Source organism: Nyctereutes procyonoides, unplaced genomic scaffold, assembly GCF_905146905.1.
Source record: "Nyctereutes procyonoides isolate TBG_1078 unplaced genomic scaffold, NYPRO_anot_genome, whole genome shotgun sequence".
NCBI classification, from domain to species: Eukaryota; Metazoa; Chordata; class Mammalia; order Carnivora; family Canidae; genus Nyctereutes; species Nyctereutes procyonoides.
The window spans coordinates 10,944,937-11,089,115 of NW_026575122.1; the positions used below are offsets into that span (position 1 = coordinate 10,944,937).

General features: G+C 37.9%; 2 protein-coding genes and 1 pseudogene across 4 annotated transcripts; 2 read left to right on the top strand and 1 right to left on the bottom strand.

The window, feature by feature from the left end:
- Positions 1 to 1,130: 1,130 nt before the first annotated feature.
- Positions 1,131 to 61,766, bottom strand: GUCY1A1 (guanylate cyclase 1 soluble subunit alpha 1). Of its 3 annotated transcripts, none has more exons than XM_055336626.1 (9): positions 61,497 to 61,766; positions 29,080 to 29,487; positions 25,521 to 25,582; positions 22,007 to 22,065; positions 19,870 to 20,579; positions 18,014 to 18,499; positions 14,195 to 14,338; positions 10,643 to 10,797; positions 1,131 to 2,007 (listed from the first exon to the last, which is right to left on the bottom strand). In XM_055336626.1, exons 2-9 carry the CDS (start codon positions 29,332 to 29,334, stop codon positions 1,806 to 1,808), a joined length of 2,073 nt encoding a protein of 690 aa, XP_055192601.1. In that variant the 5' UTR covers positions 29,335 to 29,487; positions 61,497 to 61,766; the 3' UTR covers positions 1,131 to 1,805. The 3 variants fall into 3 exon arrangements, with proteins under 3 accessions (XP_055192601.1, XP_055192602.1, XP_055192603.1); XM_055336627.1 differs by lacking the exon at positions 61,497 to 61,766 and adding an exon at positions 60,154 to 60,191; XM_055336628.1 differs by lacking the exon at positions 61,497 to 61,766 and adding an exon at positions 59,570 to 59,586.
- On the top strand, positions 54,959 to 63,907 carry LOC129516809 (basic proline-rich protein-like). The gene is made up of 5 exons (XM_055336270.1): positions 54,959 to 55,005; positions 59,449 to 59,575; positions 59,982 to 61,765; positions 62,747 to 62,790; positions 63,843 to 63,907. Exons 1-5 carry the CDS (start codon positions 54,959 to 54,961, stop codon positions 63,905 to 63,907), a joined length of 2,067 nt encoding a protein of 688 aa, XP_055192245.1.
- An 11,370-nt stretch (positions 63,908 to 75,277) lies between these two features.
- LOC129516748 (ragulator complex protein LAMTOR3-like) lies at positions 75,278 to 75,645 on the top strand (annotated as a pseudogene).
- Positions 75,646 to 144,179: the final 68,534 nt, after the last annotated feature.

Here is a 144,179-nt window from a genome sequence, read left to right on the forward strand (position 1 = left end):
TGCCAACATTTAATTAACTTACAAACTTGGAACACAAATTCGTACCCAGTTGGGGTCTGTTTAAAAATTTGATAAACACATTTCATTTTATGCTTTCCAATTCCCTTTAATTTGTATCATTTTTGTTGTAATAAGGGCTCAGTTCTAGAAAGAAATATGTATAGAAGTCTTTATTTTTCTTTGAAATGCTTTTATTAACTTCATATAATTGTGAGACTATAACTCTATTTTCCCATGGCCTATAATACTTTCCGATAATAGGATTGGTATTTAACAAGATCAGTCAGTGCTTTAAGATGTTGGGATATCATTTAGTAAATAAATTGTCGTTGTATCTGTTGTAGTAAATTTCGGATACTAGAGGTCAATCAGTAATGACTTTTCATTCCTGAGATCACCAGGCTAGTGTGTCTATGGCTCTGCTAATACTGATTTAAAAATTATAATGTTCATCTTTCTCCTGCCTTGAAATTGAACTCTTTTTAAAATCAGATCCTTATCCCAAACCAAACTCTGTATGTTATTTAGGTCTTCAGAGAGCTTAGACTAATATCATTAAAAATAAAAGTTCCAGCTCCAGAAAAATGTTTAAGAATTTCCATAATGAAATCACAGCATCGTTTTCTTCACTGATATTAACATTCTTTTTAAAAAAGATCATTGAGATAATTCAACTAGAATAAAAAAATTCACAGATGTGTACTTAATTAGACAAAAAAAAACTTGATGATTCTTAGGACATATATACACACCAAAGTGTCCAACACAAATATTTAAAAATAAGCTACTAGCGAAAAGAACAAATCTCATTTCCCACTTCTGAACTTAGATTTTCTCATTGGAACTTTGTACAGCTCGGCAAGGCAATGCAGGGTGTCTGCTGAAATAGATCCAAATTTCTGTGTGTTTGCGTGTGTTTTAATGTCTTATTTCTGTGCTTTACGGTATATCCCCTGGACTCTTACTTTACTCTCATGTTGCTTCTAATTAAATTAGAATGATGTTATTGCATTTTAATACAGGCTATAAGTCTCTTTTATCCCGAATGTTATGATACAGAAACAAATGAATATGAATTAAATTGCTAATATGAATTAAAATAGCCTTTAAAAGTACAGAATAGAAAAATGTCAAACAAAAGACAGCATTTATTGATATGACACGTCATGTTATGGCAGATATTTTTATAAAACAATCTTGATATTTATAGAAGAACTATTTTATATTCATATTGCATCTAACCCATAATTGCTCATTTTCTTAAAAAAAAAGGAAAAGTGCAACAGAAAAAAAATACTCAACCTATTTCATTACATATGCCACCAGTTAAATGAAGAAATGTAATAAAATGCAGAGCTGAAAGGTGCAAAGAGCTTATGGTATCAAAGACTATCATTTCTATTTGGAAAGGTTTTTCTAAGGCAACACAATCACAAATACACTTTGACAACCATGGCATTCCACCAGGACACAAGACTGCAGGTTACTCCATCAGGTTGCACAGATCAGGTCACTACAATTACCTGATATATGTACAATGTGTTGAATTTCGAGTACAGGTAATAAGTGATAGTTACAGTAAGAGAAATATCCCCCTAATTTGACTTTTCTTTCCTTCTTTTTTCCTCTGAAGACTTGAAGTGAATACATTTTTGTCATGTTAAGTGGAAGAAAAGTAGATCGTGACTTAGTTCCTGAAATTTTAATACTATTCTTAGTCATTTCAATCTTAAAGTGCTTTCAGAGATTCCACACATGCTCATAGGAGTCAAAACCCAAAGACTAATAATCAGATACATATTTTGTTAATCTATTCCTGAGGCTTTGCCTAAAAAATTGGCATTGCCATCTTCAACATCTTTCTTCTGGAACCATGGTTTTGAATTTGTTGCTGGTTCATAAGCTTCCAGAAAATGACAGATTCCAGGAATTTCACTGGGGAAGTTTGGTGGAAGTTCCTCCCTTGAACGAGGGGTAAACACAAAGCCAGGGCAGTCTTTGAGTAATCTGAAATGATTAAAATCAAAACATTAATATTAAAATCTAATACTGATATAACTGTCTACACAAGACAAAACCTAACTAAATGAATATTCCTGAGAGTACAGACCTTCCTTGACCTATGATGGGGTTGCATCTTAATATGCTGAAAATATCATAAATTGAACATACTGTAAGTTGAAAATGCATTTAATACACCTAACCTACAGAACGTTGGCCTAGCCTGCCTTAATGTGCTCAGAACACTTACAGTAGCCTGCAGTTGGCAAAATCCTGTAACACACAGCCAACACATATTTATTATAACACATTTATAATAAAATATTTAATATTTCATGTGATTTCTTCAATGTTTTATTTAAAGTGAAAGAATGGTTGTATGGGTACAGAATGGTTGTAAATGTATCTGTTGTTTAGCCCCTGACTGGGAACAGAAATGTCATGTGGCATATCACTAGCCAGGGAAAAGATCGATATTCAAAGAAAGATCAAAATTCAAACTATGGTTTCTACCAAATGCATAGTTTTTGCACCATTTTAAAGTTGAAAAATCATTAAGTTGAACCATCAAAAGCTGGAGACCATCTGTAATAAACCAACCATTTTCAGGGTGATTGACAGAAAGATCCTAATTATTTTAATAAGCATCTTCACAGAAGAACAATGAAAAATCAATTCACAATAACAAAAAAAATTCTACCAAATAATGTATTTCACTCATATTAGGAAAAGTAATCATAGATATAATCAATAACTCATATAACAGTAAATTCACGGTAGTGGGAAAAATGGAAAATAATCTAAAAGTCTAATTATAGCAAAAAAAAAAAAACCCAAACCCATGAAAAGCATAGTGTTATAGAATAAGGCTTCCTAAGTTGAAAAAGAAGACACTGTCCATTTACTGATTCATTTATTTTGTAAATATTTTGAAAAAGTAATCAAGGGCAAGAAGTTGTGAAAGAAAAGTTCTATATAAGATAGATATAGATAAAAAAAGATAGATATAGATATAGAAATAAATAATTAATAATGAGAATAACATTTGAATCTCTCAATAGAATTTTTATGAATTCCAAGTAGGTAAGAGTAAAAGAAGATTTAATTGTACAAATTGACACTTTTCTTACTATCTGGTATTGGAAATATTTCTTCTAAATTTATCTGTTTATCATATTTTACTATTTGCTACTAACTACTTGTCCATTATGGTAAACTCATTTTTTTGTGCTTGTTTATTTTTGATTTTTAAAAAAGTTTTTGTTTATATCCCAGCTAGTTAACATACAGTGTTATATTAGGTTCAGGATAATATGGTGATTCAACACTTCCATATAACATCTGGGGCCCTCCTTAATCCCCATCACCTGTTTCACCCATCCCCCACCCACCTCCCCTCTGGTGACCATCAGTGTGTCCTCTATGATTAAGGGTCTATGTCTTGGTTTGACTGTCTCTCTATTTTTTCTCCCCTTTGCTTGTTTGTTTTGTACCTTAAATTCCACATATGAGTTAAATTCATTTTAAATTCCAATCCTACTGATGAAGTTACTGGCTCCTCTTTCTATTTGCTTCCCTAGCTTTCTGTCAAATGCATACTTAATAAGCATCTTTCTAACTTATTATTCAGGCACATGCATTCAAAATGGAAAATGTTGACAGTTCTGGGCCCTACACCAAGTTCCACAGAAAACCACTTATTGTATCTGCCCAACCAGATCATGGCCTCCTACTCCTCAGTTTGTGATATCATGTCTAAATGTAATAGACTGATGGTGTCACATTAGATTTGGTACCGTGACATCCTTCTATGTACTCAAGAAAACAACTGAATAGAAATCTAGGTCTCAAAAATGGGAGGCCTTCAGTAAAAAAGAACAGGTGAGCATTCAATGAGCTAATTTTTAAAAACTCATCAATAAATATGTAATCTGCAAAATAACTTATGAAATAATGCTTTGGTCATGATCCGTAAATATTTGAGAGCCTCTTATTTATAAAGCATACCATTTGTTAATGTATAATGAAAAGTTACAGAATGCCATAGTATTAAAAGTATAAACTTCAAAGTCTGGTAGATCTAGGTTGGAATAGCAGCAAGGATATCAGTTTTCTAGCCTTTAAGATGGAGTCATAACAGTTCAGGTCCCTTAGGACACTTGTAAAGATTAAATAAATAGATTAAACATGACTGGTTAAGCATCAATTAGCTATTAGTTAACACTCAGCGTATCGGTAACATTTAGGGAGCAGAAGCCTTCATCTACTATTGGTGGGATATAAGTTGGTAAGACCAATTTGGACATCTGATTGATGCTTAGGTAAAGCTGAACTGGATATAGCCTATGATCTGGGAATACCATTTGTAGGTATATTATAGAGATACATGCTTATTCATACTCTAGAATACATATTATATGACATGCACATATAGTGACATGCTAGACCTGGCTTTTGACTGGCTTATGAGAGCCAAACATTCAGAAATTTTATGAGCCAATTAAAACCATCTGTAGCCTGAAACCGACTGTGGTGGGAGGATGTACACCATAGAAACTGGTAGATGCTAAAAATCAAAGATTCTCCACCTTACTCCCAATGTTGGTTTATCAGCTGCGTTAGGAATAGTTTTTTTTTTTTAAAGGATTTTATTTATTCATGAGAGACATGGAGAGACAGAGAGGGAGAGACACAGGCAGAGGGAGAAGCAGGCTCCATGCAGGGAGCCCAACGTGGGACTTGATCCTGGGACTCCAGGATCATGCCCTGGGCCTAAGGCAGACACTTAACCGCTGAGCCACCCAGGCGTCCCAGGAATAATTTAAATAAATGAACTGGGTTTACATTTCATAAAAAAAAAAAATCTGAAAAACATAATATTCAGGAGATTAAAGGCAAATCATGAAAGGACAGGGACAGGTTGAATGAGAATCTATTTTTCTCTGGTTTTGTTTTACTACCTGGAGGAACCTAAATGAGAGTTACACTCTTGGCCTCTTTCTGCCCACTTTCTTTCCTGGTAAACCGAAGCAGCAAATCTTATTGGTGAGTTTGGGAGAAGCTGCTGAGCGTGCCTTTCTCTTCTCAGTGCCTTTCTGCCTCTCTCTTTGGGAGCCTGCCTGTCTGCAGGAAATGTATGTTGTCAGCTGCCCCCACAAACCCTATGGGGCACAGAGTCCAGCATGTCAGACAACGGGGTGGGGGGACTAGAATATTTCATTTTTGTTTTTTAAAATAGGGATCTGAAACAAAAATGACAAAATACTGACATTTATTAAATACTAGTATTGGCCGTATGGATGTCATGTTTTCTTTTATGTTCTTTAATCATTTAAATTAATTTATAAAATGCATTTGTAAAATGCATAAAAATAATAAAGGTTTGATAAATGGCAACACATAAAATGATAGGTAATTAAGGACTTTTTTCTGTTCACATCAACCCAACATTTCCTATATAAATACGGTATTTACAATCATAACCTTATATTTAAATTTATATAAAATATTCAGTACCTAGAAGTGGCCTTAAAGTATACCATTCGATTTTATTAAGGGGTTTACTCAGGATGACACATCCGGAAAGCTCTATGTTTAGGACTGTACGGCATGCTTTCTGAATACAAATTCTATGCTTTTTAAAGAAACTTACAGATAAACACAATTAGAGTGTCATGGAGTTAGAAATGTTCATGATATCATCTTTAAGCAAAGATCAGAATGTTTTTTTAAAGATTTATTTACTTAATTTGAGAGAGAGAGAGCACGAGCAGAGGGGAGGGGCAAAGGGAGAAGAGAATCTTAAGCAGGATCTGTGCTGAGCAAGGAGCCCAACTCCGGGCTCAATCTCATGACCTTGAGATCACCACCTGGAGAGCATAACCTAAACCGAAAGCAAGAGTCAGACACTTATGCACCACCCAGGTGCTCCCAAAAGATCAGAATCTTTAAGGAAAACAGGTTGCAAAAATAAAACCATTTAGATGAGAGGCTGAAGGAGATAAGACCCAAAAAAAGCAGCAATGGTCTCAGGCAAAGGAGATAAGACCCAAGCAGCAATGGTCTCGGGCAGATGTCCACATATGGTGGGGTTTTTCTTTACTGTCCCTCGACCAGACAGCTTTCTCCCCAGATTGCTGCAACAACTTTCCTATTTTCTGTCATCTTTCTCCTATTCTCTTTCTTCTCTTTGTCCTTCCCCATATAAAATTCAAGTCCTTCTTCTCCGTTATTATTAGATTCTCAGATCTCTCTTGCAACCAGGGGTTCCTGGGTCTACTTCCCCACACACTCTGCATAGAATCCATTTTTATCTCCCACCTGCCATTTTTGTCTTTAATGATCCCTGAATCACCACATAAACTTGACTTATTAATCCACTGACCTGAAACTTGGATAATATTTAGTCTTGTCTCAGCTTTCTGCAATTCAGTACGATCAAACAAGAATGAAGAAAATTGTCCCCCAAAATAAAACTCCTCATGACATTGAGAATAAAGGAATGTATAACTGTCATGACATAGAAGCATTCTAAATTACTGATTAAAATTGGAAGTGAAAGGTTAAGATCTGAAGTTAAGGATTTTTGTGCATGTTGGGTATGTATTCTGTGTCCTAAATTTACAACTATTTCATAAATATATCAAGGAAGCTACAATTGATGTTATTTTACTTTTTGAGAAATGTCACCCCAGAATTCAATGTATTAGCAATAAAATTCTTCAAGGAAATAATTCTGTTTTATATTTGTACAATGTCTAATGGAGTCTATTGTTTGTCCCAAACTTTGATAGAGCTGAAATTATGTCTTTATTTTACAACCCAATTATTAAATTTCACAGAGCATGGACTTTTGATTGAAATTTAAATTATCTATTCTACTTTAAATTTCCCTATCATTTGGAAAAAATAGTTTTTAGAAAAAAGCATTTTAAAATGTGGTTAAATGTATTTCATATTAAGTGCTTATTTCTTACCTAAATAAAGTATTTTAATTACCACTTGCCCTTTAGATAAGACATAAATATTTCCTATATGAAAAGGTAAGTAAATTGAAAAGGGAAAAAAAAACATACCATATTTGTCTACAAAAGACTGAAATAAATTTAGCCAGAGCACTGATCTTCAACATCGATCAATAAGCATATAGAACTATTATAATCAAAAGATAATTTATTAAAAATGGTGACACTATTGTATGGTGTAAAATCCTGTATGTGTATGTCTCATAACATTGCCACTATGTCAACTCTAAGGATTTAAGCTATGAGCCTTCTTCTGTTGCTGAAAATCTGTATTAAAGTGTTACGATCCTCTGCTGGAAGATTTGGACAATATTTAGTCTCATCTCAGCTTTCTGCAATTCTGCACGATTGAGATCATCAATTACATTTTGAGAGTAAAATGAGTAGCTGTTATCAATGTCTTCTATTAAGATTCAAGGCAACCAGACTTCGAGATGTGAAACAAAGGAAGATTTTGGTGGGTTTTTTTAAGATTTTATTTATTTATTCATGAGAGATACGGAGAGAGAAGCAGAGACACAGGTAGAGGGAGAAGTAGGCTCCACACAGGGGAGCCTGACGTGGGACTCGATCCTGATCCTGGGACTCCAGGATGATGCCCTGGGCTGAAGGTGGTGCTTTAGGGTTAGCCACCCAGGCTGCCCCAAAGGAAGATCTTGAAAGAGTTTCTTTTGTGTTATACTGGTTAAAAACAAAATAGAAGAAACAGAAAATGCACTTTTTCGATGCAAAGGTGTGGTTTTAAGGATAGACATACACCCAAGGATTCCTCAAAGTGCCCATGCGTATACATTGAACACCTGACAAGAACCACTCTTCTGTTGTCACAGGATCATTACTCTCAAATCCTCCAGAGAAGAGAGTCCTATCCTCTAAGGATGTGAGTTCTTATCCCTCCCTGGTGCATCTAAGAAGACTCTAGGTCTATTAAGAGTCACCGAGGACTTTTCCAATTCTCATGCTATCGTGACTCATTTTTATATCAAAGAGTGGACTGTCAATCAATAAATACTTATAGCTTTCTTACTGTGTTCTGGGCACTGATCTGGGAACTGAGGATATAAAACGTATACCACAGGAGGCTGACACTCTACAAGGGGAGGCAGGCAATAAACACATAAAGAAAACACCATTTCAGACACGGGTACAAGCTAAGAAGATGAAAAAATAAAATAATGTGAGGTGTGAGAGGTGACAGTTGTTGTTCCTCTAGCTATGGCGGCTAACGGTTTCTCTTTGAAGAGGTGACATTTGACTTAAGGTCTAATTATGAGAAAGAGGAAGACGTAGGATGATCCAGGAAAGAAGTGGAAAGCAGAAGAAGAGCCAATATCCTTGATCCAAGAATGGGTTTAGCAAGTCAAATGAAAAAAAGCAAGTCCAAGGTGGCGGGGTGTCAGTGAGTGAAGGAGAAAGTGGAAGAAAATAAAGTGACACAGGCTGGCAGGACATGGATCAAAGAGGACATTTTAGTCTGTGGTAACGTATTTAAATTTTGTTCTGGCTGTATTGGGAAGCCACTGGAGGGGTTTTAATGTAGGAGTGATGAGATCAGATTCATACTTTATTTTTTTAAAGACTTTACTTATTTACTTGAGACAGACAGAGAGAGAGAGAGAGAGAGAGAGAGAGAGAGAGAGAGAAAAGCAGGGGAAGTGACAGGCAGAGGGAGAAGCAGGTTCTCCATTGAGCAGGGAGCCTGATGGGTTCCATCCCAGGACCCTCGGATCATGACCTGAGCTGAAGGCGGATGCTAAACCACCTGAGCCATCCGAAGCCCCGGATTCATACTTTAGAGAGACAATCTGGCTAGTGTGTGGTGGATGGACTGTGGGGAGGAGGTGCACAAGACAGCAAGCAGAAGGGTGAGGGTGATCCTGGGTTGGCTCAGGTGGGACAGAGGTAGGAGGCTTGCCTTGGGGTGTAACACTGAAGGAAGTAAAAAAAGATGTATTCGGGATATAATTTGTAGGTGGATGTGGTAAGCTGTGAAGGGAGAAAGAAGCAATGATCATTCTGAGGTTTACAGTCTAAGTCACTCGGTAGACGGTGGTGCCATTTCAAGGAGATTGATGAAGTTAGGTTTGGGGGGAGTGGATTTCCTCAAGCTGCCGTATGTGGGAAATCACTTGTTCTAAGACGATCACGTTAATTTTAATTTGTCAATTAGTCATCTGAGTAAAAATACAGAACAGGATACATGGGTCATTAGCTCAGAGGAGAATTGTGGGATGGGCTAGAGATTAAAAAAAAAAAAAGTGAGTTCAGACTCAGAAGACCATAGGGACAGAGCTCTGGGCACTTGGAAAGTTTGATAGGGAAAGAGTAACAACACAAGAACTAAGAAGGTGAAGCCCTGGGGTAATGAGAAAAGCAGGTTAGGGGGGTGTCACAAACGTCTAAGGAATAAAATGCTCCAAGGAGGGTGTGCTCAGGCTACTCAGCTGCCATCGAAATGTTGAGGAAGATGAGAAAACTGACCCATGAGTTTAGCAAGAGACACCGATGAGCCTAATAAGAACCGTTTCGGTGGACTGCAAAGGACACATGTCGATCGGTGTGAGTCAAATGGCCAAGTGGAGGTTAAAGAAAAAAAAAAAAGGTAGAGATGGTCAGCATAAGCAACTCCTGCAAGGAGTTTTGCTGGAAAAAGGAACAGAAACATGGGGGTAGCTGAGATACACTTGGCAACAAGGACGATCCTATTTTAAGAGGTTTGATAGTAAGATATGTCTGTATTTTGATGGGAGTAATCGTTTCACTAGAGAAATTAATCGTAGAGAGCAAGCAAGAATTTTCAGGAAACAAGTTTTTGAGAAAGCAAGAAGCAGCAGCCCTCCGAGCAAACCTGGAGGGATCGCCTGGAAGGGGAGCGGGGCATCTGGGGCTTTGCCACGGAATAAGTGCCTAAGACAAGGGCCCTGGGGTGGCTAGGCTGATGGGATCTGCCCCCGGAAGGTGGTGTAGTGCTTATCTGGTTGCATTTTTTTTTTTTTTTATTCTTCTTCTGTGAAACATGAAGTGAGGTTATCAATTTAGACTCAGGGCTGGAAAGGAGAGGTTGTGGAGCTTTAAGGGAAAAGAAGATGCTGTAAAACACTGGTCTCGGAGAATAGGCAAGATAACCTGCTGGGGATAGTTAGCTTGGTAAGTGAGTTACCCCACATATCTGGAAAACCTTTTGTCATTCAAGAGTTTCCATTATAACTGGATTCTTAAAATGAGATCAAATGTATTCCTGTCTGGCATCTGAGGTAAGGGCATCCTGGGGACCTGTAGCCCGTGGGGACCGTACCAAGTCCGGGTGACTAGTGCCTGGACTGTACTGCTGTCAGAAGAGCCATCGAAGCAGGAGAGCATTATAGGTGCTTTGACAAGAATCAGCGGGGGGGAAGACAGGACATGTCAGGGATCACGCCGGGGCCCCCAGTGTCCCCGGAGAGCTGTTCTTATGAAGCAGAGTCATGTTTAAGAAGGCGAGGGTCATGAAATTCTTGCTTTCTTCTTGGTAGGGTTATCTAAGCCAGAGACTGTTAGGGAGGAAAAATCCATGGGAGAAAATGCCAACTACAGATAAACAAAAGTAATAGATTTCAGGCATTCAGTGCAAACCGTACCTGTACGTCGTTGGGCTGACGTTAATCTTCCGTGGTACGCTGCAGGACTCGAATTTGTTGGCCAAGGTGACATTGTTTCCAAAAAGACAGTAGCGAGGCATTTTAACGCCAACGACTCCAGCAAACACGGACCCGGAATGCAGTCCAATCCTCATCTGGAAGCCAAAGGTGACACAAGGTCCCCATCAGGGATAAAAGGCTTCCCGCTCAGCAGGACTATACAGACGCCCTTTAAGTGCTTTTACCCTTTGTTCCCCTCTTCTGCAAAACCTCCTGCCAACCTCCCTTCACTCGCATCGCATCGGGCTGAAAATTCCTAATGCAAGATCAGTCCCCCCTCAGCTCCTCTCCACTCTGCATGCACTTGGGTCTGGAACACAGAGCATCTTTGTTTCAGCCCCCTTCGGGGCACCCCCTTCCGGGCACACCTCGCACGGTCACCAGGGGTACACGACAAAGGGTGGATGGCTGTGGACGTGGACCTGCTCTGTCCATCAAGTCAGACAGACAGATGGAAATTCCTGGCCCCCAGGTGGGGTTTCCAATGCACTGTCAGGCAGGGGCGAGAGAAGCCAGTTCTTAGAATATACAGAATAAAAAGATCTACGGCAAACACTTGGTCACTGCTCAATGACTAACGTGAAAGGAGAAAGGAGTTGTAAGGTTTAAGCAGACGGTGACAGAGGAAGCAGAGATGGAGCTGCTTGGAGTTACATCGTGATGACTTTTGTCATTATGTAATACACTTTTTTTTTAATTTGTAAAGATTTTATTTATTTATTCATGAGAGACACACACAGAAAGAGAGGCAGAGACACAGGCAGAGGGAGAAGCAGGCTCCTGCAGGGAGCCTGACGTGGGACTCGATCCTGGGACCCCAGGATTACGTCCTGGGCGGAAGGCAGGTGCTCAACCGCTTGACCACCCAGGGATCCCCATAATATACTTTTGTTAAACACTCCTGGATGTATGGAAAAACCAGAGCTGGGCCACATCTAGATGCGGCCTCTGATATGCTGGGGTGAAAGTTTAGGAATTCTGAGGATTAAAAAAAAAAGGGCATTCTGAAGATTGTCAGTGATTTGGAGAACAATTAAAACAATATTTTAAACAGGCATCTTCTATAAAGGTCTGAATTCTTGCTGTTCTTATGGGATGCCCAAATTCTTAAATTTCCACTACAATACAGTAAGTTAAAGTGGGGATATTTTATATGACGATCGGACATCGTGTGCATTCTTTTCATGTCCTCTGTTCAGTGGACCATTAAAAAAAAAAGTTGCATTAGATATATGCATTTTAAACAAAGGCCAAGTACTCAACGATTTAATGTTATTCACAATTCAGAAGACTCTAGCTTTGCCTAGTTTTACAACTAATTTTAAATATTTGCTAACAACGTTCTGGAATCATTTGCTTGTAAGATGTCAAATCATGAATTCTGCACAAACAAAAACACGCGAGTAAGAACCAGGAGCCCTGCATCCCCAACCAAACTCTACTAACAATGGACAGTCTGACTTTCTGTGAGTCTCTTTATGTCCCTCTCGTTCTTTCTTCATCTATAAAACACAGGATTGGATTAGTTTTAGAGTCCTTTCTTTGTCACAATTTCATTTTAATCAGCAAAGCTTAGATACCTGTTACATCTGGTATTTTCTTCTGTAGGACAATACGGTTTTGCCCATGTACCAACCAATCAGTATGAACAAAAAGCTATCTTCTGTGTCTAAATATCAAACACAGGTTTAGCACATAATTTATATCAGAAAGTTTCTGCTCCTTTTGGGCCCTCTTCTGGTTAAACCAGGTTCTCTCTCTGTACTTAGTTATTTTAGCTTTGTCCATGATAAACTTATCATAAAACTTTTCTCTATTTCATGATCAATCATCAGTTAATCACTCAATCCAAACAGCCCAGACAATGAAAATGCCCCTTGGTTCCTCCCATGCTGCTCTCCCTCCCTCCGTCCCCTTCTCGGGTTCTGAATTTCGCTCTGAACAGCCACAGCTTTCTTTTCAGGGAATTTTTCAAATTCACATGCAAATTCACAAATTTCATTTCCATTTCACAAGACAATGATCCAAAGTTTAAGATGCACAATGCGTCCTGAGTGGAAACCTGCTGGGGTGTCTTCCCTTTGGGGACCCCGTTTGACACAGCACATGTCTCGTCATAGACATCTTGGGAAGAGGAAGGAGAATAATAGGAATCTTTTTTTAAAAATTTATTTATTTATTTATTTTTGAGTAACAGGAATCTGATTCCAAATTCACTTTGCACTTACTCTCCCTGCCTCTGGTTTCTATCAATACTCCACCTGCACCTTTCTAAGCCGAAGTGGGTAGATGTCAGTAAGGAAATCAGCAGTGGTAGATGATTTATACATATGGCATGTTGGAAAAACATGTAGAGTTTGGCGGGGGGGAATAATTTTTATTCTTTCACTCTGATTCCATTCCATCGGGTAGCAGGGTAAGGAGGAAAAGACTGGGCTCAACATATGGCTTCCATTATGAACAGAGCCAAGCCTACACTTCTGAGTAGTATAGTTTTGTATTTTACATTTTTTTCTTTTTTTCTATGATTTTAGAGCATGCCAGATAGGATTCTCTAGGACTTCAAAGTCCCTTTTCTGAAAATCATCAATAGAGGATGTCCTATAAAAATGAAGCAGCAGATTCACTATGTGTAGGACGAGTCAAGGTGATCTTCTTGTATTCTAGGAAACTAATGCCTGGCATGGTAATTTTATCTTCTCGGCTGCAGTAAGACATTATTCTGAGATAACCTAGAAATGTTAGAGTGTTATGTGCTTTGGAAAATGCTGGGTTGGATTAGCAGTCAATTTTCATTATAGTGTCATGACATCCACTGCAGGGGTTGGAAAACTAAAAATTACATTTTCCAAACTCGCTTGCATTTTCCAGATGCATTCTTGGTTTGGTGAATCAGATACGCTCGCAAGCGATCTGGAAGCTGGGATTTTTGCCGGGACCGCACTTCTGCTGCTTCCAAGTGCAAGCACAACTGTGGAAGCCTTTGGGTGTCCTATGGCATGCTTAGCAGAGGGCCCAAGTTTCCAGTCCCTGATTTTGTGAGGGTCACGATGCAGGATTTCCACGAACCTGATTCAAATTATAAGAAGTGCCAATAACAGAGGCAGCAGGTTTCTGAACACAGAAGTTTGCCGACTGCAGCTGAGGTGATAGAGTTCCAGAACCAGCTTCTTGATCTTGGAAAAAGCAATGGCTCTCAAGAGCTTTGGGAGCCCCCCCTTTTTTTAATTGGCGTTCAATTTGCCAACATTTAGCATAACACCCAGTGGAGCCCTTCTTTGAAGGTTTCACTTATAGATGGCTTCTTTTGTCCTCTCAGTGATTCTGTAAGCCACTGGATACTCTATCAAAAATTTCTCCCAGCCTCAGTAACTTACAGATTTTGCTCTCCGCAACTAAACCCCGACTGATGCTCTATTCTTTGGATAACGAATTAATAAGCATTTACTCTCTTCCCATGACATTTGCTGGACAATACACGGTCTGCCTCACCTTGATAGGTTCTCCATGGGGAGACATGACTTCATCAGAGAGCTCCATCATCTTGAGGGCCATCAGTGCTATCTGGACGGCATGGGTGTCACTTTCTTTGTGCAATCCCCCAGCCACACAATATGCATCACCAATGGTCTCCACCTACACATAATAGATATTTTCCATATTACAAATACAAGTTTGGAAAAAATTATAGTACACATCATATAGCAGAAGTCTCAGTGTTTGGGCCCTGTGGCAAATCAGAGTCAATCAGATACTCTCAGAAATGGCTTTCCCTTTTAGGAAAGTCATAAAGTTTGGGAGCCTTGCATCAGGCATCTGCTCTGGAGGGCAGTGTGGTTCTGTGAGCACAACATCGGGGAGTGGCTTCTACTCCCAGACTTGCTGCTGACTCAACACATCATTTTACCTTTTTTTTTTCCTTCTCCCATCATCTAAATGGCTCTGTAGAGGCAAATGATGTAATGCAAATGATATTTTGTGTTTATAACAAATTTCTTAACGCTTTTGGAATCACCTGCCGATGTTATATCCTCTTAGCATACAGTGTTTTGTTTTTTGTTTTGTTTTTTTAAGATTTTATTTATTTATTCATGAGAGAGACAGAGAGAGAGAAGGGCAGAGACACAGGCAGAGGGAGAAGCAGGCTCCATGCAGGGAGCCTGACGTGGGACTCGATCCCGGGTCTCCAGGATCACACCCTGGGCTGAAGGCGGCGCTAAACCGCTGAGCCACCCGGGCTGCCCGCATACAGTGTTTTGAACAGTCACTAGACAATCAATGTCATACGAATTTACTAAGAATGTGTGATACAAAACTAAGACATAGTTTTTCAAAAGGGTTTGAGGATTGTCAGAGGAACTATAAGTGGGTCTACATGAATATCAATAATAAAGGACAGAAATGAAGATGTCAAACAATGGTCCTATTGGAAGGCTATTGAAAATCAAGCTGTTATATAAATTCCAAGTGTCATCATTGTCATTACTGATGTTGTAACAGGGGATTTTTATCCGTCTGTGATGCTGATGACAAAGCTACTGGTTAATTTCAATCCACAAATCATCCACCAAATCGTAACCACTGCGTTTCTCTTCTCCACTAAATATTTACTGTAACTTATTAAATCATATCACTCCTCTTGTCCAAACCTATTAGTCTGGAGGGATGGAGATGAGAAGGGAAAAAAGAAAGGGAGACAAACCTTCAGTGATTCTCCATTTCCCTCAGAATAAATTCTGAAACTCTTACAATGCCCCTCAAATTCTGACCTTTCTGCTAATCTCAGATTTTATTTCTTCATCCTCTCTCTTGCTCACCTTGTCCCAGTGCCACTGGCCTCCTATTATTCCTCAAACATACGAAACATGTTCCCACTTTGCTATTCCATTGCCTGGAACAATCTCCTACAGACAGCCACTTGGTATGTCCCTCCTTTCCTAAAACATCACCACATGAGAAATGCCTGCCGCAACTGTCCTCTATAAATAGCAATCACTCCTTATCTTCTGCACTTCTCCTGTTTAGCTCTATCCGGAATATCACACCAACTGGAATACTATATACTTGCTCATTTGTTCATTTTCCCTTTTTCCCCCAGTAAAATGTGAGCCATCTCAGTTTGTCTGTTTTATTAACTCCTAAATTACCAGTGCCCAAAATATTTGCTAAGGAGTGAACCAGGCAGCAGTGCCTCTCTATGACTTTCCCCAGCGATATATGAAGTACCTAAAATAATGGCTAACATGTCTCAGGTACCCAATAAGTGTTACTGAATCAGAAGTGATGCCTCACTCCTACTTGGTGTTAGGTGACTATTCTCTATGCTGTCATAGCACCTCGTGGGCATGTGTTCAGAATCGAGCATTCACCATGTCATATGGAAATCTGGCATTGGTCAGCCCGCCCTTCTCTCCCCCGACATGAGATCTTTTCACTCATGCTGGCCAATCCTGGATGACAGTAAATATCTGCTAAAACAATCAAAAAATGAATACTGAATAAATTGAAAAATGAAGCAAAGACTAAAGACAACAAGAAAATGAAGTTAAATAAAGTCCTGGTACAAACTGGTCCTGGGGAAAACAAAAAAGCTAGACTGTTTCTTGGAAGCCACCACACTCACAGGCGAGCTTATGATTTCACAATCCGTATATCTTACATTTATCTCATGGTTAAGAAGCTTCCTGATTTGTCTCCAGGTATTTTCATGCAAAATCAGAAGGGAAGGGAAGGTGGAAATACAGAGCAGATGATTCACTAGCTAGCTTGGGTTGTGGTTGGATTAACCATGGAGCTCTCTGGCTACTATCCACGTGGTAAACAGCACGGATTCTGAATACTTGATTGGAAAAACTGAATTGTTTTAGTTTCAACAAGTTGAAATTTGTAGAAGAGGGCTACTGCCCCTGTTAGCAGTGACAGCAGCAGCAAGGGAGAGCGAGCCTTTCTTCTTACAATTCGGAGAGGAGACAGTGTCAAGATAGAAACTATCTACTAATAAATATAATAAATTCCACAAGAGGCCATCAAGCTTAACCTAACTGAAGCCAATTATTTTATCAGTAAGTATACATGGACCTCTTTTTTTTCCCAAGGGAATTATGACTCTGTCTGGAATTTCCTGCTGGAAATTTTTTAGAGGAAGGTTTTATTTCTAGAATATAGATTGGAACAAAGCAGAAGCTTATGTATTCCCATAAAAAAATATTTGTTTCCTCCTCAATAAGGTATTTATTTCATGTTGAGTGAAAACTTTAAAATACCAGATTGCACATGGCAAACTAAAAGGTGATTCAAGTCACATAAATGAGAAGGGTGCCCTATTCTTAATGTCAATGGCTAAAACAATGCAAAAGACTTTAAGTTAGTAAAAAAAAAAAATGTTTTAATTCTAGGAACACAGAACACAAAACCACCTCATCGTTCTCTCATGGCTAATAAAATTACATTAAAATAAGGCTAGTACATGTTAGGGATAATTACTGTGCCTCCTTGTGCCTGGAATGATGCTTGATACATGGTAGGCACTCAATAAATCCTGCGGTATCTTGAATAACAGATATTATTTGCCATAATCTTTGGAACAGTCATGTTCATGAAGCTTATGGGACATAATGTATGTTATTCGTGCATATAAACTCTGTAGGTGGATATTACTTTCTCTGTTTTAGAAATGAGAAAGGCTATTTCACTTTCTCAGCTTCCAAAGCCAAGTAGAGAACAAGATTTGAAGACAGGTCTCTCTTTGCACAGATGTCTCTGTCCTTGGCCTTTCTTCAATACCGCCTTAAGTCAGTGTTTTTTTCCTCTTAATCAGCATGCAAAGTATCACGTTACCTCTGTATTGAGTTAACCTATTTGAAGACAGTTTGTATAACACCATGTTTCTTCTGTACTTTTACTTTTACAAAGGATAACTTTACCCCATGCAGGTCATACTTAAAATTATCTCATGATTAATAATTCAACTCGGTTGCCACAGCCAAGGGTCCTGTTCACTGACTTTTAAATTGAACCCGTTAATGGGTCCTACACCCTATCCTCCACTCAGGCTAGCATCCCCGCATTATAGGCTTATTCTTTGAGAAGACAATGGGGCAGTCCTCTCATAGAATGATTATCTCTCTTTCTGAGCAGATTCAGAGCTATTTCTGGCTAGAGAACACCCACATGATTAATGCACAATGCCTGCTCCCAGGATGCGGCTTGCAGAGAAAGCCTTTCTTCGGCATTGTAACTCAGGTCCTAGTGATGATGCTTTTTCCCAGCAACTTTTGCCTGTAAAATGGGCCTTGCTCTCCTCTCCCCTACCTTGTAGACATCCAGCTCCCCACACTGCTGGTCAAAGCGAGTGTAGAGTGCATTGAGCATGGTGATGACCTGCAGCGGCGAGCACTGCGAGCAGATGGCAGTGAACCCCACGATATCTGAGAAAAGCATGGTGACATTACTGAACTTCTTGGCTTGCACAACCTGCCCTTGCCACAGCTGCTGGGCAACCTCGGAGGGAAATATGGAGCACAGGAGATCCACCGTCTTCTTCTTCTCCTCTTCCAGGGCTTGGTGGGCTTGCTCAAGGGTGGCCTTCAGCTTGCCCAGCCTCTTCTTCAGGCCATCTTGCGCTCTGGCCTGTTCCCCTATCAAGACTACATCCCTCAGTGCATTGTGAATCGGGATATCTGAGAGGTAGAGCCCTCGTCCCGTAAAATCTTCTAATCTGTCCACGCAGGGTGACCCCAAGAACAAGATTGCGCTGGATTCAACAATGTAGATCATTTGGCCTTTGAGGTCCATGACCTGTGAAGCAAAGGCAAATCAACTGTAAGTTTCCGATACCTTTTTGAGACAAACAGAAAGGCAGACAGTGACAATCCCTTTGTATTTAAACTCTATTTTTTTCCTACTTGCTGAAAAGGAAGAGGACGCTTTCTTGTGGTTTGAATTCCTTGTGCATTCTAAGATGCACGTGGACGTTTGAAGAGCGGATAGATAGGAGTAACTCTACACAGAGATCACGATTTTCAGTAAACAATGCAAAAAATCCTTGCTTCAAGGCTTTCTCACTAAGGGGAACGCTGATGCTTCTGCTATTGTATTCTTTGAATAGTAGCAGGCAGCGTAAAGGATCCTGCCAAGGATGCCTCAAGAGACGTGAGGCGGTAGGTGATCATCCTGCTTTACTGAACGAGTGTGAGCAAACATGTGTACGTGTGTTCCCTGCAGCAAAGAGTAGAAATCAACCCAAATGTCCTTCAACAGGGGACTGGCGAAATAGAGGACAACCAAACATTAGCATTCTATGCAGTCATTGTAAAAGGGAAATCAACCTATAACTCATGACTTGCAAGAATGCCCAAAACGTGTTGTTTAGTGAAAAAAAGGGAGTTGCAAGTAGCATTTTGTTTTGTTTCACACAGAAAAATGTATCTCACTGTTTTTTATTTTTTTGGCTGTAATGAACATCTTTCCATATTACCTATTTTGAACCGTTAGCTCCACTGCTTTTATGATAAAAAGTGGTAAAACTGTTTTCATTGTGGGAACAACCTGCAAATCTCCTGGAATCATGCATGTTCCAAAGTTATATGCATCATAAGCTTCAATGTTAGCTTTACTCATACCATCAACTATGATTTTGCAAACTCTTTCCTTGGACTAAACGATTACCCAGATTCTCTACCATGAGAACAACCCCTCTCCCCAACATTCTCTAACAGTTAAAAAAGTTACTGATTTTCCATGTCTACTAAATATATTGATTTAAAAATCCATCTAGTGGTCTCCTATAAGAAACAAGTAGTTTTTGTATGTTTGTTGCAAGATAATGCCTCTTGTTACTCCCAACTGCCAGCTATTTGATGATGACCGAAAACATATTTTTATATAAATATTTACCTAATTCCATTTATAAAAATGCTCTGAAAGAATGTTAAAAGGTAGATCGCATTCGGTAAATATTTGGGAAGTAATGAATCAAGTAAGCAAGCAAATGAATGCAGAAAGGAATTTGCTTTTAATTGATTTTCGCCTTAAAATGATGCCAGAGTTGTTTTAAACATGTTTTATCAAAAGGTCTCAAGAGATGCATGTATTTTTACCTTTTCATTTCTATACTTAACCAAGAAATGATTTATTTCCTGTTCAAAGTGCCATGACATTTTCCTTACCCTGGAAGATTTCTTCACAGAGTTGTCCCATCTCCTCACTCGGACAACAAACTGCATGTTCAGCATAGTCATGATTCCACTAAACGTTTGGTTGATCTTCGGAGTCAGAACTTCAAAGTACTCTTCAAAATGAGGCTTTCCTTGAAAGTCTCTCCTGTTCATCAGCCTTCGAATGCCATTGCCAAACTGCAGAATCGTCATGTCTTTGTCAAACATGAAATGAAAAGGAAAAGTCTTACAGAAGAGGGAAGCCGGAATCACCAGCGAGGACTGGGGTTTGCCTGGGGACAGGGATGGTTTGGTGCTTTTGACATGAAGGGAGTACAACAAATAGGGTTGATTGACGAACTCGCTGCAATCATTTCGGAAGCAGGGGGGCAGTAGTGACACTTCCACTTCGGTTTCGTACAACATGTGAGCAGCTGCCTTAATGATGCCGGGAAGAATCAGGGACGTGATTCTCTTAGGGAAAAAATAGTAAACATTTAAGAAATCATGATCTTTATCCAGGCACAGAATGGAAGCATCTTCAAACCGGCCTCTCTTTTCTGCTTCTTGGCAGTGGCTGCTCTGTTTCAAAAGGGTGCTGAAGCTATTTAAAAAATCTTTGAGGGTTCCTCCAACCACACCCAAGATGTGTTCATCTTCCTCATAACATATTTTAAAAAGTTCTTCACCGAGAGATTCTTTGACGATTTCCACTGGAACTCCTGAAAGCAAATAATACATTTTCCGCATTATCAAATACATCGTTCTGGAGGGCTGTACTGTTACTACTATTTTTAACACTGAGTTGATGATTTAGTTCCCTTTACGTCTGGTGACAAGAGTTCCAACTACAACAGACCATCTACGTTCAAATTATCTACACAGACTAGTTCATACAATTCTCGTAACCCCAAATAAAAATTCCCAATCACTTAATCACGAAAGAATGATACATTAAGCATAGCACACAATTTTTAATCTTCCTTAGGAGATTCTTCTTACAAAAGAACAATCAGTATTACAGAATCAAGTTAATTTCAGAAAAAAAAGCTCTCCCATCATTCTGCTAATGACAAACCAGTACATCTTGATAAAGGAGTTCTGTCTCACTTGGAGGTCCTCCATCAGTAGGAATATCAGACAGGGATGAATTTAAAGTCACTGGTCATTAAACTCCATTTTGTCATTTTTCTCTAGAGTTGGTATAAAGCGATTTTTAATTTTTTTAAAGCAACACAGCATTCTTGTTGTTTAATGTTACCTAAATGAATATTTGTTTGGAATATATTTACTTCCTGTAACTTCTCCTTCCCTAATCTCCTTTATTCTTTAAATTCTGTGTATCATTTCTTTTATCCTCATCTGTAATTTGGAAAAACAACAGTGCCCTTTTCATAGCACTGTGGTGATGTGTAGAGGCTATATTTAGAACAGTGCCTGGCTCCAAGGAAAGGCTCAGCATGTCAGCCATCGCCATCATCATCATCATTAAATTCTTAATATTGAAAAAAAAATTCTTAATATTGTGCACTTTTAGAAAGATTTAACCCATTGGGCCATGTCCTCCAACTTTGAAAAGGATAGTACGACAAAGTTACCCATCCACTTGCCTCTCTCAAATTAGTAATATGAGAACACTGTTAGTCCTTTTTCCCAGGATTGTTACCAATCTTTAAAAAAATTATTTATTTTACATTGTTGAATAAAATTTTTCATGCATAAATGAGGAATAATTAGTTACGTTCAAGACCAAAGCATGTAAATGTCTATGAGTCAGCTTCCCATGCAGCCTTATCTATGTGTCAGCAAATAAACATTATAAAGAAGAGGAAATGTTTTCGGTCAAACAAAAATACACAGCATGAAAAGAATTATTCTTTATGTTAACACAATACATAATGCTGAATACTTCACACTGGAAGTCACCAAAAAATAAATATGAATATTTTAGGAGAAAAGATTAGTTCTACTGAAAATATTAGTTCTATTAGTTCTGCTATTTTCTATTAGTAGAAAATATTTACTGTTCTATTAGTAGAAAATTAATTTTTACTTTTCTATTAGTAGAAAGTATCAGTTTACAGGTAAAATATTAGTTCTGTAAATATAATTACTCCCTAATTAGATATTCTTAAAAGAATTCTATTACCTGCTGCAATTGCTTGGTCTGTAATTATTTTTTCCAAGTCTTCTCTTTCCAAAGATTTCCTGAAAACATGTCAACATCTTAAATTATAAACTGACAAATGAATGCTACAACTTCAGATCAGAACATATAGACATGATGACAAAATAATTTGACCTACCTTTTCTGTGGGGGCAAACCTTGATTTATCAAGTTTACAGGAGAGGAACAAGGACACATGCAACCCAAAACAATGTTGGAAAACCTCAAAACATACCTGATTTGGAGTGTTTCATCATTTTTTGAAGCATATTTACCTTTTCAGTTAACTTTTCCTAGGCTAGTAATATAGAGGTTTACACTGGCAGAGAACCAGAAGTATGAAATGGCCAAGTAGGGGGATGGGAAGAAATCTGCCCCGGATTTTTCTGATAAATAACACAATCAAGAAGAAAATTTTACATACTGATGGATTTCACTTTTTAAGTTTCATTATCTTCTTTCCTAAAGCACATATGTAGTATATCTTGCTTCTGAGTTTAAGGCTCTATATATTTAACTTTCAGGCACTATTACATTGAACTATGTTTATAAAAATTAGTAACTAAAGAAATCTATTATTTATTCAATCACACTGCATTGGTTTTTACAGAAGTTGATAATATAATAGCATACATTTTGATTAATGAAAAGTCTTAGTAATTTCGACTGGATGACTCATTTATTGATTTACATTTGCTTAATTGTTTTTTGATGGTTTCGGATAGTGACGACTTCTTATGACCAAACTGGCCAAATCACTAATCCACGTGAAAACACACCTAAGCTTCTATTTGTAGGTCAGTTTGCCATTAGATAAACCAATTTTACAAAAAGGCAAAAATCTAAATTTTAAACAAATTTCAGTAAAACACAATACATATAGAGAAGTTTCAAATTAAGTATTTTTAAGAAGGAAAACTGCTCAGTCCACTATTTTATCACATAAAGGCATGCTGCTTATAATTGTACAAAATGCTACGTAGAAATACTTTCTTATCTAAATTGGTTGAGGATCACTACATAATTTTATATCGAATTTGAATCTAGATATCCCCATACCTCTTGTTATATATTACTTTATATTAATCATCTTCAGATTTGCTTAATTTATAAGCAATTTCTGTTTTATTTTCTTTTTTTTCCCCTAAAGAATGAGAGAATTCCTGCTCAGAGAACCCAGTTCTGCCAATTTTTTGCACCCATGATATGAGATGTGAACAAAACTTCATCCAAACAGCACATAATACTACTACTGTCAACTGCTGTTGTACATACTGTTATGTGTAAGGGTGTAAATATATTTATTATGTTTGTAAAATTCATTCTGTACAATTGCAGATCAAGGTTGCTCTTCTGTGATATACAGGATATTATGTTTTAAAGACCATCTTGGAATACAATTAGAGAGTTTAGTATTTTGATGTACTAAGACCCATTTTAAGTTTAATATTTTACCTTTGCAAAAACTTTAATTAAAGATGTTATTTTAAAAAGAAAAAATAACAAAAAGCACATAATACAATTAAAAATAAGTCTCCTATCTTTATCTTTTTTTTTAAAAAAGGACTAAGCTTGCATATATGCCAGCAAATGTGTGTGTGCTTGTACACACACACATCAGCCATGCACAAATATGATGATGTGATCCAAAGATCCCAGGAAAAGAAACAAAGCAAAAGCTCTCTGTGAAGCCAACCCAGAGAGATATCACAATGGCTGCATTAAAATTCATTGACTTAAAAGGTGGGGAGCAAGGGGCTCCAGTCTTCAGTTAAGGACAGTTTATTGTTTTAATACATGGATTTTTTGCTTCTCAAATATAAGATAATAAACAGTCCAAAAAAAAAGAGTTATGGTCAGTGGTTGGTAAGCTGAGAGCCGTAGAAATGGCAGCTGACCTTCCAAAATGAGATGGGGAAAAAAGGAAACAAAAAAATTATATCCAAGAAACTAAAAAAGCAAAGCAGAGGGAAGCCATTTAGCATATCAGCAGGCAGTCATGAGAAGAAGGTTTGTCATCTTATTTCAACAACTGAATAATTATCATTAAGACAATTTAAAAGTATGATCAGCTCTTTAAGAAATCAAGGAAGTGGTAAAAAAAAAAGTTTCAGATTTCCAAATAAAATGATTTATTTTTTATTTTTTATTTTTTTAGTTTGAGGTATTTTTAAAGAGATACCCCACTGGGAATACATCCTAACTGAACCCGTGCAACTAGTTTAGGAACATTTCAGAACACAAAGCCCTGAGAATAAATTTGGAGCCAACTGGCTGCCAGGGACTTAAGCAGACAGACACAGTAGCATAGCTAGGGTGACTTGTGGCTATCTTATCAGCTTCGCTGAGAATTAAGGTCAGAGGCATTCTGGAATGCTTTCTGTATCACTCATGTAAATAAAGCTTCTGTCAGACGCATAGATTCACACTTTCTCCTTCTGGATCCCTGCTGACCCCTTCTTGGCTTGCCTGCTGCCTGGAGTCTGGGACCAGTTAGTCAACCGGGAAAATTAAGGACAGATAATCAGCTCATGAGAAATAGACTGATGAATGGATTTATAAAATATTCCCACAATGGTACTGGTTTGCAAAGCTGCAATGTTCATTTCTGTAAATTTGAACACAGGTATTTATCCTACTATTTACACATGAAATAATCCTTGCAACTTCAAGGAATCAAAACCAAGGCCAATCACATTATCTGCCAGCAGTAAATGTGCCAAGATATATTTGAAAAACTATATAAAGCAGATTTTTAAACAAAAACTTCTATATTAACCGTTTGCAGAAAGCTTTCTTTAAAAAATGTTCAAAAGACAGGGTGCAAGAATAAAAGTCTAACTGGAACTGATACTCAGCTAGTGCCCACAAATATAACCAAACTGGTTATGAAAATACGGAAACACTTCCCTTGGGATTGATAAACAGCTGTTGCCTCAAGGTTTCTGAGTCAACCCCTCCCTTTTAGCCACCCCCCAACTTTGATTCTTCAATTTCCTCCCGTCGCAGCAACTGGAAGTTTAAGCTGTGGGAGGTGGGGGTAGGGGTGGGCACTGGGACCCTGCTCCACTTTAGGAAGTATCCTGTAGGCAGGGAGCCTGTGCCTATCATCTGGGGTCCCTGCCTTACCTGTTAAGTATTGACAGTACCTCTTAGTTGGAAAGACTAGGCCTGATGGCTTGTTAAAAGCAGCAGTACATGGTGACATGGTTAAAATCATGGGCTCCGAGAAACCCAGGCTTGCAACTCAGTTGTGTCTTTGCATAAACAGCTGTCAAATCCTAAATATTTTACATGAACCTGGGCTTAGTGATGTATTCAATGTGAAAAATAAATGCACCTACTTTCAGATTAGTAGCAGTTAAAGCACTCAGTCCAGTTTCTCGCATACCACAGTGATTCGAAACATGTCGATGCAGTCACTAAGTGGTGGCTATTTGCAGGGGTGTCAGTAAGTGTAATGGGAGGTTCACACAACTAAAGTGGTTCAATTTACCTGCTTTCTTTTATTTTGTGTTTTGCCAATGTTCTCTGAAGTGCAAGGTTCAGCCGCTCCAACTAAAAAATGAAAAGAAATGTTTTAAACGTTCCCTTAAATCATAATTCATTTGAAGATACATACTTTTAAAATTTGTCCTGAAACTTTCTATCAAGCAGAAACATGATTACTTTACTGGTGAGCGTGGTGAATTTATGCTTCGGAAACGGAGACTGATTTTCTAGACGTTTCTCCAATCTGGGAAGAAACAATGAGCTTTGGCTAATTTGAGTTTGGATGTGGGCTGTGGCTCACAGGCTTTTTGCCCTTTGTGGGTGGTCTCGCTGACAGCCACAAAACAAGCTGAGTTGGGATCCAAATAGAAGACTCCAGTTTGGTAGTGCCAGGTCTTCCACGAAGGAATGGTGGGCACCACTTCCTCTGGGTCAGGAAATCCTCTTGGATGTGTTGCCAATACTTCAGTGTGAGCGGGGCTCAAGCCAAGCAAATTCCTGTTCTCACACCCAGCCCCCCACTGACTTTCTCAACTACAAATGCGGATTTATGTTTCATATTTCATTTACATGTCCTGGCCTAGAAAAGTCTGGAGCTATCTGTCTTTCCCTTTTCCCTAATCCCTTAAATCCAAGCTTTCACCAATGTCAGTTGATCACTGATTTCAAACAAATCTTGCATTTACCTTAACTTGTACTAACTTCCTTTCTTTAAACCAATTGTTTTCATCAAATCCTTACACTTTTACTCTCTTCTATTGATTTCTGAGTATTTCATGAGTTTTTCCACATTCTAAGTTATTTGTATGTAATCCTTGATGCTTCAGAAATACTTGACTATCTATTAATCTCTCTTAATCGCTTGTTTTCTCTAGTTGGTAAGTAGGATGTAGAGCGTTGGTTAGCAGTGCTTTGCATTCCATATAAAAACCATATGTATCTATACGTGTATTTATGTAATTGTTGATTCTTTCTGTAGTTTGTCCAGGGGAAGGGAAGAATTTTCTGGTTATGCTCCAAGTTGGGAAATTCCTTTTTCCCTAACAACTATTTATATCCCTCTTACAGTTTCCACTGGTCAAGTGAGGCAGCAGAGTTAAGCAAAATAGAACAAGCTTCTGTTTTAATAAAATGAGTTATGGGAAGGACTTTCAGTTTTAAAGTGCATATAGAGCTCAGGGGGAAAAATCTAGAATTTATTGGAAAAAAAAACAGAAATGAAAAGTTTGCATCGGATGAGCAATAACATTACACCTTTTCAGGCCCTTCTATTCTGCTACTCTGGAATGACAGCTCCCTATTCTAAATCTGCTAAGGATATTTATCCCCTCCTCTGCCAGAAAAAAAACAAACAAACCCAAAATACCACGATTGCATAGTTAAATTTAATTATCTAAAACAAGAACTATAATGTTGTCAAATGCTGTTTTGAGCCTCTCCTTTAGGTTGCTGATAGGATTAAAACTAAACAGTGGGCTAAGCATTAAATCTGTCTACATAAAAAAGAATCAATTAAAAAAAAGCTGTATTTAATCAAAGACACGCTGATGTTTGGACAGTTGATTAAATAATCTACACTGAATACCATACAGTCCAAAAACATCTGGTAGTGGGACATTTACTGTTATGAGGCAAATGGCCTCAGTTGTCAGAGTTCTACCTTTTATCCCTAGAGGTCCTATAGCTTTGCCTTCCCTGCTACGTGACGCTGTAGTCAAATTTTGATGGTTATTCCTGTGAGTTCACAAACAACACAGATTATTCTAAATAAAGAACCAGAGAAAAGGTAAAATGTCATTTAGAGTTGGTATTCAGAATGTTTTAAAAAGAGATTCCAACATGTGTCTGACTTCAATGGCAGGAATTCAAAATTTATCAAACAAAATAATGAAGCCAACATGGTAATGACAGGACCCAGGGAAAATATGGAAGCTCTCCAGCCTCCCCATCCTCACCATCTGTTCATCTCTGTGCATCTCACTCTGTTCTTGGAAATGAGAGTCCCAACCACTTCCCAGACGATGATGCCAACCAACTCCCTGAGAAGGATGACATCGCTCATCCTAGCCAAAGCTGGCTGTCTAGTAACTTGGGTGGGGTGTGAATAAGGAAATATTTCCATTTCAAAGACCATTAACCAAAGTACTATTGTGCTAATACTGTATTTGAAGTAAGTTCCTCCAACTTTCTGCTGATTCTAATTTCTCCATCTTCAAGATTCAATGCTAGTCTCTTCTTTCTCAGTCGCTCTAGTCATTCTGTTGACAGCAGTACTTGCTCTTCCCTTCGAAAGCTGTGCGACTGTAAAAGTCAAGTCGTTTAACCTCCCAGGTCCTTCCTGGGAATGAAACAAGATGACCTCTGAAGTTCCTTTAAGTTTCAAAACTCAGTAGCCTGTGGTTCTTCAGCGCTCCACACAAAGCAAAGGGGTGGTGTTGGGTTAACAGAAAATTTTCAGTGGATTATTATAGCTGGAGTCGGATTAGATCAATGTGCAATCTCCCAGATTAAGTGAGTTCATATAAAACTGTGAACACTGCCAGAGGGTGGAAGACATCATGAAGACTTTTCAGTTGCTCTTCTCTTTAGCCCTGCAGGAGGAGAGGAACTCTCCACATATCCCTGCATTCCTAAGATATGTGACCTCATTAGGGACGTGTCCTGTCCCCAGGGATGTCTTATAGGTGGATTAACAGAAGGTGCTCCAGATTTTGAAGTGGCAGGAGGCTAGGCAGTTCACAGAGCTGTATCAAGAAGTGCCCAAGCTAGGGGCACCTGGGTGGCTAAGTGGTTGAGTGTCTGCCTTTGGCTTAGGTTGTGAACCCGGGGTCCTGGGATCGAGTCTGACATCAGGCTCCCAGCAGGGAGCCTGCTTCTTCCTCTGCCTAAGTCTTTGCCTCTCTCTGTCTCTCATGAATAAATAAATAAAATCTTTAAAAAAAATGAAGAAGAAGAAGTGTCCGGAGCTAATTTGCAAGCACTGGGCCATGACCTTGACTCAAGGAAGCAGGTCAAGCCTGGCTTGTGCAGAGACTTCAGACACAGAGCCGGAGGTGGAAACGGAGATTTTCCCACCTCCACAAATGGGCAGGGAACGTATAACGCTCTTTGGAATTAGAAGAAAATGGATAGAAAAGAAGTCATTCTTCAAGGAATTTAATTTTAAGATAATAGCTAACAACTACCTAAGGCACTTAAGGGATGGCAAGGGCCATGGATTATTTCAGACCATGCTCATTAAAACTCTAGGGAGTAGGTACCGTTATTACTACCATTTTACAATAAGGAAGTTGAGGATAAGAGGGGCTAAGCAGTTGCTCAAAGTCATAAAGTTCATCAGAGTGCAGGACCCTTTAAAAGAATTCAAGATCTTAAACGTTTTAAGATTAAACACAATTTAAGAACATGATCATTTTCAAGGAGTGTGTTTATATGTTTCCAGGAAACAGTCTACATCTATTATAGCCTTGAAAGTGAGAAAGCACGCGTTTACATTTTCCTTTAAAAATACTCGTTTACAATTTTCAAAATATCAGTAAAATCTCAAAAGGGCAAGCACTCACCTCAGGAAAAATCAGTTTGCAAATACTCTCTGCTAAAGTGTGAAGATAGACTCGGCTCCTACTGGTCTTTCTTTGAGGAAGACTTCTTTGTACATTCTTCTCAGGGACATCCTGACAGATGGGCAGAGTTGCTTTGCCACTTTCTGAGGTTCCCGCTACCTCTTCTCCTGGCTCTTTGGGAACCTGCCCAGGTGCCAGTAAGGACAAAGGGCACTCCCCTGTGATCTTGAGATCCTTCAGCTTCGTGCAGAACATGGTGTTAGTGGCCTCTCACCCTGCTGTGGATCACCTCCGGAAAGCTGTTCTTTTTTTTTTTTTCTTTTTTTCTTTTTTTTGAAAGCTGTTCTTCTTATGCGGAGTGACAAACGGAAGCCACTAGCAGATCAAGAATACAGGTGACTGGAGTGTCTATGGGTAGTAGGAAGTCAGAACAGAAAGAGAAGTGATTTTGTGTACTTACGAAAACAGAAAAAGACAGGTGTCAAAAGGCAAAGACCTCATATTCATATATCATTTCCAAGTAGACAGAAAATTCTGGTGGACATGTCAGTTACAGAATGGATGAAATATTTGGTAAAGATCTTTAATGTGTGTATACTAGTAAAATACTTGGTTTTAGTATTTTTCAAATGGAACAGAGCTGTATTCCACATGTCCCTACCACAAACTACTGATTTCCATTTTTATAGCCCACTTGGTCTAGTTTGATTCCAAAAGAGTGAAACTTTATGGTTTTATGATAAGAGCCAAGTATAGGGCAGCCCCAGTGGCACAGCGGTTTAGTGCCGCCTGCAGCTCGGGGAGTGATCCTGGAGACCCGGGATCGAGTCCCACATCAGGCTCCCTGCATGGAGCTTCTCCCTCTGCCTGTGTCTCTGCCTCTCTCTTTCTGTGTCTCTATGAATAAATAAAATAAAAAATCTTTAAAAAAAATAAAAGCCAAGTATAAATCTATGTCTTAGTGCTAGTCCTACTATATTCTCATTATGCTCCCCTTTCCAAAAAATCAGGAGAGCAGAAACCAGTGTCTCCCAATATGGAAAAAAATATATATGTAGTGATGCTCAAGTATATGTTTATGGATCTGAAATGCTGAATTTTAGATGAAAAAAGATTAATTGAAATGTTAATTCAAAAGAAGATGCTTGTTTCTATAAATAGCAAAGGAATTTTGAAATATCATCAAAATGAAAAACAAATAATATTTTTTCAAAGAACTGATCCCTAATATCATGCCATTGGATTTGCAGGGGTCTCTGGATCTGAGGCTAGATGAAGTCTCTCTCCCAGAGGCCCACTGAAAACATATGTGCGGCTATTCCAGCATGTTTCCCTTGTAATTTTGTTTGTATTGATGTTGTGACTGTGAATCTCCACACACAATCCGCAACCAGGTAATTAGTTATCTGTCACTGAAACCGTCTGGTTAGGAATCCAGCTTGTCAGCCATACTAATGGTCTTGATTAACTGGGTTCACCAACTGCTTCCATTCTTTGAAACACACACACACACACAGTGAAAAGGAGTGCAAAAGGAGCCCAAGGTTACTTACTTCCTATGATGTAAGGTGCTGGGGAGTCTGTGTTTACAGTTAAGCCTCACACAAACCATATGACACATTATTGTTATTCTCACGGCGCCAGAGGCTCAACAGTTGAGGTTATTTTCTTTCATTTGACATGCCAGAAAGTGACAGCTAGGCTTCAAATCTAGGTCCATGTCACACCAGGGCCAATGTATTTTCTATGAACCCAAACTCCTAGACCAGTTTCTACGTAATCAGGCTTAGGTCATAAACTAGGATTCATTTAAAGATATGGTTTACATGTTTATATTAAAAAACAAACAAGAACATAATTCTCCTGCTCACAGGCTGGTAGCAGTTGAATCATCCAGGATAAAGCCTTGTATTTCAGTCTTTAGAACTGGAGATCAATTATTCCTTTTCTGTGTGCCTCAATACTCTTAATATGTTCTTAATGTGTGTAAGTAACAGCTTGTAATTTGTCACAGATAAGTTCTCTAATAAGTTTAGGACAATGGACAATTCATTTGCTGAACTGGGACAAATAAGGAAGCTACATTTGTCATCTGATGGCCCTTGGGCGTGTCGTCGGTTATTAGGTATGGGGGAAAGATTATGGATGCTGACAGGCCAGTAGAAGCTGCCAGTACTCTCTGTGAAAGCCCTACCCCAAATCTGTGATCATATGTAATTTATGAATCTTCAAGAAGATACAAGGAAGAGCCTATCTACTCACGAACAGAAAACACTTTCTGCCAGAATAGAATAGGGAGCTCTCTCAGCAGGCTACTGAGTGACCCAAAGTAATCTGGTGATAGAGAAAATGGTTACTTGGAGTCTGAAAGACCTAAAAATCCAAGGCTCTCAACCACCTTTAAGATTCAATTCTGGGGTGGGGGGGATCCCTGGTTGGCTCAGCGGTGAGCGCCTGCCTTCAGCCCAGGGCGTGATCCTGGAGTCCCGGGATCAAGTCCCATGTCGGGCTCCCTGCATGGAGCCTGCTTCTCCCTCTGCCTGTGTCTCTGCCTCTCTCTCTCTCTCTCTCTGTGTGTCTCTCATGAATAAATAAATAAAATCTTTAAAAAAAAAAGATTCAATTCTGAGAAAATATATGTTTCTCATTCTTTACTACATCCGAATGTAGCTATTACTATGCACTAACTCCTGTCCTCATACATGCTTTAGATCAGTGGACAGTGGGCCTTTCTGTAAAGGGCCGGAGAGAGATAATTTCAGTTTTGTGGGTTTCTATCAATGACTTAACGCCTGCCATTCCAGCATGAAAGCAACCACAGCTGATATACGAAGGAATGGTATGGATGTGTTCCAATACAACTGAATTTGCAAAAACAGGCTGTGGACTTGGCCCTCAGATGGGCCCTATCCATTTGGATCAAGCCATAGCTTGCTGACCTCTGGTTATAGAAAGCTGAGCAGGTTAACTGAAGCATTTTAAGCCAAATATAATTCTGCTTATAGGACCAGAGCTACTTCCTCATCTCCTCTACCCACCCCACCCTCAAAATATAGCAGCCTTTGTGCATCTGTTTTGTTCAACTTGAAAGTAAAAAAAAAAAAAAAAGACAGCATAGTAGATAATATTAAATAACCATAAAAATTATAATGCCATTATTGTACATAATTTTTAGGAAGAAAAAGCTATAATAACTGAATGCCATGATTTCAATTATATCAAGATATGACCACAATAACTAGAAGAAGAAAGTATTCGAAAAAAAAGGAAAGCAAAAAAATAAATTAGAAGATTCTAGATTGGGGATCCCTGGGTGGCGCAGCGGTTTGGCGCCTGCCTTTGGCCCAGGGCGCGATCCTGGAGACCCGGGATCAAATCCCACATCGGGCTCCCGGTGCATGGAGCCTGCTTCTCCCTCTGCCTGTGTCTCTGCCTCTCTCTCTCTCTCTCTGTGACTATCATAAATAAATAAAAATTAAAAAAAAAAAAGAAGATTCTAGATTGGATCTGATGAAGGTATAGAACTGCTCCCTGAAATAAATTACTCTGGTACATATCAGAATTTTATTTTGGGACTTCGGAGTTTGACATAATACAGTTTATGATAACATCTCCCATTAACTTTAGGCTTTTCATTAATGTTGGATTTCAACCCTTGTCCCTAAACCCAATACTTTGATTCTCTGCCTCCTATGCAATCTCAGAAGGATAAAACGGACCAGTCAACCTTGAAATTCTCTCTTCTCTGGGTTGCACAGCACTGTAATTTCCAGAAAATGTGTCTAACACTGTTTTTTACTAAGTAAAAACAGCAACGGGAAACAACTTGTACTTAGTTTAAGATCAGCTAAGTGTTTAATCTCATTAAATCACATATATATAAACAAGCTAATTAGCATTCTTCATCTGCTCAACCGATGAAATTACATTACGAAACAGATGTACTCAACGCAGATACCTTGGAAACCTATGTTTGCCTTGTGTTTGCCTGCTAGGAAGACAGAAAATGTTCTTCAACTAAACCAGTGATGATTTTTAGGTGTAACCTTAGCAGTGACTCTGGAAATGGTTTGGTCAGTGGCTGAACACAGTAGATAGCTGGTTGTAAAAATGAGAGTAACACAGTAAAGGAAAAACAAATTAATTAATGAACTTGGTGACAAGGCCTTGGCGAGCAGTGGGATATATGTTCTCAGAAACTCAGAGAGGTATTTGCCATCTTCAAGGTTGATGATTAAACAGCTTCCAGATATACTGAATGCTCTCTCCCTTTTACTGGTAAGTGATTAACTCCGTTATGGTGGGAATAATGACCCAGCTTTTGACCTCATATTAATAACCAGGATGCATGATTGTTCAGGTAAAGAGGCTATCCATCATTTAAACTCTAGAGTTACACACAAAAATCTTGTTTCCTACTTATAAAAAGACCAGAGAGAGGGACGCCTGGGTGGCTCAGCGGTTGAGTGTCTGCCTTTGACCCAGGCCCTGATCCTGGAGTTGTGGGATCAAGTCCCACATCAGGCTCCCTGCAGGGAGCCTGCTTCTCTCTCTGCCTGTGTCTCTGCCTCTCTCTCTGTGTCTCTCATGAATAAATAAATAAAATCTTTAAAAAATAAAATAAAAATAAAAAAATAAGAAGACCAGAGAGAAAATAACCCATAAGGACTCTGCCACAGAAAGCCTCTTTTACAACAGCAAGTCTTAAAGAGCAGATTTCAAATTAGAAATTGGGGTGTGTGGGAGGAGCCTAAGAACGAAGTCTCCATAGTAAAAGCAAACAGTTACATCCACTGTCCAATATCGGGCCTAGGACCTAGCCCTGCCAAAATCTGTGGTTAAAGAGATATATGTGTTTTAAGATCAAATTCCAAAGTCTAAAATTTTAAGAGTAGCTGAAAGGAGAAGAGAATTTGGAAACACAAATGCCTTAGTGTGGACAAAGTTTGCATACAGTAGCACAAACTCATCACCATTTTCATAAACTGGTGTCAAGCTTAATTTTCAGGCAGACCAGAAACCTAAAGCTTTTATTCTTCAAAAATTGAAAAAAAATCAAATAAAACTCCATAAACCAGCCTTTTACGGTGTGTTTCTTTTCCTTTTGCAGTGGGAAATATTTATAGAACTTTCCTCTGTGATATATCAGGAAAGCAGGACAAAGTACTAGAAAAACTGGTATGAATGTCCAAGTCACTCCAGTACTAAGTTAAAAAATAAAAGCAAGCAAATATCAGATTATTTTATCTCCTCATGCTTCCCGAGCTTTAGCATTATCTCTGCTAGGTATGGGGGATGATTATGGATGCGGACAGGCCAGTAGAAGCTGCCACTACTCTCTGTTACTTACAGTCCTACCCCAAATCTGTGATATGTAATTTATGAATCATACATCTTGAAAGATCAAGCCTTGGGTGCTGTGTTCATTTCCTTAAGAAATATTTATTCCTAAGTCTACAACTCCCCGGCTTTTGCTTCCACTGTGTTACTGACACTTTCCTTGTTCAATTCAATGACAATTTCTGAAAAGTTAAAGCTCATGAACCTTTTGGGTTTTAACATACTTGATGAATTCACCATGCCATTTGCATTTTCTTTTTCAAAATCTCCACACCCACTGATTCTTTGATACTTCTACTGCATTTACTCCTCATTCTGCTCAATAGGTATTTGTGGATGGTCTACTATGTGTTAGGCATTCTTTTAGATGCAGAATAAAGGACATTGCCTGGCCTCTTGGAGTTTACATCTGGCAGGGGAACTATTTCAGACACTTCAGTGCTATATGCGATGCATGCTACAGAAAGGGGAAGTGCACAGCGAGTCTGAGAGCGCAAACCAGGGATCCAGACCCTGTCCCAGGAGGAAGAGACATCTGAGCTGAGCTGTGACCCTGAACTGGGTCAAGAAAGTTCCAAACAGAACAGCATTGCTTGGAGGCCAAGACAGATCTGGTCATGTTCTAGGAACCAAGATAATTCCAGCATGGCTAGAGCATGGGTCAGGGAGAGCAAGGTGGTAGGGAAGGGAGCTGAGACAGGCAGAGGCCAGGATTGTGGAGGGCTCTCTAAACCTTGTTAAACAAAGAAAACTATTCTAAGAGCAACCACCTAAATAAAAGACTAATAAGGAAGAATGTGAATAGATTGGGTTGTATTTTTAAAAGATTATTTGGAGTGGAGAATGAGGAATGTGTCAGAGTTGGACAGGTGGCTGATCTGGGATGGACTAAAATAATGACCTTAGGATGAAAAAGTGGATCAATTCCAGAAGTATTTCAGCTAGAGAATCTATAGCCCTTGGCTACTGACTGGATATGAGGGCTGAAGGAGAGCAAGGACATATTCCTCCAACTGTACTTCTCGATACCATAGCCAAGAAAGGAGTCCAGGGCCTGTGGAGAGCAACCAAGAGTCCATAATCCATTTCCCATGACTTTGGTTATTCAACTGAGCCCAGATTTTGGGTTTTCACTATTACATAACACCTTGTGGGAGTCAGAGTGCTCCAACTTTCTTGCTAAAATCTCCTTTTGGAAAGTAATTTCTCCTTCTTCAAAAGCCCAGACGTGGGAAAGCTGACTCCAGTTTATGTTACAAAACAGAGCATTCACCTTCCAACACTGCATGTGCACATACGCATAAGGTGTCTCCAGCGATCTGTGAGAGTGAAGGCTACTTACCTTGAATTTTTGTAACTGGAGAGCCCATACTGTCAACCTTTCCGAAACAAAGAAGTGAGCTCTAAGGGCAACAGCAACCTCAGTTATGTGACCAAAATACTAGAAATTCCCCCTCACCTGATGTCAACTGCCTCACCAAAGCTACAGTAGCCATGCAACTTATGTTTTATAATAATTATAATAATAGTTATATCTAGTACTGATAATTATAATTTAATAAACTGTATTCTCTCTCTTTACAATTTATTTATTTGAGAGAGAGAGAGAGTGTGTGTGTGTATATGTGAGGGTGGGTCAGAGAGAGAGAGAGAGAGAGAGAAGTATACTCTACTGAGCATGGAGTCCCACATGGGGCTTGATTCCAGGACCCCGAGATTACAACCTGAGCCAAAATCAACAGTCGACACTCAATTGACTGAGCCACCCAGGTGCCCCAAATTGTATTACTGCTTTATTAAAAATAAGGTGGGTGTGATTCACAATCTGTTTTCACTGGAATTGGGAGCAATTCTCTAATATCTGTAAAGTAACACCAGAGTTTAGTATAGTCTATAGTAGGGAGATTTTAACTCTAACAATTAGCATTATGTGATTCTCAATTTTTATATCCAAATGTTTACATCCAAATGTTTTATACCTAAAGAACAAAACCTTTGGGAGGATAAATCCTAAATCTCTATGTTCAGGACTTTCTAGTGTGATTATCACTGAAATTTGAATATATGCACTTAGTATGTCTTCAAGTTAAATACCATTACCACTTACAGTAGGTCATGTAGGTCATGTGGAAATCAGATAAATATTTCAATATTTTGTCCCTGAAATACATAAAACAATTTCCTGCAGCTATTTCTGTAATTCCCATCATTGTTCTATGACTAAAATAGTTCCTTAGAGACTTAGTCATTTAAAAATATATTTACTGAAAATATAACAATTATTATGGAAGAAGCTAAATGAGAAATGGAGTTCCCTTTTACATCATAAAAATTCTTTTTGTTTCTATCAATTTTCATATAAATACTGTGTATTTCTGTGATGTGAACTGGTTCATACGCAGTCCTAAAGAGGGAATAATGTCCGTATAAAGTAGCAGCCATGCTGGATTTCCAACCACCTCGTGGTCTTCCTCCTACCTCACTCTGACCACTGTCCCATCTTGGAAGTACTTATTAGACCTTTCCTCTATTTTTCTCCTTGTCTCCATAACTCAGCAGGCTCAGCACTTTCTTATAATTTATTCAGCTTTCCCCCTAATATCAGGCCTATCATTAATTGCAGTATTCCTTAGAATGCAATCAGTCTTTTTACCTAAATTTGTATGATTTTTATGATTGTTGTTGCTTTTGTTGGCGCTCATAGGGTTTACTGGTTTCACTCTAACACATTTTCTTCCCACAAGCCCTTTTATTTTTAGTGCAGTTTTGCAGCATATGAGGTTTTTCAGGAACACATATATCGTATTATTCTAGAAATGCCTGTATGCTCAACAATGTTTGATTTAACTTTGCAAGGAAGATGAAAAGCTAACTTAATTACCTAGAAAAAAACACTCAATAAGTTCACATTCTTGAAGAGTCTACAGATTCCATTATGATATGATACAGGTAGTATAGCCTGATGAAACTTTTAAAATGAAAACAGGTCCATGATGATTAAACAGTTGGGCTGATTGACAAATTTAATTTAAGTGGCACAATAAAATTACTGACCATCCAACATCTAGACTTCTCCATTTTCTCTCTCTCTTTTTTTTAGTTTTGGCCAGTCAGGAAGACCTGGAAACACATCTTTGATTTCACATACATGCATACATACACATACACACTTACTTCCCCTCTTGTCTCTTGTGCAATGATGACTTTTTTTAAGTGTCTGAGATTATATATTAATATCCATATACCTGAAGATGATGATCATGAGAGAGACTTCATGATTGGAGAGGTGAGTTCACACAGATGTCAGTGCCATGCACAGTTGTGCCCTAAAGTGGTAGACTGAGTGTAGAAGCGACTGAGCTCAGGCTCTAGGACCAGGTGGTCTGTGTCTGCTTCTTGCCTCTACCATGGACCAGTTCTGTGACCTTAAGTTCTGAACTTCACTGCCACTTTCTCGATCTGGAAAATAGGGATGCTGACAGCAACTATCTCATAAATGTGTTGTGAAAGTAAACAAATTTATTAAAGTAAACAAATTGACAAATGCAAAGCACTTACAAAAGTACCTGGCGCCCAACATGTAATGATTAATGTTGACTATCACAATTCCTACTTGGCAGGAGCACAATGCTACACAAGTTTGTTAATGTCACTGAGTTCCTGTTATCTCAACTGTGAAATGGTAAAATGGTGATGAAACAAGGATATATGAAGGATTAGAGAAAAATCTATGCAAAGGTATTGTGCAAGAGAATCATGCTCAATGAAGTCACAAAATCAAAGATTGACAAATTTATTCCATTTCCGCCGAAAGATCCACTAACATTGACACCTTTGGCACCTTTCCTATTAGCGCTCAAAACCAGTTTAAGGGAACTTGTAATTCTCAATTTTTATACCTAAAGATTGGTATACTCTCCAAATTTGGAAAACATTCTCTACCTGAAGAACATTAATGCATACCAAGAAAATAGTATCTATGTCAATAATTAGTGTTTATTTTATTGAATTACAAAATAATAGAGTTTACAGCATGGCCCAGAAGAGTAATATTCTAATATGGTTTTATTTTATATAATTCCACTAGCTAATAAGTTGCATGCCAAATTTCTTTAATAGAATATTAGAATAAAAATTGGACTGTGCTAGATTTTAAACCCGTTTTTCCACTCATGAAACCAAACTTGTGATATAAATCAAGCAAATCTTACATCGCTGAAGTACATACTATATTCTACAAACCCACATTATTCCCAATGCGGAAAACGTTTTAAACAAAATAAACCTGTAATGACCAAACTGACATAGAAATTCTGCGGTATTTGATTTTCTTTTCCTAGAATGCTAGGTTGACAAATGATTAGTATTGTTATACAAACAATCTTGCCTCCAATCACTGCTTTCATAAACTATCTCAATATTGATTCAGGGCTAACTCTTTTATGTGCTTACCTTCTCAATGTGTACTTATTTTGTAGAAAGGTTTAAGAGATGGGTAGGATGTTAATTTTAGGTTATTTGTGAAATCAAGTGAAGTCAGCCAGAGTCTTATTAAAATAGGAGACACCATGGTTTCTAAGAAGAGTAAAATGGATTCTGGTTTAGATTGTCACACCTGTGGAGAACTTGAATTAACATTTTAATAATGAGGAGATATCAAAGTGGTCTCATCTTTTATTTTTATTTTAAGATTTTATTTATTTACTCATGAGAGACACAGAGAGAGGCAGAGGAATAGACAGAGGGAGAAGCAGGCTCCCTGTGGGGAGCCTGATGTGGGACTGGATCCCAGGACCCCAGGATCACAACCTGAGCTGAAAGCAGACACTCAACCACTGAGCCACCCAGGCCTCCCGACCATTAGTGATTAACTAACTCAACCTTCAAACTCTCTCCTCTCTCTAGAGGTCACGCAGGGACACAGAATTCTAATCCTCTCCTCATGTGGTTGGTTCCCCTGGCAACCAGGCCCCATCCCAAAGCTACCCAGGAGCCTTATCACTTTGGAGATTCCTTAGGTTTTAGCAGTTGTGTGCCAGGAAACAACAGGCAGAAGCCAAATATATATTTCTTATTCTGTCACAGTATGGCTGTGTTCCAATGAAACTTTATTTATGGACACTGAAATTTGAATCTCATAGAGTGTACATGTATTGTGAAGTTTTCTTTTTTGGATTTAGTCAACCATTTACTAAGATAAAGACCATTCTTAGCTCTAGGGCAGAACAAGAACAGGCATCAGGTTGGATTTCACCACCGTTCGTCAACCCCTGTTTTAAAAGGTCCTAAGACGGGCACCTGGGTGGCTCAGTCAGTTGAGCATCTGACTCTTGATTTCAGCTCAGGTCATGATCTCAGGGTTATGAGACTGAGTCCCCATCAGGCTCCGAGTGGCATGGAGCCTGCTTAAAGTTTTCTCTGTCCACCCTGCCCCGACCCACTCATCCACACTCTCTTTCTCTGAAGAAAGCAGAGTGGGGAGGGTTCCTGAGAGTCCAATGTTTTCCTGAGTGGTAGTTTAGCTTTATCTGACCTTCCCATTCCTGGCCCAGTCTAGGCATCTCCTTCACTGCCTGCACCTGTACTATTGGTATATTTGTTTCTGTTCTCTTTTTTTCTCTTTGTTGACAGAAAGTATTTACAAGTCTTAAGTTTTCATGGCTTTAAAGTTTGGAGCCCATTTTCTCAACATCTTGAGAAAAGTTTCAAGGACTGGGTTAGAAGACTCATGAAGGTCACTATTGTGTCTTCTTCCAGAATCTTCTTTCAAATATGACACGTTAAAGCCCAGATAATTCTATTTTCCTCTACTACTGGGTGAGTTTTGTTCCAGTCAGATCACCCCTTCCTTCCCATCAAAGTTGAGGCCACTTCGGGGCACCTGGGTGGCTCAGTGGTTGAGTGTCTACCTTCAGCTCAGGTCGTGATCTAGGTTCGCATCAGGCTTCCCACAGAGAGCCTGCTTCTCCCTCTGCCTATGTTTCTGCCTCTCTCTCAGTGTCTCCCATGAATAAATAAATAAAATCTTTTAAAGAAATCACTAATGGTCAATGATTTCATCAATCACGCCTACCTAATGAAGCCTCCATAAAAAATCCTAACCAAAGGGGTTTTGGCGAGCTTTTGGTATGTTGAACACATGGAGGTGCTAGGTGGGTAACACACCTGGGGAAGGCAAGTGAAAGTTGTATTTTGAAAAAGACCTTCCTCTTCTACATTTCACCCTGAGATCCCACCCTGGACACTCTAGGAACGATGTTTCTCTGGAAGTTCCTGGGGATATGATGGGCAGTCAGGGGCCTTCTTGAGTTTTCAGTTCAACAGCAGAGCTTTTCTGACTCGTGAGACAGAAAATGACCTTTTGTCACCAACAGTGGGATCCAGATCCCCGATGGTCATGCTGGAACCGGGCCAGCAAAAGAAACGCAGCAGAGTCCAGCACAAATTCCATTCCTTCTGAACTTTTACATAATGATTAAATTAAAAGAAATCATTACCAGAAGTAAATTCTGGCTTCTGAACACGTCCTTTGCAGGTATATATTTGGATACGGACAAAGCTACATGTTGAGAAAGGCTGAGTTCATTCCCATTAAATCCCAAACCACAACCATATTATTTTAATGCCTTTTTACAACTAATTGATTCAAAATGGGAAAAGTTAAAAGAAACTTTCCTGATCGTACTAAACTCCAGGCAATTTTTCTTCTCCATTTCAGTATCTCTTATATGAAAGTGAACATAAAGATGGCATTTACATAATAGAGGCTTAGAACTAGAAAAGATGTTAGAGACCATGTATTGTAGCCCTTCCTGCTTACAGATGATAGAACAGAGGTCAGATTTCAATGACTTGGCCCAGACCTCAAAGTTATTGAGGTGTAGAGGTCAGTTGGGAACTCAGGCAGATGGACTACAAGCCCAGAATTTACTCCACTATCCAGCTGACCTTTGATAAACATGAATTTGAACTGCACTGGTCCACTCACACACTGATTTTTCCCCCCAATAAATACAGTACAGTACTGTCCATATATTTTCCTTATGATTTCCTCAATAACATTTTCTTTTCTGTAACTTATGCTATTGTAAAAATGCGCTATATAATACATATGCTGCAGAGAATATATGTTAATTGGCTTGATGCTATTGGTAAGGCTTCCAGTCAACAGTAGGCTACGAGTACCTAAGTTTAAGGTCAAAAATCATGTGGATTTTCAACTGTGCAGGGGTCAGTGTCCTTAGCCCCCACATTGTTCAAGTATCAACTATACTTTTATCACCCCTTCAAATGAAATGCAGAAAAGCTCCCCTTTTGTGAATCCCCAAGAATTGCAAGGACTGCTTTGAGAAAAATTTAACACTTAGTAATATTAGTTTTCAATTTTTAAAATTTATTTTTAACAGTAATTTTAATTCAAATTCCACCCTTAATAATTTGAGAGTTAAAAATACTTCAGCTCAGTCCAATCAGGAGTTTGCATTTCATCCATACATCATATTATTATTAATAATATTAATTGATTAATATTAATATGTGTCATAAGATTGCTTTGGCTGTCTTAGTTTCTACAATATTTCCCCAGACTCTTTTACATGATTTTCTTATCACCACTTGAACTTTGTCAGGAAGCTATCTTAAGTCCTTTTTCAATTCTCTAAAAATATTTTCTGAATAACGTTATTTATGATCCAATCCTTGCCACTTAATTGAAAGTAGGTATGGGGGCACCTGGGTGGCTCAGTGGGTTGAGCATCTGACTTTTATTTTCAGCTCAGGTCCTAATCTCTGGGTTGTGATATCAAGCCCCACTTCAGCTCCTCACTCAGCACAGAGCCTGCTTGAGGCTCCCTCCTCCCCCCACTGCTTTCTTGCTCTCTAAAATAAATAAATAGGGATCCCTGGGTGGCGCAGCGGTTTGGCGCCTGCCTTTGGCCCAGGGCGCGATCCTGGAGACCCGGGATTGAATCCCACATCGGGCTCCCGGTGCATGGAGCCTGCTTCTCCCTCTGCCTATGTCTCTGCCTCTCTCTCTCTCTCTCTCTGTGGGACTATCATAAATAAATAAAAATTAAAAATTCAAAATAAAAATAAATAAATAAATAAATAAATAAATAAATAAATAAATAAATAAAATCTTAAAAAAAAGTCAGTATCTTTCCAGGCTTAATCTAACCAGCCAATGTAGATCACAATATATTTAACTTTGGACTTCCAATGAGTTATTTTATGCTGTAATTAAATGACAGAGTAACTGAGTGGAAGTCATCTTTATAAACATGGAAGGAGTTAGATAGCTTAAATCTTTATTATCAAATTCACTCATTTTTTAATTTTTATTTTCATTGGATCCTGTGTATGCATAGACACAAATACATATATACATATATGTATATTATATATATTATATATATATGGCATACAACTTGAGAAGAAAAATGTCTCAAAAAGTTTTCCTATATGTTTGCCTTTTCTATTTTATTATTCTGTATTTACCATCTGATTTATTTTTATTACTTTTCTTTTTTTATTTATTGTTTACCTTTTTTGAAAGGGAGAAATCTTGTTATAGATGGAAATTTATGAAGTTTACTGAGGTACAAGAAAGAACCCAATAATGCTTAGGTAATTACCTATGCTCTTTTCTACTTCTCTGTTAAATCAGCTAAATGAAAAAATATACATGTTTCCTATAGTTCATTGCTTTATCAGAAGCACTGAGTACAAAACATCATATATTATTTGGTATTCAATAAATACGAACTAATGTCAATAAAACATACTAATATAGGGCCATTCTTATAAATAACACAAAAGACAAAACTCAGGCAAAAAAAGTATATAAAATAGAAGTAAAATGAGGCCTATAAAATTTATTGTTTCTTGAAAACAAGTTTTATAATCAAGTATTAATAAATCAACATAATTCGATCAATACTAAGTTTCTGAAAAAAAGAGAAAATTTTCTTTAATTTTCTTCAAAGTCTAGAATGGGTGATATATTTTTTCTTAAATGGCTAATAGAAAGTGGAGAACAGATAGAGATAGAAAAATAATGATGTTTATAAGAAACATTGCTTTTAGGCAGTGGCAGCACAAAGATAATCAGGGAAAGCTTCTTGGAATGCATGGAATTGGAGCTTGCATTTAAAAATGAGTAGGGTTTGGCCATAAAGTCATTAGCAAAAACTCCTGCCAGAGAAGGAGAGCAGTTAGTGAACATGAGGACTGAAGGAAGTTGTGGGAAGGGGCAGGAAAGCATGGGTGCTAGAGATATTATAAAACTAAAGTTGGCATCACATGGCAAATGACTAGATCTGAGGAACAAGAGGACATTGAGGTTTTTGTCTGGAAAGATAATGGTGCCATTAATAGAAAGAGGTAACAGAAGTCAGCTTGAGAGAAGGGATGTTGAATTTAATTTTATACACATGGGTCTTGAACTGTTAGCCAAGAGTCTAGGTAGAGATGTACTTGAAAATTGGAATTTTTAATTAAGGATAAGAGACATGAGTGTGTGGTCCTCCACAGTGAGGAAGCTCTGAAAATTGACTTTAATTCAAACTGTTTCATGGCAAAGGGCCGCAAGTGAAGAGAGAAAATAGCCAAAATCATTACTCTGGGGGAATATTCGTATTTAAGGGTTAGAGAAGGATTTTTAATGACTCAAATGGAGAAGCAGCAATCAGAAAACTATAATGAGAATGAAAACAGAAGAGGACACATGTTCAAAAAGAAGTGTATTTTACAAGTCTGTAGAGGGTAAGGGGGTCTCAATCTGACATAACAAAATACCATAGACTGGGTAGCTTAGACTATAAACATTCATTTTTTTCCACAGTTGTAGAAGGTGAAAGTCCAAGAGCAGGTGCCAGCATGGTTGGGTTTGGTAAAAGCTCTCTTCCTGGTTTCTAGATGGCTACTTTCTCACCATATCTTAACATGGTGTAAAGAGAGAGAGACAGAGGAAGTCCTCTGCTGTCTCTTCTTTTAAGGGCACTAATAGCATCATGAGGGTCTCACCTTTATGACCTCATCTATACCCAATTATATCCCAAGGGCCCTCACCTCCGAATATGTTGGGGATGTTTAGAGCTTCAACATGTGAATTTTGGTGGGGACACAATTCAGTCCATAGAAGGAGGGCTGAGAAAATATCATCTGACTTTTAGATTAAAAAGACATTTATTGGGCCACCTGGGTGGCTCAGTGGTTGAGTGTCTGCCTTCACCTCAGGTCGTGATCTTGGAGTCCTGGGATAGAGTTCCACATCAGGCTCCCTGTAGGGAAGCCTGCTTTTCCTTCTGCCTATGTGTGTGTCTCTCATGAATAAATAAATAACATCTTTAAAAAATGTATAACTTTAATGAGACAAATTTCAATAAGAATAGTAGAGCAAAAGTGAAAAATAAGGAACTATGGTGAGAAAATACTACAATGTGATTGATTACAGATTACACTGAGAAACAGCAAGTTTGAAAAAAGGATTTTGAGAATGAGAAATCTCTTGTTCTTTCTTTATTTACAGTGGTAGTTTTCTGTAAATAGAAATGCTTAGCCACATCTATATCAAGTTAGCCTAAAGTAAAAGTACAGAGTCTTCACTTCTAATTAGGTGGTAGAAAATCACAAGAGACTCCTACTCCAGCCCCAATAATGAGAACTAGATAAATAAACTACATAATCAAGTTTAAAAAAAACCTATCAGGGGGTGTTTATAAAAAAAAAAACACAGTTCAAGTCACACCCAAAATTAAAGACTTAACACTTCCTACTATGGTCAGAAACAAAGCAAAGATGCCTCTCCTCAACACATTTAATCAATGGTACTGAAGTTATCCTAGTCACTGCGATAAGAAAGAGAAATAAAACACATATTAGAATAAGAAATGAGACCATGCCTATGTGTTGTATGTATACATAATTGTTCATGTAGAAATTCCTAAGGGATCTACCAAATAAGCATATTGCAAGTCTAGTTCCAGACAATGGCAAGTGAATTTTTTGGCTTCCCAGTGCACATAAAAGTTATGTTTACACCATTACTATAATCTATTAAGTGTACAATAGCATTATGTCCAAAAATATGTACATACCTTAATGAAAAGTACTTTATTTTTATTTTTTTTAAGATTTTATTTGTTTATTCATAGATATGCAGAGAGAGAGAGAAATAGCAGAGACACAGGCAGAGGGAGAAGCAGGCTCCATGCAGGGAGCCCGACGTGGGACTTGATCCAGGGTCTCCAGGATCACACCTGGGCTGCAGGCGGCGCTAAACCGCTGCGCCACCGGGGCAGCTCTATTTTCCAAAAAGATTTATTTATTTATTTTAAAGGAAGGGGGAGGGCAAGGATGAGAAGGGGCAGAAGGAAAGGGAGATAGAGAATCCCGAACAGACTCCCTGCTGAGTGCAGAGCCAAATCCAGCGCCCCATCCCACCACCATGAGGGTCATAGCCTGAGGCGAAATCAAAGGTGCCCCTGAAAAGTACTTTTTGCTAAAAAATGCTGACCATCATCTGAGCTTTCAGTGACTTAAAAATCACTAATCACAGATCACCGTAACAAATTTAATAATGAAAAACTTGAAATATGGTGATCATTACCAAAATGTGACACAGAGACACAAAGTGAGCAAATGCTGTTGGAAAAATGACACTGGGAGACTTGCTGGCTTCAGAGTTGTGACAAACTTTCAATTTGTAAAAACACAGTATCTGTGAAGCACAATAAAATGAATGGTGCCAGTAACAACTAGAAGTGAATTAAGCAAGGTTGCAGATACAACCATGGACGTATGTATGTATGCCAACCTACAAAAATCTATTGTAATTTCTGTACTAATAGTAAACTCCTGGGAAATAATATTTTTAAAAATCCATATATAATAAAAATCAATAAATATGAAATACTTAGGAATAAATCTAACCAAGGGTTTGTAAGACTTCTGTACTGAAAACTACAAACACTGGTAAGATAAAATAAGGAAGGCCAAAGAAATGCAGAGGTATATCATGCTTAATATTGTTAATGTACCAATTTTTTCCTAAATAATCTATAGATTCAAAGCAATTCGAATTAAAATTCCAGCTGTCACGTTAGTAGATATTGATAAAATGATACTAAGATTTAGGGGAAGAGAGAATATCAATACTAAAGAGGAAAAACAACACCAAAAGATTTATACACCTTATTTTAAAAATTATTGTAAAGATAAAGTAATCGAAAGAGTTTGATATTGGTCTGAAAGGAGTAACACAGGGATCAGTGGACTAGCGAGTCCCAAAACAGATCCAGAGTTGTGTGTTCAATTATACAAACAACATTATCAAGGTAATTCAGTGAGGGAAAAAAAAAAGTTTTTTCAATATATGATGTTGGAACCACTGGATATGCATATGGAAAAAAATGGAACATTGATCCATATCTCACACTATATACAAAAGTTAATTCTATATGGATCACAGCCATAAATGTAGATGTTGAAATGATAATACTTGTAGAAGAAAACAGGAGAAAATCCTTATGATCTTGTATGAAGCAAAGATGTTTAAATAGAAAAAACAAATCAAGAAACATCAAAGAAAATGACAAATTAGACTTCATTAAAATTCCGAATCTTTTACTCTTCAAAAGATGCCATTAAATAAACAGAAAGATAAGTCACACACTGGGAGAAAACATTTGCCACACATATATCAGCAAAAGTAATTAAATCCAGAATATATGATGTTTTACTGCTAAATAAGAAAGCAAACAATTTAATTAAAAAATGGGCAAGAGATCTGAACAGATGCTTCACTAAAAAAGATATATAAATACTCCATTAATAGCTCTTCCTATAGTCAATAATATTAATTATGAGGCAAAAACCCACTGGAAAGTCTAAGATTTAAGTCTGACAGCGCCAAGACTTAGCAATGATGTGGGATAATTGGAATTTTTTATATGCAGCTGGTGGGAATCCAAAAAGGAACAAGCACTTTGTAAAACAGTTTGGTCATTTCTTAAAATGTTAAACATGCCTTTTCATACCACCCAGTGATTCCAATTCTAAGCATTTACCCAAAAAGAAAGGTAAACATGTATTCAAATAAAGACTTGAATGCAAATGTTCACAGCAGGGTTTTTTTCATGATAGTCAACACCTGGAAACAATTCAAATGTCTCTGATCATGTGAACAAATAAAAAAAGATGTTGCATAGCCACACATGTAAAGGACTATCACTCAGCTGATACATGCAACAAGGAAGATAAATCTCAAACCGTGTGAATGAGACTCCACATACAGGATTACATTACTTCCACATAAAATCTAGATATTGCAAACAAATCTGTAAGTAGAGAAAAAAGCAGATCATGATTGTCTGGGGGACAAAGGAAGAGGGAGGAATTGATCAGCAAAAGACACAAGAAAACTTTTAAGGGGTGATGGGAATCTTTTTTTATGTTGATTATGGTGGTGGTTTCACAGGTATATACATCTGTCAAATCATATCCAGCTGTGTATTTTATATATGTGAGATTTATTGTACATGAGTTGCACACTAAGTTGTTCTTAAAAACAAAACAAAACTCAGTGGATAACTCAAAGAAACTTAAATGAAATAGATTCCAAAAGGAAAAAAAAAAAAAAAAACAACAGACCTTAGGAGAGATGAGAGTCATGGCTCTTTTCATCCCAGATGAAGTGGTGGAAGGTTAGAGTCTCCCCCAGGTAGGTATTAAGAAAACTGGATAAATCTTTATCAACCTTTTAACTGCTGCAAGATAGATTAGAATCCAGAGATGCCTCACAATTTATATTGACTCAGTCTTCCACACTTGCAGCTTAATATGTATGTGTGGATGTGTAAACAGAGAGTATCCATTGAGAAATGGAAAGCAAAGAAAATGCAACAATTGGAAATCCTAAAAATGAAAAATACAATGCCACCAATAAAGAATTCCATTTAGTTGACCTAACATCAGAGGAAAGGATCGATGAACTTCAAGTCAGGTTAATAGAAATAACCCCAAGAGAATCACAAAGAGAATAAACAGCAAAGATGTAGAAGGGCACCTGAAATCTATAGAACAATATCGAAAGGTCTAACATACACGTTCTTAGAGTCCCAGAAAGAAAAATAAGAGAGAGGATACAAGAAGAAGAAATATTTGAAATGTCTGGGAATAGTCCATATTTGACAGTAGCATTAACTCACAGATCCATGAAGTTCAGCAAATCCTCATGTATGATAAACCCAAAGAAAATCACACCTAAGCATTTTGTTACGAAATTTCTGGAATTCAAAGATAAAAAGAAAAAGAATAGCCAGGGAGTCATGGAAACTAGCAAATAATGAAATTTAAAAAAAAAAAAAATTAAGGACCGAAGAAACAAATTAATGTTTCCCTTAAATTATATATCCAACAAAATATTCTTCAAGAGTTAGTACATATGAAGAAAAGAGGTGCCTACCCATAACAATCATAACAACTTTAGACTGGTGGAAAATTTAAAGATATTTTGTTTTAATTTAACTGAATTTCTATCATAATTCTTTCAAAGACATTAATTATCTCCTGTTTCATGCATTCTATTTGGAAGTTCACAGGTCTTTGAAACCTAACCCCTGACTTTAAGCTGACTAATGTGTAAGCAAGTATGATATCGATGTATGCAAAATCACTTGCGAACCACAAGAAAAACTTTTATATGGCCAGGAAAGGTGCTAAGACAGTATTTAAGAGGATGGATGTTGCCTAGCTACGAACACTGGGTCCACCACTAAATGAAGATATGACTCTAAGGCAAATAACTTTAATGGTCTGGACTCCATTTCCTCATCTATACATTAAGTGATAGACTAGAACATTTCTCAAGGGGCTCAAGAAAGCTTTAATTTTAATTGTTTTAACGATGCTTGGAATATAATATGTGCTTAATAAATGCTGACTCCTAGTTTCTGAAATCAGATATAAAGTCATTCTAGCACCTGTATGCTACAGCGTTCATGGCTTGGTTGAACTAAAAGCAGTAATACTCAAAGTGCCATCTGCAATTTCTGGGGGATGCCCCGGGGCCCTTTAAAGGATATGTAACTTCACAATTTTCATAACACTACTGAGCTACTGTGTGCCCCTTCCATTCCCAGTCTCTCAAAGGTATAAGCGCGACACCTAACAATGTCATCATTTTATCAGCTAATGGGATGTGTGCTTGCATAGAACTTCCTAAGGTCGGAGATTTGTGTATAAACATATGCATGTTCAGGGATTAATTCAGTTCAGAACTTCTGAGCTTTTCCCAGAAATCACTGGTTTTACTTGCTGTCATCTCTGAAACCCCATCATTGTTCAATCAATCATAATTTTGAAATTCCCCGGTTCTTCTTACACCTCTATGTAAATACAAAAAGCAACTACACTTTGCTGTTTTATTTTGCAGGAGTATTAGTGTATGTTTTCTAAATTGTAAATTTTTACCTAAGCTGCTATTTTAGTAAATTCTAAAATATTTATTCCAATTTAAAGAAAAATGTATTTGTATTTTTCATATATTTAAGGATGTATTCTTAGCTTGGCTCAGAATCTTGAGACTGGAAGACTTTCTCAGCCTGCAGCTGGACCATCTACATCTGCCGTGGTGAACTCGGCAGCTTCCCAATACTTACAAATCTTTCCAGATGAGATTTATGGTGATGATAAATTGTAAAAGTGTGTCAATGCTTGTGAGACCTGGCAAAGCTCAGTGAACCAGTATTTTCTAAAGACTATGATGTTACAAAATCATGCATTAATAAAGGATCCATCCATTCATTGAATATCGATTGTAATGGTTTCACGTCCCATTTTGCAAGTAACCTTTAAGTTATGATCATGTTTCAAATTTGGAAATTTTTGTATCCACAAAATTTAGCATTTAACACTATTAAATCACTCCTCCCTTTTCAACTGCATATCAGAGTAAGGCTCGAATATTTTTCATATATTTCTACTAAAACAACCTGAATATGTTAAATGTTAAAAAAAAAAAAACAATATTACTTTTGAGGCACCTGGGTGGCTCAGTTGGTTAAGTTCCTGACTCTTGCTTTCCACTCAGGTCATGATCTGCAGGGAAGGATCCCTGTGTTGGTCTCACGCTCAAGGAAGAACCTGCTTAAGATTCTCTCTCTCCCTATCCCTCTACCCCTTCCCTCACTTGCATTCTTCCCCTCTCTCTAAAATAAATAAAATATTTAAAAGAAAGATAAAAATATCACTTTTGTGTTTCAAACAATTACATAATGATTGTGGGTTCTTTTACCAAATGCATGGGTAGTACTATAAATAATATGCTTTAGGTTTGTATCTCACAAATCATTTGGGTAGTGCCACTTTGCTCTTCCACAGCACTTACCTTAATGTCACACTAATTCTGTATCCACCAATGTATCCTTGTCTCTGATACTGGACAAGACTATGTATTTCCTTTTCAGAGTCTGTATTCTGCTCTAGACCCCGTCACAACATGCTTTTTCCAGGACCTTTCTTTATAATTACTCTACCTAACCTTGCCTTAAAATCTTCCCTCTTTCTTCTACCTGAATTCCTCAATTTATCCATCTAACCAGTCATTCATTCATTCATTTGTTCATACATCCTAGAGATATTTATTAATCACCTATTACCACTTTCTAAGAGATGAGGATTCAGGAACCTAAAAACCAAAAGAAATGAAAACAAACCAGCACTAGACCCTTAGGGAATGCTTCATGTAGGGAATGGGGTGTGGACAGACTAGAAGCACAAAAATTCAGTTAAAGTGTGGTTTCATACACATCTGATGGGAACACAGGAAATCTGCATCGAAACCTGACATGGTACATTGGCAAAAGCTTCCTCAAAAACAGACTTTAAGCTGCATCTTCTCGAATAAGTAAGAAATCACAAGGCATAGAAAACAAGAAAGGTATTCCAAGGAGCAGAAAAATACGTGCAAAAGACAATGAGAGGAACAAAAAAAGAGCTTGGTGATCCATTACAGTACAGACAATATGTCCACAACACAGGAATCCAAGTAGGAGCATGATCAAGACCTTGAACTGCAGAGGTAGACAGTAAAGTAAGGCCAGCAGAACACCCGCTTGAAATTACGAACACTGCATGATCTCTACACCACTTACACTGGTTTTTAGCACATGGCATGCAGCACATCATGTGCTCATACAATGACCAGTGATTATTTATCAAGGACAGTTAATGTAAAGAAACATAGCCAAACACCATTTTACGGCGTGCAAAATAGACTATGACAACATACAGCTACCAATCTCCACTACCTACTGAAACAGTTCCAACATGAAGATAAAAATAATTAAGCCAGTGTTACTCTGGTTTGATTTAGATAGATCATCGAGGCCACAACAGGCTGGTGAGGAAAATGTTCTAACCACCCCCAGTGAAGATAGGGAACAAAAGTATGAAGAAACAACTTTTTTTCAGGACCTTCTTTACTGTGTTTAACCTTCTTCTTCCTGTGTGAGCACCATAGTGTCACCCAATGTACCCTACTTGTATCTACCTTTCTCATTTATGGCCCACACACTAGGTCTTTCAGTTTTCTTTTTCTCTTAACTTTTAAAAGTCTGCAGTCCAGGAAACCATGCTCTTGCCTGAAGGTAGAAGTCAATATAATCAATGTGACTTTTGCTACTGGGTGAACAAGATTATCCTACTCTTCTCAGTTAAACAGTTATTCCAGGGCCCCTAGAGATAAAATCCAAAGGACTGCATCAATCCCCAGGATAGGACCAGTGGGGGGAAAAATAAACTTTTGTGGTAGATGGCCTATGATACCTGTCATATATAACCTTCTTGCCCTTGGCTAAACCATCAGATGAGTTGCAAGTCTAAATCGGGATAAATTCATATAGCTTCAAAGGGTGGCAAAGAAAGAAAAAATGAAGAAAAATAGCAAATTCACTTAGGCTAATTTGCTAGCTACCCAAGGAACAGATTCTCTCAAGAAATATCACAGCTCTCCTATATACCACTGCTGATTTTTTTTTTTAAGTTTAAGACAACACAACAAGAGCTTAAGAATTACTCGAAGCCAGTCTCTACAGAAGAGAACCAAAGATAGATGCATGGCGTATTAAATTGTTATTTGGGTTAAAGATGGACAAAGAGGAATGTTACTTAACAATCAGTGACTGTGAATATTTTAAAACATTTAAAAAAAGGAATTTTACCTGAAGAATCTTCACTGGGAAAGGGGCCTGTTGCTAATCACATTTACAAATGAATGCTAATCCACTGTAAGAATATCTTGTTTAAATACTGACACATCAAGTATTGACAATGTTAATGTGTTTATCCAAACCTCTTCCATGTTACAGTTGTCATCCCCTACATACTCCACTTTTTGTGCTATCTTTTTTTTTTTAAGATTTTATTCATGAGCGACACACACACACACACACACACACAGAGAGAGAGAGAGAGAGAGGGAGGCAGACACATAGGCAGAGGGAGAAGCAGGCTCCATGCAGGGACCCCGATGTGGACTTGATCTCGGGGTCTCCAGGGTCACGCCCTGGGCCAAAGGCAGGCGCTAAACCGCTGAGCCACCCAGGGATCCCCTCTTTGTGCTATCTTGATTAAACTGTATGCTCACAAATATACGACATAAAAGATTATATGATACCAATGGAACATTGAAATCACTTGCCCCATGTGTTATTAACTTAATTATATAAACCATGGAACATTCAAATACTTATAAAAGAGAGTATCTGAAATTGCAAAATGACTGAAACTTGAGAACAGTTAGCAGCTAATAACCTCAATATCCTACATAAAAAATTAGGCTAGTAAAATAACAAAACTTCTCTAATAAAACACACAGCATTAAAGTTACAGGGGCTTCTCAAGCTCACAGAGGGAAGCACCTGATCCACGGTAAGGAGCCAAATCACTCCCTCATTAAATTTAGAAATGCGTATCAAGTTTTGAATAGTTTGAATTGATTTACGAAGGTCTAATTAAAAGTCACGCATGTGCCGTATCCTGTCCCCAAACTCAAACATCAAGATGGTTCTTCATTACCTAATAAAGCCAAAACTCAGCCTGGCATCCCAGTCCTTTGTAATCCAACCTCACTTTACCTTAAATCTTTTTATAAATATGCCCCATTATAGCCTCATCACTCCAAGCAGGCCCGTATCACAGCACACATTTTTACTGAGTGCTTGGGATCCATGGGACACTTCTACTAGGTGTCAGTGAATGGAATGAGCACTGGACAGATACGGTACCTCCTGCCACCGAACAGGAGTGTAATGGATGCTGAAAACAGACAACTGAGCAAGCAATGATAGGGTAACATAAGAATATGACGGGCAAGCACAGGGCATTGAATGGAATCATAACAAAGCACTCAACCAGACTGGGAAGGCCAGAAGTTTCTGAAAAGTAGAGTCTAGTTTGAGATTTAAAGGTTGAGAAGTTATTGGTCTCTCAAAAATTGAGCAAAGGGAAAAGAAATGTAGAAATGGAGGGAGAGGCCATAGTATTTTCCACAAAGGAATACTTCAAGGTTGTGCTTGGGAAGACCTGGTGTTGCTCCTTCTCCCTCCACAGCCCAGTTCCACATGGGCATGCAAGTACATGGACCCACACACGCACCCCCCCACGCTTACCCCACTCAGCCGCTTCCTGCTCTGTGCCTTTCCTATCTTCTGCCCAGAACACTCTTCCCACTCTTCTCTATATTTAAATCCTACAGGTCCTGCAAAGTCCCACATCAGTCCTCTTTTAAAATCTCAGCGAAGAGTCAGGTCTTCCCCAGAGAGCCTTCAGGATGGATGTCCATCCTGCAAAGCTCTCTCCTTTAGGTTCTTCGGCCCTTACTAGAAAGGCACCACTCATGTTAAGCTCATTGTTAAGTGCTGATGTGTGTAATGCTGAGACTATTTCTGGGCTCTGTTATCTCTACACGCAGACTGTAAACTCCCTCGAGTCAGGGACTGTGTCATAAATTTTGCTTGTATGTCACTCAGCGACAAGCATAATCCATAATAAAGCTTACTGGGAGAACTACAAAAAGTTGAGCCTCTGAGAAGAGTGCCGTAAAATATAAAAGAAGCCGAAGCTTTCAAAAATTACAAATTAAAAAAAAAGTTCTTTTAATTCTTCTAGTTTATCTTTGAGATAAAGTGGAGACAATGGCATTTATATTGGGTATAGGAACTTGCAGGGGAGGTGACGAAATGCAGATGATGGCACGGGACTGGTCAAGCAGAATTATTCTATTTTTGTTTTGTTTCACATCTGTTCCTCAAGAAAATAATATTCATACTGCCACAAGTAAGACCAAAGTCAAAGTAACAAATTTAAGGCCCAAGGTACAAAATGGTGTTGAGTATTCTAAATGAGTTTAAATCCATTCATATAAAGAAACTGCATTACAAAGTACTGGAAGCAATTGTAGATGAAATAAGGGAATAGTTAAAATCATCTTTAAAAATATTATAATGAAGAGAAGGGTTGATAGAGAACAAAGAGCGTGATGATAGTCATTCCAGGCATGATTCCCAAGAGATTCTTAAAACTATGGTATGTGAGTATTCAAAAATGTGAGGCGTTACCTATAAGCTAGTGAAGGGTGTCAAGGAGCATATCATTATCTAAAAGTAATAACTTGGTATCTATTCTGCAGAAAGTGGAAATGCATTTTAGCAAGGAATCTGAGCAGTCTGTCACGGTATACCCCTGGGCCACACAAGGGATGTAAACTCCAAAGAAAGAGAGTTACTTGATGTTATTTATAACCGATTGGACATCCCCAATAAAGAGGGCTAGTAATTCGTAGAGTCATGTAAAGCAAGAGGAAGGTGTCTAGGATCATGCCAGACGTCTTTCCAGTTCAGCATTTTACAGTTACTTGGATAAAGATATTAATTGTATCCTAACCAAATTTATTAATGCTGCCAAATCGGGAAGAATGGCTAATCTTTATCAAGGAATCAGAATCCAAAAATACCTTGACCTTCTGGAACAAATAGGCTAACTAAAGGTAAAGATCAAATTTAACTGCAATATTTTTAAAAACCCCTACTTAAGCAGTCAAATGTACAACTGGGGAGAAGTATACCTGCAGAAGAGTGTGGATAAAAGGATGCATGATTAAACAGTATAGTGTGGATGCACAGAAAAGGTGGGGGAAAGCCGGGTTAGATTTTAGGATGATTTACTATGCAGTATCCAGAGGAGATAACCAATGGCATCAGTCCACTCATCTATGCTCTAGGCAGCACACCTTAAGAAAAACAGGAATGCACCCGAAAGAGAAATTCCCTCATGATAGTGGGACTTTCAAGGCATGCCAACTAAGGATGAGTTGAAGGAACTGGATAGTACCAATAGAGACACAGAGTTGTCATATATAAAAGCATTTTGTATAAGTACCCCAAGAGGTAATAATCAGGGTACGGATATTACAGAGGTAAATAATATCGTTCAATCTAAGAAAAGAATACTTATGCTCAGGATGGGTCAGATAAAGAAACGCCTCCTAAGTTCCAGATGAATCTTGATAAATGGTTTGCCTAAACTGATCTTAATATTCTCTGTGAATATGGAAGTAAGGTCATCTGCTAAGAACGAAAAGAGTAGAGATAATATGGACGGGCTGAAAAACCTGGATAAATCTGGAACAAGGGCTATGGAGATTTGGATATGGAATTATCCAAGAGAGGATAAAATAACTTCCTAGTGCTATCAACCATCTCTTATGCTGAACTCAGAATGAATCTGATTCTGGTAGGTCTAATGGCAAGAGATCCAAAGTCTAGAGCAGATCCAAAGTCTAGAACAGCATTGCTGTTCAAAATGAGTGTGGTAAGTAAAGAGAGGAAAAAATGAGAAAATTGAGGGTGGTCAATGAACAATAATGAGATAGAAGGATGTTGGGTAGTGAGTGGAACTAGCAGAGGGATAAGAGGCTGTGGAAAGAAAGAGTATAAAATTCACAGCGTTTTGTTCTGCTGGGGCAATCCTGAGAGATGAGAAGGCCCAAGTGGGTAAATACCAGCAGATTCCCAAAGGGAGGTCAAGCAGGTTAGGGTCCTGTGACCGCCAAACCCACAGATGTTGAATGAAGCCCTGAACAATGACAGCTGATGAAAAACCTCCATTATTTTAGATTCCCAAGGAAAGTAGAATGGCCAGGAGGTCAAAAAGCACTGGTAACAGGGACAGGGTAACCCAAGTGAAGGTTGTAAATTTTAAAAGACAAAGGGAAATTGGACAACAGTGAAAGAAATAACAGTTTACAAGCAGTTCTGAACGGCATATGAGAGAAGAGCACAGCAGTGTCTCTGGGTGATCCAGATCGTAATATTCCATAAAGCATCAGTACAAAACAAATATTTTTTTTAAAAAAATGTATTCTTGAACAGACCAACTTACAGCATCAAAGCATTAAAAAACCCCAAAGTTCAATAATTACAAAGACTGCACAATTAACCTTATTAGACACCTACTATGTGCCAGGCACTGTGACTCCAGTGACAACTATCCTGAAACAAATCTGAGTTTGGTAGACAACACAGACAGCGGTACGGGTATTTTTAATGCGATGCCACACAGAGAAAGGAGATATGTAGATAGGTCAGACCTGGAAAATAATCCAAGATTAAGGTTTTGTTTTGTTTTTTTGTTTTGTTTTGTTTTTGTTTTTGTTTTTTGTTTTTTTGGTCTGCCCAACTACCTTTCCCCAGGGTGTTCACTCTCAAAGCCATTGTCTTTGGTTGGCTTTTTGCAAATTCCTACTGTGGTGAGTAGGAGGAGATGGTATGTGAGTTAATTAAACTGAGTTGCCTTTGATTTTCTGAAAGGGAGGGTTCATTTTATAAAACAAGCATTAATTGCCAGAAAGCATTTCGGGTGTGATATGAGTCACTACAAGCAGTGAAAATCACATTTTTGTGGCAAGGGGTATCATGCCCCAGAGACCCGTAAGTTAAGGGCCCATAAGTTTTAAATGGTAATCATTCTTTCTTACTCTGGGCTGAGGAGGGAGTTTACCTACAGCTCTTCACTCCTTGCAAATAATTCTGTTCATGCTCTAGAGCCCTCATGACTATAGGAAGATAAAATCTGTTGTCTTGAACCCAGGAGAGAGAGAGAGAGAGAGAGAGAGAGAGAGAGAGAAAAGAAATAGGTCAGACACTTCTAAACTGTTTGAGAGAAATAAAATAAGCAAATGTGATTCAGGACAGCCAAAATATTATTCTGACCCCGAGTAAGTCCACTAGTCTATGGGCAACCAAATTTGTTCATAAAAAGACCTAAAAATTGTCAAAAGCGCTTCTTGTATCGGGTCAAGGTAGAGATACTCAAAAGTATTGCATAGGCACCTAGTAAATACTTACTGAATAAATCCAGATGGTCTAGACACTAAAACTGTAATTATTGATATTTTACAAAGAATAGTATCTCTTTCTACAAATTTGCAGAAAAGTAATTAGTAGTATGTAAGACAAGCAGCTTCAGTGAATACCTATAATTAAATGGTATACAAATCAATGCCATAAAAGTTATGTATCGCAGCAAAGAAAAACTAAGCAACTTGCTGGCAAATTTGACAAATAGAAAATATTCTGATTAATTTCCTCTAAAAAACGTTCCCATCAGTAACATACATTTTGGTTTATTCAAATACTGCTTTAGCTTTCTACTTCTCTTTACCTGGAGAAATTAATTCTTAAGGCTAATTTGATTTTTAGCTAGAAATTTTGGGGGGTATCAATATTATTATTTAGAAAATCCATATTCTCCCTCTTACTATTATTAATTCTTAGCAAACGTAATCTACAAATGTAAATACAGGATTTAATTTCCCTGATATGGTTCCTGACAAAATTCAAGGTTATCCAGGCTTAATTTATTTTAAAAAAAGTGATATTAACTGAAGATTTAAGTCTTTTTGTTTGAAAAATATCTATGAAAAAAACAGTTGACATTTAGCCACAAGAATATTTTATTGGCATATTCATAATAGAAATAACTTAATTTTAGTTATGACTCCTTTAGTTTTTAGTGCGACCTTAAAAGTTTTTCAAAAGAAATGCCTTAAAATAAGATTGTTTTATAAACCATAGTTATAAGAGATACAAGGAATAAAGGTTATGAGGTCTACTACTTTTTTCCCCCTTCAGCGTTGCCAGATGTAAGTCAAATACATTTGCATCTTCTACATTCTTTCTTTCTTTATTTTTTAAAAATCTTTAATTTTTTTCTTCTACATTCTTTAAATGACAGAAAACTATCTTAGATATATTATACCTGGACATCTAAAAGGAGAGCCTTTAAGGGATCATTTATATCCATATACTCTGAAACACCACCACAAGTATAAGTACTTTATATTTCTATCAGGTGTCAAGTAGAGAAAAATACAATTTTTTTAAAAATTTTCTGTGTCCTGCCAGAAAGAGATCTCACAGTACAAGAAGAAACAGAATGTACCTACCCATTCATGACAAATTTTTACTAACTAAAGTTCACCTACCTAAGTTTCCTGATACATTCAAAACCATTCAAGCGGACCTATTTTATAGGAAATGTTTAATTATTGTAACATGAGTTACTCTAGAATCTTGCCTACTATTTTAAGCCTGCAGGCTTTAGGTGGAAAGCCTATTGTTTTGACCAGAAAAATTGTTTTGACCAGAAAAAGTAAAGCTTAAGTATTTTAACTCTGGTTATTTTCCTTTCGGGTCAAACGTCCCTTTGGATAGCTGAGGACTCTGGACCACAGCCCTAAAAATGCAGGGACTCGAATGTTCAAATGCAGCATCAGGGGCTTCAGGGCCCCTTGCAGCAGATTCACACTCACTTGTCCAGTAACTGAGCAGAACACAGACAATCTCACGCGGAGAGTAATAAAGCTTACTCAGCTTTTCGACAACTTAAAACCTGCGTTGGAATCTTAGATTCTCATGTTGTGCTATTTTTACTGCGGCTGATTTTTAACGCTCTTCCTAACACCTGAAGTGACCACTCCCGAGGGGAAAACAGAGCCGTTTTAGGAAGAGCAACAGATTTCTTCCACACTGTGGACCGGGATCTAAAACTCTCCACCACCAAGAGCCTCCCCAACCCTTGCGTCCCTTACCCGAGGGTGAGCGAGGCCCCAAGACCGGGTCGGCAAGGCCGTGCGCACCCGGGGCCCCCGGCGGAGGGCACCGCTCCTGACAAATACTGAAGATACGGACGCGCGTGGCCTGTGGTATCTAAGACTCAGACGGGTTTTCAATAACCAGGTGCCTCTGGCCGGTGACCCCTGAGGGACAGGGTCAGCCTGGCCTCCTTCAACGGTGCAAACTGCACCGACTGCAAATGCAGCCTCGGGGAAGAAGCGTGAGCAGCAGCCAGACGCGCGCAGCCTGCGGTCGCGGGGGCACGAGGCCGCGGCGGCCACCGGGGTGACCCCGGACCCCGACACCCTCCCCGGCCTCCCCGGCCCCCCCCCCCCGGCCTCCCCAACCCCTCCCCGGTCTCCCCTGGCCCCCGATCACCCCCCCCAGTCCCCCCGAACCCCCCCGGCATCCCGGCCGCCCCTCTGCACACCCCGGGTCTCCCCGGACCCCCGGACCCCTGTCCCCCGGCATCCCGGGCAGGAATTCGGCGGCCAGATCAGGCCAGGCGCGCACTCGCACTCGCACTCGCACTCGCACTCGCACACGCGCGCACACTTACTCTTCGCCCCAGCGCCGAGCAGCCCCGCTGGAACTCAGCTCGCTGCCCCCGGCCGCCGCCCCCCCCCCCCGGCCGCCGCCCCGGCTGTGCGCTCCCTCCGAGCCGAGCGGCTCCCCGCGCAGCAGCCCGCGGGGGAAGCGGCCGCAACGCCGCCGCGCGGCCTGGAGCCCCCGCCGCCCCGCCGCCCCGCCGCCCCGGCCGTGGGACAGCAGCGCCCCACCCCCTGCACCCCGAGGCCCCGGCGCCCCGGCCGTGGGAGAGCAGCGCCCCCCCCCGTACGCCCCGAGGCCCCGGCCGGGGAGAGCAGCCCCCCCCGTGCACCCCGAGGTCCAGGCCGTGGGAGAGCAGCGCCCCCCCGCGTGTCCCCCCCGCGTGCGCCCCGAGGCCCCGGCGCCCGGCCGTGGGAGAGCAGCGCCCCCCCGCGTGCTCCCCCCCCGTGCACCCCGAGGTCCAGGCCGTGGGAGAGCAGCGCCCCCCCGCGTGCTCCCCCCCGTGCACCCCGAGGTCCAGGCCGTGGGAGAGCAGCGACCCCCCGCGTGCGCCCCCCGAGTGCACCCCGAGGCCCCGGCGCCCGGCCGTGGGAGAGCAGCGGCCCCCCCCCGCGTGCTCCCCCCCCCGTGCACCCCGAGGTCCAGGCCGTGGGAGAGCAGCGCCCCCCCCCCCGCGTGCTCCCCTCCCCGTGCACCCCGAGGTCCAGGCCGTGGGAGAGCAGCGCCCCCCCCGCGTGCGTCCCGAGGCCCCGGCGCCCCGCGGTGGGAGAGCAGCGCCCCCCGTCGGCGCCCCCCTCGGGCCCCGCGCTCCCCTGCGCCCTGAGTCGGCCCCGGGCGCCGTGTCCTGCGCTCCGCCGGCCCTCCGCGGCGTGGGCACCGGGCCGGGCCCCGGGGGCAGAGCAGCCGCGGCGCCGCAGCCCCCCCGCGAGGGGAAGGGGACGAGCCCAGGCCGGGCGCCCGGGGAGAGGGGCGGCCCCTCGGGGCGCGCAGGGTCCGCTCCCTCGCCGGCCTCCCGCACCCCGCGGCGGCGTTTCCGGACCTGGGGGCGCCCCGAGCCCTCCGCTGGGAACGCGGGAGAGCGGGCGCCGGGGACGCCCGGGACGCGGGGGGGGGGGCGCACCTGTCGGGCCCCGGCGCCGCGGCACCGCCCCGGGCTCGCTCGCGTCCACCGCTCCACAGGCGGCCCGGGCCGCGACGTGCCCAGGGCAGCGGGCTCCCCGCTCCGCTCGCTCGCCCCGAGAGCCGGGGCCCGGGCCCCTCTGCGGCTCCCTCCCCGAGGCCCCCGAGGCCCTGGAGCCCCTTCCCCTGCCCTGCACCGAAGGACGGAGAAAGAAAGTGGAGACTAGAACGCACCATGGTGAGGTCCCTCGGGTCCGGTCCCGCCGACGCTGGCCGCGCTCCCCGCCCCCGGTCCCCCCGCAGGTGGCGGCGGCCGGCGGCGGCTCCCGCTCTGCTCTTCGGCCTTTTGCCTCCGGTTCGGCGCAGCCCAAGTGTCGGGAAACCGCGAGAAACCTGCTGCGGAAAATCAGCTCAGTGTTGGAGTCTCACCCACCACGCCCAGATAGGGCAGGGCACGGAGTCCGGTCCTCCCCAGCCGCCCCGTCGCCATCCCAGCAGTTACTGTGCGGAGACCGAGACGAAGGGACAGGGACAAAGGAAGAGAAACCAAAAAAAAAAAGGGAGGGAACTCAGGGAAAATTTGGCTCACTTAAAAAAAAAAAAAAAAAAAAAAAAAAAACTCCGCTATGCACTGGTCCAGAAAAACTGTCGTTTTCAGTAGTTAAAACCTCCAACATTTCTGCTGAGAAGTTAACACCGCACAGCCGGGTTTTTTGTCCTGGTTTATAGGTTTAAAACCAATCTAAGGCTTTGCAAATGCAATTATTCGGTTGCAGAGCTTATACTGTCTTCCCAGTAAAGTCCCCACTCTGCTTGGTTCAGTGCATTTAATTATATTGGTTGAGTGTGTGTGTGTGTGTGTGTGTGTGTGTGTGTGTGTGAGAGAGAGAGAGAGAGTATTCTAGCACAAAAAAATAAGTTCTGATTTGAGTCAGTTTTCCGATTAAAAAAAAAAACCATTAGGCTATTTCATTTTGAATTCATAATTAATCCTGATTATTCTGTGACCCTTCTTCAAACCCCGGAACTCAAGCCAAGCATTCATGATTATCTGCAGTTCTTGTATTTCTCCCCAACCCAGCATATAATTTGGTCCCATGTTAGACTCACCACATATGCAGAATTTTCTCCCAGTCTTGCCTACTGCGTTCTGTTCTCCTCTTGACAAACATTGTGCAAATAAGCAAAGGACGTGGGGGGGGGGTGGATACATTTAAATGTAAAAAGGTATATTTAAGTGAACTTGGCCTTAGTTATCAGGCAAAAGTTCAGAGCTATACATATGCATTTTTTTTGGTTCCACCTTCTCTGAAACCTTCTCCTCTACTCCCAGTCCATGATAATGTCTTAATCAGGAGGGCTTTTGTCCTCAGAGCTCTAAGAACTTAAGACATAGAATAAAAAATAAAAATACTTACCCAGTGTTGCACTGTGCAGTCAAATTGCAGTAGGTGACTATGTCAGCCTTGTGTGATTGTCTCAAGTGACCTCGAGGAGGAATCAAGAACAGGAAACACTGGAAAACCAGGTAAGTAGAGTCACGCAAGCAATATTTTTAAACAATCAGATATGATAGGAACATAATGTGTTAAGATGACCCAAGGGCCTTTCTTGTGTTTCTGTAGGAAGCAGAAAACCTTAATTTTTACAACGTACTATATTTACAACTATATTACATTTTACACCTGTGTGGTATATATATATCTCACAACTGAATTGTACCTTGTGATGGCAAGTATTTAGGGAAATACTTGTAAGCACATATGTGGGTACTCTTTCCCTTTTGTATCTATAATCCCCTGTAGCTCACAAGCTTCGAAACAGTTCTGTGGAGCAATGTGAAATACTATGTCCCAGTCCTCAGGGAGACCATGAATAAAGGCGTTGACTAACCTACCAGGAGGCTGGCCTTCTTTCAGTACACATCACAATTGAAAGAGGATCTCCTACTATTTTTTTTTAAAGTAAATTCAATGATGTGAAAGCTCAGAGGAAGAAGAGATACATTCTGATAGGGGAAATACTTCATAATGAAGCAGCAATAGAGTTAGGCCTTAAAAATGTGGTCATTATGAAAAGATGAAATAGAGGAGATTTTTCTTTGTTTGGTTTTGTTTTCAGGCAGAGGGAAATGTGTGAGCAAGAGCATGGCGTTGAGAAGGCATGAAGACCAATATTCAAGAAACAGACTGATGCCATGAATTAGAAATATGAACTAAATGAGAAACAAAGAAAGTCTAGGAAGATGAAGTGGAAAGATTAGTTGGGGCCAAGTGGCCCCATTGACCTATCTTCCAGTTGCATGCACTATAGGCTTATATGAAAGCTGTTTTTTTTTTTTTTTTTTTTTTTTTTTTTTTTTTTTTTTTTTTTTTTACTAGCGTTACTCTTGGTATTCCTTTCATCCTGGAACATGACTTGCTTAACCTTTCTGCCTTCACCATCCTCATTGCCCATATCACACCCAAATCCTTCACAAGTACTACATTTAACCTCAGGAATCTCTGCCAGGGGCTACTGGGTAAACTCTCAGCTAAAGAGTGTGTGTAATCTCCTTCTCCCATCCTTTGTGTTGGTCAGGCAATGCGGTATGTGGGAAAAGCAACCAATCTCAGGTACTAGTGATCGTGAAACACGTGTTCTGAGGCACGTGGATGTTTGTTACACCCTGAAAAAGTGCTAAGAGTTCCTGATGTTAGGGAAGTAATCTTTGCAGCCTAAGTGGGATTCAGTAAAATTACTGTTGAGTGGATTAATGAGTAGATGAGTATTTCGTCATCTGCTGGATCCATATCCTGTCTTATAGATAATGTGTATGTTAATTTTTTTTTTTTTTAATTTATGATAGTCACACAGAGAGAGAGAGAGGCAGAGACACAGGCAGAGGGAGAAGCAGGCTCCATGCACCAGGAGCCCGACGTGGGATTCGATCCCGGGTCTCCAGGATCACGTCCCAGGCCAAAGGCAGGCCCCAAACCGCTGCGCCACCCAGGGATCCCGATAATGTGTATGTTAAAACCCACTTGACTCCACTTTATTGAGAACAGGAAAGTTGTCATGACAACTCAATAAAAAATGTTAACATGGACTAGTATTTGGTTTAAAGCGATCCTTGGTGATCTTGTCAGCTTTGGCAGAAAAGTTTAAATTTTGCTTCTCAAAACGCTTGTCTTGTTCTGCGTCTACAACTGACAAGTAGCACAAAAGCATTCAAATGCGTATTCTTCTCACGTTCAGAAATGACAGTGGCAACCCGTGAAGTGATCTGACTCTTAGCTACTCAGAGTGTGGTCCGCTTATCAGCAGGATCATCGTGACCTGTCTTCCTGCTGGAAATAAAGAGTTATGAACCTCACTCCAAACCTACACAATCAGAATATTCATTTAATAAAATCTTCAGTTGGTTCCTAGGTATGTTAAAGTTTGAGAAGCCCTGATCTAATATCAATGCATTAAGTATGCTAGATGTGGAAACGGGTTGTACGAATCTGTCTAAACCTAGGGATTTTTAGAACCAGCATATCCTTTTTTTTTCTGTGATATTACCACCAAATCAGTTTATATAAAGTCATGGGACTAACTGATTCATTTCTCCTGGCTTCTTGGTCTAGTTCATAAACCAAACATGAATTCATAAACCAAAGGGAATGGAGAGAGAATTGAGGATGGGGGCAATGCAGCAGGAGGAAAGACATGAGAAACAGTGACCATTATTGTGTACTCTCTTAATATGTCGGGGACAGAACGTCACTTTATTTTTTAGCAAATGGACAAACCACTTGACTCTACTGTTTATCAAAGCAGGGTAACTTGTCAAACACAAGAAAGATGACTTCATTATCTTTTTCCTCTTTATGACTCCTTTTCCCTCCTTTCCTTCTTAAGATGATTTTACTTTCAATTTGTTTTAAATACAGCTGGTTAGATAAACTTTACATTGCTAACTTGTCCTTCCTGGGACCGTGTTTAGTGGTCCAAACTGTCTCTTTTAGAGTGTGAAATTTCAGTTAGGAAGGGCAGACCATGTAAGGTTGGAGTCCTTAAATTTCAGGTAGCAGTTTGGACTCTAAGAGATTCTAATGATGACAGAAATGTTCACTCTGTTTTCTCAAACCAGTGGTGTTTGTTATCAGTAAATAGAGCAGTGTGCAGAATAATGTGCCCTCCCTGCCTTCAGATGCCCTGAAAAAATATGACTATGTTATGCTCCGAGGCACATGGCTAGGGGAAATTAAGGTCGCACCGAGAATGAAGATTGGTAATCAACTGACCTTGAGATAGGGAGGTTATCCCCGATAATACACGTGGGCACACTGTAATCCAAAGGGTGGTTATAAATGAAAACTGGAGGCAAGAGAGTCAGGGTCAGAGTCAGAGTGATGCAACGTGAGAAAGACTTGACCAGCAGTTGCTGGCTTGGACGATGCAAAGGGGTTATTACCAAGGCATGAGTGCAGCCTCTAGAAACTGGGTAAGGCTACAAAACTTAGGCTCCCTGAGAGCCTCCAGAAAAGAAGCAGCTCTGCCAAGGCTTTGGTTTTAATCTGGTGAGACTCACTTCAGAGCCTCAGTTTGTGTTAAGTAGCTAGGTTTGTGGTTGTTTGTAACAGCAGCAATGGGAAAGGAATGCAGATTTTGGTACTGGAGCCTGAGGTCCTAGTGTAATAAATACCTAGAAATGTGAAAGTAGCTTTGAAATGGGGCAATGGCAAAGCCTGGAAGAATTTTGTGGGGCATGATTTTTCAAAAGCCTTGGTTGCTTTGAATGTGCTGTTAGTGAGCAGATGTATGTTAACTCCGCAGGCGAGAACTCCACAATGTGATAGAGAAGTGGAAGCATGGTAGACAGATCCTGTATCATTCTAGAGAATACGGAACACGTCATAATCTGACTGCTGGTCGAATTAGGAAGTTGAAGATGCTGCCAGTGAGGACATAGCTGGAAATGAGGAATATGTTACAGGAAACTGGAGGAAAGCCTATGTGGAAGGAAATTCGGCTGAATTACAGTCTGCAGGTACCAGAAAGGAGGCATTTGGATGGTTAGTGGAAGAGATTTCTAAGCAAAGTGTTGGAAGGCATGGCTTGGGTTTTCCTTCTGCTTATTATAAAATGTGAAAGGAAAGAGAAATGGAAAGAACCATTAAACAAAGTGGAACCAGGATTGGCGATTTAGGAAATCTTCAGTTTATCTAGACTTTGAAAGATGCTGTGCCACCCTTTTCCAGGTAGACATAATGTCCCTATACTTGGATGACATGGAGAGAGGTTTTCTTTATTGATTCTCATATTTGAAAAATCTGCTGAACATACCGATAAGGGAGATCCCCCTATTTTAATTTCATGTCCTAAAGTCCTAGTCGTATTGACTCTTTTACCTCTATATCATTACACAATACCAGTAGTATTCTATGAATTGTGTTTCAAAAGGAGGCCAGAGTGATAGTGGTAGACCTCGATATGTTTACTGCTGTCGACTTCAGAAAATTGAAAAGAAAACATAGGGTGGAGACATTGACGTGGAAGTCCCTAAGATGAATGGGTTACTGGATACTGCAAAAAAGAGACTCGCAAAACGTACTCAAAGATATTTATTGAGTATAACTCTACCCAATAAAAAAATATTTCCTATGAGTAAAAACTGACACATTGAAAAGGAACAGCTCAGGCACACAAAGATATGATGTCTATAAAAACAACAGGAAAAGCCCACAGCTAAGGTTAATCTCTCATTCCAACTTAGTTCAAAACACACTTAGTTTTCAATATTGCTACTTCCACTGTAGCTTAGTCCCTACCCTCTACCCTGCTTTTACAAGATTTTTAAAGATTTATTTACAAGATTTATTTACAAGATTTATTTTTAAATTCCAAAATAATTGACCATATAAAGCCAGATTCTGTTTTCTGAGTATTTTATCTTTCTATTTTTTTTTTTAAATAGGAAAACTAATGCCAGCTTGCAACAAAGGTTATTTGGAGTTTGTAATAGCCCCAAATTGGAAACAACTCAAACATCCAGCAACAGATGGGTGGATGAGCAAATCATGGTATATTTGTATAATGGAATACCACTCAGCAATAGAAAAGAAGAAGCTGCTAATACATGAAATCACAAGGACGAATCTCAAAAACATTGTGCTGGGGGGGGGGGAGAAAGAAGGCATAAAATTGTACATATTGCATGATTCCATTTATATGCAATTCAAGAAAGGGCAAAGCTCATCTGTAATGACTGAGAGAAGCTTTGCAGTTGCCTGGAGCCAGGGTGGGAGCACGCCAGCAAAAGGGGCGCAAGTAAAGTTTTGGTGATAAAAATGTTCTATATCGTGATTGTGGTGGTGGTTATGAGGGTATATACAAGTATCAAAACTCCTCGAACTACACACTTAAAATGAGTGTGTTTTATTGTATCTAAATTTATCTCAATGAAGTTGATTTGAAAACAACATCGGCCACAACCAAAGTCATTGAAACAAGGATGAATGACTTCCAGGATTCTAACATTTTAATCGTCAAGAAGAATCATAATAGTTGGCATGGTAGGATGTTAAATATGTGCCAAACACAGTTCTAACCACTACGTGCATTAGGTCATCCTTTCCTTCCAGTAATCCTTTGAGGTAAGCATTATTATTATATTTACCTAACACAGGAAAAAATTGAGGCATAGGAAGATTAAATAACTTTCCTAAAAGCACACAGTTAACAAGTTGCAAAAGCAGGTTTCAGACTCGGGCCATCTGGCTCATAATCCTGAGGTATGAATCACTCTGGTTATCCTGAAAAGAGCTTCTTAATTATGTGAAATAAAGAGTCCTAGTTCAGACACATTAAATCAGACTGTTTGAGTACTGGTAGGTCCCAGAAACCTGCATTTTAACAAGCACCTGTAGTCCATTCTGATGGTTGAGTATGAAAACCAAATATTTCAAGGTAGTAAAGTTGTCTTACTGTGAATTCCTTGGACGGGTACCTATTCCTGACACAATTATGTAATAGGTTTGGGTTTTCAACACTTGCACTTCAAGCTGTTTATATATTCTCTTAAATTCTTTGCTTGACATTAGTTTAAGCTGCCAAGTAAGGAACGGAGAACATGAGTTTTGATAGCTTTATTTTTAATAGAATGGTTAACTAAATAGTAGTATGTAATTATGTATTTATAGAAAGGAAAAGAGAGATGAGAGGGAAGGAAGGAAGGAAGGAAGGAAGGAAGGAAGGAAGGAAGGAAGGAAGGAAGGGAAGGACAAAGCTAGGCAGATTACTGAAGAGGTAGGCAAAACATTGGAAGTATATTCAATAAAGCACTTTACAGAAGAAACTATTAAGGAAGATACACTCAAGTCATTTTCTACCAATTCTTCAAACGTCATAAAGGTTGAGTTGTTCCTGCTTCCTTTCATGGCAGGTCATGTTGAAAAGTAATCACTGATTAAACAAATGCCTTATACAAAGGGTTGGAAATTCTTTAACACTTTTTATCTCTAGGTATCAAATGTATAAGAGACCCCAGGGCTCCCTCCTTGGGAGCTTCCACCACAGGAGGACAATATTTCAGGGGGTTACTGGAGCTGGGTTAAAATAGAGTGTGCAAATATCACAGTTTAAATAGAATATTACTTGTAAAGGAAAGCATTTAGTCAAAATGATAATTTTTATATGCAAATATAAATATAAAAATATCTAAGCTACCCTTACATTTTAAGAGGAGCATTCCCAGGCAACATGACCTACCCATCTGTAGAGAAGAGAGCCTTCTGCACGCAAAGACATGTTTGTAATTTTTCAAATAATGGTCAAGGAAATGAAGAGGATTCTTTAGTCAGTAAAGCATCCTCTCTCCTTTTAAATATCATAACACAGAAAACCTTGTCTGCTTCCTCTGTTACTCTTTCATAACTTAAAGGTGCAAAATATGGTGTGAGAATAATCATGTGCCTCTCACTAAGCAGCCCAGCGGGAGCATGGCCTGGTGGTTTTCCCTAGTCTAACACAGGACACTCACCAACTGGTGATGTGTGCCTACTAATGAGCTAATGAGTGTGCAGCAGAAACATCTAATGAATGAGTATCAATTTTGCTTTTCATTTTCGATTTATTTCCGAAGCCAAGATATTTTCTTTAAGCTCTGCTTTTAAGAGTGTTTCACGTATGCTTCTCCTTCTGGGAGAACTGAAGCACATAGATTTCAAAACTGGGAAAAGCAGCCAGAGAGACTGAGATGCTCTTAAATGATAATCTCTCCAGACAGGGCCAAAAGGTATATCCTGTGCCATACGTTAAAAAAAAAAAAAAAAAAAAAAAGAAACTGATTTAAGTTTCAAAGTAAAGAGAGTTCTGTTTTGACATTTAAAAAATAGGCAAACTATGCATAGGCAGACTGGTTGAAGTCTCGTTTTGTGAACGTGACAGTTATGGCAGCTTTTATGATTATAAAATAATTTGTTTAAATGATTGGTGATATTACCGAAGGGCGATCGTGCCTTACCAAATCTCTTTCTTCTCACTTTTTAAAATATTCTATTTTGGTCTGATTATACAAGTAATGCAAGTAATAAAAGAGGCCTCCCCTTTCCAACACCATAGCAGATGTACAGAGAAACCCTTCCCGTGACAGCACACTTGACGATGCCCAAGAAAAAGTTAAACATGATTTTAAGGCTTAACTAGGCTGGATGTCTGGAAAGGGTAACACAAGCTGAAACCAGATGCAGTGAGAAAGAAAGACTTCCCAAGTAGGCAAGCACAGTAGTTGGCAATTGCTTTGAGGTCATGTGCCTACTCACGGTGGGGCCAGAGCTTGGGTTATTGGGCAACATGTTTGGGGGACCTAGACCCCAAAATGAAACACAACTAGGAAATGATAACACATGAAATAGAAATCTTGGAGGCGGTGTTTTCACAGGGTAAATTCTCTCATTAGATACTGACTCAGATTGAAGTATGGGGTAGAAACCAGATCTCCCCTAAGTATTCCTGGTGTCAGGAACTTCTATAGTTTGGGATTGGAAATTAATACAAACTCAATGGCTTGAAAATCTGCAGGCAGACCATTTATTTTAAAGTGGACGTACAATGGGAATGCTGCAGGAGCCTGGCAGGAGCAAGTGTCGATCCTCACTGGTGGAATTCCCTTAAAGAGAGTCTTCGGATAATTTCTACAGATAAAGTCCCAGGAAAAATGAGCCCATAATAAGGAAGTCCCCAAATACGTGAAGAATGCAACCACATACAGAATGGGAGAAGATATTTGCAAATGACGTATCAGATAAAGGGCTAGTTTCCAAAATCTATAAAGAACTTATTAAACTCAACACCAAAGAAACAAACAATCCAATCATGAAACGGGCAAAAGACATGAAGAGAAATCTCACAGAGGGAGACATAGACATGGCCAACGTGCACATGAGAAAATGCTCCGCATCACTGGCCATCAGGGAAATACAAATCAAAACCACAATGAGATACCACCTCACCCCAGTGAGAATGGGGAAAATTAATAAGGCAGGAAACCACAAATGTTGGAGAGGATGCGGAGAAAAGGGAACCCTCCTGCACTGTTGGTGGGAATGTGACCTGGTGCAGCCACTCTGGAAAACTGTGTGGAGGTTCCTCAAAGAGTTAAAAATAGACCTGCCCTACGACCCAGCAATTGCACTGCTGGGGATTTACCCCAAAGATTCAGATGCAATGAAACGCCGGGACACCTGCACCCCGATGTTTCTAGCAGCAATGTCCACAATAGCCAAACTGTGGAAGGAGCCTCGGTGTCCATCGAAAGATGAATGGATAAAGAAGATGTGGTCTATGTACACAATGGAATATTCCTCAGCCATTAGAAACGACAAATACCCACCATTTGCTTCAACGTGGATGGAACTGGAGGGTATTATGCTGAGTGAAGTAAGTCAATCGGAGAAGGACAAACAGTGTATGTTCTCATTCATTTGGGGAATATGAATAATAGTGAAAGGGAATATAAGGGAAGGGAGAAGAAATGTGTGGGAAATATCAGAAAGGGAGACAGAACATAAAGACTCCTAACTCTGGGAAACGAACTAGGGGTGGTGGAAGGGGAGGAGGGCGGGGGGTGGGGGTGGGTGGGTGACGATGAGGGGGATACTTGACGGGATGAGCACTGGGTGTTATTCGGTATGTTGGTAAATTGAACACCAATAAAAAATTAATTTATTAAAAAAAAAGAATGGAACCACAAATGACAGAAAAAACTCAAAAACTTAGAAGCCAGACAGACCTACAAGGACTACAACAATAGAAATTATTCAAAGAAGAATATAAAATAAGTATGTTTAATATATTTTGTAAAATAAAATACATTCATTGCATAAGAAAGGAACCAGAATATAAAACTTGACCAGTTTGAAATTAGAACCGAAAGGGACTTCCAGAAATAAAACTCTAATGATTGAAAATAACTATTCTGTTGGAAGAGTTAAATAGCACATTAGATAAAAATGAAGAGAATATTAATAAGCTAAAAAAATGGATCTAAAGAAATAACCACAATTTATAAAAGGAGTTGGATGAAAATATGAAAGACAGGTGAAGATTTATGAAGGATATTACCAAGAAGGAGTAGAGAATTAGTACGAAGAGGATTTTTTTAAAGATTTTATTTATTTATTCATGAGAGACACAGAGAGAAAGAGAGAGAGAGAGAGAGAGGCAGAGACACAGGCAGAGGGAGAAGCAGGCTCCACGCTGGGAGCCGGATGCGGGACTTGATGCTGGGACCCCAGGACCATGCCCTGGGCCAAAGGCAGGCACCAAACCACTGAGCCACTCAGGGATCCGGAGGGGGATATAAAAAGGGACACCTGCTAAGGTTTTCCAGAATGTAATCCAATCACCCACACTCTTCTTAGTACAATTCAAAAAGGATAAATGCAATTTTTAAAAAATCTGCTCATAAAACATCGATGAAATAACCAAACCAAAGGTAAAGAGATCTCCAAAGTGACCAGAAAAATTCAGATCACCTACAATGGAATGACAATTAGTTTGACTCTCAATTTTGCTAGCTTCTTAATAGAAACAATTGAAGGTAGAAGAAAATAGACTCTTACTTTCAAGGCACTAGAACTGTATATTCGATAAAATTGTCTTGGGAGAACTGGCAGGCAGGGTGAAAAGAGGGTGATTTTTACAACCATCATCTTATAAATGAAAGAATTTATAAAGGTGTACTCCATTTAAAAACTTTATTTGTTTGCTTTTAAATAGACTCTATGGTAGGCATGGAACCCAACAGGGGCCTTGAAATCACCACCCTGAGATCAAGACCTGAGCTGAGATCTAGACTATAATCGACTGAGTCTCTCAGGTGCCCCAGTTATACCCCGTTTTTAATAGAAATTTTTTTTTTTTTGGAAAACACAGTATTTCCAGTCAGATGATCTTAAAGGAAGACAGAAGAAAGAGCAAAAGAAAAATAGTAAACATGAAATATGTTTAAGGTATATGAACAAAGGAATTGATTGCTAAATTCTATTTTATTTTAAGAACTTCCTTTTATTAAAGACACTTTAAAGAGAGTAAAGAGACAAGATATAAAGAAACTGAAGTTATTTGCAACACATACTTAAAAATGGATGAATAGTTTTATAAATAGATGGATTTGTTCACATACCTTATATCTTTCTGTATTCATTCTCAGGAATTTGGGTCCTAGAAAATGAGTTACTGGGATGCCTGAGTGGCTCAGCGGTTGAGCATCTGCCTTTGGCTCAGGGCGTGATCCTGGGATCCAGGATCGAATCCCACATCAGGCTCCCTGCATGGAGCCTGCTTCTCTCTCTGCCTATGTCTCTTCCTCTCTTTGTGTCTCTTGTGAATAAATAAATAAAAAATCTTTTAAAAAAATGAGTTACTTTATACTTAGCAATGTCACTTGCCAGATCATTTCATAAGTTTTAATAAATTTATAATATGAATTTTGTATAAAGGATATTCCTCTGCTTGCTTTTATTTAATTTTATTTTAATATTTTAAATTTTTTTGCTATTAATTTAATTAGAGATTTATGTTAAACATTTTCATGAAAAGCGAATTTCAAACTATATTAGCTTTATAAATGATTTTTAAATATCTTATCTATCTGATATTAAATATCTATCTTATTTGGTCATTATCACTACCACTATCTCTTATTTTTTGAAATGTCAGTTTATACTCTTTGCCCTTGGTTAAAGTATTAGTGCTTTTTTCCCCCTGGTTCACTTGAAGGAGTTGCTTATATATTTAAAATATTCATCTGAGGGATACCTGGGTGGCTCAGTGGTTTAGCACCGCCTTCGGCCCAGGGTGTGATCCTGGAGATCCTGGATGGAGTCTCACATCGGACTCCCTGCATGGAGCCTGCTTCTCCCTCTGCCTGTGTCTCTGCCTCTCTCTGTGTCTCTTATGAATAAATAAATAAAATCTTTAAAAATTAAAATATTCTTCTGAAATGTCAGAATTACCAACCCTTAAATTGAATTCTTCTTGATTATAATTACAGGCAACTATGGGGGATTTAATGATAAGTCAAGAGACAGAATGCTGTCCAGGACTGGGCTGATTTTTTTTACCCCTTTCAACTTAGTTATAGAACTTCTGGTGACTATAGTAGGATAATGAAGAACACAGCTGGAAGACTAGTCAAAAAGGACAAGGACTTATTTAAAATTAAATATGCATGCTCTGTTTCTTCTTACTGCAATTAGAGCCAGCCTTTTTTTTCTCTGTTAACTGACACTCAGGAAAAATGAAAAACATTTTCTCAGATTCATTCATTCATTAAAATATTTTTATTGAGTAGCAATCACACAACAGGTACCGCTCTAAAAACTGGAGATTCGACAGTGTGATAAAGAAGGATCCTTGTTGTCATGGAACTTTTACCATGATGGGCAATTTAAAAAGATTAACTAAGGCATGGGGGTGGCTCAGTTGGTTAAGTGCCCAATTCTTGTTTTCACCCTAGGCCATGATCTCAGGGTTGTGAGATGGAGTGGGCTCCTCACTGGGGATGGAGCCTGCTTAGGATTCTCTCTCTCTCCCTCTCCCACTGCCCCTCCCCGCCCAAGAAAGGGAGAGAGGAAAAGAAAAAAAAATATTTAGGGTGTTAGATGGTGATTTGTATAATAAAGCAGAGAAGGATGATGGAGGTGAGGTGGTGAAGAGGAGGTTCAACTGTTTATTCAACCACTAAGATTTTTTTTCCTTTCATATCTCAGCTATCAGATATTTAAGTTCTATTATGACCACCATATCCAAATCTTTGTCTTCAGGAAGACAGAAATCACTTTTTGCATTTCGAGCAGAGAGAGGTGCTAAGAGAAATATTGGAAGATCTCAAGGAGGAATGTACAGATCAGAGGAAGATAACACTGATGATGTTAACTGCCTTTAGTGTGCGGGTGGCTGAGCCAAATCTCATGAGTCACTTTGTCAGTTCAGGTGCCAGCTGTTGCCAGAGGGAAATAGCACTTCTCTTTTTCTCTGCTATCTAAAGCTCACAAATTCAAACTAAATCCTATTGGTGAGGGATTCTGGGAACTATAGTTTCCATGTTCCCACTTGCATTCCAAGAATACATGAAGGGGCAGGGCTGATGCTCAATTGATAAGACTCTGGTATAACAACAGAGTTTGAAATAAATTCTTGCAAATATTGTATAAGTGTATTTTTGTCCAATTAGCCCATACAATATATTTGCTGTAGGATATTGAATCTACTTTGCTAAGGTGTAAATAAACCCACCAATTTTGAGTTAATTAGCCATAATTTCAGAGCACAGAGATAGTATTAGAAAAAGAGCCTGTGACTCATGTCCCTGGGCCTGAGAGGCATAGGAAATGCTTCCTGGAGCACAGAGGAGATGCAAATCATGTGAGATTGGCTTTCAGAGGAGACTATCTTTGAAAATGTCCCTGGATTTACAGGTTAGAGAACATGACAGCTCAGAAAACCAGGTGTGGAAACTGAACCTGGGGAGAAAGGGGATCATCATGGCAAATGACCTAAATTGATTCCTGTATAAAGTGTTGCCAAGGATTGAAGGGCTCCACACTGTTGTGTCAGATAAAGGCAGAGTGCCTAGTATTAAAGTGGTCAATGATAATGCTCCAGAGCACACCTTGCAACCTGGTTTCTTATCAGCTTTGCGTTTGCATCAGACCAGGGGAGCAAACTTGAATTTTCAAAAAAATAAAAATAATATCTGCTACTATAACACCTATCAGGTGATTCAGTTCGATTGTTTACCTTTGGTGGGGAGTTTCATAGCTAACGGCAATGCCAGTACAGGACTGTCAGTCTAGAAAAGGAACTTGCTCCATTATTTGAAGAATTGAGACAAGTTGTGGAAGTTTCTTAATCTGACAGTGATTTTGATGTACACCCTATTGTCAGTATAACAGACACAATATCAATCCAATAATCTTTAGATCACAATAATATTTGTATCCATGTATTCAAGAACGGGCTCCTTTTCCACCTTACACTAAAGAATCTATAGATATAATTTGCAGACAGATTGTTATTTTTTTCTTGTATAGAGTCTTTCCTTATTTAGAGAGCTGAGGATACCACAGAAATGGTACATTACGGATCCCATGAAGTTAGCCCAAATATGCATGAGATTCTATTCAGTGGGTCAGAATCAAAATAGTGCCTGATCCACTCGAGCCTTTAAGTGCTCCTTATTATATAATATCCCCTGGAGTGCAGAATGGAAGCAGATCCTTCTTATTGCAAATAACAATAATGAGGGCATATTTTTCTTTATATTGTTTTATCTCTCTATATTGAATGTAAGGAAGATAAAATGGCTTAGTAAAAGTAATAGAATCAGTACAACCATGGAAGGAAGGAAGGAAGGAAGGAAGAGAAGAAGAAGAAGAAGAAAGAAGAAGAAGAAGAAGAAGAAGAAGAAGAAGAAGGAAAGAAGAAGGAGAGAAAGAAAGAAAGAAGAAAGAAAGAAAGAAAGAAAGAAAGAAGAAAGAAAGAAAGAAAGAAAGAAAGAAAGAAAGAAAGAAAGAAAGAAAGAAAGAAAGAAAGAAATGAACGAGCAGCTCAGAGAACATTGTAGAGATGAGGAGTTGAGACTGAGAGGAAAGATAGCTGTATTGCCATGTCCTTTATGAAATGTTTGGTGTATCAAGAAAGTTTAAAGCATCAAGGGCAATATTCATTAATTTCACATATTGAAATATTCTACCATTTCAAGAGATAAACTAATGCCATTAAAGATAATTCTTTAATTAATTAAGTCTTTCACTTGATTCAACAATATGTCAATAGTTGTCTATTAACCTAACTTGGGAATTATTATTTTTTTAAAGATTCTATTTATTTATTCATGAGAGAGAGAGAGAGAGAGAGAGGCAGAGACACAGGCAGAGGGAGAAATAGGCTCCACACAGGGAGCCCAACGTGGGACTCGATCCCGGGTCTCCAGGATCACGCCCTGGACCGAAGGCAGGCTCTAAACCACTGAGCAACCTGACCTGCCCCGGGAATTATTATTATTATTTTTTAAAGGGATCTAATTACGGCCCTCCAGGAGTTCACAGATTAAAAATGGAAAGGAAAATTAAAAAATAATCGCACTACAGGAATACAAATGCTATTATAGAAATGCTCAGAGAGTACTTTAAGAACCCATGAAGGGTCATGAACCATTTCAAAGAGTCGATTATGTTTGAATTAGAATTTGGGGCTGTCCAGTAATTTTCTTAGTGGAAGTGTAAATTATTATTCCAATTTTACCGACTAGAAATTGAAGCTCAGAGAGATTAAGTAATTTGTAAAGTCATACAGTATCTAACATGGTGTCTGACACAGAATAGGGACTCCTAATATCAATATTCATTGAATGGATGGAAGGATGAAGGGTGATTTAGTGTCCAGCAAAATGAGGATGCAGATATTATTGTATTTACTGAAGATTTCTAGGGTTTATATTTTCAAATTTCAGAAAATGCTTAGAGCTTGATTCAGACCAATCTTTTTTAAAGATTCATGATGGGGATGGATGCCTGGGTGGCTCAGAGGTTGAGCATCTGCCTTTGGCTCAGGTCATGATCCTTAGGTCCTGGGATCATGTCCCACATCCCTCTCCCTGTGGGGAGCCTGCTTCTCCCTCTGCCTGTGTCTCTGCCTCTTTCTCTGTGTCCCTCATGAATAAATAAATACAATCTTTAAAAAAAAGATTCATGATGTATTTTTTAAAAAAAGACAAAATTCTTAATGTGACAATTACCTAGCAAATGATACCAACAATAAGATAAAGAACAAAGAAATTGAACTTGCTTAAAGGGCATATGTAATTATGTTAAATGATCATAACAAAGGAAATCAAGATGTCAAGGGAAAAATCTTTCAAGAAAATTCACAACCATATTCATATACATTTTAATTATGGTTTTATATAATTCAACAAATACTATTAAGAATCCCAGATGCATTCTATCTACTTTCCCCATAAATTTGTAATCTAAGATAGAGATCGAATAGGTAGGAACCAACTTAGACTATTGCTTTTACAGAATCATTATTTTAGCCTAGTGGTCATGGAAAGGAAATAGCTGGTGCTGGGCACTTTGATGAGTTATCAAGTAAAATTAATTATTTTAATCATAGTGGAACAGCAAGAGCATTTTTTTATCCTATTGCCTATATCTTTTTCTTCTACAAATAATGAGTATTTTTTTATGATTTATTTATTTATTCATGAGAGAGAAAGAGGCAGAGACATAGGCAGAGGGAAAAGCAGGTCCCTCGAGGGGAGCCCGATGTGGGGCTCCATCCCCAGACCTGGGATCATGCCCTGAGCCAAAAGCAGATGCTCAACTGCTGAGCTACCCAAGTATCCCAATAATGACTATTTTCTTTTTGGTGTTAAAAATGGGTAAGTTAAAGTAACTAGAAATTTTATATGTTAAAGAACAATTGTTGCTAGATAGAAAAACATAATAGTAGTAGTAAAATTGTTATGTCTTAATTTTCCCTTCTTAATGCAAAGTGAAATTGATGCATTTAATAGAATTATTTTTAAGATCATTAAAACCATCAGCGGGAATGTGGAAATAACTTATAATGCAAGATAATTTGACATACTTGGTAATAAACTTCGACTGACATTTCTGTATGGAAAATGAGTAAAATAGGTGGTTATAATTAGCAAATAAAAAATCTTGGCTATATTAAATTATTCAAAAATCAGAACTGATGATGGGCCTTAGGTTGGCAGGATGACTTGTCTAAATAGAGGCATATATGAGAATGAAAAGAGTACTAACAATTATTATGTTGGGATGGTAGACATAAAACAAGAATTTTCCTGGGCCAATTATCCCTATCTCCTTCCTCCATCAATAGGATGTGCCCTATTGATGTGCACCCCCCCCACCTCCCATCCCCTTCAACATGATGGGATTGTCCAAGGATACATTTTACTGAACACAAACCCTCTGCTCACTCAACTCATATGCTCTTCTAGACTTTCAAATATTGCAAATTTGGAACATTGTTTTAATTTTCCATCTCTCCGGTCTTATTATGGAGGGTTCTCTCATCTCCCATCCCACTCAGATGTCTTCCTCCATCTCGACAATGTCAAAGTCCTCATGTACCAGTTAGCCATATTATTCTTGCCTATGGTTTTAGCTGTCAGATGAAGTAAGGAAATTAGCAGCAGCTACATGTACTGCATAAATGTGGCTCATAGAGATTTGGGGCATTGTGGTAAATGGATCTGAGGAAAAGGAAGACAGAGGAACAATGGTCTCTGGAGAATGGGATTTTCTGTGTTTGAAGTCACAGTTGTGGGTCACGGAGAGTGAGAAAAATTGAAAGGAGTTTGGAATATTTTTTGTAATATTAAGGAAGAAAAGGTATCAATATTAGTTACTTTTATAGATACCAGAAAAACAATAAAGGAGGAAGTGAAAACTAATATGGCTTTGTGGTTATGCAAATGAAACAGGTGATCTAATCTGATGCCAGGACTTCCTTTCAGTTTTGGTAAATCACAATGCAGTAGATTAACTGTTGACATATTATTAATATCATTACTTTACTAATTTGATTGTAATTTTTATCTTCTGTTACTTCAGTAAAAAGAATACTGTAATTTGGAATGCTGCTGGCTATTAACTCTTCTCAGATTTTCATTAATTTCCAGTAAGTTATTGGTGTTTTACATTGAGCCACTCAGTTAACTTTTCAAAGATTTAAAATTATCCTTGTGAGCTCTTATTTATAACTATTTCATGGTTAGCGACTTGACATAGGGCAGGCACATCAATTTTTTTCATGAGACTATTAGCAAAGTATAAGCTTTTCAGCACATAGTGTTTTTTCATTTTCCTTCGGGGTGAGATGAGGGTGTGGTTGAGTCATCTCTGTAGCTTCTGGTTACAAGGTTTTTGTCGTATGAGTATTGTGAAGACATTTGAAGAGTTGGGATAAAAATCAGAAAAACTATATTCTTTCTCATTTCTCTCATATGTGTTAGAAATAGGCGTGCAAAAATCTAAAGAAGACATCTTCCATTAAGCAGAAAATAAACATCAGAACTTCAAGTGCATGTAATTTAATCTTGGGTAAAATTAGGTTGGCAAGAGAGGGTAAAGCTTCAAAAACAGACATCTTTAACAGAAGTAAAATAGTAACTGATGCTAATTCTATGAGAACATGTAAAGCAAAGTGCTGGATGAATATTGTCTAGAAAATATTTTTGGCTAGAAAATATTTGTATACCCGTGTTTTGGCCTTTTTTGGCTAGAAAATATTTATATACCTGTGTTCATATAACAAGTATAATTTATGTCTACCTGAATTTTCTGTCCAAAAGCTGTTTTATTTTAATTGTATTCCCTAAAAGAGGCAAAGAATAGTGCTATTATATGAACTATCTGTTTTAATACTTTCAAGAAAATTGAGAAATAATTTTGAGAATATGATTTTTTTCTGTAGAAAACTTTACTTGTTCACTTAGCTATAAACTATGTTTGTCTTAAGAAGGGCACTTCACTCACCAACTCTATGACACTTATATAATGATTATTAACTCATCACTCCTTTTAATTAACTCAACCACCATAAAAAGGTGGTGCAGTGTCCTTTACAAATAGGAAATACTTAACAGTAATTCTCCTTGTGAAAAGTGAGTTTTGGAAGAAAATAAATGTGATGCTATTTGATGAATATTATAACAGAGTATGGGATCTCAAATTCCCATGACGCTTTGGAACCATGATTTGGGGACAGTTAAGGGTGATGGAATAAAACTTGCTTTGTAATTCAATCTTTTTTTCAAGCGTAGATAATTCTTCCTCCACCAGGTTTTCTTTCAATAGGGCAGGATAACACTTTGAGGTTTTGGCGGGGAGTTTTTCTGTGGTTGTCTTTAAGATTTCATTTATTTATTTGACAGAGAGCACAAGCAGGGGGAGCAGCAGAGGGAGACTGGAGAAGCAGGCTCCCTGCTGAGCCTTTTTCCTGATCAATGTGGGGCTTGATCTCAGGACTCTGGGCACCTGACCGGAGCTGAAGGCAGACGCTTAACCAACTGGCTGGCACCCCAGGATAACACTTTGTACACCTTCTCTGTTCTCTTTCAGAGAGGAAGGAGCAGTTCAAATAACAGTGATTATTATGACCATTAGATAATTCAAGAAGAGGCATGTTTTAAACTTTCTATAACAATGCAAAACTGCAGTAAACATCACCCTGAATTAGTAAAACATTAGCATCAGATTCTTAGTCAAAATTTTCTGATGTCTTCCACTATAAACTTTATTTTTAGAACTTTCTTTATTTAATCTTGGTTTTATTCCATAACTAAGTGGAATGAAACATTCTAAGGCAATACAATTTCCTATGCCTGATTCTCTAAAAAATTATTTAAATTTCCTGGTAAATTGAATAGTTGTACAAAGCACTAAGGTGCCCCCTTCCCCTGTCTTAACAGAAATTCAGTGAAAGAATAAAAGTATTTGTATAAATGTCTATTTTTATTGTGGGCATTTTGAGTGCGTGCTTGGAAGAGTGTATTTTTGTGACAATAAAACAATTATCGGGATGCTTTAACTCTTTTCTTAGGTCATAAGCCATGAATTTCACCATATTGAGAGGCAAAGTTTATTCATCATAACACAAGAAGGAAGGTATCACAATTATCCAGAAGCTTAGACTGTCTAGAGAACAAAATTAATTCACTCCAATCCCCAACATTAATCTTCTTAATCAACTAAGCAGTGTTGAATCACTATATTGTACACACAAAACTAACATAACACTCCATATTAACTATACCAGAATTAAAATTCATAAAAATTTTTAAAAATGAAAATAAATAAATTTCAGCAAATGAGCACAAATGAGCATTCGCCTGAAGATAATTTGAAATCTCCTTTAGAACTGGAGGGTAGGGGATCCCTGGGTGGCGCAGCGGTTTGGCGCCTGCCTTTGGCCCAGGGCGCGATCCTGGAGACCCGGGATCGAATCCCACGTTGGGCTCCCGGTGCATGGAGCCTGCTTCTCTCTCTGCCTGTGTCTCTGCCTCTCTCTCTCTGTGTGTGTGACTATCATAAATAAATAAAAAAATAAAAAAATAAAATAATAATAAAAAAAGAACTGGAGGGTATTATGCTGAGTGAAATAAGTCAATCAGAGAAGGACAAACATTATATGGTCTTATTCATTTGGGGAATATAAAAAGTAGTGAAAGGGAATAAAGTAGAAAGGAGAAAAAATGTGTGGGAAATATCAGAGAGGGAGACAGAACATGAGAGACTCCTAACTCTGGAAAACGAACTAGGGGTGATGGAAGGGGAGGTGGGCTGGGGGTGGGGGTGACTGGGTGACAGGCACTGAGGGGGGCACTTGACGGGATGAGCACTGGGTGTTATTCTATATGTTGGCAAATTGAACACCAATAAAAAATAAATTTATTAAAGAACTTACTCCTCTTTTATATATTAAAAAGAGAACAAGGTAAATATCATTGATGTTAGTTCTTTTATTGTTCATTTTTATTATTATTCAACTACATTCATACTCCTGCAACCTAAAGATGGGGCTATAGAATCCTAAATCTGTAGACCATCTTTTCCCGCATCCATCTTCTGAGAATCACCACATGAATTAGTTTCTTGAGCTACTATAACACAGGATCACAAACCTGGAAGCTTATAACAACAGAAATGTCTTCTCCCACTGTTCAAGAGGCCAAGAGTTTGAAGTCAAGGTGTTGGTGGGCAGGCTTTGAGGGAAAACCCCTTCCATGCCTCTGAGTTTCTCCTTACTGAGAAGGAGCAATGCTTGACTTTCCTTGGCTTGCTGCTGCATCCCTTCGACCTCCGTCTGCATCTTCATGACTTCTCCCTCTGTGTCTCCATGTCTTCTTTTCCGTCACTGATAACGATATTTGTCTTTGGATCTAGGGCTCATCCTACTCCAGGAAGTTTTTTTTTTTTAATAATAAATTTATTTTTTATTGGTGTTCAATTTGCCAACATACAGAATAACACCCAGTGCTCATCCTGTCAAGTGCCCCCCTCAGTGCCCGCCACCCAGTCACCCCCACCCCCTGCCCTCCTCCCCTTCCACCACCCCTAGTTCTTTTCCCAGAGTTAGGAGTCTTCCATGTTCTGTCTCCCTTTCTGATATTTCCCACTTATTTTTTCTTACTCCAGGAAGTTCTTATATTGAGATCCATATCTTATTTACATCTGCAAAGACCCTGATTCCAAATAAGGTCACATTCTGTGGTTGCAGGTAGACCTGTCTTTGGGGGTCTATGATTCAACCCACTACGCCAGAGTTATCAACAATTGGACAGTTTTCATGTAAACTCTAGTTTGCATGAAGTTTCGGTTGAGGGATTTTGGAACTGTCTTGTCATAAATACAAGAAACCAGGAACTAAGAAAACGTGACATCTAACTCTACCCCATTCATCTCTAAGATTCTGTAATTGTGGTAATAGTTACATTATGCCATTTGCAGTATTGATGGTCTTATGAAATTATCACTTCATTTTGTGCTGTACACAAACAATAGAAATAAAATCTACTCTTTATCTTTTCCTTTTCGGTGGATTTAGTTTATTATTCTACTGGAAAGATCAACGTCATTCTAAGAGATACTCTCACAGAATACCATAATTTTAAAGAAATTAATCAGCTTTGAATAAACAAGGGTCATAACATTTAAAATGCGGAAAGACCAATATTTACCAAAAATCAATATGCTAATTATTACAATATATTTCATATAAAATATATACTCAAAGTGAAAAATGGGTAATAACTTTAAAGAAATTATATTAAAATGTAAAAAAAATAATTATGGTGATGTCAAATCTCAGGCCTGAGCTTTATTTTGCAGCATATTTTGGTTTTTGGATTATTTAAAAATAGATAATTTTCTTATAGATTTCTTTGGGAATAAAATTATTACTTTAAAAATCCCTAAAATTCTAATTAACCAGGGAAATCTTGGCAAAGGAATTTATCTGGAGCAAAGTTGAGTTTATTCTAAAGCTTCCATTTATATTGATATGATTCCTCATGTGTCAGCAGAGGTCCATATCTATCTCTATTTATAATATGTATTAATATATATTTTTGCCACATTTGCTGATCTTTAAATAGTATAAACAAATCAACTACTGATGCTGTGCTCACCATAGAGTGATTGATATTTCTTATTCAAACCACTTGTTATACAAAACAAACAAACAAACAAAAAAATCTCCTTTCTGGACTCACAGCTCACTCTTGTGTGTGTGTCTCTGTGTACTATGTACATATGTATACATATATATGTTTGTATGACTATTTAATTAACATTTTCTCCAATAAAATATTAAACTTCACCAAAGCTTTGCCAGAATGGTTTTTAGCCACTTTTTTCTTAAACTGTATTTCTGCAATTATCTTTGAAGTAACCTTTTAATTTTTTCCCCGGTTACAGTAGTTTTCTTAATCGTTCTTGTTTAAAAGCATATTCCCTTAATGTATTACCAGAGAGTCAGATTAATGATTTATTTCTTTCACATTGTTTTTTCTTAGGCTGCTAGCATTTTTCTGTGCACTTTAAATAGCAGTCATGGTCAAATAGTTGATTTTATAATCTGAGTTGTGGTAAAGTGGTCATTTGTGTTAAAATGAATTTTTGAACCTTCTCTTGGTCAACTTTTAAGTACTTATATTAACCCTTTTAAATATTGGGCAACTTTATATGCTAATGAAAGATTAAATTTGATGAAAAAGTCAAAAGCTGGTTACAAATTGCTTTTGATTGTTTTAATATCTTTTGTTATATATGAAAGCATTCCAACTTAAATTCTAATTATCTTTATTGGGATAATTAGTTTTCAAAGGCATCTCTAGACAAAGTGGTTTCCACTAAAGTGAAAAATCTATCATACAGTAAACCATAATCCAAAAATCATCATCCAAGAGCACAGAGCCTGTGAACTTTTTTATTGGAAGTAATACCAATAGATGCTGGCTCGCCCTCTGTCGGGGTGCTGGGTTGTGCTGGGAAGGTACTTAGGAAAGGTGACATCTAACTGTACCCCATCCATCTCTGAGATTCTGTAGCTGTGATAATATATTTTGGCTATGTAAGCGTTTCAATATCATCTTGAGATTCAATAGAACATTCATTTATTTATTATTTAATAATAATGCAACATAAATTTATTGGAGAAAAAACGATCAACATAGAGAAACTTGAAAATTAAAATCTCATGTAACATTCACCATTCAGAACAAACCTGTGTAATATTTTGGCAGATATATTCTCACTATGTTATTCATTCATATGCCTACCATAAAACTTCAAATAATGTGGAAATCAAACCATATTTTCCTTCTTAAAATGAGATTATATTCTTCTTACTATTAATTTCTCTAAATATTTCTAAACATTCATGAGTAATTCCTGTGGATAAATTCCCAGAAATATAACTGTTAGATCAAAGATTGTTACTGTTTTTAGCCACAGTTGTTTTTTAAACAACTTACACATTTTGAAAGAACGATTTTTTTTTGTAGCATCAGCAATAGTCTTCATAGGGCATTTGAAGCACAATTATCATGTATACTTAATGTTGCCATTATAAGTATATAATTTATTATTGAGACAAAATTTTGGAATAAAACCAAAGCAAGAAGTCTCTGGACAACTCTTGTTCAGGACCCATGCTGTGTAAAGTGCCACAATATGTTTCTGCGTATGCCATCAGAAGGCACAGGGAATGGAACAAGTTCAAGGCCTATGGGGTTTCAGTATTCTTGGAACAAAATATAGTCTGTGCAATGCTCTTGGAACACTTATAAAATGACATATGATAACTAAAAAGGAAATAAAGCAGATTTGGAAAACTCTCTGGACATACTAATTTCCTTAATCTGAATCGTGCCATTTTAAAACCATGTCTAGTTTTCTAAAAATTTGTAATCTTTATTTCGTTTTGCCTTTCCTGACATGTACAAATCAAAAAAAAAAAAAAAAGTAAAAGATAAGCCCAGGGTTGTCTTGACACCATTTTGCCTAAAGAACAGTGAATCTACACTGGCTTTTGTCAGTTGGAGCTAGGACAGAATTAAGCTGTAAGGCCTTAAATTTTCCATTGTATGTAATGCATGATCTCTCCTAGGCATCTAGAATGATACTAGTTATATAACATTCATTGGAGAATTGGGCTTACTTACACGGAATACTGGTGAGGAAAGGCTGTCCTACGAGATTCGAGTGCCTGCGTGATCCAAGCACAGGACTAAGGCACTAGAACAGCATGGCCACATGGAGATGATGAGGTCACGATGTCAGCACTGCTGGATGCCATACATCGAGGGTGAGTAGGGAGCAAGCAGGCTCTGGAAGCCTGGCCTGATTTTCACCAAAGGAACTGGTATTATTTCTACTTGCACAATGGCTTGCCCCTGTGCTTGCCCCAGCCCAGTATAAAGAATATCCTTAATTATGGGATGGAGAGACATGATCTGTGAAAAGGTCAAGTAGCATGTCTTGTTTATCCCTAGGGCTGGGGCACAGCAAGGGTGCACCATCAGAACTCAGTAAATCTGGTGCAGAGGACAATAAACTGTCAGATAACTTAATTCTGCAGTTTCCACGAACTGAGCCTCTGTTTCTCCATATATAAACTAGAGAACATGATTCAAAAGATTGCCTCAAGGATAAAATCAAATAATGCTGGTAAAGATATTTTTGTGAACTTTAGAACTCTGAATAAGGAATGTATTAGAAAACAGCTTCCAGTGGGGCCACTTCTCAAAAAAGAGAGTAAGTTAACATTTTATTAGACTGGCTAAATTGCAGTACACATTTCCACACTGACATGCTATTGTATAATCAAGGACAAGTAATCTGTACCATTAAAATGTAATTTTTCCCATGAGATTCAAAAATATTATTTTAATTTTAAATGGAAAAAAATGAATCCCATAAAAACCTTATTTTCCAAGAATAGCTTTGTTCCAAATAGGTTGTCCTCAGTTGGCTTAAGCAATCTAAAGTTGACCGGTTTTATGCTATTGGAAGAATTTTGAATTGGATTTATGACAAATTGGTAGGCATATTGATATATGAAAGCTGGCATTTTGGATGTAAAGGGAATATCACTATTGCAAAAGAAAAACTTCAGAGATTATATATATTACTAGATCCAAAAAGTGTCTTCCACAGACCCTCTCAAATTCAGTTTTTAAAAAGCAAATAATTTTGTTTTCAGAGTAATAAATGCCTTTATCTCATATATTTAATTTTTACTGAAGACTTAAACAAAGAAGACGTTTATGTTTAGCAACATTATCTAATCCATACTTGTTTAGCTAAGCATTGTGATCTTTTATGAAAATTTTAACATTTTAGAATTTGAATGTGATAATTTTTTAAAGAATTTTTTCAGAACAGGTTTAAGCTCACAGAAAAGTTGAAAAGAAGGTACAGAGATTTTATCTTTAAAAAAAAAAGATTTATTTATTTATCTGAGAGAGAGAGCGAGCACGGGGAGGGACAGAGGAAGAGGAAGAGAATCTCAAGCATACTCCCCACTGAGTGCAGAACCTGACCTGGGGCTTGATTCAGGACCCTGAGATCATGACCTGAGCCAAAATCAAGAGTCTGATGCTTAGCTGACTGAAGCGCCCGGGCACCCCCAGAGATTTTCATATACCCTTGTGCCTACAGATGCATAGCCTCCCCATTATCAGCATCCCCCACCACGGTGGTACATTTGTTATAACTGATCAACCAACATTGACACATAATCTGCAAAGTCCACAGTTTTACTGGGGTTCACTCTTGGTGTTGCATATTCCATGGGTTTGGACACATGTGTAACGACATGTTTTTGTTATTATGGTATCATACAGGGTATTTTCACTGCCTCTTTGCTATGCCTTGATAGATAATTTAAATTATTGGACAGTTATTTTAAAGAGATACATCAGGGGTGCCTGGGTGGCTCAGTCAGTTGGGTGTCAGATTACTGATTTCAGCTTAGGTCATAATCTTGGGGTCCTGAGTTTGAGCCCGGTATTAGGCTGGGTGTGGAACCTGTTTGAGAGTCTCTCTCTTTCTCCTTCTGCCTCTCCTTCCCTCTCTATTTCTAAAAAAAAAAAAAAAAAAAAAAAAAAGAGGCCGATCAGTACCATTCTTTTGTCTGACATCTGAAAATGCATCATGTCAGTTTTCAACAGCTATTGTTGAGAATGGAATAATAGAATTTTGAAGCAAGAAGAACTAAAATTTTAAGCACTTAAAAATTCTATACCCTTTTGCACTTTTTTTTTCTTTTTTAAATTTATTTATGATAGTCACAGAGAGAGAGAGAGAGAGAGAGAGAGAGGCAGAGACATGGGCAGAGGGAGAAGCAGGCTCCATGCACCAGGAGCCTGACGTGGGATTCGATCCCGGGTCTCCAGCATCGCGCCCTGGGCCAAAGGCAGGCGCCAAACCGCTGCGCCACCCAGGGATCCCCCTTTTGCACTTTTCATATACCTGTTCATATTTGGAAAGTGTAAAAATTGGTTCATAACAGCTCTCACTAAAAATCCAAGAATATCCAAGTATATTCTACTAGGTTAATGTAAAAAATAAGTTGCGCACATATGTTGTAAATAGATCATAAGGGTTTTACTGAGCTTAATTATACACAAGATTTGAGGCACTGCATTATGCGTAGGTGAGATTTTATTCCAATGATATTTTAAATTCTATTCCTGAAACTCTGTATGAGGCATTTTAACAGCACAATCTCTAAGGTTAAACTGGATGAATAAATCCTATATTCAAATTTATTGTTATGTTATTTATTCAAATGGGAAATATAATTAAACATCATTGTTGCAAATGGTAAAAGGTATCTTGATCATGCACAACTTGCAGACTCTTTTTTTTTTTTTTTTTGCAGTAGGTGGAGATTAGCCATTTTTCCACAACCATATCACAGGTCATAATGAAAACAAATCTCAGGCCACCTGGGTGGCTCAGTGGTTGACCATCTGCCTTCCGCTTAGGTTGTGATCCCCTGGGGTCCTGGGATCTATCGCCACCACCCCCATCAGGCTCCCCACAGGAAGTCTACTTCTCCTTCTGCCTATGTCTCCACCTCTCTCTCTCCTTGTCTCTCATGAATAAATAAATAAAAAATCTTTAAAGAAATATCATAAAAATTCTGCTACACACAAATATTTATTTAAAAACATCTATTAGCTAATAAGCACAAAAACAATTATCATCAACTGGCATATAAGCTTGACTGATCCCAATATTCTTTTTTCCTAGCATATACTACCTTGCATGATAGTTTCATTAATTTTACAAATGCTTCCCTAGAGGCATTTGGAGAAATATTCTATACGTAGAATTCTCTTACTCTTATAGTTGGCATCAGGCAACCAGAACACTACTCAGACATAAAGTTATTTAGAAATCAAGCCTAGGAGAATCCAGGGTTTGCTCAGACAAGAGTGGAAAATGTCTATATAATATTTCAGGCAGTTCACTTATCTTGCATATTACTGACTTTGACAATGAAAATCCACTTCAAGCATTACTTCCTACCTGAAAAGCAGGACATAGGAAGTAGGAAGACCACAAGTACAAGTTTATTCAGGAGTGTCCCACTTGACTTGTGGCTGATTTTGTTTATACTTATAATCCCTTTGTCACAACTGGATTAGCATCAGTATAGATTTCTCATTTTTAAAAGTGCGGTACTATTATTAATAGTTGCATTACAATAATCAGGAATAGATTTTACCGACTTTCTTTTGTGCTTACAACTCCTGCTATGCTGCCCTATATAGTATTGAGTGCTCTGCTGCAATAGAAAGACTTTTAACTTTAACAGGTGGTAATCAAAAAGACAGTGATAATCCATCTTCCTTTTCAGATGCAATATAACTGGCATTTTTGTATTAAAGAACACATAAAGGGCACCAGCTGGTAAAGCCTCATGCCCAGACTAGAAATTGCTACTTTGAAAAGGATTGAAGGTAATTTTATAAGGAACTAAATATAGTAATTTTGTAAGGAACTGAATGTAGTATTCATATATTGAATAGCTAAATTCTTTAAAAATTACCCAGGAACACGATAATAGAAGCAGAGTTGGACACGGAATTGACTAAACTTTGTGAATATATAACAATTATATATATAAATATAAAATATAACAATTATATTTATATCTTATATTGATTATGCTTTTCTTTATGTAAACTTTTTATTTGAGAGCAGTTTTAGATTTATAAGAAAAATAGCAAAAATAGTATAGAGTCCTGATATACTCACATCAAATTTTCCCTATTATTAAATCCCATATCAATATGATACATTTGATATAGTTAATATTGATACATTCTTGGGGCATCTGGGTGGTTCAATAAGTAAAATGTCCAACTCTTGATTTGGACTCAGTCATGATCTCAGGGTTGTCAGATGGAGTCCTGTGTGGGACTCTATAAGGGCCATGGAGCCTGCTTAAGATTCTCTCCCTCTCCCTCTGCCTCCACTCACCTCCTCCGTCCCTCTTAAAAAAGTATATATATATATATATATCATCTATCATCTATGATTCATAGATTCTTGTTATCTAAGACTTGTAAATTATTAGACGTTTCTTGGCTTTTAGCTGTCTTTTTTTTTCCTGTTCCAGCATACTACATTATATTTAGTAATGTCTCCTTAGGTTCTTCTTGGCTGTGACCATTTCTCACTTTCTTTTCTTTTTTTTTTTTTTTAATGACCTTGACAGTTTTGACAAGTACTGGCTGGGTAATTTGTAGGATGTTCCTCAGGTGGGATTTGTCTGATGTGTTTCTCATGGTTAGATTGGGGTTATATGTTTTTGGAAGGAAAAATCCCAGGGGCAAAGTGCCTTTGTCATCACATTATACCAAGTGTACAAACTGTCAACATGACGTCACTGTTGATAATAATCTTGATCACCTGGCTGAGGTAGAGTTTGTCAGGTTTCTCCATTTGAAGTTACTCATTTTACACCCTCTCTTGCCATAGAGTATGGAAGGAAGATTGCTGCTCACACTTAAGGTAGTGGAGAATTATGCTGAAATTTTTGAGGCTGGAGTGTCCATATAGGTTACTTGAAATTTTTCTATAGGACAGATTTATCTCTTCTCCATGTATTCATTCATTCAGTCGATTGTGAATATCAATGTGGACTCAGATATCTAAGTTATATTTAGAGTTGTAATCCAATGCTGCTTTATTTAAATTCTCAAGTTTTTCTGGCTTTGGCCATCGGGAACTCTTTCAGAAGACTCCTTTGTCTTCTGACATACATCTATTGTTTTGTTTTCTGAGTTCCTTTTTTAAATTTTCTGACAGTACAAGATGCTACACGCTAATGCTGTAATGCTATATATTTCATGCCCCAGTCCTAGATTTGGTCATCCCCAAGGAAATTTGATTTCTTTTATGATATGATTTTAATGATATTAAGAACCAAGATCTGGTATTAGGTCTGCTCATTGATCATAGGGTGTTAACTGTTTTTAGGCTTCTCAGCTTACATAGCATGGAAATATGTGTGTGCATACTAACCACTGTCTGTATTCATATTTATTAATATTTCCATATGTAACCATCTGTATCCATATTAAGCTAAACGTAAATTCATACTGATATCTCTGACTCTTATCAGTTACCATGTGGATTGTCTCTTGCCCTGGCTTAGCTGTAACTTTCCACTTAATAGTGAGAAAGCTGGCTTCCGGCATCTGCCCATCCATTTGGTTTATTGCTTAGTTCCACCATAGGTATATAGCAGAATCAGAATTCTTAAACTTCATCCCAATAGCAAACAACTTTTCCAACTAGAATATAATGTGTGTAGTTTCTTTTGCCTCTTCTTACAGTCTCCACTCGTTTCCAGATTTACTTAGGTCAGTGGCTGTTTCCCTGAGTCCATTCAGTGAGGTCTTTTCATACATTTGTAACATGGTTAAATTATTTAGTCACTTTGTGCAGTCCATCCTGGGATTCCTCATCCTCCTAAATGAATTTGTTATACTTTTCATGCATTAAGGTTCACTTTTTTGCTGTACATTTCCAAATACACGGGAAAATTTGAAATGCAAATTTGAAAATGCATAATGTCACGTATTTATCATTACCATATCATGCAGAATAACTCTAAAAAATTCCCCTATGCTTTACCTATTCAACCCTCCCCTGGAAACTACTGTGTTTTTTATCATTTCTAGAATTTTACTTTGTGTAGAATGTCATGTAATTAGAATTGTACAATATGTAGCCTTTTCAGACTGACTTGTTTAATTTAGCTGTATGCACTTAAGATTTATCCATTCCTTTTTTTGGCTTGATAATCATTAATTTTATTTCTGAATAACGTTCCATTATATGAATGGACAGTCTGTCCATTTTGATTGTTTCCAGTTTTTAGTGATCATAAAAGTAGCTATGAACATTCATATGAAGTTCTTTGGGAGGGGATAAGTTTTCATTTCAGTTGAGTAAAAACCTAGGAAGACAATTACTAAAGCTCATGGTAAGACTGCTTAGCTCTGTAAGACACTGCTCAACTGCCTTCTAAAGAGGCTGTCCCATTAGGAATTCCAACTATCTCTTCATTCTCACCAGCAACTGATATTGTCAGATTTTTGGATTTTAGTCATCATAATGTGTTTCATAGTATCCTGTTGATTTAACTTTGCAATTCCCTCATAACAAATAATTCCATAGTATATGCATATTCCCTCAGTTTTTATGTGATAGTCTGCTTTTGTTCCCTACCTCCTCCCCCGCTTCCGGAATCCCCTCCAGCATGCTCCCTTTTCATACTATACACTACTATGTCTTTTTCTCTCTTGTAATATCTATCTAGCTTTTTTAAAAAAGATTTTATTTATTTATTTATTCATGAGAGACACACAGAGAGAGGCAGAGGCACAGGCAGAGGGAGAAGCAGGCTCCATGCAGGGACCCCGATGCGGGACTCGATCCTGGATCCCAGGATCACACCCTGAGGCAAAGGCAGAATCTCAGCCGCTGAGCCGCCCTGGCATCTCTATCTGGCTTTGATATTAGGGTAACACTGGCCTCATAGAATGAGTTAGGGGCTATTTCTTCTGCTTTTTTTTTCCCCAAAAGAGTTGAAAATTGTTATCATTTATTACTTTAAGGTTTGCTCAAATTCACCAGTGAAACTGTCTGGACCTGGTGAATTCTTTTCCGGAAGGTTATTAATATTTTACTCAATTTCTTTAGTAGATATAGGGCTGTTCATTTTTCTTTGTGTGAGTTTTGGTGTTTTGTGTCTTTCAAGGAATTGGTCCATTTCATCTAAGTTATCAGATCTGTGAGCATAGAGTTGTTCATAATATTCCTTTTTCATTCTTTAATGTCCATGTGATCAGTGACAATAATCTTTCTCTTATTTCTGGTATTATTCATTTGTGTCTTCTCTATTTTTTCCTTCATTTGCCTGGCTGAGAGAGATATATATCCATTTTACTTATCTTTATTTTTTTAAAGATTTTATTTCTTTATTCACACACAGAGAGGGGCAGAGACACAGGCAGAGGGAGAAGCCGACTCTATGCAGGGAGCCCAAGGTGGGACTCGATCCGATCCGGGCTCTCCAGGATCACGCCCTGGGCTGAAGGCAGTGCTAAACCGCTGAGCCACCTGGGCTGCCCTGTTACCTACTTTCAAGTTCATTGCTATCTGCACTAATTTTTTATATTTTTTCCCTCAACTTGATTTAGACTAAAATTGCCCTTCTTTCACTAGTTTCTAAGGTAGAGAGTTAGAATTATTTTACATCATTCTTCTTTTCTAATATATGAATCTTGTACTTTAATTTTCCCCTCTAAGTATGTTTTCATTGCTTCTACAAATTTTGACAGTTGAATTTTCACTTTCATTTAACTCAAAATATTTTCAAATGTTACTTGAGACTTCTTTGACCCATCCTGTTCAGAAATGTGTTGTTTAATTTCCAAACATTGGGGAATCTCCAGCTATCTGTCCGTTAATGACTTTTAGTTCAATTTTTTTGTGATCTGAGAAAATATATCATATGACTTGTATTCTTTTAAATTTGTTAATATGTGTTCTGTGGCCAAGAATGTGGTTTATCTTGGCAAATGGTCCACATGGGCTTAAGAAGAATGTGTCATCTGTTATTGTTGGATGAATTATTCACAAATGTCAATAAGATCAAATTAGTTAGTGGTACTACTCAGGTCAGTCTTATCCTTATTGATTTTCTGCCTGCTTAATCTATTGATTAATAGGTGAGAGATGTCAAACTCTCTAACAATAGTAGTGGACTAGTCCATTTATCTTTTTGGTTCCATCAGTTTTACCTATTTTGATGCTCTGTATTTTTGTACATTCACCTTTAGGATTGCTATGCTTTCTTGGATAATTATTGTCAAAAACCACTCTAAGATCCCTGATAATTTTTCTTATGCTGAAATCCACCTGGTCTGAGATTCACGCAGCTACTATAGCTTCCTTTTGATTAGTGTTAATATGCCATATTTTTCTCCATTGCTATAGTTTTAGCTTTTCTGTTTATATTTAAAGTGGGTTTCTTGTAGAGAACATAAAATTGAGTTTTTTTAAAGAGATCTATTCATGGGATCCCTGGGTGGCGCAGCGGTTTGGCGCCTGCCTTTGGCCCAGGGCGCGATCCTGGAGACCCGGGATTGAATCCCACGTCGGGCTCCCGGTGCATGGAGCCTGCTTCTCCCTCTGCCTGTGTCTCTGCCTCTCTCTCTCTCTCTCTCTGTGACTATCATAAATAAATAAAATTAAAAAAAGAGATCTATTCATAAAATTACTGTCTTTTAATTAATGTATTTATACAATTTGACATGTTTATTGGTATAGTTGCCATCCATCCATCATGTCTGCAGTTGTTTTCTATTCATTACATTTGTTCATTGTTTCTCTTCCCTTCCTGCTTTCTGTGTTCTCTGTTTTTAAAGAGCATTTTACATGATTCTGTTTTATCTACCTTAGCATATCAGTTACACTCATTTAAAAAAAAATTAAGGATTGCTCTAGACTTTCCAATATATATATTTTAACTACTCTAAGTCATCCTTCAGCTAATACTGGACTGCTCCACATGTAGTGTAGGTAATTTATAACAGGATATTCCCAATTCCTGCTCCCATCCCTATGACGTTGATGTCATTCATGGCATTTGTCCGTGTGCTATAACCACTCAATATACTTTTACAATTGTTACTTTATTTTTTTTTTAGATTTTATTTATTTATGCGACACACACGGAGAGAGAGAGAGAGAGAGAGAGAGAGAGAGAGAGAGAGAGAGAGAGGCAGAGACACAGGCAGAGGGAGAAGCAGGCTCCATGCAGGGAGCCTGATGTGGGACTCGATCCTGGATCTCCAGGATCACGCCCTGGGATGAAGGTGGCTCTAAACCGCTGAGCCACCTGGGCTGCCCTTACAATTGTTACTTTAAAGAAACCATCATTTTTAAATAAATTGAACTAAGAAAAAGAAAAAAATACCATTATTCTTTTCCCAACACTTTATTTGTGTGCATCCGGGTTTCTGACCTGTATCATTCTCTTTCTCTCTGAAGAACTTTACACATTTCTTATACAGGTCTGTTGACAAGAAGTGTCTTCAGTTTTTGTTTGTTTGAGAAAGTCTTTATTTCTCTTTCACTTATAATTTTGCTGGATATATAATTCCAGGTGGGTGAATATTTTTCACTTAATACTGTAAATATTTGACTCTACTTTCTTCTTGTGTGTTTCTGATGAGAAGTCCAGTATGATTCTTATCTTTATTCTTTTACAGTTAATATCCCCCTCCCAACCTCTCTCTGGTTTCTTTAAAGATTTTCTCTCTGTCTTTGTGTTTTGTAGCTTGAATATTGTATGCACAGGTGTCAGTATTTTGGTATTTACCCTGCTTGATGTTCTCTAAAATTTCTGCATCCATGGTTTGCTGTCCTTAGTTTTAGAAAGTTCTCAACCATTATTATTTCAAATGTTTCTCCTGTTCTCTCTTTCTTCCCCTTCTAGTATTCCAATTATGTTGTACCTTTGGAAGTTTTTCCATTGTCCTGAATTGTCTGTTCACATTTTCATTCTTTTTTATTTTTGCATTTCAGTTTGTAAAGATTCCATTAACCTATCTTCAAGTTCCCTGATTCTTTCTTGTCTCAGTCCTATTCTATAATCAGTGCAAGTCATTCTTCATTTGTGTTATCCTATTTTTTATTTCTATTATTTTCTTTTGATTTTTTTCTTAAGAGTTTCCATCTCTCTGTTTATATTACCCATCTATTTTTGCATATTGTCCACTTTTTCTATCAGGGCCCCTAACATACTAATTTTGGTTATTTTAAATTCCTGTTCTAATGATTCCAACATCGGTGTCACATCTAAGTCTACTTCTGATGCTTGACTTGTTTTTTTAGACTGTAGGGTTTTTCATTGGTTTGCTTTTATTGTTGTTGTTTTCTTTGCCTTTTGACATGACTTGTAATTCTTGGAAAAATCTGTACATAATATATTGGGTAATAGTAATTGAAGAAAATAGGTCTTTAGTGTGAAAATTTATGTTATGATAGGCACTGGACTCTGATTGATGTTTGCTTTAGCTCTGGATTCCAGAGACTTCAAATTCCTTTAGTTTAATTGTTTTTGATCTTCCCTCTTGACTCTGGGCTTCCCTAAGTATACCTCGTTAGCAATTTCAGCTATGAACCACTATTGTACAAAAGCTCTGTCAGTTTGGTGGTGAGATATGGAAAATGGAAAATATCTATAATCTTATGATTGAATCCCTGTGTTTAGGAAGTTTCTCCAGAGGGTTGCATGTGCTCCTTCCTTAGGTAATGCAGAAGGTTGGGATGCGAAGAATTCCCTTCTCCCAGTTAAGACATGGTTTTGGTAAAACCTTTTCCTTAGAGAATGGGCTTTTTTAATGGAAAAGGCAGTGGGCATATTTTACAATGACTGCTGTCTTTTCCTCCTACCATTTTTCTTCAATCTTCACTATGAGAACCTAGAGAGATTTATGGAGGTAAAATCCACAAGTAAGGGACCCTTCTAAGACTGTGGCCTCCAGGCTTTTCTCATTCTCATGCCAGACTATTCTCAACCTTCAGTAATTAATCAAAAAATCATTTTGATATTCCTCCCAGTTATATCTCTAGTGTCTTCTGCTGTTGGTAAGCAGATCTGAGCTGTGGTCCTCTTGATTTTCCTATCTCTTCAGATTTTGGGATTGTGGTTTGACTTACCACCTCAGTGCTCTGGTAGGTCTAAAAAAGTACTTGATGTTCAGTTTGTTCAAGTTTTTTTTTTTTGTAAAAATGAAAGTGACAACTTCCTAGCTCTACATGTCAGAGCTGAAACTGAAATTTTAGCTTATATTATATTCAAAGTAATCAATAATTTTGAAAATGGACATAATTAAAATTATATATATCCACAATATACTAACACTGCCCTAAAGCTAAAGAGTAAACATTTCAAAAGTTATATAATGTTAATTACTTTTAGCATCTTCTTGCACTCTCAAAAATATTTGATTTGGAGTATAAATTATGTGGGGATGTTCGAGCACCTACAGTTATAAAGTCCTGTACAAGTGTTTGACTACGAAGACTCATTACCAGATTTAAATATTTGGTAAACATAAAATCGCCCTGCATTAGCAGAACATGGTGTAGACTTGTCAATAACTAAAATATCTATATTATGTACAAACAGCAAATACTCTCATCGAGTTGCTAAGAATGTTTAACATCTATTTCTTTAGATGGAGCAAATTTATTTCTGTGATGAGGTATTTTCTTGGACTTGTTATTAAGTTACTTTTATTCAGAGTTGGGAATAGATGTTAGCAATAATAACTTTCTTAGAAGTTATGGAAAAGGAAACATCCGACTTCCTCTGTTTATAACAGAAATTTCCTATGCCTCACATTAGAAGAGCCTGTGGCTCGGAGGTTTTTTTCTTTCTCAGAAGAAAATTTTTATAATTGCCAAGTTAGATGCATCAAAAGAAAAGCAAAGATGAAAAAGTGGACACTAAAGATTTTTCCCTTAAGCCTTACTCCTGAAAAAGCAAAGATAATTTTCCTTTCGATATTCAAAACTATGCTAGAAGTACTATAGAATATAACTAAAACATCTGATTTGAGTAGTCTATGTGGACATCCAGAAATGAAGGATACCACAGAAGCAGCCACAACAAAGGAGTGTATCAAAGATAACATTTTCAAATTGGTTTAAGGATATATTCTTATTTATTAAATAAAGCCTAGACTAAATACACATTAACAAAGTACAGTGGTGAGCAAAGCAGTTTAATATTTTTCTACTGCTCCATACTTAGTGAGGGAAACAATAGCCAAATATATCATTAAAAACAACCTAAAAGCTATGAAAAAAAAAAAAAAAGAACACAGGGAAGTATGAGAACTTGTAAAGGGGGAATCTGATTTTCTCAGATGGAAAGTAGAGATACGGTCAGGGAACCTCCCAGAGGGAGTGTAGTTGAAGATGAGATATAAAGTGTGTTTGGGAATATAGTCGAGTGTTGGCGAAGGAAGAGTGTTCCCAACAGAAGGAGCAGGATATGCAAGAGCCCTTAGGATAGGAAATGTAACTCTTGGAAGAATGAAAGGGAGATGAGTGTAGCTGGCATGGAAACAGCAGAAGAAAGAAATCATGGCTTTGGCTATGTGTAAGAACAACTTCTGACTTTGATTTGAGTTTAAAAGCACAGTGGTCCAGGGGTGCCTGGGTGGCTCAGTGGGTTAAGGGTCTGACATTGGTTTTGGCTCAGGTCATGATCTCAAGGTCAAGACATCAAGCCCTTGTCAGGCTCTGTGCTCAGCAGGGCGTCTGCTGGAAATTCTCTCTCTCCCCCCTCCATCACTCTCTCTTTTACACATAAAGAAACAAATCTTTAAAAAATATAAAAGTAAATAAATAAAAATGCAGTGTTCCAGGGAAGAGTTAGAGATCACATTCCCTTATCTCCATATCCACTTTGGACCCATGCTGCTCTCTAGTCTTTTATAAATTTGTATTTCTTCCCAGAAGGTATCACCACCTGCAGGTAAATTTGACTCTGTTGCAAGGAAGCTCCAACCTCAGCCCCTTGTAGACTGTTCCACGGAGATTTCTCCTTATATTCCAGAGATGAGAGAAGCCAAGAGTGGTATTGGCAATCTTATGGGTCTTTTTTTTTTTAACTTTTTTTTATTTATGATAGTCAGAGAGAGAGAGTCAGAGAGAGAGAGACAGAGAGAGAGAGAGACAGAGAGAGAGAGAGACAGAGAGAGAGAGAGAGACAGAGAGAGAAACACAGGCAGAGAGAGAGACACAGGCAGAGGGAGAAGCAGGCTCCGGGAGCCCGACGTGGGATTCAATCCCGGGTCTCCAGGATCGCGCCCTGGGCCAAAGGCAGGCGCCAAACCGCTGCGCCACCCAGGGATCCCCTCTTATGGGTCTTTCCTCTGCCCCTTTGCGTTCTAACTTCCTCTCATGTGTGAAGTCTCCCTTTCTATGTCCAAACTATAAATAAAAGTTGAGCATGCTTCTTTTCTGTTTTGCTCATTTATGTATTTAGGATTTAGGATACCATAGTGCAGTATTTTGTTTACATTTGACTGCATTACTTGACTCTGAACTGTTTGAAAGAGGACTATGTCATATTTATTAAAAACTAATATATATTAATTCAAGAGATGAGTAAAATAAAGCTTATGTAGTTACTAAAGAATTAGAATTTTGACATTGAATTAATTCGCTTTAAAGCTCTACTTAGGATGAATGGCCTAGTTAGCAGGGAGTCTTCCCTTGCAATAATCATGGAAAGGTGGCCAAAAGGGGCATTGAGTCAGGTCAGAAACAACTGCCAATGCAAATCTGATGCTCTTGACTCTGGATCTTAACTTTTTTTTTTTTTTTTTTTTTTTTTTTTTAGGTTTTGTTCTGTGTGTTTTTTTTTTTTTTTAACTTTCTTATTCTCAAACAAAAGTCCGAACTTCCCTTGACTAGTCTGTATTTGTGAGTCCAATTCATTTTTCAGAGTGGACCTCCTCTTTCTTAGTCTCCCCAACACAAACAATGACATGCACCGTGCCCCACATTCCCATGAGTCAGCCTCTATTAAGGACTATTTTATAGACAGGAGGGGGCACTGGTTAGATGGAGTGTAGGGGTGCTTACTATGATGTCATTCCTCACCTGCTACTCAAGAAAACACTTTGAGATGCAAATGACAGTGCCATTGTTGTAGGGATAAACTTGAATCTATTTTTCAAGCAAATCTTGCACATAACTTGAGGATTTTGCTGAAATTGGTAAAATTTTGAATACAATTCACTACTGATCTTAATAAACCATAATTTAGAACTTCTAATTCATTTAATTCAGATGCTCTGAATGGAACAGAGTGAATTTCCTCTTAGCAAACTTAAGACTAATCTTGACATAAATGTGAGAATCATAACAACAAAACCATTAATCAAAACATTACTTTTGCAGGCTCACAGGGCTGCCGAAGACTGTATAAGTTGTATACTGCAGAGCTTTGGGAGCACCAGTCACACATACCATTCAAATGTGCAGTTTAACTCATAGCTGTACATATAGTCTCTGTAGGCCTTCCCAGGGTGTTATGTGATATGTCATTCCCAAATTCCTGATCTGCCAATATTGGATTCCAGAAGGTTCCAAGCCCATTTATTAGATTAGTTTCCTATAATTTATCCATAAGAATATCATTTGAGAAGAAATCAGATTATTGACTATGATCTACTCAAATATATCTGTGAACATATTAAACTCTTGACTTAAATTTCAAATAGTTCTTTGTTCAAATGATTGCCATATACTGACATTTTGCTAGTTCTACTGTTATCTAATAAAATCTTTACAGCATGTCACGGTTAGTTTAGAATATCTCAAATTATTGTTTTCTGGTTCTGAGAGAGGGAATATACATTTTCTCTGGCCAGTATATTTGAATCATGGAAATTGGACCTGTTAGGTTTTCTGGGCTTATCAATGTCACACAAGTTTAGCGTATGTCATTTAATTTTTTATTTTTATTTTATTTATTTAATTTTTTTACGTATGTCATTTTAATTCTCATTTGAGGTATGTGGTTATTCAAGAGACATTGAAAATGCTATGATCCAGCCCATGAATTGTGAATTTTCTAGGGTGGCAAAATCTTTTCTCTAATAGAATCTATAAGATTCTTTCTACTCAATTGCTTTATAACAGGTGACCTATTCAACTAATTTTGTCAACAAACAAGTGGATGGATCAATCCTGCTCAAGTTTTTTTTGAACAGTCTGATTATTTGACTTGCAGTTCCACAAAACTATTTGCTCCTTGAAAACAGGAACTGTATCTTACTATCTTTGTATCTCTAAATCTGGTGGAAGAAGAGATATGTGTTAGGTGTTTGAAGTTTTGAGTATATGTGAGAATAGGCATGCATATTTTCAAGAAATATTGCTAATAAAAATTACTTAATATTGAGTGAGTTGATATATCAGTCCAACTATTCACGATACTTAAGTCATGATTTACATAAATAATCTAAATGTACTTTAATGACTATACTACCACAATTATACCATATGCATGATAAAAAATCAAGTATCAATTTATAATAATTATATAATAATAATAATTTTATATAACTATTCTTTGATAAGCAGCCATAAAAGGTTTTTATAGCAGTATTTATTAAGTAGATTCAAAGTGAATTTTAAATGAGGACTCTCTACGAAGAGATATATCAAGTCTGGTACAAAGCTGATATATTAAGATGTGAACTACATTTCTAAGATTTCACATCATAATGCTGTATTATATGAGACATTATTGTATTTTTTTCTCATACCAGTTGGAAATGTGTTTCATGCTGTCAACCAAGAACTGTGCATTATAATAAAGTACCCAAAGGCTTTGGCCAAGAGCAATATAACACCAAATGGCTTGTTGCATATATCAAAACTACAAATATCAGACATCTGTTGTTAAATAAATAATAACTAAAAGATGAATCTGTTGAAGATTTGAATTAAAAGGGGGACAGATATAAAATGTAGTCCAACAGGTGGGATATTTAAAACAGAAACAGCTGCTTACCTTCAGTCAACTCATTTTCTTTAACAAGTGTTGTTTCCCATCATTAAAACATTTTTTCAGGCAATGTACAAAGTTTGAAATAGCTATTTTGTCAACACACATCTGCATGATCTCCAAAGCTACCTAGTATGACTTTACAATGCAATTAGTGGAGTTTCATTTGGAAGCATCCAAAAGAATGTAAAAAAGAGGGAAACGCCTTTCAGTAAGAGGCAAAAGGATGTATTCCAGAAGAATAATGATAACTTTCCACATTAGTGTATAATAAATGTCCATTTTGTTATTGCTTTACAAATGGTAGTGAAAAGATTAGCTGAAATATGAAAAAATAGTCTGTAGTCATGGAAGTGACAAAGAAAAGTCTGCATAAGATTTAAAATCAACATGTTCTCCCTTTCCTAAATTAACAGTTTATTTGAAATGAGTGTATTGATAATTGCTACACAAGCATTTAGGGATTAACAATTAGCAAACACTTTATTATTTTTGGATGGTATGAGGGTGACAGAGGGGGTACTGGTAAAAGAGTAGTAATTGATTATACCATAGATACTGTTAATACATGTAAAAAATAGTCATAGAAAAGTTTCATGTTTATAGCAGAATTTAAATTACAAAACAAATTTTTTTTACACCAAAGATCATATCTACATACAAGATATAGCTACTCTAAAGTAGGATGAAAAACGTTTGGGTATTGGTATTTATCACCTTTCTAGACTGCTGCTCTCAGAATGGCAAATAATTTCCGCCTTCTAGGGATCCCTGGGTGGCGCAGCGGTTTGGCGCCTTCCTTTGGCCCAGGGTGCGATCCTGGAGACCCGGGATCGAATCCCACATCGGGCTCCCGGTGCATGGAGCCTGCTTGTGTCTCTGCCTCTCTCTCTCTCTGTGTGACTATCATAAATAATTTTTTTTTTTTTAAAAAGAAACTTTCTGGGATCCCTGGGTGGTGCAGCGGTTTAGCGCCTGCCTTTGGCCCAGGGCGCAATCCTGGAGACCCAGGATCGAATCCCACGTCGGGCTCCCGGTGCATGGAGCCTGCTTCTCCCTCTGCCTATGTCTCTGCCTCTCTCTCTCTGTGTGTGACTATCATAAATAAATAAAAATTTAAAAAAAAAATTTCCGCCTTCTTTGCCAGTCCTGATTGGAAGTGGTTGCTTGGGACATTGTGTTGAGAAAGATTCTGAGGACTCATTGAGAAAATATATAATGACAAGTTAGTGATTTTGGAGGTGGGGTGGTGAATGATGGCCCATATACCTAATATGCATTATTTCTAGAGCTAATATAGCTTAGAAAATAACCGCAAAGCTTGCCTAGGTGGCTCAGTCGGGTAAGCATCTGCCTTTGGCTCAGGCCATGATCCCAGAATCCTGGGATGGAGTCCTGATCTGACTCCCTGCTCAGCACCTCTGCCCCTCCTCACCCCCTGCCCCTCCCCGCTGCTCATGCTCTCGCCCTCTCTGTCAAGTAAACAAAAACTTAAAAAAAAAAAAAAAGAAATTAACTGCAAAGACGAAAATTTTTATCAATATATCCCTGAATAGATAGATAGATAGATAGATAGATAACATTTTATTCCACAAAACTCAAATTTAATGAGATCTATAGTGTCTATTTCTTTCTTTCTCTAAATCAGTATTTTCTGAGGTATATACTGGCTTTCATTTGCTTTCATGTTTGGGGCAATTTTCGCTTGAAAGTGTAAGTCCTTCTCTTGACAGGGTATTTAAATAATGCTTGGGACACTTGGGTGACTCAGTGGTTGAGCATCTGCCTTCGGCTCAGGTCCTGGGATTGAGTCCTGCATCAGGCTCCCCACAGGGAATCTGCTCCCATAAGTAAATAAATAAATTAATAAATCAATAAATAAATTAATTAATTAATAAAATCTTAAAAAATTAAAAATTAATAAAATAGTGCTTTAAAAATAATGACATGCAACCAAGACTCTAAACTTTCTTATAAACTGCTTGGATAGTGGGTATTAAAGAGTTTTTACATTGGTATTTACAAGAACAAAACACATAAACAATGACAGTGAAAGCTGGCTCAAATCTAAATAAATAAAAATTGTTGAAAAAAAAGTTGTAATTACTGTCTGAAAATGTAAGTTTTAGAAAACACATTCACCAATGGGCCATTGGTGGTTCAAACCCTCAAATTCTGGTTTCTTATCTCTAGACAAGCCTTCTGGAATTAATCTTTTATAAATATCATGATGTTCCAAGTTTTTGGTTAATACTGAGATCTCCACAGGAAAGATTGCTGAAGATTTGGTAACATAATTGGAAAATCTAACTATTTTATTACCATTCAAATGCATCTGCCTGAGGTGGGGGAAAAAAAGACAAAGATTGGAGCTGGGGTTAGGGCCAGAGGTCAACTCATATATAAATGATAGGCACCTCCAAAATGAGCAATGTGAAAAACAACAGCCTTCACACAGAAAAGACTTCTTGAAAGTTTTGTTTTCCTTAAGTTTCTATTTAAAAGGAGCTGACCCTTATCTGATAGTTAGTTTTCAAAGGAAGAATGAGTCATGTCAGAAATGTTGTCAATTTTTCTTTTATGAGGACTGGCAAAGAACTTTCTATTTTCTTCGTATTTTATTAGACCTCGAAATAGGTTTAGGCATTTCCCCTAAAAGAGTGCACATTAGAATACCAACTCGCACTTGGAAAATACAGTTCAGCTTCCAAAAAGCTTTTGCCTATATTATTCAGCTTTGCCAGTCCTGACAACGTAACTCAGTGTGGAGTAGACGTGTCAGCACCCCTGTGTTGCGAATGAGGGAATTAAGACAGGGCCGATTAAAGGGTTTCCCAAGGACACATGGTTGCCATGAGCAAAGCAGGGAAATAAAACCCAAACTGTGTGACTCACTACTGAATTGTTCTTCTGATCACTGTATGTTGAGTGCTGTGGGCGATCCTAAGGAAGCACCTATGGCCTTTCTTCAAGAGCGAAGACCCTTCCTCTACCAGCAGGCTGATAAAGGGATGGGGAGCATGTTTTTAATGAAGGCCATAGAAAATCTCTCCAGGAGAGAAATGTTTGTGTTGTGCTGCATTCACTTTTAATCCTCTCTTCTCTCATACCATGAGCCTGTATGACACCAGTCATTCCCTAGCTTACATGGTAGTCCTGATGACTACCATGTTTATCTCTCTGGCTTGGCTTTCCTTCCTGCATAACTTTAGATCTAAATGTGTACCTGCCTACTGGATATTTCCAGTGGAATGTCTTCTAGGAGACCCACAGTCAAAATATTCCAAACAGATTTTCCCATCTTGTTCCCACACCCGATCCCTCTCTGTATTTTCTGTGCTAGGACTGTTACTACTCCATCAAATGAAAAAAACTTGGACTGCATCTTTACTTCTTTCCTTGATAATGTCTCATATCCAAGTGTTCTCCAACCATTGCTGAGGTAGTTTTTCAAACATCCCCATAAATCTTAGTGGCTTTTTCCATCCTTTCTGCCTTTATTCAGGTCTCATGATTTTTCACATGGATTAAGGCCCACACTTTCATCATCTAAGCTCAAGCTAATTGAAATTGATTTAAGTCTTAAGCTATACCAAATTCTGTATCGGATCTATCACCTTGTATATACCATCAGTAAATGTTTTAATTCTTCTGTCATTAAGTCTATCTCAATGTGGTTTTCCTCCTTGCCCATTGGGAGATTACACATCGTTGCCCTGTGGATTTGGCCATACAATTTGCTTTTTCCAGTGAAATGTAAGCAGAAGTGGTATGTGTCACTTTTGGATGATAACTCTAAGAGCCATTGTGTGCTTAAAAAGGACATCTGTCTTCTGCCACAGACAGGCAGTGTCTCAGCTGGAGGATGATTCATCAACTTGTGTCCTAGAGAAAAGACGTGGAGCAAAAGCTGCAAACAACCTATGATGGACACATAGAATGAAAGCAAAATAAACCTTCATAGTTGTAAACCTGTAAGTGTTGGAGATCTTTTTTTTTTTCTCAGCATAACTTGGAGTACTTTTAGCGATACATCTGCCTGGAAGAGTCTTCTCCTTCTTCGTCCATCTAACACCTCTTGTTTCAGCTGAAATTATTTTCTTCTCATAATTCATTTCTAAGTTATTTTCATAATTCGTTTCTAAATTTGTGACTGGGTGCAAACTCTTGCATTTCTATAGCACTCTTCTCATAATAATAATGCTCATTGCATTACACTGTAATTATTTGGTTATTGTTCATGTCAGTCCTATAAGGACATGGCATTCTTTCTTCTTCACCATTTTATTCCTCTCTTTTAGTACCTACTGCATGAATGATATGCAATAGTGATGTTGTAGGAATGAATTATGCATAAATCAATGAAGGAAAAGAAGTCAAAGCAGTTCTCACATCCCTAAGTATTGTAGAAAGTTGTGTGAGTGACAGTGATACAGGGACATTTTCTTTGCTGTGGTGACAGATGGAATTCTAAAAAGAAAAGGTGTTATCACTGACCTCTAGCATGTATCAACCTTACTTTCTGTTTTTCACACAATTTCAAACTACAGAACTCTGTGAAAAGTTTTAGTCATAAACTGTAGCCTAGAGGACATTTTTGTCTGGTGAGTTCCCTGAATGTGTTTAGTTTCATTGGGTAGTCATGCCTCCTAACAACTCCAGAAGCCATGAAGGACAATTTATCCTTGGGTCACAAATGTGAGATAGCAAGGCCATCCTATTTCATGCAGACCTATAGAAGTTTTACAAGAAGATTGACAAATCACTGTCTTCCTCAATCTGCTTTCTTCTTTATGATGTATGTTTTCATCAAAAATGTTTAGCAGTCTAATTTTGGTCTGTAATTATGATAATTTAGTTTTCCATTAAAGTCACAGTACAGTTTTAGGTCCAAGTTTGTGATATGTGTTACTGACCCTCTTCAATAGTACCTTACATACAATAGGTTTTTAATAAGTACTTGTTTCTCCTAATCTACTTCTTGCTAGTACTGATATTTTTTTCCCTTCACTATCAAATGTCTTGAAAGGATTAAAAGAATACTTTATGCATTTCACCTTCGTTTTCTTACATTTCATTCACTTTTTAGCCCATTGCTCTTTATACCTTTATACTTTTAATACCCTCTTCTCATACTAACACACACACACACACACACACACACACACGCACACACACACACACACCAGCCAGGTCAAAGATTTTAGCTTGAGATCATGAAGAGCCTGTGATAAAATTCTCCTAAGAGAAATGTCCTTCAATCTTTCTCCAACACATATGTATTTTTATCCCTTCTGCCTAATTCTTTTAGATTGTTGATTTGTTCGGGTGGTATAATCGACATCTGATTCAGATTATTCCTAAAATGATGTCTCAGATTATCCTTCAGTGCTACACATTGTAGCCCATGGAGAGAGACACCTATCCTATAATTGACCAGGCTCACAGATACTGCACCCCAACTCTGGCTCAGCATTTCAGATCCTTATTTCTTAGAAAGTGGACATTGGAGAATTGTAGGCTCTTGGACTCGCCCCTCAGCAATCTTAAACACCACTTGAGGAGTTTGTTGAGAACTCTACTTAAATCTAGGAGAGGCCTCTGATAATCCAGCTTTAATACTGCCATCTGGAAAACAGGGTCATCTGAAGAAAAGTCATAAAGTGTTAAGACTAGAAAAGATTTTATCCCACACAGCTTAATGCCTCATCTCATAGATGCAGGTACTGAAAGTCAGGGGATGTTTAATGGTTTGCTAGAGCTAATTAATGAGAAGAATGGAAACAGAACCTGAATCTCCTAAAGTTTTATTAGGTATTCTTTGATTTGCAGCATCTTTTATTTTATCTTTCTTTCTTTCTTTCTTTCTTTCCTTCTTTCTTTCTTTTCTTTTCTTCTTTTCTTTCTTAACAATTTTCTTATACTAAACACAAAAATAAATTCAAAATGGATTACAAACCTAAATGTGAGACTTGAAACCATAAAAATCCTAGAGAACACAGGCAGTAAGTAATTCCTTTGACATTAGCCATAGAAATTTCTTTCTAGATATGTCTCCTGAAGCAGGGGAAACAAAAAGCAAAAACAAACTATTGAGACTTCATCAAAATAAAAGTCTTCTTCAAGGTAAAAGATTCAACAAAACTAAAAGGCAACCTATGGAATGGGAGAAGATATTACAAATGATGTTTCTAATAAAGGATTAGTGTCAAACTATATAAAGAACTTATACAGGCAGCTGGATGGCTTAGTCAGTTAAGTGGACAACTCTTGATTATGGCTCAGGTTCTAGGATTCAGCTTTGCATCACGTTCCATCATCAATGGGGAATCTGCTTGAAGATTCTCTCTCCCTCTCCTCTGCCCCTCTCCTAGTTCTCTCTCTCTAAAATAAATAAATAAATCTTTTTTTTTTTACAAAAGAACGTATGCAACAAACAAACAAACAAAAAGAACTTATGCAACTCAACACCCCAAAAATGAATAATCTAATTAAAACCAGACCGAAGACACCAACAGACATTTCTCCAAAGAAGACGTACAGATGGCCAATAGACACATGAAAAGATGCTCAACATAATTCATCATAAGGGAACTACAAATCAAAAATACATTGAGTTATCACTTCACACCTGTCAGAATGGTCAACACAAGAAATAATAAGTGCTGGTGACAATGTGGAGAAAAAGGAATCCTCATGCACAGTGCATTGGTTGGTGGGAATGCAAAATGGTGCAGCCACTGTGGGAGACAGTAGGGAGATTATACACAAAAAAAGAATAGAACAACATATGATCCAGTAATCTCACTACTGAGTATTTACCCAAAGAATAGAACACTATTTTGAAAAGATATATGCACCCCTGTGTTTATTGGAGCATTTAATTTGAAAGGATATATGCACCCCTGTGTTTATTGGAGCATTTATTGGAACAAATTGGAAGGGAACATAGGAACTAAAGCAGTGGTTTATTAACAATTGAGAATAACTCAAGGTAGAAGGCTGACTTTATATATATGCTTGGGATAATGCGGTACAAAGGTTTTGTAGAAGAGAGGAGAGAGAAGATTGAAAGTTTAGGTTTAAATATATTGAATTTGAAAAGACAGTAATTTATCCAAGTAGAAATATCCAGCAGGCTGTGGAGATTAAGGAAGAGGAAGAAGAAGAAGTAGAAAAGAAGAAGAAAGAAAGAAAGAAAGAAGAAAGAAGAAGAAGAAGAAGAAGAAGAAGAAGAAGAAGAAGAAGAAGAAGGAGGAGGAGGAGGAGGAGGAGAAGAGGTGGAGGTGGAGGAGGAGAAGGAGAAGAAGAAGAAGAAGAAAAAGAGGAGGAGGATGAGGAGAAAGGGGGAGGGAGGAGAAGGAGAGAGGAGAAAAGGAGAGAGGAGGGAGGAGGAGGAGAGAAATTGAGGCTGATGAAAGATGTAGACTCAGAGAGGTATTCTTTGAGTGTGACTGAAGCGAAAATTTAGAGACAAGCAAGAGAAGGGAGGCTCTGCCTACAATTAGCACTTCTAGCAAAGGAAGAAGAGAAGATGCAGCCAGAGGCGTTCTGCTTCTCTCTCTTTTTTTAAAAGATTTTATTTATTTATTCATGAGACACACGCACACACACACACATAGAGAGAAAGAGAGAGAGAGAGAGAGAGAGAGAGAGAGAGAGAGAGAGAGAGAGGCAGAGACACAGGCAGAGGGAGAAGCAGGCTCCATGCAGGGAGCTAACAAGAGACTTGATCCCCGGTCTCCAGGCTCAGGCCCTGGGCCAAAGGCGGCGCTAAACCGCTGAACCACCCGGGCTGCCCTCTCCTTCTCTAAATAATAGTGAAATCATTTCCTGGAAGCCAAGTGTGGAAAGATTCTGTGGAAATAGTGAAGCCTGCAGGTAGGAGGAAGCATGGTGATGTAGTTGGCTTACCCCTCGGCTCTCTCTAGGACTTTTGACTCTTGAAGACTGACACTTTGCCTCCTACACAAAGCTTGGAAATGGAAATAAGGAAGGTGTCTGGAATGTGAGACTAACACTGCTTTAGCACTGGGAACTCAGCAGCCAGTGAATCCTGCTGCCAAGACCTCTTTGTTCTTGCCAGGTTTCCTGGGCAGGTCTGCTGCTTCCCATTGATCATGAGGTGCCAGATTCTGCTAAAATTTCTTTCTTATTTCAGATGGTCTGCACCAGTTTCTGTTTCTCTTTACAAAGCACCATGTCTGACACACAGTGTGACTTCATATTATTTCTGGGAGCCTAGAGGAGTACTGAGTTCTGCAAGTAGTCCTGGGGTTGGCAAGGAGGAAGGAGGGGCTCTATTTAAAGTCAAAGAAGTCATTAGTGATCCTAAAGGGGTCACGTTTAATAGCCTGTGGAAGGTTAGATGTTACCCTGTAGGGGATCGGGGAATGGGTAATTGGTGAATTTAAGGAGGCCGTAGGTACATGCAAGTTTGGGCAATTTGAAATTACTACGAATCTTCAAATGTATTTATAGGTAGGATGTACATGTATGACAGGTGGGGTACAAATGTCTTGAGGAGAAATGTGAGGAAATCAAACATGGCACACTTAGGATAAATCAACCAAACATGTTTGTAACCAAGTGGGTTGGTGAGGGTGGGGTGGCAGGGTGGAAAAGGAAAGCATTATAGCCACGGAAGTGAATAGAATTATTTCCAAATATTAACCGGTAATGTGATAGGGTTTCACTATTATATGCCTCATTTATATCAATATCACAATTGAGATAAATTATATTACGCTAGAAACAAAAGTCAATAAATTGCTACAGTTAACCTATTTGATCACCATTATTGTTGACATAAACACAAACATCAATGAAAGTAGGCCCATGATTATTGCTTAAGACCAGTTTTTCCAGATATCCTAAATTGTGAAACACTTTTGACATCTGTTACCTGGAATTAGGGAAATATGCCCATCTACGAAAATCATTGTTGATGTGCTGATTAGTTTTCTCAACATATTTTGGTCAGTATCATTTATTCTTCCATCAGAAATCATGTTTTGGTCATTTAGAGCTTTAGAGGAAATCTTATTAAACATAGAATAGCTTTATTCTGTTTTCCTTTGCCATTACGACTGATAGGTTAGCCATTGTGTGTGTGTGTGTGTGTGTGTGTGTGTGTGTGTAGGTGATTAACAAATTTCACAGTTGTCAACAAGTTTATAAACATTGCTTTTAGTAATTTCATAAAAAGATTTGTTTCTTTTATGTTTCAAATATATTTTGAATTAATTTGAAGTAAAGAAATTCTAAAGACCAAAGAAGATTTTTTTAAATGTTATTAAATTATGGATCTCAAAAAAAGCAAACACTGAAAGGACACATTGATTCTTTTGGCTAGTTTTTTTGACAGAAAACATCAACATATGTGGCTCTGTAGATAGTAGGCTCCAAAGAGCCCCTACTGTCTGTTCAACATTCTTTTCTTAGTACCTGGCGCTGAGCTCCACACATGGTAAGCACTCAATGGTGAGTTAGTGAATGAATGGGTGGATGAATGGTATCTCTGAAAAACACCTTGATTATATGACTTATTTGTAATTAGTTTCTATAATTTCACTCACTACACAAAAATACAAGGATAGGAACAAGTAATAATCTCTGTATCTTTACAAAATTGTGAAATTTGAAGTATACCAAACAAAATAACACTAAGAATCCCTGTATCCGGCATGGAATGCTAACCTTTCAGTGGGAGGCCTTTGGCATTAGATTAGCTTTAATTGATAGATCTATATCTATATTTATATCTATATCTGTAACATATCCACATGTCTACATTTATAAAATATATATTATATTTAATATATAGATAACATATATGCAGTCTCACACAATTTAAAAAAATAAACTTGTTAAAGGATTTTATAGATGCTCTAGGATAAGTTAATAAAACTAAACATATTTTTTCTTGCTAGCTTAGGAATAGTACAATTTCTGTAATAGTAAATTTCATTGTGCATGACAATTATTATTTCATGATCCAGGACTCTACGTATATAGGAACAAGTTTGAAAACTTTTGAGACTGAATAAATTCTTTGCTTTTTTGAAAAGCATTTGCTTCTATTTGAATTGAATATTCCTGAAATTGTGCTATTATTTGATCAAACTGAGTCAAGGAGATAAAATGAGGAGGAAAAGAAAAAGTGCTATTTGGTATTGTTCTAAGTTTTTTGAAGACCTATGATTTGATACTATCTTAAAGACACATGGCAACTTGCATTTTCCAAGATGTGGTTCGTCATGATGAAATTTCCACAAAACTACATGTCATAAGAGGAAAGATATTATCTCTAATCTAGAAATAAAATATCAGACTAATACTCAGGACTTCTGTCTATTACATAAATACCTGTTATATGCATTCTATTTTCTTATATACATCTTATTTCCATGCCGTGTAGCCTCCTACTATCTCCAGTAATGGCAGTGAGGACTCTTCTGACCAAAGTCAGATATGACATAAGTGACATTTTAACAGCATCATTAAATGACTGCCATATCCAGGTCATGATCTTAAATGTAGAACAACATTTAAATATGGTCCTCCTGCCTTCTCCAACAGGAAAAAAAAAAAAAGATGGTTTTGTTACTAGTATTGAGTTTGCTCATTTCCCACCCAGGCACACTGAGGATCTTTAGAGTTTAAGGATAACATAGAAAGTTAAATAACCACAAACAATGGCTTATAATTATTATTTCATAACTCTTTTGGAACTTACAGAATTGGGCAACAAAATATTTAATTGCAAGAAAGAGGAGTTCTTTTTTTTTTTTTTTTTTTAGAAAGAGGATTTCTTTAAAGAATTTCATGGGTTACATTCTTTCTGACATCCTAATACCTTCAATATCCTCCATATCCTCAATCTCCTTCCAATTCTGCATTCTCCAAACATTTATCCCATCCCATAGTCTATAGGAAGAGGCAGTGCTTAACAAATAAATTTGCCTAAGGACTGGTTTTCATTTTTATATATTACATTAAACAGAACTGACACAATATCGATTGCATTTAAGAATATTCATGACTGAACTAAGAGTCAGACTTTGCTATTATGATCCTATCTAAATTGGGAAAATTAGTTTTTTATGGGAAAGAAGAGGGACTATAGTTATAGAAAATACATGATTACCTAGAGGAGATCTTAAAGTCAATTAACTAGATAAACAAAGAAAAAAATCTTTAAATACCAGTCCCTACAATAATTCAAATGAGATAGTAACCTCACACCTGTCAAAATGTCTAAAATCAACAGTATAAGAAACAACACATGTTGGGAAGGATGTTGAGAAAAAGGAATCCTTGTGCATTGTTGGTGGGAATGCAAAATGGTGCAGCCACTGTGGAAGACAATAAGCAGAGCGGTTTCTCAAAAAATTAAAAATAGAACTACCATACGATGCGGTAATCTCATTGCTGAGTATTTACCCAAGGAGAGCACTAATTTGAAAGGATACATGCACCACTATGTTTATAGCAGTATTAGTTACAATACCCAAGCTATTGAAACAGCCCAGGTGTCCATTAGTAGATAAATGGATAAAAATGTGAGATATCTATGTCTATCTATATCTATATCTATATCATCTATATCTATAGATATGTATCACATATATAATGGAATATTAGTCATAAAAAGAATGATACCTTGCCATTTACAATGACATGGATAGAACTAGAAAGTATACTGTAGAGTGAAAGAAACCAGTCAGAAAGGAAAATACCATATGATTTCATTCACATGTGGAGGTTAAGAAGCAGACTCTTAGGTCAAGAAACAGACTCTTAACTATAGTGAACAAACAGATCGTTACCATAGTTGATGGGTAGGGGGTAGGCATAGTAGGTGAATAGGTGAAGGGGATCAAAAGTATACTTACCATGAACATCAAGTAATGTAGGGAAGTCACTATGTTCTACAACTGCAACTAATATAAGACTGTATGCTAGCTATACTGGAATTTACATTAAAAAATTTAAAATAGGGGATCCCTGGGTGGCTCAGTGATTTAGCGCCTGACATTGGCTCGGGGCGTGATCCTGGAGTACCGGGATTGAGTCCCCCATCAGGCTCTCCGCGTGGAGCCTGTTTTTCTCTCTGCCACTCTCTCCCTCTCTCATGAATAAATAAAATCTTAAAAAAAATTAAAATAAAGGAATGTCCACACCTGCTCTGGATATAGAGAAAAATGGAAAAGATGCCATTTTTTTCCATTAGTCAACATACACTAAATAATTGAATGTTAAGTTTCTACATGATGAATTTTAAGATCCTAAAAAAGGAATTTAGCTTTAGAGCTTTTTTTTTTTTTTCTTCATTAATAGTATTAGACCACCGAATAGATCCTGGGGGTTCCAAAATCCTTAATATTTTCCTCCTTCTTTATCAAGACACTGAATCCTTGGTTCAGATGACTGGCAATGATGAAGACAATTGAATATCATTTATGAAAAAATAAGTTTGCAGGATACTTATGTCCTGAACATTTCTGGGAACATCAGTGTTTCACTCAATTCCTACCTGGAAAATGCTAACACAGAGACTAGCCAGCTGCTTGCCCAGCGTTGTATCTAGCCGACCTGCCATCCCAGAAGTCCCCTTGCCCCATAAATGAGACTTTTGACATATCTTCTGGTTACTGCTACTGTATTAAATGAAGAAGGCGAGCTTGGAGCAATGCTGAAATAATCCATCCATGGGTGGTGTCTTGTTCAATTCCCTTATGCAGGATTAGACTGTCTTGCTTCTTCAACCCCTAGCTATTCTCTACCGTCTAACAAAAACATCACAGATTAAGGTAATTCTGATTTAGGAAATATAATCACTTCTGATTTAGGAAATATAATTCTCTTCTGATTTCTATTCTCTTCTGATTTAGGAAATATAATTACTTCTTAAATTCCTCAATTTTCTCTTTGAGGTCTACAAAAAATCAACAAGAAATTTGGCCCTTCCAAATTTACTCTGGAAAAATTACAATTTCAAAGGTTTGTCTATGGTCCATTTTCTAGTATTCTATTACTTATTGGTTACTCATGAAAGAAAAAGGTGTATTTTTCATGATCGCTTGATATTATCTCCCACATGTTTTTTGGTTAGGATCTTCCCATGACTAGGATTTTTTTGCTCAAGTGCAGTGGTGGGGGGCGGGGGACAGGGAAGGACTAATAAGAATACAAGTCAATCATAGGTTGTAATTTCTAATTACTTTCTCACCTAAAAAGGAAATGATATCTAAAGTTGGCCTTTCATCAAGCTAACTGACAAAATGACTGAATTAACCATGGTAAGCGTATTGTTAAAATTACAATTTGTTCGAAATTAGGCTGTGGGAAAGAGAATTTTCTACAGTAAGTTAAGCCAAGTTAAACAGAGAAGGAAAAACATAACTGTTATTCCCTTTACTCCAAGTCTGGGTTAAAGGGTTGATTATGTGGGAACATGCCAAAGGGTCAGATATTCCAAACCCATGGAATCTGGCTTCTTGACAAATATCTAAATATAACTTATGGCTTTAAGTACTTTTTTTCTATTTTGTTCCATTAATTTAGAAATTCTGATATAGATCATTATCAAACCCCAAGAAATTAGTTTATTCTTCTTACAAATTATTTAGATATTTACAAATTAGGTAAAAAGTTACTGTAATACATTTCTGCCTACATGTGTGTATGGTATTGTAGGTATCATAATTTTCAGATGAAATATAACATGCTCATTATGTAATTAACCTTAATACATTTTTATATATGGATAATTTCATGGTTTCATTCAGTCTTACAGATGATTCTTAGTGGAATATACCATCATTTCATATAAAATTCTGTAGTACTTTCTTTAGTTTAAACATGAAGCTACATTAATTTGATATTCTTGTGTATTAGGAAATTGACTTGAAGTGGAATCATTTAATCATGCAAATTATCGAAACCAAACTGCGGGAGGAATTGCTCCATCTTAAATCTGGAGTAGTTTTGATGATATGTATCTATCTTGTTACTAATGGAAACTTACAATGTAAAATAAGTTTTCTGTGGTTAACCATATGCTGTGTTGTTTTATTTTAGCATGACTTTGGTCCAATATATATACTCCTCAATTGCAACATCAATATAAATATTATAGGATTGTTACTATAGTAGATCCCTCATGTGTACTGATTATTTTATTGAAAAAAAAATACTTGATTCTTTTCCAAGAATCATAGTGCTGTTATTTTTGGTTAAGCTTTATGTTCCTTTGGTTGGGATTTTTAGGCTTGAAAGAAATCCCTTAAACCATCTTGAAACTCAAAACATTTTTTTCTTTTCCTTTTCCTCTTTCCAATCCAATGTCTTATGGTTTCCCTGATTTAAATCTGTTTTGAATTAATTGTTCCTTTGACCAAGAGCTAATAATTTTTCCCCAAAGTCCATTCACCCTCCTTTAGCAAGTTCAAGATGTTTCTGGAAAGGATTGAGTATTTTTTTCTTTCCTTGGTAAGCAAGGATTGAGGTTATTTATTCTCTGATGATAAACAGACAAAAATGTCAGTGAATGTGGATTTATGATCACACCCTAGGTTAACAATTTAATGAGAACGAACAGGCCATACACATTGTCTTACTGAAAAATCTTCTTTCAAATATATTTTAGGCTTCACATGTTGCTACTCTGGAAAAGGTGAAAAAGGATCTGGTGTTTTATAATATATGTTAGCTTCATTGAAATAATGCAATTTCAGGAACGACTCTATTATAAAGATATTTTTAGATAAAAGTAATAACTTCAGTTAAAAGAAATGGAAAAAATTTTAAATTTTAGTTGGGTGGAGAAATGACAATTAACAAGTAGTTAGCTGTCTAGAATCAGTTTTTTTGTTATGAAATAGAAAGGAAGTTGGAACTGTCTCCATTCTAAAAGTAGTTTCTTCTAGCAGATATGAAGCTCACATGAGAATTTGACATGCAATTTTTGTGATGATTTTGTATAATTTATTTGTACACACGTAATACATGGTGTTTAAGAGATAATTGACTTCTAATTTTGTCAATTTTGAAATATTAGAAAATAATCTCTTTTTTTAAGAAAATAATCTTTAATCAATATAGGAACTTAAACCTCAGGAGACAAAATGTACTTTGAATGATAGTAAAAAATAAGTTTATATGGTTTAATTTTTACTTCCTTCTTGTGAAAAATATAATTTAGAAAGAAACATAAACTACTCTTTGTCACCAGAGTAATGTCTATCCTTCATTAAAATTCTTGTCATTAAAAACGTTAATAAACATTTAAGCTTAATTTAAAAACATTTAGATAAAACAAAGTAGAAAGAGGCAATGGTGAAATAGAAAATTCCTTAGATGTTGGGATGCCTGGGTGGCCCAGCAGTTTAGTGCCTGCCTTCGGCTCAGGGCCCGGGATCGAGTCCCACATCGGGCTCCCTGCATGGAGCCTGCTTCTCCCTCTGCCTGTGTCTCTGCTTCTCTCTGTGTGTTTGTCATGAATAAATGAATAAAATCTTTAAGAAAGAAAATTCCTTAGATGGAAAATTTCAGACTAGTGTGAAGTTATTTTCTTGCCCTTCTTAAATATACAAAAGCAGATCAAAGAAACTATTCAGTTAGTGGTTTTGAGCTGGTAGGCTCTGTATCTCATTTCTGACCTTGCACACCAATCCTCCTTTTTATTTTTATCTTTAGTTCATGTATATACATACACACACACACACACACATATATGTAATTTATTTTGTTTTGTGAGTAGAGTTGACATGCAATGTTACAATTGTTTCAAGGGTACGACTTAGTGAATTGACAAGTTCGTCAACATTATGCTATGTGCACTACTGGTATAGCTACCATCTGTCTCATTACATTGCTATTATAATATCATTGACTGTAATCCTTATTCTGTGCCTTTTATTCCCATGACCTATTCATACCATAATTGGAAGCCTGTATCTCCCACTCTCCTACAACCATTTTGCACAACCTCCAACCCCCCTCCCCTCTGGCAACCATCAGTTTGTCTTCTGTATTTATAGATCTGATTCAGCTTTTTGTTTATCCAGTTTTTTATCCCATTAATGAGTAATCCTATGGTCCCATGACCAAACAAGATGGAACTACCATTGTTTATTTATTGAGTACATTGTTGTCAGAAATACGCTCACATTGTCGAGCCAAGGTATCAATGACAATGTTAACAAATATTTAAATATTTAAATTCAACAAATATTATCACTTCTTCCTCTGACTAGGCAAGTCTCTGGAATTTCTCTACTAGTGGAAAGCCTCAAATCTGTCATAAATAATTAAGGCTAATGTTTTTCAGGTTTGCTTGTAGCTTAAGGTTCCGTAACATGGAGAAAAATCTAATTACTTTACTGGATTAAGAAGAAGTAAGCCGGGGCACCTGGGTGGCTAAGTGGTTGAACGTCTTCCTTTGGGTCAGGCCATGATCCCAGGGTCCTAGGATGGAGTCCCACATCAGGCTCCCCACAGGGAACCTGCTTCTCCCTCTGCCTATGTCTCTGCCTCTCTCTTTATGTATCTCATGAATAAATAAATAAAATCTTTTTAAAAAGGTCAAGTTAAAAAAAAGAAGCCAATTTCTGTTAGAACACAGCATTTATGATCAATCCTTTATATTCTCTGATACACCTTTAAAATTTTATTTATTTATTCTTAGACAGAGTTAGCAGAGGGTTGGTGAGCAGCAGGGGTAGAGGGTGAGAAACAGTCTCTGCTGAGTGGAGAATCTCCTGACCTCTTATCCGGATGCAGGACTCAGTCCCAGGACCTTGAAATCATGACCCGAACCTATACCAAGAGACCATACTTAATTGACTGACTACCCATGCTCCCTATCTGATATACCTTTAATATTTAGTAGTAACCACTACTGAAGAAGTGGAATTAGAGAAGGTATCCTCTCTAGATATTGGAATTTCCATTCTTGCTGAATGACCCCAGTCTTTTGAGTGATGTAGGTTTTCCAGTAATGGTTGAAAAGAGAAGGAAAAGAAAAAGAAAAAGGAAGTTGGAAGTGACAAAGACAAGATGGAGAGTAGAAGGAATAAAAAAAAGAAAGGTAAAGTCAAGATATGTGGTGAGAAGAGAAAAGACGAGAAAGGGAGTGTGTAGTGAGGAGAGGAAAAACAAAAGAAGAAACTAAAGGAGAGAATAATTTGTATGAAGACATTTACTGGTGAAGTGACCACAGAAGATTGAAACTATAACTCCATTGCCATTGAGAATGGTGCCACTCTGTGACTCTGACCTGAGAAGGGAAAGGAAAAGTTGGATCCAGATAAATTGGATCCTTCAGACCTCTGTGATTGGGGTGACTTTTTGTGGTGTCTTCTGTCCTGGGTTTTGGGGTCTGGGCACCTACCTCATAGCTATGTTTCCAAACTAAATAGCACTACAAACAGACTAGCTCAACTGCCAGAAATCTTGCTCAGTGGGGAAATAAAATTCTTTATTGCTAAGGAGAAACATGAACTGAAATCTGAGCCATCTGATTTGCCTTCATACAAATACAATACCCTAGGCAAAAAAAAAAAAAAAAAAACAAGTAGAGAAGTAGGCAACTATAAACAAACAGCAAAGGCAGTTCATTTTTTCCATGGCTTGGGATAATATACATAATCCTCTTAAATGGATTTAATAATAAGCAATTAAAGACAGTTATTAATATCCATAGTGTCTGTACTTCCATGTTATAGCCATTACAATGTTCATAAAAGGTCTTTCCAAATCTAGGAAAACATTTGAATTAGATCCAAAATCGTCAGCAGCAAATTGCCTTCATCCTTGTAGGAAGAACTTTGTCTTGATGAGTCGTAGCCAAAAAATAGACAAAATATTTTCAAATGCTGGCATAAAAGTATAACAGTTGTCTATATCTATGACCAAGCACTTTGGCACTGGCAAAAAAAAAAAAAAAAAAAAAGACATTTTCTTCCAATCGGATTTACTCATAAGCATTAACAAAATCTTTCTTACACTAGGCCTTATCAGGAGACAAGGGAAATAATAGCAGCAAATTACAGTCATCAAATAGATCTTTTTAAAACTAATAATCCTTAAGCAAATAATTTGTTGAAAAATTAAACAATGTGTACATGTAAAAGAAAGAAAAATAATAGCTGGCATATCATAATAGCTGTTGGAATTGTTCTGTGACAGTGTTTAAGGTTCAGTGAGCCAGTGAGGACTAGCTCATTAAGCATAGCTATCTAGGAGCCATGGGCATCTCAGATTAGAACGGACGCCATTTGTGTCTTCCAAACTATGTCTTGATCCAGCCTTATAAATCTTCCAAAACTCATGTCCTTTCAAATCATCTTCCTGACAAGTTTTGATTTGCCTCCCTGTCCCTCCAAGCACTCCCATCAACATACTATCTACTTCGAGAGTTTTAGTGTCTGTGCGCATAACCATAGGCACAGAGAAGTGAGATGAAATGTACCTTCTTCCCTTTCCAACTGATAGGGTTAATGCATTCCCCCTTCAGGCTTCCTCTTTAGTTTTGAGAACAGACCATTTAACATACACGTCACTTTTCTACTGTGGTCGTAATCCAAAGCTGGTTCCAAAATGCAGGTTCTGAGAAACTTCATAGGATCAGACTGCTCACACACTCACACTTACCTAAGATAGTATGGGTTCTCATTTGTCATCTTACACATGAGGAATCTGAGAACTAAAGAGGTTAAGCAACTTAAACTTCTGTGAACCACAATTGCTCCATGATTTTGGACTAAGTTCTCAAGTTTTGCATGGAAGTATTAAAAGCTCAGATAGACTGATAACCAAAAATGTATGTCTGTAGATTCTTTGGGTTACTGGTAAGATTCCACATCTGAAATTCATAATAAAATGAAAAGCTCAATATTATATTTAATACTATAAATTGTTTATTTTTTTATTAGTGAAGACGCAGAAGCTATGTTCAAAACCATCTCTTACCAGAAGTATCACTTCTGAGAATGAATTTCACTGCATTAATTTCATTATTTCCAAATGGCTTCTGATGGACACGGAGATGGACAATGGGAGAGGTGCGGAGGAGAACCTGCCTTAAGAATCCTTATGTCATTAGTAAGATGTTAGATTTATGTTCTTTCCTGTCACATGCACGAATCAAAAAAAAGTTTCCTTAATCACTTGCTCACCAGTGTTGCAGGTACATATTAATTGGTGATTATGAATAAGGGAGACTGCTGCTGATTAGTCTAGTTAAAATGTCATCACCAGAAGAAGACAATGGGCCCTATTAGAAAAGAGAGAAGCCTTACTTTTCCTGATACTTGGAGCCAAGTCATAATGAAAGCATTTCCACAGATGGGATACCACCATTTCCCATCTTTGCCTGTGTGGGATTTTTGAGAAGGGGATCTAGTTTACAGGGAAGAAGACAAATTGGGATCTAAGACAGGAACACTCTGGGAAGCCATCTCATTCTTAGCTCCTCCAATGTATATTTCCCCTCTCTTCTCTGAGAACAGAATCCTGAATTTATTTATTGAAGCATTGTATCTCAATACATTTCATTTATCAGCTTCTCTTGTAGCTACATTTAGAAAGATAGAAAAAAAGAAATGAAGAAAAGAGAAAAAAAAAGAGAAAGGGAAAAAGAAAGAGAAGCTCTTTAAAACCAGCAGAGACACCTGGCACCTTCACTTCTCTCTTTGGAAGTTTAGTTTTCTTTGTTGTATAATGATTATCAAAAACAGTGTCTTAAAACAATACGCATTTATTATTTCACAGTTTTTGTGGATCAGAAGTGCAGGCTGGATTCTCAGCTGTGGGGTCTCACCAGGCTTCAATCCAACTGGGGCCACAGTCTCACTAGAGGCTCCCAAGGGAACGATTTTCTTTCATGTTCCTCCAGGTTGTTGGGAGAATTCATTTTGTTGCAATGCAGGATTGAGGGATTCAGTTTCTTGCTGGAGGCCACCTGCCCACAGCTTCTTTCCACCTGGGTTTCTCCAACATGGCTGCTTACTTCATAGCTGTTTGCCACAATGGAGATGAGGGGAAGATTTTAGAGTTAGTCTGCTAGCCGGATGGAGTATCATGTAATGTATTGTGAGAGCGACAACCCCTCACCTTTGCATGTTCTACTGGTTAGAAGCAAGTCACAGGTCCTGCCCACACGCAAAGGGAGAGGGGTGTATGAGGGTGTGGATCCCAGAACACAGAGATCACGTGGGTCACACTAAGCTCCATCTCCTACAATGTGTGTGATGGTCACAACTTTCATAACCATCTTGTGATCTTGAAGATGAGAGTTGAGGGATACGGATCACAAACTTGAGTCCTTGAGGATGTCATAGAGGTGCTGAGCCAAGTTTTAGAATGCCTATCTCTGGTCTTCCTATTTCTTGAGAAAATTAATCTCTATAATATGTATAGACCCCTGTATTTCTATCTCTGTCATTAGTTGTCAAACACAAGTCTTTACTGATTCAGGAATTAATTTATTTAAATCACTTTTTCACTTACATATTAGACATATAATTACGTACAGCATCTCCTTCCTTTTCTGCAAAAACATGGGAGGCAGGTGTTCTCCTTACTGCCGATGATCACATCCATTATAACAGCCACCATTCCCATCTATAAGCTGATTAGACCCAAAATGATATTTCCGATATCTTCACTTCAGATCTCTGGATTTCTTAACTGTAGTAGGCTAAGACACTTCAAATTCAAAGGCACTATCTGTCCAGTTGCCCAAGTCAGAAACTTGGGGATGCCTCGTCAGTGTAATTGGGCATAGTTCCTCCAAGGTTCAAGTGAATAGTGTTCTGTGATGTAATTCAAAATTGAGAAGGAGGTAGTGTTTCAGCACAATAAATGCCAAAATTTATGCTTGCAGGGGCATGAAGTTGTCCTCTGTACAACCTATATAGATCATTAACCAGAGAATATCCTTTGCAGTGGAAGACCTTTGTTATTTCTAGATGCTTAGGCAAGACTAAAGAAAAGTAGAAGTCAAAAGAAAAAGAAATCTGTGGCTCCAAGAGTAAGTAAGCATATTCCAGGATTTGAAATACACTTCCTGCAACCATCAGCATAAATGAGAGCAGAAGAATAGTCGCGATATATCCTACTACTGGAGCAGCACTGTCCAGTATGGCAGCTACTAGTGATGTGAGACTACTGAGTGCTTGAAATGGGGCTCGTGTGAGTGAGGAACTGAATTTTAAATTTTATTTAATGTTAATTGACTTAGATTTAAATATTCATGAATGGAGACACCTGGGTGGCTCAGTGGTTGAGTGTCTGCCTTTGGCTCAGGTTGTGATCCCAGGGGTCCTGGGATTGAGTTCCACATCAGGCTTCTCCTGGACAGCCTGCTTCTCCCTCTGCCTGTGTCTCTACCTCTCTCTGTGTGTCTCTTATGAATGAATGAATGAATGAATGAATAAATAAATAAATAAATAAATAATCTTTTAAAAAAATCTATGAATGGTTAAGAGTTAACATATTGGAAGACATAGTTCTGGAGACTAAGTGGTTTCCTTTAACATGACAGGGGGTGAAAAGCTTGCTAACTGCTAGAGAAAGGGCCATGAAGCAAGCACAACAGAAGTCTCAGATGAACAGAAATGAAATGTCCAAGGCATTTGATGAAACTTAGAAGGGAATAGCACTGAAGAGAGAAGAATTCTACACTGGACTCTTCAGGGAGGAAATTAAGTTTGATGGCTATTATGTGTTTATTATTTTATTTGCTTATTTTTTGAATTAATTTAAATTCAATTTAATTAACATATACTCTGTTATTAGTTTCAGAGGTAGAAATCAGTGGTTCATCAGTTCTTTATGTGTGTATTATTTTAATGACACACAATCAAACATCTAAAATTCAAAACCAAAATAGTTTGTGGTTCCTCCATGAAAGGTTTTCTTTTTAAATAACATTTTAAGAAATTAGAAAATTAACATGTTTATGATAAAAGATTTGGAAAATATAGAACAATACAAGAAAGAAAATAATCACTGGTAATCACATCACCAGAAGTTAACTTCTGTTAAATACTGGTATAATCTTCCAACTTTTTTCTTTTACTATCTATGTAGGTGTACGCATGTGGGTGTATGTGTGCATGTGTGTATACGTATTTACACAAATATGTGTAAGTATATAGAGGCATATATATGACATTTCACACATATATGTTTGCATTTAATCTAGTTGATAGAATACTGGATGTAAACTGCTCTGCTCCTTTAACAAGGATCTAACAAGAGATCAATGAATACATTTATATGATTTCTCATTTGTCTGCAATATGATTGTAAATGGAGAGCAACATGTTGTAGTTCTTGACCACCTAGACTTTGGAGCCAAACTACCTGGTTTCAAATACAAATGCATGATTTATTTCTTGTGTGATTTGGGGAAGTTTCTTAACCTTTCTGCATCTCAGCTTTCTCACTTTAGAAGGTTACTATGATGAGTAAATAAGTTACTATATGTAAAGCATATGTTATAATACCTGGCACAGAGTAAGGGGTCTATTTATTAGCTGTTATTTTTATTACTATTTATGGCTGAGCACTATCTCATAAAGGTATTATAATCTGACCAAATGACCTCAAAATATTTCACATCTATTAAGACCTTTCATATACTTAAAAAAACATCTTTTAATACTTATAAAACATAATAGAACATACCAGCACTTCTCAGAGTATAGCTATTTTTTGACACATTAAAGTAGGGGTTTATGGCACAAATAACCAGAAAAAAATTGTAAATGAGGTTAGTTTGAAAGTTCATTTGTTTAAAGCAGATATTTCTTTATTTTCATTTACTTATTTATTTATTTTTAGAGAAAGAGAGAGAGAGAGAGTGAGCATGAGCCTGGAGAGACAGAGGGAGAAAGAGAGGGAATATCTTAACAGATTCCATATCCAGCACAGAGCCCTACACAGGACTAGATCTCATGACCCTGAGATTATGGCCTGAGCTGAAAGCAAGACTTGAACCCTTAACTGACTGAGCCACTCAGGTATCCTGAAAGCAGATATTTCTTTAAAATAAAGCATAAATACACGACAATTATTTTAGTGCATATAGAATTCATTTATTAAGTTGACATTTTTTCATTATCACAGCTTGTATAGAAAATATGAAACAAAAAAATCTTAGTGTATATGTTTGTATAGGTGTAAGACTGAGTATTTCACTGAATCTTTTCAGTTAATTTAATTTTTCTGCTTTTATTGAGATACAATTGAGATATAATATTGTGTTAAGTATTAGATCTATAAGATCACATCATTGATGTGATATATGAATATAGTATAAAATAATTACCAGGATAAATTTAGTTACATCCAATATTAAATATTTATATATTCAAGATGGATGACTTATCTTCGAATTCACATGGTATTCAAAGCACTGTTGTGTTCAGGAGAAATACTATCAACCACACACACAATAGCAACTCAACTGGAAAAATTTCCATGAGAAAAATTAGTTTCTGGAGCAGATATTTCAAAGAGCATGTTAATTCTGCTTAATCAAGCAACTCTGAGTAATCAATTCAAAAGCATGTCTCCATTGGCAAAGTGCTGACACTGATTTGCTTTGGCCACAAATGGAAATGTTGCTAAGAACAACAATCTGACAAGTCATGTGAGCAAACACATTGCTTTACAGGAAACCGGAAATGACTGTTCAGTGGGTCTCCCTTATTGGGGAGACCTGGAATATGGGAGACTCTCACAGGGTTGAGTGTAGGGGTGGAATGGAGAAATCCTATCCGATTACTAACTCTGATTTATGTCTTTCATAAATGGACTGTGAAGGAGAAAATGCTCGCCTCGCTAGATGTGTCTGTCCTGCTAAGTGGTCATGAAAGTGTGAGTCTTCTTTGTACAAATATACTGCAGACTGTGAGGCTGCTCCCTATCACGGAGTAAGCATATTTAAAACCCTTTCTATTTACTTATCTCTCCTATTAGCCTTTGCCAAATTCATGCTTATATAGTTTCTATAAATTATGTGAAACGATATGGCATATCTGGTAATGCCTTAAAACTCCAGACATACTTAGGAAAATGCTCCGGTTTCTGTGCTTTGTGTCTTAAGAATACAAAGGCTTCAAAGTCAGAGACATGAGTGCCTAGACATGAGTGCCCCACAGTGCCTGTGGGGCAGGCTGTGACTGGCTCATTTGTAGAGGTGGTGGTCATTCTAGTCTGCTTATTCAAAACATCGGGAAGGCACAAAGGTTTCTGAGTCCAATCACCTTGAATTCATGATAATTCTAAGCTTTTTCCTTTCTTTTTTTTAAGATATAATTTATTTATTCATGAGAGACACACAGAGAGAAGGAGAGGCAGGCTCCTAGGGGGACTCTGGGATCACACCCTGAGCCAAATGCAGATGCTCATCCCCTGAGCCACCCAGACATCCCCTGCTTTTCCCTTTCTTTCTTTCTTTTTTTTTTTTTGTTTAAATATTTTATTTATTTATTCATGAGAGACACACAGAGAGAGGCAGAGCCACAGGTAGAGAGAGAAGCAGGCTTCATGCAAGGAGCCCGATGTGGGACTCGATCCCGGGACTCCAGGATCACACCCCGGGCCGAAGGCAAATGCTAAACCACTGAGCCACCCAGGGATCCTCTGCTTTTCCCTTTCAAAAAGAGTTTCCTAGTAACCAAGTAGTGCTAGTTGATGACAGAAAGTATTTTCTTTTAAGGATTCCAACTAATAAAAATGAATAGCTATGAAAGAAAGAAGATAATTAGAAAATAATGATTTTGCAACTTCTAATGAAATGAACATTAGAAGCAACAATGAAAATCTGTCAAGCTAAAGCCCAGAGGAGATGAAACCCAGTTGGACTTTTGTGTGGCTCTGCCTTTGGTTGTAGATGGCCTAATGGGGTTTTTGCTCTCTTCTAAATTCTCTTCACTGCATATCCTTGTGCCTCTTTCCCTCCCTCCCTCCTTTCCTCCCTCCCTCCTTCCTTCCTTCCTTCCTTCCTTCCTTCCTTCCTTCCTTCCTCCTTCCTTCTTTCCTCCTCCAGTAACTGCGTATCAAGCTCATGTTACAGTTGGCGTCAAGGATATGAAAAGCTAACATCCATTCATAGTTTTGTCCGCAAGGGACAGTATTGATAGAGAAAAGTGCAAGGGCCAGGCACAACTAGATTTGCATACCAGTTGTATCACTTTCAAACTGTGGTATGTCATGTATAAAACATAATCCTTGGGTTTTCTAAGCTTGGGTTTTCCACTTCTTAGAGTTATTGTGGGGATAAATGAGAGAGCAGTTTGTAAGGCACCTAACGTGACCACCGGCATGTAATAAAGCCTTGAGGATGGTAAGTTCACAACCTTACCTGGCCCGCTTCCCCGCACACTGGGGAGTGAGACCACAGAGTGCTTTCGCACCGCTTCCTATGTCTAGACTGCACTCTTCTCCTCTGCTTGGATGTGGGACCTGGACACTTCTGCTGTGCCCCTGCCTTAGCGATTTCTTTTTGATCACCCAGTGCTCCATAAGTCACCTGTCTGTTCACCCTGGGTCTAGCCATCACCCAAATAAAGAAAGTACAAGAGTGGAAGAAAAGGAAAAAGGAACTTTGGCCTAATTAAGCCTAATTAGCCAGATAAGTATTGAATGAGGATGCAGCATGCCTATTTATACGCATGTACACTCTTCCTGAGTTTCATTTTTATTTTCATTAAAGGTTGATACTATGGAAGTGATTATGATACATAACAAATGCCTGTAAACATATTTCTGAAAATATATGTTCTTCATGACATGATAACTCTATTGATTAAAAAAATAACATTTGGTTCATCGTTGACAAAGAAGGAACATTCTCGCTCCTCTTGGTCCCACCTCTTTTCTTCCTCCTTGAGCCAGACATTGAGAGATCTCTGTGACTCTTAAAATCTTGATTATCTGTGAACCTCAATCTGGAGCAGCTGGTTGATTTATATTCCTCATATTCTCTTTACTCTCAGTATCATTTGCATCATCTCTAACCTTTAATGCCTTTGAAGGTTTTAGGTTTTCCACTTCTCCTTACTGCTCCTGGGTTGGATGATATCTAACAAGGGCAAGATGGTCTAAGTGCCCTTTAGGTGAGTGTTCTAAATGAATGACAAACCACCACAGAAGAAGCAGAATTTACATCAAAGGCTGTCTCTTCACCATTCTCCTAGGACATGCCTGCAGACATTGACTACTTGGGTTCCCTTTAGGTGGAAAAATGTAGTTTCTTTGACTCTTTCTGTATACGAAGATGAGGCACAGATCAGTTGCTGGACTGAGTGACTCTGAACTAACCAACTGACTGACGTTGGACGATCCACTTCTATTCCCAGGCCTTTCTATTTACTGATTTGAATAGAGGTCTTTGATTTAGATAATGTCTTGCAATTCTTATATTCCTTGACATTAGTATGACTTTTTACTGCTTCTGGGGATTCTTCTTATAGATAATTGCTGTAGGCAACAACAACAACAAAAAAAGGGGTCAGGTGTAATGAAAGAAAAAAAACAACAACAGGGCAATGTCACAAAATTAATGGTGAGATTCTCTAGGTTGAATGGTGAGGGATGGCTCTGTTGAGGAGATAAATTAAGTTGAAAATGATAAGAAGGAGCCTGTCCTACCAAAATCTGGAAAAGATCTAGAGGCAGAGAAAACACTCTGTGAAAAGGCTCTGAAGCAAGTAGGGAGTTAACAGGTTGAAGAATAGAAAACTCTGGCTGACACATGGTAACAGTGGAGGGAATGATAGGACATGAGGGTCCAGAGGGTCCAGTGTTATGCTGGGCCAGGGCAGATATGGTTGGGATTGTTTTCTCAAACAGTTCAAGGAGTTGTGAGCTGAGGCAGTGGTTGAGATTGTTCCTTTAAATTGGGAAGAAAGTTCACCAGCAATATCTCCAAAAATGGGCCTAATATTCTAACAGTGATATTCCACTAGGCTAATTTTTCAAAACACTCACATACAACATTCACCCTAATGACTTTTAGATAAGAGGAGTTCATTTTTAAAAATTACAGTTGGGGGCCTGAGTGGCTAAGTTGATTAAGCATCTGACTTTGGCTCAGGTCATGATCTCGGGGTCCTGGATGAAGCCCCACATCACATTCCCCGCTCAGTGCGGAGTCTGCTTGTCCCTCTGCACCTCCCACCATGGGTATGCTCTCTCTCTCTCGCTTTCAAATAAATAAAATAAAATCTTCTAAAAAATAAACAAAATTAAAATCATTTTAAAACCTGGAATTTTTTTTTTAACCTAGATGCTTCTTACTGCGTAGAACTTCCTAATAGAAATAAATTATGGAGAAACTTCAAGATAACTTACAAAGTTCAAAATTTAATGTACTTCTATCATGCCATTAAATATGAATATCCTTTAGATAACGATGCAGGTTTTGCATATAGAAGTGACTATAATCATCTTATTAATTTCTTTTTTTTATTTAAAAAATGACAGGAACATAAACATTCGCTACCTAGGACTTCAAACCCAGATTTCACTTGTGGTCTTATAATTGATGGTATAATAGAACTAAGTCACTTTCATAGTTAAGAAAAGTACTGAATAGCATTGTAGCAGCCCTATTCATCGTGTAGACTGAGAAACAGTAATTACTGTGACTTCATAAGGAAACAGTATTTCCTACGTGTGATCTAATAAAATAAGTAAGTGCTTGGCAGTTGGCTGGCTTTCCAATCCCCACTCTCTCACGTGGTACTTACCTAAACTGCTCTAAGTCCTTTGACATCACACCCTCAGTAATTTGATCAGTAAAATGACAATGATAATAGCTATCTCTCAGGATTACTTTTCCTTAATAAATGCGATAGTGTTTAGCAAGACTCTACTAAAGGGAATTCATACTAACTAGTGCTTCTACAATTCATCCTGTGGGAGTTTGTCACCATCCCCTCCTCCTCACACTCCTGCTCCTGCATTAAGTCACACTTGCAGAAGGTGTACTAAGAACTGATATGGTTCAATAATGTGGTTAGTTTCATTTAGGTGTAGTAAGTGACTCCTTTGAGTGCTTTGTGATAGATATTATTGCAAAATAGTTTTGTGGAAACAATGAATTAGATGCCTGTACCATGCTTCCCTGACAAAAGCTACCCATCGCAATACTTCATAAGAGTTTAAGATGATGAAATAAGAATTCCTTGAAAACTTACCACAACTTAATACATACCCCAAAGTAATTGAAAAGAACACACTGATATTTATGCTATGTACCAGGATAACACGTGCCAATAGCTACCCAGGTCATCGGTGCTATTCTGCTTAAAGAATTAGTAAGGTGAACAGATTGTGAAAATTTCTAAGATTTTATTTATTCATTTGACAGAGGAAGAGAGCACAAGCAGTGGGAGTGGCAGGTAGAGGGAGAGGGAGAAGCAGGTGCCCCTGATGTCAGGCTCCATCCCAGGACCCCAGGACCATGACTTAAGCCGAAGGCAGTTGCTTAACCAACTGAGCCACCCAGGTGCCCCAGATTGTGAAAATATTGGGAATAGGGATGAGTTAGGGGTCATAGAGAAGCTCTGACTGTTTAAGGCTCCTCAAACCAAGAGCAGGACTGATGTCATACTTCATGAAAACAGGAACTTTATCATCTGCATGCCAGACTGAAAGAAACGACATATAATGGATTTGTCGTCCTCATTCTTTCGTAATGCTTAAAGCATGTACCTTATCTCAAGTAAAATATATGCAGCTTGCTTTTAGTCAGTTCACTGATTGAAAAAAGGAAAGTCAGAGACAAATGCCCTAATTGGGCAACTACTTTTGCATTACACACCCCATACTCTGCCCTGCTTCCCACGGACACTGTTACCCACGGTGCTACTTCTTTCCTGGAAGAAGAAACAGTTTCATAAGCTGTGCTCTTCTCTGTCAGTGTTATGAAGTAAAATGTACTTTAAAAGATAAACAGAAAAACAAATAAAAAAATAAAAAAGATAAATAAGCAAATTTTAAAAGACACTTAACTAATCCTTTATCGATTATGGCGTCACAAATTGACTTCTATAATTATTGAAGGGATCAGAATGGAAAACAATCTTATGAAAGGACTAAAGTGTAGGAATGGACAAGGTTATCAGAAGCAAAAAAAAAGAAGAAAGAAAGAGAAAGAAGGAAGGAAAAGAAAGAAAGAAAGAAAGAGAAAAAAAGAAAGAAGGAGAAAGAAGAAAAAGAAAGAAAGAAAGAAAGAAAGAAAGAAAGAAAGAAAGAAAGAAAGAAGAAAGAAAGAATCCAAATAGGAAAAGTAGTGCATTGTAATTGGTAATTGCTGCACTTGCCTGATTGTTAGTAACCAAGCAAAATAGCAACAAGCTGGTTCAGATTTATGGCTGCCAGTGCATGCTATTTCCAAGCCACCACTTGCGATCCTAGAAGAAGGCTAATTCCTCATGAAAGATAACTTCTTCCCCTAGTTCTTATTTACATGTCCTCTGATATGAGGCATTTATCTCACTCAGAGGACCCATCACAGCAGGTACTTCTGTACCTTTCCCTTACAGTGATGAATAAATCTTATTTGCTTCTAACTCCACTCTTCTCATCCCGTGGTAAACCTGATTATGGTACTCCATTCAGGAGGTTGCTTATTTGATAAAGAAACTGGTTTTTCCCTGAAGGAGTTTTGGCTCAAGTTAGCAGGACAGTAATGAGTTACTTTATAAGAAATGGCATGGATCATTGAAATGGTGAAACAAAATAATGATTCACATCATTGCTACAAATAGGTTTATACACAGTCACTTAGAGTTTGATAACAACTGTGTTTTGTTCATCAACGTTAAGCTGAGTGTGAACGGTATGGAACACTGAAATGACCTGAATGTCAACAGTGCATGAAAGCTCTATTAAAAATCATCTGTTAAATAGGACCCTCTCATTACTTAGAACCTACACGATTCCAGTATAATGTATATTCCTTGTTTTTCAGTGTGGCAAAAACCGAAAAACAAAATGTGTCACGTAAAACTCACTCTCCCAACAGTTTCTATAATGTGTGTTCTTATGCTACTCATAGGATCCAATAAGGTGGTGAAATGCCTTTTCTGACTCAGCAGAGATGCATGCATTCGATGTACTTCTAGGACCACATTATTTGCTGAAGTTTAATACTTTGAGAAAAAGCGCATTCATATAAAGAGTTCTTTCCCTCAAACATGCCGTATTTTTAGAATTGCCTGGGGGAGGGAAATTCGTTAAAAGTGGAATCTTTCCTGGAGATTTTGATTCAGTGGTTCTTGGAGAAAGAGTTCTAGATTTCTTTTTCTTTTTTTTAAAAAAAGATTTTATTTATTTATTCATGAGAGACACAGAGAGAGGCAGAGGGAGAAGCAGGCTCCCTGTGGGTAGCTCGATGTGGGACTCGATCCCAGGACCCCAGGACCCCAGGACATGACCTGAGCCAAAAGCAGATGCTCAACCACTGAGCCACCCAAGCACCAGAAGGGTTCTAGGTTTCTAACAAGAGCCCCTGGCGGTTGTTTCGGGCAGTGTGACTGAGAAACACAGAAGTAAAGGTGCGTATCTATGTTGGAATATCTCATTCCCCTTCCATGAAAAAGCATAATGTTAATTCTGTCCCTTTTACACATTGACCAATGAAAGTTTTCTGAAAAGTTTTTTATAAGCTTCGTACAGTGATGGGCTCTTTCAGGTTGTTGGTGCCACCTTGATTCCGTCTCTGCCATTGTGACATCTCCTACTTAGCACCTACTGTGACAGTAATGAGCCAGTGGGCTGTCATTACATGACTAATATCTCTTGGGGTCTTGGCAAGCCCAACATTTTTCTACAGATCCCTTTTGAAAAATCCAAACAGGGAAGTTGCTGAAATAAATCTTTAGAAAAATTACCCAAAAGGAGAACTGGTTCAACAAATAGTTGATTAACAAAAAGTAAATGTTCATCTGAAATGTTTTATTTGGAATCAGACTAAATGTCTGGACATGGAGCATAAGTCTTGTTTTTACTTTATAAATTACAATGACTTTTCTATTTACTAAATTTTTGCCTCGCTCCTTTTAGTGTCAGGTTTAGTCATATTCCCAAGTGATAAACATCAGGCTTTTAACTGAAGAGATGTTTATGCAAGCATAACGTAAGTATTAAATCATGAACAGGGAAAACTGAACTTATTAGAAGCCTATAAGCTGATATGAAGGGGAAAAAAGCAAATTTACAAAATATGGACAATTTAATTCCACTATTTTCTAATAAAAATGAACATATAAATAGAAACCTATATGAATGGAGAAAAATAAAGCCCGGCAGGAAATGTGCATAATGCTAGTAGCAGTTATTTTTTTCTGAAATTATAGGTATTTTAGTTTCCTTATCCTTTTTAGCTTCTATTTTAAAACTTTATAGTAATTAAGGTGCATTGTATTTATAATAAAAATTGCTGAAAATTATGTTGAAAAAGTCACATTACTTTTCTGAAACATTACTGAGGATTTATTTTTGCAAACTTGCTTTTCAGTTCTCCTTTAAAATCGACCTTGGAGATTTTGTCTGTGATTTGTACGTCAAATTTAGCAGTAAATTTATGCACCAAAAATCAGCTGCAGAAAGTTCAAACTGAAAGATGTGTTTGATAAGATGACATTAATAATATATTGTCAATTCTATATTTATGTATCTTCCAACTCATTTGGAAATTTTTAGCTTCAGATAAAAACAATTTAATCTTTGATGTGAAAAGAAAATGGGAACAGTGTTTAGAAGAAATAATTTCAGGCAAGCATCAGGGAGAAGGTAATGCATGTAATCACCTCTTATAAAAATAATTTTTAAGGTCCCAAACTATCTTTCAAAGTAAAATAATCAGGACGTTATTTTGCAGAAACCGATAAGCTCATTTTAAAATTTACATGAATGTACAAAGCACCTAGAATATCTGACACAACTTTGAAATAAAGAACAAAGTTCTTGGACATATACTATGTGATACCAAAACTTATAAGCATCCAGGAATCCAGACAGTGTGGTATTAGTGTAAGTAGATTGACGTGACAAAATAGAGAAACAAGAAATAGACTTGAATGTGAGAGTTAATACTATAAAATTTCTAGAATAGGGCAGCCCCGGTGGCTCAGCGGTATAGCGCCGCCGCCTTCAGCCCAGGGAGTTATCCTGGGGACCCAGAATCGAGTCCCACGTTGGGCTCCCTACATGGAGCCTGCTTCTCCCTCTGCCTGTGTCTCTGCCTCTCTCCTCTCTCTCTCTCTCTCTCTCTCTGTGTGTGTCTCATGAGTAAATAAATAAAATCTTTTAAAAAATAAAAAAATAAAATTTCTAGAATAAAAGATGAGGGAAAAACTTTGGGACTCAGGTTTAGCCATGGTTTCTTTAACAATACATAAAATGCACAAAGTATAAAAGGAAAAATCAATAAGATTCTTAAAGTTATTAGGAAGTGCAAGTCAAAATCACAATGATATCCGACTGCACAAAAACTACAATGTTTAAAGTTAGACACAAACTATACCAAGTATTGATGAGGGTGTAGAGTAATTGGAACTGTCACATATTACTGGTGGTAACATAAAGAGGTATGATTACTTTTGAACATAATTTAGACATTTAAAGGATAAAATATTGTTCAGCCCCTAGATATTTAGCAGGGAGAAATGACAGCATATATCCACACAGACTTTTGTAACTGTAACATCCCCCAAATAGAAGCAACCCAAATGTTCAACAAGTTATGAATAAAAACAAATAATAAGAATTAAGGTTCAAAAATTAATGACTCCCTTTAAGGATCATATACAATTGCAGCTATCTTGGTTATGCCCATTGGTATGTAACCTATAATCAGATTGAATAAATGACCTTTAAATATTATAAGGTTTGCCTCCTTATTTTCATCTTATTTTATTGAAAAAACGTTTTTAAGGATTTTATCTATTTATTCATGAGAAACACAGAGAGAGGCAGAGACACAGGCAGAGAGAGAAGCAGGTTCCCTTTGGGGAACCCGATGAGGGACTCAATCCCAGGACGCTGGGATCATGCCCTGAGCCAAAGGCAGATGCTCAACCACTGAACCACCCAGGCGTCCCGATTTTTAAATTTTTTAAATTTATTTTTTATTTTATTATTTTTATTTTAGCAAATCAGAAGAGCGGAACTCAAAAACTGAAGGTTGCTGGAGGGGTGGTGAGTGAGGGATTGGTGACTGGGTGAAGGACATTAAGGAGGGCACTCGATGGAATAAGCTCTGAGTGTTATATGCAACTGATGATGAATCACTACCCCTGAAAAATCCTACCCCTGAAACTAATAATATGCTCTATGTTAACTAAGTTGAATTTAAATAAAGAATTTAAAATCAATCACTCAATCAATATTATGAGGAAAACACAAATCTTAGTCCTGGTTGCAAGTTTCAAGAATCTAATTTTCCGACTATTTCTATAAACAATAGAATTTCTCCCTTGAGGTCTCATTCTGTTGTGTTGAAAGGAACTGAATTTCAGAAAATTGGCTATTCCTCCTTTACTTTCTCTGGGACTCTAAGTACTACTGGACGTGTCAAGCATAGTCCTAAACATGTGATTATGTAGTCTGCCGCTGTTTGGGCAAACACAGCAAATACAAACAAATACCAGATCATCATTAGAATCCACATATACCTAAATATTTCTTCTAAGACTTAAAAAGCAGCAACAATGGTATCTACTCTCCAAATGTTTCTAAAGTCCTCCTATCTTTCAGATAACATTTAAAAAAGGAAAACACATATAGTAGGAAGGCCTGCACTTTCCCTCTTGACAATATCTTCAAGAAATTCATTTATGTTTGTACATATTTATTGTTTAATTTAATATATTCAGTTATCTTGGGTTTGTACTTTTTTACCTATATAGTATGACCAAAAAATGTATTTAGAGAAAAAAAAATGTTTGACAATAGGGACTTAGAAAAGTGTAAGTCTTAAACCTGAATTTGGTTTCTATTCTTGAGCCTACTGTTGGAAATACTATTGTAAGGGGAAAAACGATAATGTTCCTTCACACAGACCTTTGTTATTAGGAAAGTGACTAAGTTCCCCAGTTCCCATAACTTTTTGTTTCTATATTCTCATGTGGAATAAAGAAAACTACCTAAGTAAAATGTACAAGAATCTCCACAAGGCAACTGTTATTGAAACTTCTCCCTCATTTTGTCTATCAGATATAAGTTTAGTTTTATAGATGCCATATTTTTCACCATAGAACCTGCATCTCCTTCCATGGAAGTTTTAGCTTCAATATGTGCAAATGTCTCTTCCATATGGCCTGGCTGCCTGTCCCCCTGATTGCAATGCTGACCAATAGATCTTCAGTACTAACCAGTCCAAGCTTGAATCTTTGTAAAGAAAGTTTGGCCTTTTCTTGTTGCCAGTTGAAAACTGCTCAATGGTGAGAATCATTCCATCTCGAGTGGAGTCCTGCCTTAACGACATGTACACATCTGTCCGCAGAAGGAGCCCTGCCCCTCCTCAGCTCATTACTGCAGAGATGCATATCATTACACCTTCTGTCCAAAAGTGGCCTCCCCTCTTCTCTGGGATAAAAAGAGAGGAATCAATGGGCTGCTTTTCTGCCCCAGATTGAGTTAATTCTGGAAGAAATAAAAAATATCTTTGAAGAACTTACAACTTTCTGGAAACAGGTGTGTCATCCTTACAGCACATACACAGTCAATATTTCTTTACTCAGTTTGCTAGAAGATAGCACAGTCGAAATTATTTTTAAACATATGTCGTTCAACCACTGACATGTTTGTTATACTGGAAAAGAGCTTTTATTCATTTTATTCAAGTAAGGCCTTTCTTTTGTTACTTAGAATTGACCTATTGTTAATTGGAAGCAGAATTCCTTGAAATCCACCCCCCAAATGTCCCCACGCCCCCCCCCACTCTCCCGCCCCCAGAAAATGCAGAAGCACAGCCAGTATTGGAGAAGGGATTCATACCAGGGATCCAAGAAATTGAAAAAATCATGCAAACATGAAAGAAAAAAGATACTATGAGGATACAGTCCAGAATATAATCTATAGCTTTGGCACGAAAAAGCCAAGAAAATTCTAACAACTTAACTTTCTTAGAAGAGGAATCAATTTTAATGAGAATTGTGTTTTACCCTAGAGTGTTTGTGTTATTTTTTATAAGTCAAAATAGGAATGAATATTTCCTTTGGAAGCTTAAGCATCTTGGTAAAATAAGATGAACCAATCTACTCCAGGCAATTCATTAAGAAGTAGGTATCTCAGGTGCCATTTAAAAGAACTCACCACACAATTAGAACATTAAACATCTATTCAGCTAAGCTACATCACAAAATAAAATGAAAAAAAAATCCTAAAATGTTAATACAGCAAAAATAGTTAATAAGTTGGACTGTATTAGTTCTTATGGCTGAGACAGATTTTATGACTGGAACCCAGATCAGATTGCTCTAAATCCAATATTAAAATTTAGATCAGAAAAGAGTAATGATGCTTTTTAGCTGAGGATGAGTTCCTTCTCATCCTTATTTGTATACAAGGCCGGAACTTTGTCTCTTAACATAGACCAGGGGTTTATGATGCCAGTTCGGTAACAGACTACATTAAATTTGAGAACCTATAATATACCCAAAGACACTCTAGTTAAAAACAAGCCCAAAACATTGTACAGTCACACCAAACACCTGCCTGCAATCAAGTGTTCTCAAGTCTTGGAACAAACTTAAACAAACTTTAATCCCTTAAAACAATGGCTACCTCCGTGCCTAGATCTTTATCTGGCTCAGAATGGCACTGGCGAAATATTTGGTGTGGAAAGTTGACTCTCTTCTGGTGAACCATAGAACCTCCTGACATTGTTGGACGCTTCCTTGAACGACTTCATTTTTAGAAAGCACGAATTGAGGTTTGTTCCAAAGAGAATTAATAAAGTACCTCAAAGTGATCTTAAAATTTAATGGCATTCTGAAGTCAATTCTTTTGTTGAATAGGATCAAGTTTGAATAATGCCAGCAGCTACTATCCAAAGCTTATTTATTTGCATTAATTCCTTTCAATCTCATGTTTTGAACCTCTATCAATGCTAAGTAGTTCAACTAAATTAAGGATAGGTGCCAATTAGTCACTTAAAATTTTTAAAAGCTCATTAATGAATGACAGCATGCCAATCACAGATATATTGGAAGGGTTGACCACAGAAATTGATTACACATTCCATGATTCTTACCTTAGCCTCTCAAGGGGCCCTTCTGTAAGAACATAAGTGGATTCAGCTACGACAGTGATTTCAGTAAGAATCTTCCCTCGTCATGCTCAGTGACCCATCTAGCTCCCTGAATGCTTCTGTCCAATATGCAGGTGAACAGTGAATCTGATTTGGAAACTATGCTAGAAGTGCCTTGTTTGCTTCTTGAGATCCACTTTATCTTCTCCACTTTGCCCTGTATCCTCGGGGCAAGAACTATGAAGAATGCATCAAAGGTCTCCCTTGCTCTGTGGTTTCTGGTTGGCTTCTGAGGGATACTGGGAAGAGATCAAAGAGATGGAGGAGCACAATGTCTTGGCATTTATTTCCTTGGCACCCCCCCTACTAATAGTTGCCTTAAATATCCCTTTAGATATTTAAGGGTCACATCCTTTCACTAAAAGACACTACTACTCACAAGAGACCTCTCTTTTCTGCACTGCTCTCCCACTCCTGGATCCCAGTAATGGCTCTCTCTCCTTTCCTCTTCAGAGTCAGAGTAGTAGTGGCTCCCACTCTTACCAGCCCTGGAATGGTCATCATCTCTGTTGTTTTCCTAAGCCCTACCGTATCTCTTAAAGTAGCCCCTATGAAATACCTGCTTCTCAGTTGACTACTTTAAGGATGCCATCTATTTTTTACTGGGAGTCCAAATAATACACATGTGGAGGGAGGATAAGAAGTATCTCGCTGAGTACATGGAGTAAGGAGAGAGGAGGCCTGATACTAAGGACAAACTGTCTGATCTGATCTGTACCACACAAGAGGTATGTGTGGTGGGTGGTCCACATTACCAAAGAGAAACCCTGCCTTAAAATATCTCTAATAGTTCACTGAAGCTTTTAGTTAAACTTAGGTTGATAGGATTCTGAAACAACACAGTGAAGTCACAGCTTAGTTTGATTACTAAGACAGACTCAGTGAAATTTCTGGAATGTATTTTTAACCTCAAGTGAAATATTTAGTGAAAGTTTTAAAAGAAATTTTATTTTAAAGTGCTTTATCATTTATATTATCCAATACAGTAATGGAAGATGAATTACCAGAAAAAGAAAAGATGGTGAGAATGTGGATAAATATGAAAAAGAAGAGAATATTGGAGAAGAGGGCTGGCATTGAATTAGTCATGAAGCCATATACTGTCTTTGTTTTCTTTATTTTTTTCTCAAAGATTTTATTTATTTATTTATTTATTATTTATTTATTTATTTATTTGAGAGTGAGAGACAGAAAGAGTCCAGAGGGAGGGGCAGATGGAGAGGGAGAGAGAAAATCTCAAGCAGACTTCAGGCTGAGCCAGACAAGGGGATCCATCTCATGACTCTGAGATAGTTACCTGAGCCAAAAGATTCTGACGCTCAACCGACTGAGCCACCCAGGGACCCCTGCTTATGGCTTTCTTACTGAACATGATTTTGCTGAAACTTCTAACAAAAACAAAGCCTTAACAAATGCCTTTTTGAAGATTCTATACAGGAATCATTATAGTTCTGTCCCAGTGTATATCTACTGAGGTGGCAAACAGAAATGATAATGTTGTAGATTTTCTGTAAAATATGTGTTAGGGGAATTACACCAAGTGAAGGTTCTTATGTGCCAGCTTCAAATGACCTTCTGCCCACTAGCAGGCCTGAAGTGTGCTTGGGCTGTGTGATAGTTAACCATGATTATGTAAATTAGATGTGCTTGAAGTCAGTTTGTATTTTAGAGTGTTTCATTTTTGGAGTAATGTTTTCCTGGTTGGGTTCTTCCAATCTGTTGGTTTTGCAATACTTCTTCCATCCTAGCAGCTTCATTTGATCAGAGAAATGTTAATAGCTAGGCAATGCAGCTGATCAATTCCCTAATAAGCAGAAGAATTTTCTTGATATCAACTTCTCAGCAGAGGATTGCATGGATATTTGCATACCACTGACTTCATGTTTCATTAAGCTTGAATTTTTCTTTCCGATAAATATATAATGCTTAGAAATCTGAAATGAGCTCAAGAAGATGAACATGTCTTACCAGTGTAACCAGCTGTACTCTCTCACCACTCAAAATGTGGTTTCCATTATGAATGAGCTGGCCTTCAGGGGAGAATTTTCATAAGAATATAAACTCTGATTACTTAATATTACCAGTAAGCACAAATTAAATAAAGTAATCTACGTAAATGAAGGCTGTGAGTGCTGAAATTTGCTACTGAACACAGTTCACAAACATATCTCTGTGTGTGTTTTAAAAATGTGTATCTGGGATTACTCAGACGGAGATGTGGTAAGTCATCAGGAGCTTTTTTTTCCTCACAGTTAGGTCTGCTATGAAAAGATAAGGAAAAAACATTTTATTTTCTTGCCACAAAACTATCTTCCCATGAAAAGGTGGAGTGCTCTTTCCCAGAGGTTCTGAGACATAGGTAAGTATATTTCTGGGGGAAAAAAGCTAGCATAGACTTCTTCAATCCAAAGAGTAGAATATGAGTGTGTTATGATATCTGGAGTTTCTTGAGCTCCTGTAATACTGTCTGTCACTCTCAACATGTAGTCATCATATTTTACTTCCAGTCTAGGGCCTGAAGTCATAAAAGCGAAGTAGTCCCTCTGGGGATATAAAGTGGCTTATGTAACTCTTCTTAAAATCTTTCGGAGGTACCTCATTTCTTTCAAAGCAAAAGTGAAGTTTTTGCAATGGTTCTCTTTTGCCACTCTGATTTAATTCCTTACCACTGTCTTCCATCTGCCCTCCTCACTCTCTACTCACTCCGTTCCAGACACACTGTTATCCCGTCTGTCCAGAGAACATGTGGGCACAGGCCTTTGTACTAGCCTCTCCTCCAGGGGGATGTTCTTCCCAGATATCTACATGGCCAACTCCTGACTCTTCCACTCTATTCCAATTCACCTACAATACCATGTCTACTTTGACCACAACCTATTTGGTAAAGCACACTGCCATCCATCCTCCACTGCACCCTCTTTGTCCCCTGTGTCGTGTTCTACTTTTATTCTATCTCAAAGACATGCATAAATGCTCTATAATTTATTTATATATCTTGCTTATTTTATATATCTTCCACTGGGGTGTAGGTAGCACGAGGCAGACATATTTGATTATTATATTCACTGGGGTATCATCAGCGCTTAGAGCAGTGACTCAACTATACTGAGTGGCGAATATTTGACTAATTTTGAAGACTGAATGTAAAAATAGAAACATTCAAGTTAAGGTAGAGACCATATTGAACATTCAAAACTCATTTAAAAAAATCTAAAACCTAAAAAATCTTAAGACACATGAATTCTACTGAGAAATGGGTAAGAGCACGAAAAGAATTAGCCATATGGCTTTAAAGTATACCATTTGCATTTAGAAGAGTGACCAGCAAACTATGACCTGGACCAAGCGTGGCCAGCCATCGTTTTTTGGAACAGAGTTTTATTGGAACACAGCCACACCTGTTCACTTCAGTACTGTCCATAGCTGGTTTCATCTCTGTCATATAGCAGAGTTGAGCAGTTGTGACAGAAACCTGGTGGCAAGAAAAGTTTCCATTATTATCTGGCCCTTTAGTTTGCTGACCCCTGATTAAGATCAAAATCATTGACATTTCACAAACAAATTAGTTCCCAAATTCCAGCATTTATGCAAATAAATGTTTTTGCGTATAGGTGAAGAGAGTGAAAGGATTTGAACAAGAGAGACTGCTGGGGTGTCACTAGTTGTTCACTGCACCCACCTTTCTCTCTCTCTCTCTTGCATACCTTAAGTGTTTGAATTCTCTAGTCAGTGGCTTATGGACTTAAACTGACATCAAAATATGTCAGGATTCTCTTTATTCCATAGTATTATGTGGTATTTTATTCACATAATATACTAGATTATTTGATATATATGTCCTCAGTCACCTCTTTCTATTTTAAAAAATAGTGCCCTTGACATTTTCTGAAAGGTATTGGCAGACACTATTATATTCTATTTATACTTCAATAATTTTCTTGAAGGAAGATATAATTTTCCTTAACATTTAATCCTAATGTAAAATTAGTGTACTTTATTTAGCAACATCATTGTTAACCTAATAGCTGCATTATAATTAATGATAGAGAAAGGCAGATTAAGATGACAGATTTATCATTATGCTTAGCAAAACATATGATACTAGTGCTTTTAAGGGAATGCATTTAGGTGCTATTTTAAATACACTTAATTGGATATATTCAAAGATCTTCTCTTAATAGAAATTGGAATCAACCTGAGTCAAGTCTCTGGATAATTCTTTCCTTAATTCTCTAGCTATTTTTAGATGACTTTTTACATGTGTGATGTATGAATATCTATAGAAGGATTAAATAGATGGTTATAGATGATAGATGATAGATAGATAGATAGATGATAGATAAATGATAGATAGAGTTTTGCCTGCAAGTATTTGACAGACATTATTGTTCTTTTCCTATACATTCTTTCCCTTCTCATCAATAGATAGCAGAAATTGAGAAGACCTTTAGAACATTCTCATTAACAGAATTCATGGAAATAGCTAAATTGAGCAATCATCACCTTCTAGTTGTCTTGTTAGACCTGAATTATCCAATAAAACTTTTTATATGAATCATCTGACCAGAAATTTGTTTCATTTGGAACTCTTGAAATACAGGCCAGAAAAAACATGTTTGGGGAGCAATTAAACCGGGAAGGACTGTTGTCCTACCACCCTCAATACCATTCTCTGTGTCATTATAACGTTAAAGGTTATGTATGCACGTCAGATTCACAAGTAACCATTCAGAGCCTACCGAGGTCAGGAAATAATTGTGGAAAAAATATGAGAGCTGCTAGATGATTTGCCGTAACACCGTTACTTACATGGCTGGATATTACCAAGTTGTGTACTTGGGAAGATAGCACCATGGTGTAAGTCATGGAGGTCTATGATCGTACAATCACGGCATGTGCAGAAGGGAGAAGAGAAAACTGACAAAGGGGAGGCTCAAATAAGACATTTATTCCAATTACTTTACCTGGGAAAAAGAAGTGGTTCCAGGGAGCAATTTTGACACATGTCCTTCAGGAACTCTGTCATATTGAACTTACAAGCATCCTGTGGGCTCTTTCAGCCCATACTCAGCTCCCACTAGTTGCCCAAACAAACCATGTGCTTTCTGAGTCTGCTTCGTAGGCTTTTCTCCTTGTTTTCCTGCTCTCCTAGCGAATTCTCACATTGTCTTCAGGTCTCAGTTTAAAACACTCTTCAGAGTGACCATCCCCAATTCTTAGAATTTATTGATGCCCCAATGTTCTGCCATAGAATTCTTTTGTCATGACATTCATAGTATTTATTTAATATATCCTTTCCTCAACAAAGTCAAATCGATATCTAACTATGTGTTTGCTGTTAGCATAACGTCTGTATCTCCAAGGATGAGCTCAGGGCCTGGCACTTTCATCCTTCATAAACACCTGTTGAATGGACAAAAGAGACTCCTGGTAAGATGGCTCCATAAGTTTCAAGCCTGCATTCATTTAGGTCTGCTGAGAAGCAGACACCAGGATATGATTAGTCACCCAGAGATTTTTTTGTGAAGGGAGAAAAAGAAAGAGAGGAGAGCCTTCAGATTGCAATGCAGGCCTGGCATCTGTGGGAGGGGAGAAGGGGGGGAGGAGTAAATAGCATATGGTAGAAAGAATGTTGGATGACAGTGCAGCTCTGACCAACAAGGGAGTCCTAGAGCCAGAGGTTCCCACTGGAAGTCTTGGATCTTATCAGGATGCATCTGCCTCCGGATGCCCACCATGCTCGGTCACAAGCTAGGAGCAATCATGGCAGCAGATCCAGAGAGACGGTGGCTGGGCTGTCACCCAATTATGTTCCCTGCAGCAGGAGAGCAGGGCAGCACATTTAGATGGCTGCCACCCAG

What these genes read in the sequence shown, in the direction of transcription:
- GUCY1A1 (XM_055336626.1), bottom strand. Translation starts at nt 29,334, where the DNA reads ATGTTCTGCACGAAGCTGAAGGATCTCAAGATCACAGGGGAGTGCCCT. An exon ending in GGGAGCTGGATGTCTACAAG is followed by an intron (nt 14,339 to 18,013) that starts GTAGGGGAGAGG and finishes TATTATGTGTAG; the next exon opens with GTGGAGACCATTGGTGATGC. An exon ending in GTCAGCCCAACGACGTACAG is followed by an intron (nt 2,008 to 10,642) that starts GTACGGTTTGCA and finishes TAATCATTTCAG; the next exon opens with ATTACTCAAAGACTGCCCTG.
- LOC129516809 (XM_055336270.1), top strand. Translation starts at nt 54,959, where the DNA reads ATGATAGTCATTCCAGGCATGATTCCCAAGAGATTCTTAAAACTATG. An exon ending in AAGAGATTCTTAAAACTATG is followed by an intron (nt 55,006 to 59,448) that starts GTATGTGAGTAT and finishes TAACACCTGAAG; the next exon opens with TGACCACTCCCGAGGGGAAA. An exon ending in CTTGCGTCCCTTACCCGAGG is followed by an intron (nt 59,576 to 59,981) that starts GTGAGCGAGGCC and finishes CACCCCCCCCAG; the next exon opens with TCCCCCCGAACCCCCCCGGC.